Raw genomic sequence first — 144,179 nt, forward strand, 5'->3', positions numbered from 1 at the left:
CTTTTCATCAGTTCTTGTATATATTTATTATAGAATTCTTTATGATTATGTGTCTGTAAACATTTTTTCAAATGTAACTACTTTGTTACTTGTTTCCCTTTGAGTGGAATAGCCCAAGCATATATCGAACAAAAATCTATAACAGTTAATAAATATTTATACTCTTTATTTATTTTTGAAATTCGTATTCATTTTCCTGAATCCATTTCTATTACATCTACTTATCATAAATCAACAGTGCCAAATGGTACAACATTTCTCAAATGCTTCAAATGGCTCTAAGCACTTTGGGACTTAACATCTGAGATCATTAGTCACGTTGAGTTAGAACTACTTACACCAAACTAACCTACGAATATCACACACATCCATGCCTGGGGCAAGATTTGGACATGTGATAGTAGCAGCAGCATTGTTTGAGACTGAAGCACTTAGAACCGCTTGGCCAAAGTGCCTGGCAAACATTTCTCCTCTTAATTTTGTTTTGTTTTATGTAATTCATTAATATTTTCTTCAAGTATATTGAGCTGTAAACCGTCACCAACAAATTTTGTAACGAATTTACTTTCTTTACTTTTACATATCTTACAAAGACCTTCAATCCTCTGTCAGCCGTTTTTAGTGGTGACTCGTTGAGGACTGTGTGTGTCAGTAAAATTTTACACTTCAAACAGCAGATATGAATAAGAGTATCCATTAAATAGAATAAAAATTTATTAAATTTTAAATTATTGTTCCTTTCATCATTAGTGGTTTCTTACAAAAATTCACCACAATGAGTAACTCACCTGAAACATGTACAGTTTTAACTGATTGATTTAGAGTTATAAATATTTTATCTTTCATATTCACTTCAATTAATTGATTATTGAATTGAGTTGGATATAAAATTTCTATTTCATTGATTTTATGTCTCTTTAACTCTATTTAAAAATTAGTAGTTGACAAATTATCATCTGTATTGGTAGCTGACAAATTACCATCTGTATTAGCTCAAAATAAATTAATTCTCTTGATTTTTTCATGATACTCAAATGGGTATTTTGATATTTATTCATTTCCAGCAAAATTAAATTTAAGTTTCTGCTTATCACGTATTCTTTTTCTTAGATTACTTATCTGGCTTCAGTATGATGTTAAATCTGCCTTTGAAATGTAATCTGAAAAATACATAATCTTGTTCCTTTTTTGTAGAGTAGTTGTTTCCTACCTGTGTTGTAGAGCTACAGTTACCAATATGAACCTGTAAAATATTGTCATTAAAATGTGTTGTGGTGACATAGTTCCTGAGTTGTGTTGAAAAACTTGTGTATTCAGGTTTTGTATTACATAATTTTTCATAGTATTGTTTCGTAACTGCATCACAACAGCTTCTTGGTCTTTAAGTCAACCAATGTCCTGCTTCATAAATCAATATAACTTTTAATGTGTTTAAAAAATTTTCCTGACAGTTTTTGATTAAAACATTTCTTTTTGAATCAGTTTTTCCTCTTAGTCATGTAAGTTCATTTTTCCATTCTCTCATCATTACAGTATAGATATTTCTCCCCAAACACTTAATTAGTTGTTTTAGTGTATTACCTCCAAATAAATGAAACACAAATTTTATATCTTCCATCTTATAATAACAAATCCAGTGACACCCAACATAAGCAGATGCATCTAAATTAAGTATTCCACATTCAGATTTTAACAGATTATTGGGTAATTGTTAAGTGTTTAAATAATTTTTCTGTTCCAAATTAGTATATGTTTATTGCATTTTTTAATGATTTCTTCAAAATTTTTAGTACTCCAATACCTTTGTTTTCAATTTCTAGATTATGCCTTTTTTTTTGGTACTCTCAATCTTTTTTCTTGTTAATTACTGCATTTACAATAGCTGCAGTATGTTTGGCTAGTGACCCAATGGCAGTTCAATATGGTGAAGCTGCGAAAAATAATGGAAATTGTTTTGTTTCTTTCGTTTACATAAGCTGCTGAATTATTTTTTTACAAAGGGTATGGCTAATGTTATGAGTAAATTTCAACCAGTTTCCTTATCTCTACTTTGTTTTTGTGCATCAGTTAAAAATTGTTCAGTACTATGTAGTTGAACATTATTGGTTTGAATTTTAATTCCTTTTTGTTTAATTTTGTCTCTATGTAGCAAAGTATAATCAATTGTAAAGTTGTTCATCTATGTAGATAACAAATTTATATCAATTGATATTTTTATACTCTCCGACCGTTTTTTCCCATAACTAAGCCAATTCATAATTTCCGTTTTCTATACATTATTCCAGTATTATTATACTGCAGTTGCAGCTAATTTTTCACCTGTCGTAGCATTACTTACGTGCATTCTTCCTTTTGCTGCGAATTGAAGTTATTTATTTGCTTCATGTCTTCTTTCTAAGTCTTTATTATCCCTAAAAGCAATATCATGTTTCTTTACAAGCTTTGCCTAATTTGTTTACTCCTGGATTACTAGTGCTAGTCTTTCTGATAGCTTAGAAAATGGTCCACAGTCCTAATATCCTCGTAAATGCATCCCTGACACTAATAAATCATTTAAAGCCTAATTTACTAGTACTTTTCCATTTAATTCCCGTTTACAAAATGTGTGAGTATGGTTATTCGAAAATATAATAAAATACAGAAATCCTTTTGAATTGTTGATTATGAAATCTCTGAGTTTCTCCTAACATTTGAGTTATTCCAACTTTCTTGCGTTGAGAATTTTTATTTCCAGCTAATTCTTCTCCATGAATTATGGCTAATCTATCAGTTAATTGAAAGATATTATCCATCCAAACATATTCTGTTTGTTTTTGTGTATATTGTTTAACTAAACCTTCACCAACATTTTAATCTAAATCTGATGGCAATTTTTTTTTGAAAGATTAAGATCAATAAGCTCTTTTAACCAACATTTATATTTGTTGCCTTTACTTCATTTTATGTTATTTGGGTTAATGTCACACATAGTAATCTGTTTTTCAGTTACAAGATTCATTAATCCATCTATACCTTCATATGTTATATCACCTACTGTTAATATATCTCCATCAAATAAAACTGGTAATTTGTCAACCAATTTAAATGTGCCAACAGATCATCATAAAAAAACTTTTATTTTCACTGTGATTAATATATTCTAACATTCTTTCACTTATATTTACTTTTCTAATCACTTGTCCTTCTTATGGAGCTATTCTTTTCCTCTCTTCATCATATTTTCTTAATAAACCTTATGTTACAATTTCACTTAGTGTACAATCTCTTTCATCTCTATCATATTGTTTATCTTCTGTTGGAATATCGTTAAATTCTAAAAATTTTTAATTATAAGGAACCCTGTGCTTTTCGACATTTCTGTTTTCATCAGTTACTTTTAACACATTGTCACCTAATCCTTCAATTGTTTGATTAACTTGTCCAACTCCATCAATAATAGTTTGATCTTTTTATGGTTTTTCAGATTCTGACCTTGGTCCTTACTTGCATTTTTTAAATCCTACTTTTAACTGTTCTTTTACTCTTCTATTTCATGTGGCTTTTTCAACAATGCCTGAGATGAAAAAACAAAAGGAATAATTATTTTAAGAATGTTTTTATTTTATCTCTGAACTTGCCATTGTTTGGTTTCCTAGTCATGTGTATTGTACGAAATCCAGACTGATATTTCAAACATTTACTACACATTTCGTTGAAATCGTCAAATTTTAAATCACCTCCGGTAATCTTGTGATAAATATGTTTCAAATTTGTGTCATCTTTAATGAAAATATTTTAGAAATTAAGATGATCTCTAAATAATTGTTTCGGTATTATTTTATGTCTTCCTCTACCAAAGTATTCTCTAACTGTATCCTGATTTTCAAGAATGAAGTCATCAAATACTACTCACTGAATTATTTAGACATTCATCTGAATGGAGAAATTTTACCATAATTTCCAATAAAAGCAGCAATTTCTTCATTATGCTTATTTTCAATTTTTTTTCACCTATCTATAAATTCTAAGTACATCTGTTGATCTAAACATTTGGAGTAAATATACAAATAATTATTTTTTTCCGATTCAACCATCCTGGAGCTGAAATAAAACTATGATTCATTAATGTCATTCTTTCATGTTTATTTGGTCCTATGATTACACAGTGAGTAGAATTTGGTAAAAGTTTACTATGCTTACTTTTGATTTCTTCTCTGGAATTCTTACTTTTGGTTCCAAATCAGTTTTCATTTATTTAGTAATAGTTTAGTAGTTCATGGAATACAATCAAGACTGCTTCAGCTGTTGCAGTAGATTATTTCAACAAAGTGATATATCATCTATTGTCAAAGAAAGATTGAATGCACCTGTACAAGGATGCACTTGAAATGTTCTATTCAGTTTTTCTAACTCAAAATATTAGATCAAAAATAATGAGCTATATTGCAATGAAGAAATGGTAGAGATTTCTGTAGGTCATTATAATGTAAAAAATTTAAAAAAATTATTTGAAAAAGCCAAACAGTCACATTAAAGCTGATGAAATTTTAAACAAACCAACAACTGAGAGCTATGTACAAATATATATGGATATGAAAGATAGTATTGAAAGTATGGTTCGATCTAGTGAACAAACTACTAAAGCTAATGAACAGACTAATAGTAAAGATGTTTCTAAAATTATTGTATTCGAATTAATTATTATTAACTTAAATGTAGCTGTTGCAATGTTGTAAAACGTACTGATCATCTTCTCTAAGAAACTAATACTATTGCTTCATTTGAGCCTAACACTGCATTTGGTGGACCAATAATTTATGAACACATTATCTGTATTTATTCCCAATTTTGATACTACTCAAGATTTAGAAATTATTGCAACTGATGAGACTGAGAAGTGGATTTACCTTATCAGTGCTTGTGTAAGAGTTGTTTTAATGTCTTACTAAAATTTTTCTTTATTAATCCATGAACAAAATCGAGAGTTATCAGTTTTACATATTCGCTGTGAATGGAAACACTAAAAATAATCTTAATTTCCACAACAAGAACATGGAATTAATATAAATGTTGGAGATAATTGGGTTCATCCTAATCATATATCAGTTGTACATTAGCTGCAGTACTATTGGAGCTGATGGTACAGATTATTCCTTACATGATCGAAAATCCAATGAAAAATAAATTTATAACAATGTGCAAAGTTGTTCAAGGTTATCACTATAAGTAAAGGAAGCAATATTTTGTCTAGAATGGATTATCTATTCATTTCTTCATGTGTCCTTGTGCAATTAATTTCAACAATAGCTCGTGAATTAACCATGGAAGGACTTATCTTCAATAATGGTTAAATAAAAAGTAAGAAAATTGAAATACTTTTTCCATTTGATGTGTTTGGTGGTTTTTATAAGGATTATAAAGAAGTTATTTGGGAAAGAGATTTAACAGTAATTTTTAATTGGAGACAAAGTGCTGGAGATGCAATTCTTAGATGGCCTGATTATAATGACACTTGACTTGAAAGTGAAGATACTGTTCCTAAGGTAGGAAAAATTGTAGTAGAATCGATGGAAATTCGTGATGCATCCGTAAAATATGAACCACAGTAGTCACTATAGCTAGGGGAAAAAAGAGTAAAAAATCCATAAATTCCAATTTCTGCTATTTTGTCGAAAACTGACATTCTGAGCCTGTGATTGTGTACAAAATATAGGTTGACTCTTACATAGAAGATAACAGTAACCAGCCACTTTTTAAAATGCTATTTATTTATTTAAGTAGCTCCATTACCAGTTTTGAACTGACAGGTTGGTGGTAATGCCCCTATTGAAGCAAATAAATATCATTGCATAAAGTGGCTGATTGCTGTTATCGTCTATGTAAGTGTCAACCTATATTTCCGACTTCTTTCTTTGATCACAAACAGTTGAAATAGCCAGATTAGATGGAAAAAGGTATTTTGAACTAGATATTAATAATTATTATAATTCTTCAGAATTTGATGTGCCTTATTCTACTTTTGTTGTGCTTCAGACTAAAAGAAAACATAATCAGTTAATTGATTTTTCTTTACTCGAACACGTTAAATTACAGAAGACCTATATAATGAACAGACGAGATTAAATTTTTCCTCGAGAAATATGGAATCTAGGTCCACCAAATAATCATCTGAAAGCACATGATGTTCTCCTAGAGTTGAAGAGAACCACTCAATTGAATGGTTATTTCAACGCAAGCCCATTAAATCTGACTGAAGATTATCATATTTTTGTCATAAATATGTCTATGAGAATGAATGTTTTAGCCACACAGAAAAAACAATGAAATTAATTGTTACTTTTAATGATAAAATTCTGAAAGATACAATTGCCTATCAAGTATGGTAAGAAAAATTTAGCATATGATCCTCAGCATAGAGTTTTGAGTCAAAATTTTTAATTTATCGTCTTTCATTCTGTATAAATGGATGCTCTACTGAAAAAGCTTAATAATGTAAACAATTCTAATTTTTTTTAAAACGATTAGTGAGCTATAGGTAAAGGAACTGTATTACATTATGGGCTGCGAATATCTAAAAACTAGATATGGAGAAAAAATTTGCATAGAATTCGATTTTAAATTTAAATTATTTTACCAAGGAAATGTAATAAATTAATTAATGGTTGGGATTTTCAGATTTTTGCAGAAGGTAATATTAAACTAAGCTATAAATGGATAGAGAAACTTATAAATTATGATAGTGAATTTCACGATCTGCTGTTCATTATGTGAGAATAAATTATTTTGTTTTTGTATTAATTTTGTGGCTGGTTTGGATTTGCTCGGGAAATTAAGTCCTAGTTCGCTTAACCCACCCGCTTACTATGCATCAAGTGAACATTTTATGGTAGTTTGGGGAAATATGTGATGGCAAGATATTTATAGCTCTTGTGAACCTTTGCTAGTCTAGCATGTGGCTTGTCAATTTCATATTTATGTCTAGTGTTATGATGGTGTATTGACATCTTAGATTCAAAATTATTGACATTTTCTTTAGTTTATGAGAAGTACTATCATAATATGCATTTCCTTGAAACAGTGTCTACAAGGTCCTCATTGTGTGATTCCCAAAAGGCATCTGATGGCCTTTTTTCTAACCATTTAAACACAGGTTAAATCCATGTGAGTTTCTCCAGAGCAAAATCCCATATGTTAGATGAGAATTAAAAAAGAAATAGTACACTTGCAGCTGCAGAGTGTCACACAGTCTCTGAGCGTATACAGCAGATAAATCACAAGTGGGAGTCTAGAGCATAACTTAACTGTATATGTATCATAGCTTAGATTTTGACTAATATGGAATCCAAGAAGTTTCATTGATTTACTGTCATTCTTGATGGCATTTACAATAAATACAAAGTTTTCTGTTTTGCTACTAATTATATGTAGTCCATTAGCCTCAAATTAGGTGTTACAGCTGTCTATTGTTATTGCAGCATTCAGTTGTAACTCATATATGCTGACATTATGAACAGTTAATGTGGTGTTATCGGTGTACAGTACAGTGTCAATATGGAAGGCAGCTCAGTTGTATATATAATGAATAGAAAAGGGCCAAGAGCGAAGCCCTATGACACTCTTTTTTAACATGTAATGGATATGATTTTTGGTCATTCACACACACACACACACTAATTGTTTTCCAGTGCTTCATTATGACCACAATAAGAGGGGGGCTTTCTCCCCTATTCCATAGTACTGTAATTTTCTTATTAGGATAGTGTGGGACACTGTATCAAAGTCTTTCCTTAATTCCTGTAGTATCACACGACTTACTGATTTACTCTTAGTGCACTCATATACTTTTGTATGATCCTGTCAACTGATTTGACGTTAGTGAGGGTAGCTCTACAGCCATACTGTGCAGGACATATTATGTTATTTGCTTCGTCTGCTGGTACATCTGTTGGTGCTGTGTTATTTTAAAAATAATTGGGCTAGTGAAATGGGTCGGTAAATGTTAGGTGGTGTTGTGCTATCTTTTTAATGGATCAGATTAATCGTGAATGTTTTAGGCATTCAGATAAACATTTATTAAACATCGTCGGTCCCAAAAAGGACCCTGTAGTACACAGGACCTTCAGGGTACACATCAGATGCATTATCACCACTGATTATGATCTATTAGATCAGAAGGATTTAATCTTTTAGTATATCACGGAAATTATAATTTGTTATCTTGTCTAATAAACCATTATGCCACTCTCTCGAAACGTTTGGAAAGTGTCCATTGTAATAGGCTATTTGGGCTATTATGTCTGTGGCATGTTTACCGACTACCGTAGCTTCATACCTGTTTCGGCTGCACGAAAGTATCTGCCTGAAATCTTTCTAGCGAGATTGACTTCGGCCAACATCTAGCAAGGGCGTGGTCGCCACACATGGCTTTCAACATTGGAAGCAAAACAAGCCTCCTCTTTCAATCGGTTCTGTTTGGGCTGCTCTATAGTAATGTTGTGTTTTTCTCGTAAGTGACATGGTGTCCTTTGGATTGAGGCTTTATTGTGTTACACTGACAAATACGGAGAGCGGTAACGGGAATCGCTTTATAGCTTGCACACATGCCGTCGCGGAGAGAACTGTACATAATTTTTTATATTAAAAATACAAGTTAATTTGTTTCTTTATTTTACAACTCGGCGGGATCTATTGGAGCAGTGTGGTTGCTTAGACAATGTTATCAGATGAGTAGTAGAGTGACACTTCCGATTACAATCAATGTGGTGATACTCCATTCTGATTACGTGGTCTCTCTGATTCTTGACCGGTTCTAGCAAGCTAGTAGTTCACTCACTAAACGGGATATATGCCTCACATGTTTTTTTTAAATGTACACTGAAGAACTAACCTTTGTATGGGTGTGTTAAAGACAGAACGTGTTCCGTGTAATTTTTACCGATGTGGTCTGTATAAAGTTACATATGCTTGAAGCACAGTAATAACCCAAAGTTAACGCTAATCTTATGCCTTTATTTCATAAGCGTTTTATTCATATATCCATCTGAATAAAGCACAGTGTTGTGAGGTAATAGATGATACAAAATTTAAGGCCTTGCACGTACGTCGATGTAGAGGTAACTAAGCTAAATATATCTGTTGCATATTCAATTAACGTTTCGGTAGTCACCATTTTTACTAGAAGAGAATATTCAGAAATCGGCCATTCTATGCATTAGTAAATTATTTTTAGATTAAGAAACGTATGTTCGCAAAGACAGATTCACGGCAGTAGCTTTTTTGTAGTCTCATCATTATGTTCAGTAACAGTATTGCATTACGAGGTCATCATAATCAATAGCAGATCACTTCAGATGCCAAGAGACCTTTCGTTGTGTTACGTAAGCGATTCTATGATAAATTCCTGTGGAAAGTCAGATTGCTTAATATTATGATTTGCTTTTGGCTTATTCGCTTGTAAAGAGAGCATCTTTAATAAGGGCACTGTTACTGGCTAAATGTCATCTAATTTAAAAGGCATCATACAGTTTTAGCAACGTCCAGGTATAAAAATGTCTAGAATTTTAGGAGTTATTACCATTCCAGCCACCTGTGACTACTTCGCCTAGCCACACGAAATGCAGTGGAGCTGAGTGGTTTGGGCTACATCGGAACTGATTATATGTTACAACTAACCTGTTATTGAATGTTTTGCCCATTAGAAGATATGTAATCCGCTCAGCTAGTTTCCAAACTGATGGCAAGAGTCTAGCTGGTCTGCAGGTTTCGGGTTACCTACGGTGCCTGTGTGGTTCAGGTGTAGTAAGTACATCCGTATATCTTCATCATTTATTTCCGCCCTTTTAGTCGTCTGCTGTTTGAGTTGCTAGCGGTAATAACGACTCATTGATCGATTGCTTACCTACAGATTTTGTTATATCAGTTTCCTTGTTTGCCAAAGGATTTCTTCCCTAAGTGTCCTCTTATACAGTACTTGTTTACTTGTTTCACGTCGCATGTGAGTTTTCGTCTTCCGACACAGGCATAAGCACACAGCCTTTGTAGTCTCGTGGTTTGCGTTTATTTTCTCTTGTGGTGATCAGGCAACAATATCGATCACCGTTGACCGCCTCAGATATTCTGAGAACGTGGGGCGTGCTAGATTAGTCACTCAAAGTGAGGAGTTCGTTGCCCGTAAAAGTAACAAAATTGACTACCGATTAACCAAAGTGGGGTCAAATTGAAAGCCATGCACGGCGCTGGGTAGCACAGGACATTTATTTATCAGCAGCAAAAGCATGAGCCGCCCTTCTAAGACTCCAGAGCGAGGTGCTTCACTATTACACGTACGGATCTTAATTGTTGCAGGAGACCAGACCAGCTCCATAGGATTTGTATCTAGATGATATGGTGGCACTGGGAGTGAACCACTTTCTTCAAAAATTGTGTCAAAGAAGTAAATAAAACGACATTACTTAACAATATCGTGCTAACATAAGCAAAAGAAAGTAATGGTTGAGCCCAAACGATGCAGCAACTCCTCTTACTACCACCTGCACACATCACCAGAAGATAACGTTATGCATATGGTGGAATAGAAACGGTGTGGTATGCTACGAATTGCTTCCCTAAGGTGTAACCATCCCTGCTGGCATTTATTGTCAACAAGTGAGACGTCTTGCAGACAGAATTCAAAAGCAACGACCAGAAGAGTGCATGAAGTGATTGTACTCCACGATAACGCCGACCCTCATTCTGCTAGACTGACAAAAGACACCATACAGGATTTGGGCTGGAAAGTCATTCCGCACCCAACTTCTCGATCTGACTTTGCACACTCAAATTTTCATGTTTTCAGCTATCGAGAACTCTCCAGGAACTTCCTCTCCCGATGAAAACACCTTCAGAACATGTGTCAAGTTCTTCGCCTCAAACCCACATGAGTTCTACATTCTCGCAATCGAAGAATTACCATACTGTTGGCAAACTGTTGTAAATAGTGAAGGAAAACTATACTGTTGATGGTTAAATTCTCTGCTATGTATTACGTAAATTGTAGGGAGAGAGGGAAAAGGAAAATAAAGGGAAGGAACTAATGTTATCAGCTGCATGGAGACTTTGTGCGGAGTCACCAGCGACGAATGAATATGTATACTGGACTGGGACTCCAACCCGGTATCTCTTGCTTACAAGGTAGTTACGTTTACCACAGCACCATCCGGACATCTTGTTTATCGCAGATGCGCGGACTGTCTCGAAATGTTCCACAACGACCTATCCACAATCCCCGTCCACATCCTACATGCTCGATAGTATTAGATTCCCGCCAGAGGTGGAACGTAAATGTGCATCCGCACTAAAGGTTGTGTACTCATTGTCCATCGAGGCGAATCGATTACATGAATGAGTGGTGTCTGTTCTTTTCAACATGTCTGAATTAACAGACACCACACATTTATATAATCTCTGTTATGTGTACCTTTTGTGTTTGTTACATGTTTGGAAAACACTACTAACGTACGCACTACCCTACTACACAGGGAAGAACATGAAGTGTAGAACACATTGGAGAAGCGTAACCCATATGTTCATACAGCTCCATTCGTAATTTTCCAATATCTTAACGTGCAGTCCTGGACACCTTTAGAATTTCCAAGACTTTGAAGATAAAAGGTCTGAAGTTCTAAATTTTTGGCGCTATTTGAGCTGAAATAAGTCGATCTGTAACAGTGGCCCAGGCTCACTCTGAAACAAAACAGTACGAAAGTCCTTAGACTATTTCAAATACAGAAAGTCCTAATCTTATATCTTAGCCACAAGAACATCCACTCAATCCCACCCATGAATGCTCGTAAAACACTAGCTAATGATCAGTTACATCATAGATGGGTCCGCCATTCACTCTGGAAACGGAAACATTTTCTGCTTCAAAATTTATGTAGGCAGTCTGATCCTACACTGAATACTAGAACACTTAGCACATTTGTCTCTTTGTAAATTGCATCGAGATCAGCTGGTAAAACGGTCGCTGCTCTATTAGACGAAATAGATACAGTTAAAGATGATGTAGCGAAATCTGTATCCCACAGGCTATGTACACTGGAGGATTTCGTCTAAGAAGTACTGCTAGGCGTCGTAGGACGGAGCCTAATTCTGGGGCTTACAGACTGTCAATTTCGCTAATTACGGCTAGTGGTGCATAACTTCTAACCATTCACGCTCGAAGTGCACATGACGCTGTTCCTCAACAAAGAGATGATAACAAGAAATAAGGATGCAACAGAGAAGGCAGCAAACTGTTACGACCTCTGCACCACTTGTTAGAAGCAGACACAGAGGCTGCGCCAAAGACTGAGACGGACTGGAGTTTTACAATTATTCATTGAACTTTCTTTACAATTTCTCCCTCGTCGTTGCTGCCCAGCCCTGTAGATCCCTCCGCCTTGCTGCTGCTTTGTAGATTTTCCGACAATGCGCGCAACGCGCGCCGCTGATCGCACTCGGGAACCTCAGAACACCAGTGCTCCGCTGAAGCCAGGATGCCCTGTGGTTGAGATGAACTCGTCGCCGCTTGGCGCCCCAGTACGGGCACGCCCACGGAGCTGCGTCGCCGTGAGGTCAGCTGCCGACGCCTGCTGCACCGGTAGCTGGGAAGCAATCAGTCGCGATGTCCACGAGGTCCCATCATGGATGGACCACGCACCGTGGGGCCGGGTTGCCGTGAAGTCGGGGCGTCAGTCCCTGGGGGCGCCTGTGACCAAGACTACACTGCGGCCGGACCTGCTGGAAGTTCTCGCTGTAGTTAGTCAGCCATGGTGCCGAGCGAACTCGGGCCGACCTCCAGAGCTCAAGTTGACATCTGGCAACGAACGGATGACTACTATGAGCTGGAACAGACTTCGGTCACCTACGAAGATTGAGCATTCGGACACAGACCACGTCCGTCCTCATATCCGAACTGCCTCCTAATTGCTTCTCTCTGTTGCTGCCTGCGCTCCACTATTTTGATCCAGCAGGAGGATGTTTTTTACCCTCGGTGGTAGTTTTTTGTTATTACTCCCTCAGTATATTGCAACATAGCTTAGCATGCTGGCCACACTTCCCCTTACTCAGCACTCTCCAGGCTTCGCTCGGCGCTCAGTCTGTGTGCGTCCTTGTGTCAGTCTGTTGGTAGACTGCTGCTGTCAGCAAGGCTATCTGTGCGTGCTTACTTCGCAACGCCTTGGTCGCCGGTGTGGCTCTGTTTTGCCATTCTCCACTGCGTGAAGCAACGCTTACTACATGCGGCCGCAACACTGCTGCCTCCTAAAAATTAAAATCGTCTCCAAATTTACCCTATACATTAGTTCTATCCTATATTCTACTTCTTCCCTATATACATCCAGGTTACCCTGACTCATGCCCTACTGGTGATCCATTCTACAGGAATCTCATGGAGCGGTCTTGCGTTAACATGCTGAATCCTCCGTTTTAATAAGACATATGCCATACCGATAAATACAAGCAACATGGTAATAGTACTGGTTGAAATATCAATGGTCACTGTGCTACGTATCTGCCTGGTATCGTACTCCTCCACATGCATTAATAATTGCTGCATTGAAATTTGACCTTTGTCCGAATCTACTAGTTTATATATCGTTTGCAATAGTGTAGCATCCAAGGTGTTGTTAATATACATCAAATTTTCTCCTGGAATGATGCTGAATGACGCATCTGGCCAGTACAACGTCAGACGAGTATCTGTAACCTTGTTGACTCCCGTGACTGTAGCTGGTAATCTGAAACTATCCCCTACTATTTCACAATATGTCCCGTTGATTAGCAAACCACTGTCCTGTAATTCCATCTCCGTGGTTGCTCTCCAATTCCCATTGTCATAACACTTGGCTGATATCCTCTCCGTAAAGAGTACTGAATACAACCAACGCCTCCCAACTTTCTGAAAATGTGGTGTAGGCTTCACTATTATTCTCTAACACTCTGAAGCTTCTGCTTTTGCCCTAAATAACTGCATCTCACACGACCCCTTGCCCGTGAAAACAACCCGTGATCGACAAATGGAAAGTGACTCCATTAGACATCTACTCAACTCTAAACTTGACATAGTAGCATGAGTATCCCCCTCCTTACAAATTAATAAACCCTCCTGTGTCCTGAACTGTACGCCCTTCCCCATGCACTCCCATCTGACCAGATAAGGATGCACTGTGTAACAGTGATACTGTCCCCCCACACTAGTTACTGGAAATCTAATCTCTATATACATCTTAACTAGATCCGTTGTTACATTAATCCTAGACATATGATAAAAAAGTGACATACTCACATCAATTATCGCCACTACATGCTCTACCCTCTCTGGAAACTCTCCCTCTGCCTGCTTCAGACTCTGTCTGAATTTTTCTGGTGATATCAACGTCACACTCACCTGCCCGTGCAATGCGTGATGTACTGCCTCTAGCAATTCATCCATCCTCACTCGTGCATCACCAATGCCGTTAACCAGTTCCTGCAGCAATTTAGCAATTTCCACCTTCCTTTCCACTATATCCAATCGCGTTTGTACCTGTTCCATATCTGTATTGAACAATTCCTGTGTTTGTTCTATATATGCCCGTAATCCTGTAGCCATCCCACGCACCACACATGTCACATTCAACTCTGTACCTAATCCCAATATCTCTGTTGTATGTATATCCACTAACTTTCCTATGTTTCCCTACCTGTCGCGAATAACTATTAAAGAATTGTTCAAACCCTCAGTATCGTCTCTATCCAATGTTCCAAAAATTGTTTTCAGCAACTTCCCACATGCATTCAACCAACCCCTCTTTGCTCTCTTTCTCCTCCCTGGAATCATGCTCACGACTCGGCGCAGTTGTTCACTTATTTCCTTACATGAACTATCCAAAGCCTGATACTCTTCTTGCACGTCCCATAATATTCCGTTCTTTGATGCAACCGTTCACACACTAGATACTACCTCCTGTAGCTGTCGCATCTCGTTCCTTACCTGTAGGATATTGAGTGTCAGCCGAAGCGTCCACTCGTGACTTGTGAGGACCACATCCGGTTGTGTCTCGAACAACACCCCACTTCGCAACGGCATATCCTGTATCTGGCCAGCTTGTGTCAGCTTCCAGGGCACGATGCCCCATACTATCCACTTGTACCTCATCCTGTGTCACCTACAGAATGGAGAGGGAAGGAAAAAACTCCCATCACTACCCCTTAATACCAATAAAATAACCCTAGTCTGTGCACAAAAATAATACACACATGATAATTACTGCTAACTACATATCCCTCGAACGTAACTTATTCTTTATACCCAGTTTACTGTCTGACTCTGGCGCTTCTTTACGCTTTCTGCCAGTAGGAGTACATATACACGGATCTACTACCCCCTGCAACGGCTTAACTCTACTAACTTGAACCACCGTTGTCTTGGTAGGCAATTGTAATTTTACATTGACAGGTGATGTCATTTCCACTACCTGGTATGGTCCCTCGAACTTGTTTGTGAACTTCTTGGTTCTCCCTTTTGGAACATACGGATTAGCTGTACTGTAGCAACTTCCTCGTTGTACCTCCCATCCGTTCCAGTCGTTCCAACGCTTTCGTGTTAGCTCGTCTAACTCTCTGCCATACTTCCTTAATGGTTTTCGCAAATTGCCTTACATACTCGCCCTCCGCTCCCAACCTTGGACGAAGCATGTCAAAAGGTGATGGCATCTTCCAACCGTACACCACTTCGTACGGCGACAATTCTGTCGACGTATGTACCTTACTATTATATGCACTGGTTACGAATTGCATGTACACATCCCAGTCGGTGTGTTGACTATTTACATAGTGACTCAACATCTTAGTGATCGTGCGATGCACTCTCCCTGTTCGTCTGTTTGCTTGCAGATGGAACATACTAGTCTGTAGTTTCTTTACCTTCAGTAACTTACACAGTTGCTTCATCAGATCAGACGTGAAATAAGTACCTTGATCCGAGATTAAGGACTGAGGTATCCCATACCCGAGTAACCAATTATTAACTAAAGCTTGTGCCACCGTACTTGCTTTCTGATCTGGTAATGCGACCATGACTAAATACCTAGAAAAGTGATCAATCACTTTTAACACATAGTTATACCCTGCTGCACTCCTATTAAATGGGCCTAATTCATCAATTCCGATTTGTTGGAAAGGTCTGTCTGTCTCTGGTAGTCTTTGAAGCTGAATCTTTTGATGGCTCAAGTCCGCATGCTGTGCACATGGCACACAATTCCTGACGTACTCGTCCACGTCTTGACGTCGTGTCCTCCACCAAAACTTCTCCGCTATCCGCCTATCCATAGCTTCTCACCCGCCATGTCCTGAAAGAAAATGGTCAGGCGCCTGTTGCAAAACTTCAGGTCTTAACACTGCTGGTACGACGACGCGCGGGTCGCAATTCGTCGACCTGCAAAGTAACCAGTCCTGTACTAGGAACTGCGGTTGCTTTCTGAACAATTGACAATCACTATTCACAGCTTGTGCCCTTTTCCACTCATCTTCAGTCACCCCTGTTACTTGTAACACTGCCACTTTCCTGCTCAATGCGTCAGCATTGGCATGTTTCACACCTGCCTTGTGTATCACCTCATGCTCGAACTCACTGAGTTTCAGCGCCATTTCACTAGCCTCCTCGCTGGGTCTTTAAGACCTAATAACCATTTCAGAGCTGAATGATGCGGCACAACCTTAAACCTTCTACCGTACAGATAACATCGAAAGTACGAAATCCCTTATATTACCGCTAACAATTTCTTCTCTGTCGTGGAGTAATTTTGTTCTGCCTTGTTAAGTTGGCGAGACGCGAACGCAATCGGATGTTCTTTGCCATCAATTTCTTGCCCAAGTACAACCCCAAGAGCGTGATTAGGCGCATCACATTGTAGTATAAACTCCTTCAAAAAGTCTGGAAACTTCAAAACTGGATCTGATGTCAGTATCTGTTTCATCTCTTGAAATGCTTTCTCGCACTCTGACGTCGACTAGAAGGTAACACCTTTTCCTAGCAACTTAGTAAGTGGCCTCGCTATTTCTGCGAACCCCTGTACGAATTTGCGACAATAGCTCGCAAGACCAATATACGACTGCAGTTATTTAACCATTTGCGGAACCGGAAAATCTCGTACTGCAGAAGTGAGAGGAGGATCTGTCCGTACCCTGTCCTGACTGATAACATGCCCGAGATAATTTACTTGTGCTTGCGCAAAATGGCATTTGTCCAAACTTAATGTTTGCCGTGCTGCCTCTAATCCTTTAAACATCTCCTCTAACTATTCCACATGCTGCTCTATATCTCTTGAAAAAACTATAATGTCATCCAGATACACCATGCATTTTTTCGGTTTCAACCCGCGAAGGACTCCATCCAGCAACCTCTGAAATGTTGCTGGAGCGTTTTTTAGTCCAAACGGCATTCTTTTATACTCAAAGTGACCACAATGCGTCGTAATGCTGTTTTTGGCCTGTCCTCCGGACATACTTCAATCTTGTGATAACCGCTTCGCAGATCCATAGTGGAGAAAAACTTACACTGCCCTAGGTTGTCTAACGTTTCTGTGATATTGGGAATCGGATATACGTCTGCCACTGTCCATTCATTCAAATGTCTGTAATTGTAAAAAATTGAAATTTTTTCGACCTGTCCAGTGTCTTCCTTGGAACTAGGGCCACGCTACTAGACCAAGGACTACTACTTTGATGGATTATCCCATCTTTCAGTTGTTGCTCTATTAATTGCTCTACTACTGGTTGTAATTGTTTCGGCAGTCTGTATGGCTTACCATACACCAGAGCGTGATTCCCTGTCGGAATATGATGCTGTGTTATCGGTGTAGCAGGTAACGTACCCCATGCTTCAAACAATGCTTTATACTTTAGTAATAATGCTTCCATATCCGAACGATCATTTCCTCTCAAATGATTTACCTTGTCACGAAGTGCAGACGTGCTGACGGCTCGCTTTTACATCATAGTCTAGCCTCGAACTGTCGATGTCCTCTTCATCCATTAACTCTACTGTGGCTATTACTAATCCCTTCGGCAGATCGACATCATCCTGCCCGATCTAAACTCACCGGAACCATAAACTGCCCATTTATGTCCGTTAGCCGGCCGTGGTGGCCGAGAGGTTCTAGGCGCTTCAGTCCGGAACCGCGCGACTGCCATGGTCGCAGGTTCAAATCCTGCCTCGGGTATGGATGTGTGTGATGTCCTTGGGTTAGTTAGGTTTAAGTAGTTCTAAGTTCTAGGGGACTGATGACCTTAGATGTTAACTCCCATAGTGCTCAGAGCCATTTGAACCATTTTTATGTCCGTTACCCGTGATACACTCCTACGAACAAAGCAATGCTTTTCGTCTAAAACCTCATGACTTGGTAGTGGCTCTACCAAGAATAACCCCTGCTGTGGCACATCGACATCCACCGGTACCCAGATCAACTTCCCTGTACCTGTCTGTACTTCGTCACACGAAATCACCTTTAATGCACTTGTACGTAGTTTAGTTGGTATCACCTTAGCTACCGGTGCACGGCTGTACCCATTGAGAACAAGTTCCCATCGAGTTCCAGCGTATGTTGCGATAGGTCAATTTTGGCGTGATGTTTAATCAGAAAGTCCAACCCAAGTATCGCTGAAAATCCCTGTCTCACAGTTGTCAACACCTCCATTTGCTCCCTATCTTAAACTTGAGCTGTGCTGACCTTAGAGCATCAAATTTTTTATCACCTACTGCACGCAATCTGTATCTTGGAGCTTCCAATCCTTTCTTGCCCACGAGATCCACACTGACAACTGATGCATGCGCTCCAGTATCCACGAAAACTCTTCGCCACATCTTTTATCCAAACCATCAAATTACAATCCACCTCTTCGTGCACTCTCTGAGTACCTCTTTTTACTGGGAATGCCTCCCGACAGCAGGAACACTCCCTTTTTCGTTTAACAGTTTTTTACCTACTGTATCATTAACCTCTTTCTTGGCTTTACACTGCCGTGCCTTATGCCCTATGTTCTGACAGCTGAAACACTGCAGTTCCCGACATTGTCCCTTAAAATGACCTTGCTCCCTGTCAGTGTTCACAGAGGATGTGATTATGTCGTTCAGTGGTACTCCCATTTTTAGGCTCATCTTCTCTGTCCTCATGTAAACTTACAAGCAACGTACCTTCATTTTCTTTGGTGTAATAATATTAGGATATATCGTTTTCATTTAGGGTATTTCGTTTTCGATTGATATTATAGTTGTCGGCTACAGCCCTGTTATAATTAGTATATGCACTAATATTATTATACTACTAAAATTTGTTCGCTTATAGGTGACTTCTGCAGACATTGTGATGTTATGGCTGTAATGAGGAGTTCACCCGTTGTTTATCGGGTATTCCAAGTGCGTTAGAGTTAAAATATGCCTATCGTACAATGTGTGTTTGTTGAAATTCATGATGAAAACCTTCAGCTGCCCTTTTTTACACGGTGCTACTAGTTTCGGTTACACCCCATTTTCATTCTTAGCAGGAAGGTTATAACTACTAAGCTTGAAGATGCTATATGACCGAAACTAGTACCGCTCTGCAAAAGAAAAGACGGTTGATATTTTCACCATAAATTTCAGAGATTGTTTTGCAGCTGATTTTCCGCACTTATGCGTCCATAGTGTGTGTTTGCTTTGTGGCTAATGCGCAGTAGTCACAATTTCTAATAAAATTATGTTGCCTGTACATCACAGAATGTGACTCGCTGTCTACAGACATAATTATAGGACTAAATATCGAACGGTCTGGGGCGCAGGGTTCCGTGAGTCGACAGATTATCCTCACAGAAGAAGGCAAACACTCCAATAAGATTATAACTAGTAAATCACCCTTCTGCCTAAAAATTGCAGTCTGAGGACAGTTGCACCTCTACCAGTAAAAATGTGGTTTTTATTGCATGGTACATATTCCTGTTATTAATGCTTAATCGAATGTCATTTATGAGTCATCTTTAGTTTATCTAAACATTGATTGCCGAAATTAAGTTATTCTAGCATCTGTGTTAGAAATGAGGTAACTCCCTGCTTACCTGTTTTAAGTTCAAAAAATGGCTCTGAGCACTACGCGACTTAACTTCTGAGGTCATCAGTCGCCTAGAACTTAGAACTAATTAAACCTAACTAACGTAAGGATATCACACACATCCATGCCCGAGGGAGGATTCGAACCTGCGACCGTAGCGGTCGCTCGGCTCCAGACTGTAGCACCCAGAACCGCACGGCCACTCCGGCCGGCCCTGTTTTAAGTATCACGGGAGTTTTGTAGCTATTTGCACTTCCATAATGCCTAAAACTAATTGAATTTTCTTCCAAAAATATTGTTTATTATTGTAATATTATTTGAATTGTTAGCTCTTGTGAGGCATTTCTCTGATTCTTACAAAATATCCATTTGCAAGAGTAAAAAAGTGTTTGAGAATTGAAACTAAAATGGCGAGAAATCGTGGACTCCCTCACATGCGTATGTGCAGTAATCGATTGTTTAACGCCTGAGTTAAAGAAATAATATCAGTCACGATACGTTGTTATATCTCTTTTTTAACAGTGGGTCGCATGGTCTAATTCGAGAAAAATCTAAAGCATATGTAAACAGCAGGAGTGGTTTTGCTTTACATTTCGTTCCACAGACCCAAAAATGAGATGGTTCTCGTCGGTGGGCAACATGTCAGAAAGTATAACAAAAAAAACGTAGAATATTTGAATACAATACTCACTTCATTACAGCAAACTGGAACCGCAAATATTTTCAGAATTAATACACTGTCGGAATGAAACACAGTTATGCACTTTAAATAAACACAAAACACCTATTATTGACTGTTGTGGCCAAGTACTGTAAAAACTGAAATCTAAAAGACATTTTTTATTAGGCTACACTAACAGTCCTTGTTAAGATATTCATCCATAGAGTGGAAAGAGTTACCAACTACAAAGTTTTTCGAAAACTGTTTAAAGGGTGGTTTATTTGAAGTTTCTAATTGTAATTGGCGACTTGAAGAGAATTTGTATTCCTGATTTTAGGTCAGTATGTAGATAGTTATTATGCCTACTATTGGTAGTACATATTGGACTATTGGCTGGAAATAGAGACATACTAAGGAATACATATACTGAGAAGCAGTGGTTAATATACCCAGTTTTTGAAGACGTTTCTACATGATGTTCTTGAATTTACGCCACAAATGAGAATTAAGGGACACTTTTGCCCTCTAAAACCTTTTCCTTGGTTTGACACATAACCCGAAGAAAGAAAGTATGCCAGGCTTTATATTTATAACAGCTACATCTAACATCATTCTCATTGCAAATACAGGCTTGTGTAGGCGCTTCTGCATTCTGTGATATGCCCTTCCCAACCGAATTAATTATCGAATTGTAATTCCTTAAATTCAGTACTGTCAAGCTCTTACATCTACATGTCTTCACATATTACACATATGCTGGAAGGAAATCCCTTCCAGGTTTTCAACTATGTATAGAGGGTCTATTCAGAGATTAATGACCGTGAACTGGCTATAATCCACTTACTAATGTCAGTGAAGCCTTGATTAGCAGCCATTTCTAAATCTGTACTGGACTTGCTATTGATTTCAGTGTTTGTATCACCTGCAAACAAAACAAAATTAGCATCTGGCAGTGCAAAAGACGAGAGATAATTTATGTACACAAGAAAAAACAACGGACCCAAGATGGAACACCAATTGTAGTTAACACCTGATCAGACGAAGACTGATTGCTTACTCCACAGGTATTTCGCATCGACACACTCTGTTTCCTGTTTGTTGGATAAGCCTCGAGCCATTTTGGACCACTGCCAGTGACACCGTAATATTCTAATTCATATAAGAAAATGGTATAATGGTCTGGGTAGTTTTATTATCATTCCCTGTTGTTGCTTGGCCATACTGGAACAAATGAGTACAACTAAAAGCTGTGAAAGAGTTTTTGGTGATAATTTCCAAGGAATGTTACAGGCACTATGAAGAGCGTGTTTGATGTATCGACATGGAATATCGTTTTCTTCGAGTTAGTACGATCTCAAAAACCACAGAAAATGCATAAGCTTAATCTGATGAATATGTAAATGTCTTAGGCGGCCGCCATAATATAATCACAAGAGTCAATGTAGGGGATTCTGAAAAAAAAATCACTATTCATCTCCATCATCCTATAAGGAATTGAAACAGTTCCTATGTGAGGAAGCATTGGCAACCATTCAGCGTTTATACATATCGATCCCCAGTAGATTTCAAACTACTCTAAATTAGAAGGGCTTTCATCCTAATTTATATCCTTTCGCACTACTTGATCTGGAGTGTATATAAATTGATCAACAGAATGTTTCAAGCTTCGTAATGTGAGTTGAGTCCTCACGTTAATTTATGTACATTTGTATTATTTCATGTAGCCCTATTTAGCAACAACATTTTGCTATAGGTTATTGGAACATAAGTGCAATATAAGAACATCCATGAGGAACACATTTTGTCTTAAATATAAGTAGTTGATTTCGTATTCATTTTGTTTCAATTATGAAACAATTCATGTTTGTACGACATACGTTTTCTGTTCTTTTGTAGGTGCTGCAGACCATGCCAAAGCGTCGAAGCCTCTATAAGTAGAACGTCTGGAACTGCAAGCCGCTTATGCCGTTTCCAACATAATTTAAGCTGATGTCTGAATGAAAGTTTCTGTATATCGTCGTGGTTCTGCCATGCAACACAGTATAAATTCTGTAACTCTGGTAACATAGAGACGGCGTATTATCTTTCAGATTTGAAAATTAGTCTATTTTAGAATCAGAATAAATAGATTCTATCTAAAGAATGTTATAGAAGACCTGTGAAAAGAAATATCTGGTAACGACTCCAACAACGAACTGTCATGAAGCTACCTGCCAGAAGTAATTACTTAATCGAAGAACAGAGACATATCTGTAGCAGACAACATAAATATGGAACTAATGTAATACTTTTCAGATGCATGTATCAATAAATTCAGATGCTTCTGTCAATAAACTACAAATTTTTAATAGTTGATGGCCACATGCTACTGAAGGGAATTTACTATATGCTCAGTCTTTTAAGAAAAATAAAAGCAATAAATGTTTCTATTTCAGGGACACAGGCGTAATTAATTATTTCTGCAAATTACATGCTAAAGTACTGAATAAGGGGCTACTACCATTTTTCATCAAACCTAGTAGATTCTAATATTTCTTGGAAACAGTATAGGGAATCCTTTGTCACAGAGTAAGGAAATATACTCTCCTTGAGTGGATCCTTTTACTGGTTTCAAGTGCCACACACGAATTCCTTTCCTTGGACAATCTCTTTATCCAAGAGTAGCGCTTGCACCCTATATTCTTAATTGTTTCTTTGATATACTTCAATCTCTGTCATCCCCTAAAGCTTTTACTCTCTGTAGCTCCCTCCAGTACGATGAAGTTTTTCCCTGATGGCTTAAAACATGTTCTACCGTACTGCCCCTTCTTGTTGTCACTGTTCTGCATGTGCTCCTTCCTTGTCGGGTCTGTGAAGAATTTCGTGTTTGACCTCTCCTCCACATTCTTTACATTCTCCTATATCACCACACCTCAAACAATTCGAATCTCTTCCTCTTCGGTTTCCACACAGTCCATGTTTCACTTACACACATTAACAGAAATTTCTTCCTTAAATGAGAACTGATGTTTGTTATTAGTAGACTTCTATCGGCAAGGAATGCACTCTGCGCAAGTGGTATTCTGAATTTTATGTCCTCTATGCTTTTTGAAGAAGGAGAAAAAACTTCATGTTGTTTATTTCGTGGATCCCAGCTTTGGTTACATATTCATCGCCCATCTCATTTCCGCTAGTCCTCGGTTCGTTCGTATTTGCTTTGTTTACCCTCAATCGACTTTTGTGCTCTTTAGACTGTTCATTCCATTCAAGAGATCCTAACTCACTGAGGTGAGTCTGATGACTGATATTTTTCCACCTTGAATTTTAACCCATGTCACGAACCTAAATTCCTACTTCAAATCGACGTTAGCAATATGGGTCCGTAATGCAATGCAATACTCCTCTTCCCCTTCTTGAGTATTGGTGTGACTTGCCCAACTTTCCAATTTTAGGTACGGACCTTTCGACTAGCAAGCGGTTTTATGTGATCGTGAAGTGTGGAGCTATTGTATCAGCATCCTATGAAAGGAACCTGTCTGGTATGCAATCTCGACTGGAAGCTTTGCTATTAGTAAATGATTTAAGCTGCTTCGCCACACCGAGGATATCTACTTCTAACTTACTCATGTAAGTAGTTGTTCTTGATTCGAATTATGTAACAGGTACTTCATTTTCTTTGATGAAAACAGTGTTTAATAATTCTGATTTAATGGTACTGTCTCAGTAACATACCAATTTTATCGTACAGTGAAAATATTGCCGCTGGTGTAATTCAGACGCGACCAGAATCTCTTCGGGTTTTCGGCCAGATTTCGAGAGAGAGTTGGATTGTGGAAAGTATTAAAAGCATCTCACATTGAAATTCGCACTAAATTTCGAACTTCTGTAAAACTTCGCCCGTCTTGGGGATGTTGTGTTCTTTTAAATTTGGAATACTGGTGTCGTTGCTTCAGCAACAGCATTCTGACCTGCTTTTTGTACCAAGATGGATCAGAACATTCTTTAATTAGTTTTATTTGGTACATATCTCTTAAATGCTGTCGATAGTTTATACTTGAATGGAAACCAGGTCTGATCTACGACTACACATCCAAATTGAGGGATTGGAGACTCTCTCTTAGGAAGATGTCGAGTAAATTTTTGTCTGATTTTTTTTAAATAGATGTCTTTTGCTTTTATTTGTGGTGAGATTGGATGTTACGTTACTGGGACTAGCTAAAACAACATTGTGGTGACTGATACCTGCATCCACCATGATGCTTCCTATTTTTTCGGGATTATTTGTTGCTAAGTGGTCAAGCATGTTTCCGCAGCCATTTACACTTCGAATTGGCTCTTGAACTAATTGTTCAAAATAATTTTCCAGGAACGCATTCAGTACTATTTGTAACGACGTTTTAAACCTATTTTCAAGAATGTATCAAGGGCAGACTCAAGTCACAACCAACTACAATTGTATGACTGATTTACCTATACGAAATGATACTCGAGTTTTCTTTGAACGTTTCAGCAGCTATATCATCTGAGTCGAGAGGTTGGTAAAAGGAAGCAATTATTAATTTGTGCCGGTTGTTGAGTGTAACCTCTAGCGATACTCACAGGAATTATCTACTTCAATTTCGTTACAAGATAGAGTACTTCAGGCACTCCACCATCAAATGTATTTTATCTATCCCTTGTGAACATGGTTAGGTCCGGCTTTAGCCAACTTGCCGTACGTGTAACGATTCGAGCTTCAGTGTTTTCTACCAATGCTTAGAGCTCTGGTTCTTTTCGAACACAGCTGCAACAGGTTACAAGTGCAATACCAATTGCTGCTAGTCTACCCTCCTTTATTTCCCCTACACCCGTTTACATTGTCGCCCTTTTGCAGTGACCAAAGACCCTGTAAGCCAAAAGCCGCCTAGTCCCAACCACACACCCTCTGCTACCAGCGTAGCTGCTTCCTGTGTGTAGTGCACTCCTGAACTATTCCACAGAACCAACAAACCGCCCGCCCTATTGCGTAACTTAAGGAATCTGTAGCTTACACGGGTGCAGAAGGGTCTGAGCCTCCGATACACACCCTCCATTCCGTTCTGCATCAAAGGACCACAACTGGTTCTACCTGAAATAAAATTAAAGCAAAGAAGGTGTAGTCATAATGAATAGTGTCTGTACTCTACAAAACATGTTTACAAGTTGTACACCACTGTACTAAGCGCACACTTACCGAAAATGAGGGAATGTTATTGCAATTACTGTCATTCAATCTCACATTCTCCATAGATGAGTAGCATGTGTATAAGTAGTGTTGTTTTCACACAGACCTGCAACGGAACTAGCTCATTGAATGACCAGTGTGCATTTTCCTTGTGTTTCTATTTCTTCGCTGTGCGTTACAGCTAGTGGATAATTTACGTTAGCCCAGATATCTGCACTGCTGATACAGGAGAGTCAAAGATAGTTTTGCGTTACATTTTCAATAACGTCATGTCTACATACATGATACTCTGTGATAAGTTTCTGAACAGATTTTGAGCATATTATATGGATTAACGAACAAAAAAATGTAGTGTTACTTAAAATAGTCGCACTGCTGTGCATATCTTCGTAACAAACGAAGACACAAGACAGTCAGTCGCACTGGTTAATGTGACCCTGATAACTATGGAACACTGGCTTCATATAGTTCTAATTCTATTTCTGGACAGAAAGTTATAATGGTTCGTCAAGATAAATAGGATACCCTGTGTATATAGGCTGTTTCACTATTACAAGGAGCAAGTAGAGGACAATGAAACAAGCAGATAAGGCTAATAAACATTGGTCCTGAAACCGATGGTTTCTCTGATACGATGTGTTACGACTGAATACATGAACACCTTGTAACAGAGTTCGTGAGAATCAAAACTGCAATATGCACTTGAGGATAACAGCAGTACTTAGGTATGTGGAATGATGATAACATCAAACGTGGTCAGCTCTTTACTCTGTAATTTACGCTTGCGTCGTTCCAAAACAAACTTAGCCTCAGACGTCAACAGCGTTGTAACACTGCAGCGACTGCACATACGGTGTGCAGAAATATCTGCTGGTGACTGAGGGCGGTGTAGGCAACAACATTATATCAGTATTAACGTCATTGGCAGACCTGATACTGCGCTTCCTTCTGTGGCAAATTAAGATTCACTTGAGAGAACTGCAACTAAATATTTTGTGATATTTCATTAGTGAATTGACGTACTGTGAAACTGTTGTTAAGTTTCTGTATGAAGTGTGTATGAACTTGTGTGAACTGAACATACAGTTATATTTATTTTCTTTTGTACAAAGAATACGTTTGTCCTATTTCGCCTATGTGAAGACCTGTTGCGGATTATTATTTTGTTGAACATCAGCGAATTAAAATATCCCAAACACGTTAACATAATACTAATTGCTGTGCCTACGAAGATGGCAATTATTTATGTGTCAAAAGCAGCTGAATCTAGACGTGTTAGCTGGTAGTACGAAATGGTTTGCACAAATGGGACCAACATTGTGCCAATGAGAATGCCAATGACTACATTTCCGCCCAGTGTAGTCTATGGCTGCTAGGATTCCTGAATAATGAAAGACACAGAAATCTCTCGCACATAAGGGGTGCATTTCTCATCAGATGGAATCGAGCCTCCACACTCGTCGCTGTGCTCCAGCGCGTTTCAAACTATGTTCATCGTGAGTTGATCGTGGAAGAAAGCTGTATATTCTAGTGCCCACTGGATTCACGTTCCCGCGGAATGTAGAGCACGCGTCCTCGATCACCGGATGAGAAGACTTAAATGCTCTGTGTAAACTTCAAACGACATATTTGTGCATCCTGTAGGCACTCAATCTGTTCCGAGTGTGTGAATATAATGAAAATTTGCTCAAGTTTAGGGTTTTTGGAATTACATTAAATTGAACCTTACCTGATTAAGAACCTTCAACATCGCAACGCGTCAGCAATCGTTGGTTAATATATTAAAAAACTAAAAACCCGCCTCGATTGCGAAAAAAGCACCTAGTGTTAAGTGTTAACCCAGGCTTCGTCGTAGATAACTACGACTTCTTCAGAACATCAATAAAACTCACAACTGCCTAAGAAGACCCTTGTCAATGATTAAAAGATCACCATAGCTATACATTTATAGACGAAAAAGAAAAAGGAAAACACAAACAGTACATATGTACAAAGTCAAAACCACTACTTGACTTAATGGTGTACGCTCCACCTCACACCGGGCTATGTCCGATGGGCCACGACCCGCCATAAACTGCAGCTACAAACGGTCGCTCACTTACAAGCCTGACCCACTATCTATGCACATGCGCAAGACAAGGGAAGATACTTGAATGCACATGGGCATACGAATACGAGAAAGTTTAAACATGGGTCGGGGCTAAATAGCCCACATATTCCCAGTCGTGGATCAACGTATATCAAAAAATGAAATGGATAGAAAAAGAGACGAGCTAAATAGGAAATGAAACCTAAAAATAACCGCACACATTTGCTTATGCTAGTAAAGAAACTTATATATGAAGCTACCTATGACAACAGGAGGAACTCTTAAAAACTATACCTAAAGCCAGTAGTTAGCCTGGGGGAGGGGGGGGGGAGGCTGAGGGGACGTAACCAAAAGACGTTGTGGTGATACAGATATAGGGATAAAACGTGAGGTGTTCAACGGGCTAAAATCACTTTCATCGTAAACGGAAAATGAGGATAGAAAGAAAGAAGATGAATAGATTGACCAACCCCACACGCCAATCAGCGCGCGCATGTGATAATCCCCAGATCATCAGATTTACAAGTATGAAGAACAAAGTAAAGGCGCGAAACCATCAAAAAATTTTCTATTTCTCGTATTCGTATGCGCATGCGCATTCAAGTATCTTCCCTTGTCTTGCGCATGTGCATAGATAGCAGGTCAGGCTTGTATGTGAGCGACCGTTTGTAGCTGCAGTTTATGGCGGGTCGTGGCCGATCCAACATAGGCCGGTGTGAGGTGGAGCGTACACCATTAAGTTAAGTAGTGGTTTTGACTTTGTACATATGTACTGTTTGTGTTTTCCTTTTCCTTTTCGTCTATAAATGTATAGCTATGGCGTTCTTTTAATCATTGACAAAGGTCTTCTTAGGCACTTGTGGGTTTTATTGTTGTTCTGAAGAGGGTGTAGTTATCTACGCCGAAACCTGGGTTAACACTTAACACTAGGTGTTTTTTTCGCAATCGAGGCGGGTTCTTAGTTTTTTAATATGTTACTTGATTAATCTTTCTTTTGTTTGATGGTTTGGACCTTAATGCATATAACTGTACTGCTCTTAATATCCAAAGTTATGTTTTAAATTTTTTTCTGTAACTAACAGATACTTCGCAATTTGAAGCTGGTGAACTAAGGAGGTATTAATTTTTAAAAAGACCATTGTTATGTTTTGATTTTGCAAAGGTGTTGTCACGGAAATACACTAAATAGCTATGGGAACGGCCTGTATTCATTATTTTATATTTATGTTCAAATACCTGTCTAGAAAATTCGATAAGTGTCTGGGGTATGTAAATACCCCACATCACAGTTTATTTCACGAAACATTCACGACACCGACTGAGGGATAATTTGCATCTGTTGAAAATCTAGTTATTCCTATCGATTAGTTAAACAAAAAACAATATTTGTATGCAAACTGTAGCTTCCACTGTCGAATGAGCCCCATCCTTTGGTATTCAGGTTGTAGGTTACCTTTCCTTCTGACTATTACCTCTATTATCTTGTGGCAGTGATATTTTTCATGTCTGGTGCAAAGTGAGATCAAAAGTGCGCGAGAGTTTTCTTTTGGTCATGGGTTGTTTTTTATCTTTGCCGTAAGACTATAGGATCTCCTAGTTTTTGTTACATCTCTGTTGTTTTTAGTTTTCTTCTCATTGTGACTTTTCACGAATAAATATTTTTTTCGTTAACTCATTATACCGGACGGCTATGCAATTATTTGTTGTAGGCCAGTCGCCTATATAATTGGTGACCTCCGATTAAGGAACTTTAAATCTTTCGTTAGCTACGTCGAACATTAACTGCAAAAGCAATGAACGACGACGGTAAACGATACAGTTCGATAACGGAAGAAATTTATAGGCTTCAGAATGAGATAGAAACTTTACAGTTGCATATTTCGAAAGATATGAACTTAAAGCATATACCGGACCAAAGGAATGACGTTGGTTCAACAACCATGGCAGCACAACCACAGCAAGTAACAGCAACGGAAGTACCCGCTGGTTTCAACGCTTCACCAACTCAACGGTTGCAATTACGGGCGCCCCATTCATGCCTTCTCAGCCACAAACATGGTTCGCGGTAATGGAAAATATATTTCTACAACAAAGAATATTCAGTGATCATGAGAAGTTCACCTTGGTGATAAGTAATTTGGACCATCAGACCTCGGTTTTGATATCTGACATTATAGTGAACCCGCCTACTGAAGGAGCATACTGTAGACTGAAAGAAGAATTAATTTCTCGGTGTGTAAAATCAGTCGACATCAGAGTCAAACAAGTACTGTACCAAGAGAAACGGGGAGATAGAACCCCGTCAGAATACTGGCGTCATTCACGCAGCCTGGTAGATTGATCGACAGTCTGTGATAGGCTGTTACTCCACGTATGGCAACAACAGCTACCAATGCAAGTAAGAACTACACTAGCTATATACGACGAAAGATCAGTTGACAAACTGCTGCTCCCTGCAGACAGAATCTACGAGACGCACGAGCCTACTGCAACAGTCGCAATGACGTCGACAGATGCCACGTATGGTAACTACCATTACCAGCACGACCAAACTGACGATATAACAGTAAACTGTGCCGCGATCGCAACGCGACAAACAACAAAAAGTTCAAACGAAATTAGAGATTTAAAAACTGCAATAGAGGATTTGCGAGCGCAACTACGCACGCCACAACGACCACAAGTTATCTTTAAGCGCAAGAGAGACCGGGCTGGACCTTAAACACGAAGTCAACAAGAGGACGAGCGTAAGGTGTGTTGGTACCATAAACGTTTTGGGAGAGATGCTACAAGATGTACATCACCATGCGCCTACTCACACAACCAAGGTATGTACAGAAACAGTGCAGTGTTTTCATGTCAGCGACAACAGTCGTCAATACAAATGCCTCCTGCTTCGAAAAGATTGTATGTATCAGACGTAGTTACGGGTACAAGGTTTTTGGTGGATACCGGGTCAGACATTAGTTCGCTTCCTGTCAGCCACGCGCCACACAACGAAAAAGACATACAGCCACGTTTGAAGGCAGTGAATAACTCGGTGATTAACACGTACGGATGTAAAGTGTGCAAGATTGATGTGGGTTTTTCCAAACAGTTTACCTGGTCTTTTGTGATAGCTGGTATATCAGAACCTATTTTAGGCGCTGATTTTCTGGCACATTTCGAGTGGGCGGTCGACTTACAAGGAAAACGTTTGTTAAATCTGACGGACAACAGTGCAATATCAAGCACTAAAGGGCATACAACTTGTGAGAAGCTACAGGCCATTGGCAACTCTGTAGCCGAAGAGCTACATGACGAAGAGAAGATTCGGAGATGTCCTGACGGACAGACAAAAGAAGTTAAACATAGTACGGTTCACTATATTCGTCCCACGCCAGGACAACCAGTTTCACAACGAGCACGTAGAATCGCACCAGAGAGATTGACAAAAACAAAGGCGATATTCGAGGAAATGTTACAGGCGGGAATAATTCGCCGGTCAGACAGTCCGTGGTCTTCACCCCTACACTTAGTACGTAAGAAAGATGTATCATGGAGACCGTGTGGGGATTACCGATCATTAAACTCAAGAACCATTCCAGATAGATACCCATTACCTAATATACAGGACTTCACATGTGCTTTGGCCGGCGCGAAAATTTTTAGCGTCCTCGATTGCAATAAAGCATACAACCAGATACCGGTGGCTCCAAGAGATGTTCAGAAGACAGCAGTGATTACATCATTTGGATTATTCGAGTTTTTATTTATGCCTTTTGGCCTTAAGAACGCAGCACAGACTTGGCAGCGTTTTATCGATGAGGTGATAAAGGGATTAACATTTTGCTTTGTTTATCTTGATGACATTTTGGTTTTCTCTCCGGATAGTCAAACACATGAACAGCATCTGTGTCAACTTCGCAAGCGTCTATCTGACTACGGAGTCGTTTTAAACGAAAATAAATGCGTCATGCACAAGAACCAAGTCACTTTCCTCGGCCATACAGTGTGTGGTGTCACCGCCAGACACCACACTTGCTAGGTGGTAGCCTTTAAATCGGCCGCGGTCCGTTAGTATACGTCGGACCCGCGTGTCTCCACTATCAGTGATTGCAGACCGAGCGCCGCCACACGGCAGATCTAGAGAGACTTCCTAGCACTCGCCCCAGTTGTACAGCCGACTTTGCTAGCGATTGTTCACTGACAAAATACGCTCTCATTTGCCGAGACGATAGTTAGCATAGCCTTCAGCTACGTCATTTGCTACGACCTAGCAAGGCGCCATTATCAGTTACTATTGATATTGTAAATAATGTAAAGACAAGAGCTACGTTCAACATTAATGGATTAAAGTTAAGTATTCTACCAGTTACCTCCTTTTTTCTAAGTTCTAATTTCCTTGTCCTGTTCCAGACCTCACGCCAGCCTGCGTGAGCTTAAACGCGTGCCTTTCGGCTTCCTCTCAATTTAGTGGGTTGGTCTCCTGCCAATCCACAGCACTGTGTCATCAGAAGGTATATTGCCTCTGCCAGAGAAGATCGCGGCGATACAGGCCCTTCCGAAACCGACAAACTACCAAGAGCTACGACGATACATGGGATTAATAAATTTTTATAGACGTCACCTACCAGTAACGGCTGCGGTGCAAGCACCACTCACTGATGCAATCAAGGGACACGACGCCAAAGGTCGACGAATAGTTAAGTGGACACAAGAAATGGACAAAGCATTAATGATCTTCAAGCAAGCCTCAGCAAAGCAGTGTTGCTCGCTCACCTAGTTCACTACGCACAGCTAGCTATTGTTGTAGACGCGAGCCAGTCAGCAATAGGGGCGGCGCTGCACCGGCGAGTAGAAGGGCAATGGCAACCACTACGGTTTTTCTCTAAAAAGTTACAGACTGCACAACAGAAGTGGAGCGCGTGTGACAGAATTGTTCGCGACCTACGAAGCAATTCGATACTTCCGCCCACAAATAGAGGCTAGACCAGTGACTGTGTTTACAGACCACCAACCCATAACATCGGCTTTTAAAAAGACCAGTGATAAATGCTCACCTAGACAGTTCCGTTATATTGAGTTCATAAGTCAGTTCACGACAGTTATACGCCATTTAAGATGCGCAGAAAATTTAGTGGCTGACTATTTTTCACGTATTTGCGGGATTTCAGAAATTATAGACTATGATAAACATGCAGTGGAACAGACCAAGGATGCAGAGCTACGACCTCTGTTAAACGACCCGTCTACAGGTCTGAAGTTCGAGCAAATTCTGTTGCCTAACTCCAAGCGGAAGCTGTGGTGCGACTTTTCTCAAGGCAGACCAAGACCATTCATTTCAGAAATATTGCGCAAGACGGCATTCGACAGCGTCCACACACTATCGCACCCAGGAGCCAACGCTACAATAAAGCTGCTGACAGACCGCTATGTGTGGCCTTCTATGAAAAGAGACGTGCGCCTTTGGGTACGTTCCTGCATTCCTTGTCAACAGAGTAAAGTAGGACGACATGTGCGTGATGATATTGGAGATTTTCAAGGTACCTCTGCTAGATTCGCACACGTTCACGTGGACCTGGTTGGACCTCTCACACAGTCAGAGGGTTACAGATATTTGTTTACGGCACAAGATGGGCAGAAGCAAATCCAATAGTCGATATTTCAGCCGAAACTACTGCTAAGACGTTTTTGTGTACGTGGGTTGCCCGTTTTGGATGCCCCCTTCAAGTCACAACTGACCAAGGACGTCAGTTCGAATCTACGTTGTTCCTCGAGCTATCCAAAATGTGCGGTTTCCAACGCCACCACATGACTGCCTATCACCCTGCCAATAATGTTATGGTCGAACAATGGCACAGAACACTCAAAGCAGCATTGATGTGTCATCAAGAGAGATGGACGGAAGCATTACCATTAGTGTTGTTAGGCCTGCGGACAGCTCATAAACCCGATATTGGTGCATCAGTTGCCGAGATGGTTTACGGCGAGCCGCTACGGATTCCTGCAGATTATTTAGTACCAACCTTACTACCTGGATCAGAGGGCCTCACACACTGGGTGCAGCAGCTAAAACGTCACTGCACAAATATACGTTGCCCGCCACCTTCTCGCCATGGTAACCGTAAGGTGTTTGTACACAAAGACTTGTACAATTGCTCTCACGTAATGTTGCGAACAGACTCAGTCAAATCGCCTTTACAACCACCATACACGGGCCCATTTCAGGTGCTGAGTAGAAATAAGCATACCGTGGACATAATGTACAATGGTGTTCCGACAAAGGTATCGATTGAACGTGTCAAGCCAGCATGGGTTTTACCCTCTCCGACCGCTGACATCACGCCTGTGCATCAACACATGATGGACGCAGAGCATACCAAAACACCGCTCAGTACATCGAGACAGGTGAATCACCACCACAAACAATAACGTCACTGCCCCCGAGACACCCGACGCACACCAGAGCTGGACGTCGAATAAAATTCAACTATCAAGATATCCCTGGGGCTCCGCACTTTAAGGGGGGGGGGGGGGGGGGGCTGTGTGGCAGTGATATTTTTCATGTCTGGTGCAAAGTTAGATCAAAAGTGCGCGAGAGTTTTTTTTTTTTGGTCATGTGTTGTTTTTTATCTTTGCCGTAAGACTATAGGATCTCCTAGTTTTTGTTACTTCTCTGTTGTTTTTAGTTTTCTTCTCATTGTGACTTTTCACGAATAAATATTTTTTTCGTTAACTCATTATACCGGACGGCTATGCAATTATTTGTTGTAGGCAAGTCGCCTACAATCTTTATACGCTCCAGTACTCTCCAGCAGACAAAATCTCACATACCAGACAAGGTCCTACCTCATATTATCTATACATGAAGTGACATATCAACTATACTTACAGTATGCAAAGCAGAGCTCAGATGATTGTTACATTACCATGAACTCCACATGACATTATCTGCCGGGATTCGCGTAACTTTTACATACATTACCTACACTTCGCTATTATAATACACCCAGATTTCTCTCTATGATTAACTTTCTTACTGATCCTCATCCATCGAGCTACTGCTCTCCTGTAGGATATTAAAGAAACAAAACAAATTTAAGAAGTATACGCCACTTTTTATTACATTCTTTCACTGGAGACTGGACTGTTGCAGATTGGTGAACATTTGAATGTTCCGCAATGCAGCACGTATTCCACAATCATCACTCGCCCTTGTTATCCGCCCCTCGAAAAACAGCCCTGTTCGCCGCCTCAACACATACGACTCATGCTCAAATACAAACACAACATACACTATTCATACTGAACATCATATCATTTGGACGTTTTATGACGTCAAACGACTATAGACACATATAACCCAACAAAAAATGACATCAATACATATACATTTTAACCTGATTTATACATACGTCAAGCGGAAGAGAAAAAATTACTTAGAAGACACATGTAGATACGGTAATACACATTATATTTTTCACTTAAAAACATATAATGTGCCTGCATGTGCGAACTTTACAAACTACGAAGATAGAACACAGTATTAAAAGAAAATACATTATTCCATCCTGCTCTAGAGAAATTGGATACTGTATTCTAATTTGGCATTTTGTACTGTACACACCACAGCGATACAGTATTAAAGATAAAGTGCATTATTTTCAACTTGATCTTGCTTTTAAGGACTCAGATAATTTGGCTTCTTTCACTTACCGTGCAATACATCTATTCACCTCAGTCTGCTACCTTATTAATCCATTCAGAGCTTTTTCATTACAACATTTTGCAATGATTTACCGCCTGCACGCACTGTTTGCACATAACACTTCACTCAGTTTAAGTGTTTCCAGATTCACGTCGTCATCTCCATCTCCATCACCGTCAATCGAAGCTGGTCCACCTTCTTGATCATCATCGCGTTGTTGGCAGACATCAGCAATAATCTCACCTTGTAGCTCCGCATGCACGACGAGATAATCATCAAATTGTACAAAATTGTCGAAATATGCACCCTCCACTGGAGCTAGCTCATTACCAGACACGACTTCACCATCTCCATCGCCATTATCATCAGCGGCAGTCTCTTCCAGTAAGGCACCTGGTTTACGGAAAAAGTTGTTTATTGTGGAAGATGACACCAGCTGCCACACAGCCGAAAAAAAATTCCATGGCTTGCAGTAAGTCCTTGGAGAGACTTATTTCCGGGATCAGTCACTGCTTCCAAATGCTGAACCAGTTTCTTTTATCTATGATGCACTGTGAAATTTGTAATAATGCCCAAGTCAAATGGCTGCAAAACACTGGAACAGTTTTGAGGGACAAATTCCACTCGAACATTTTCCAAAACTGCTTGAGGCGAATATGCTGCACATCAATCCATAAGAAGAATGCTCCTCTTCTTTTCTTTTTGTTTTTCATTCTAATGTCTAGCTTTTTTAAACCGTAGTTACATAAAAATCACAGTTATCCAAGAATGTTTATTGTATTTTTATTCCGTAGGTTTCTTCTTTACACCTTTCTAGTTCGTTGAACAATCGGACTGGGTTCTCGAATCTCGTCTCTCTTATTGCGCCTAAACATAACGTTTCCTCTTTAATGTTGTTGCTGTGGTATTCAGTCAGAAGACTGGTTTCATGTGGCTCTCCATGCAACTATGTCCCATGGAAGCCTCGTCATCTCTGAGTAACTACTGCAACCTACGTCCTTTTGAATCTCCTTAGTGTATTCATCTCTTGGCCTTCTTTTTCTAGTTAGGTTGTGCCACCAATTTCTTTTCCCCCGAATACTATTCAGTTCCTCCTCATTAGTTAAGTGCTCTACCCACCTAATCTTCAGCACTCTTCTGTAGCTCAAAAATGGCTCTAAGAACTATGGGACTTAACATCTAAGGTCATCAATCCCCTAGACTTAGAACTACTTAAACCGAATTAACCTAAGGACATCACACACTCCCAATCCCGAGGCAGGATTCGAACCTGCGACCGTAGCAGCAGCGGGGTTCCGGACTGAAGCATCTAGAACCGCTTGGTCACAGCGGCCGGCTCTTCTGTAAAATTACGTTCCAAAAGCTAGTCTCGTCTTGTCTAAAGTGTTTATCGTCCTTGTTTCACTTCCATACTCGACTACATCCCACACAAATACTTTCAGAAAAGATTACCTGGCACTTAAATATAAACTCCATGTTAACAAATTTCTCTTATTCGGGAACGCTTTTTGTTCCCATTGCCAGTCTACATTTTATTTCCTCTCTACTTCGACCTTCATCAATTATTTCATGTAGGAAAACTCATCTATTGCTTTTACAGTCTCATTTCCTTATCTAAATCCCTCAGCAGCACCTGATTTTCTTCGACTACATTCCATTGTCCTCGTTTGGTGTTGTTGATGTTCATCTTTTATCATCCATTCAATACGCTGTCCATTCCTGTCAACTGCTCTTTCTAGTCCTTTGCTGTCTCTGACAGTATTACAATGACATCAGGAAACCTTGAAGTTTGTTTTTCTTCTCACTCGACTTAAATTCCAACTCAGTTTTTTTTTCCTTTACTGCTTGCTCAAAATACAGATTGAATAACATTGGAGATAGGCTACAGTCCTGTCTTACTCCCCTCTTAGCAATTGCTTCCCTCGCATGCCCCTCGACTCTTATAACAGCAGTCTGGTTTCTGGACAAATTGTGTAGTTCCCTGTATTCTATCTCACTCACCTTTAGAATTTTAACTTCCTTAGTCTGTCTTCTATGAGAAGTCGTAGGGTCGGTATTGCCTGGAGTTTTCCTTGTTTTTCAGGAACTCAAAATGATCTTCTGTGAGGTCTCCTCCTACGAGTTCTTCCATTGTTTTAAAATTTTCTGATCTAGATGCATGGTTAAGGGATCTCACATTTCACGCTCCGATCCGTAGAACACCAGTTTTGTTTCTCCTGATAGCGACGTTCTCCTGAGTAGTCTCCTCCAGGAGATTCGAATGGGGGACTATTGTACCTGCAGAATATTTTACCCAAGAGGATTCCATCACGTTTTAACCATACAGCTTCTTTAAAATGAACACACCGCCATTTGACTCTAATATTGTTATTTAATTACGATCTAGGTTTCGGCGTTTTATGGCATTTTCAGGTCATTGAGTTAGTTCATTAACATGTCTTACGGGATTGTTTACTAAGCACTCAGAAGTGCTTCATACCCTCGGGAAAAATGACGGTGGCAGTTTCCCCTTGCTTTGAGCCGTTCGCAGTACGTGCATGGCAAAGCCGTTTTGGTTGATTTTACAAGGCGAGATCACTCAATCATCCAGAGTATTGCTCCCGCAACTACTAAAATGGCTGCTGCCCCTCTCCAGGAACCACACATTTGTGTAGTTTGTCCTCTTTAATATTATATTGTTTTACGTGCAGTCACTATATCTTGAGAACTTCCAGAGAGTCACAAACGAAGAGCATTGCCTATTCACTGCTTGTTGGTTTAGGTGCGCCATTACCAATTTGAGGTGACGAAGTCATGGTCATTTTGGATGAAAGAAATTATCGAAAAGTCGCACCGAAGCCATCGGATGGATCTATGTCTCTGAATTCCGAGAACATATAGGATAACGCTTAAATCTCGTAGCACATTTCCTTTCCCTAAAAGTAAAATCCATACTATGTTCACAATTTCTTTTCGTTACGGGCTTGTCAACAACCACGACTCTAACTGCTGGTGCGTTAATGACTGATTTAGCACTACCAATTTGGTGCACACTTTTATTCATGGTCGTTCCGCAATATGTGTTGCTTAGTTTATTCTTTGGGTTCCCCCTTTTCGCACATTTCCTCTGTTTCAAATTTAACAGTATTCTCTAGCCTCATGTCTACTTCCTTCCTCTCGAAGTGGATGACTTTATCCTAAGCTTTACCAAGATCTGAACGCAACCACACATCTGTGAATTTTACCTTGAACTCTACGTGCGTGCCATGTAATCCAGCCTGTGCCTCTGTGATCACCTCAGCTATCATTTCCCGGTTCTGTGATCGATACAAGGCCTACTGGAGTTTGTCCCTTTGTCCCCATATATTCTTCTAGTTGGTCCATATGTTTCTTCGACTTATCTGGCAGTCGCTCCCGCTCCTCACGGTGCTTCTCTAAGATTTCGAAGCTAGTCTCTAATTTTAATATTGCCTCTCGACTAATTTCTTGTATTTTGTTACTCTCTTCCTTTGCCTGCTTTGCTACCCTTCTTGCTTGTAGCTCTTCGTCCTGGCCTCCTCAGAAATTTTCTTCGTTTCTTCTGCTAATACGTAGTGGGACTAATCGACACCACTACTCACAGCGATTGGAGGAATCAGTGTTAACTGTTCTAAGGCCGTGTTGCGTTTCCAGTATGTTTCATTAAATTCTGACCCAACCTCGATGTTCTTGAAAAATTAGTGACTCTATAAGTGATATCTTTGTAAGTCTCTCAATAAAATTGTAGTTGCTTTTGTGTGTTTTCATTTTTGACGAATGTCATGTAATGTTCTTCCTAAACATCGACTACTGATTCATTTCATATAATACAGAACTTTTATAGGTCCCTAGGTCAAAAACTTTACATCTGGGCAGTCTCTACATCTCCAAAAGACTGAGGACAAACGAAAGCAGCTCACCTCTGAAGCCCACTCTGTGAATTGCTTCATTTAAAACTAGAAAAATACGACTACTTTGGTAAATGTTAAATTCTAAAGCTCGTATATCAGCTTTTATCTGAAAACGGGTTCCGCTGAATTGCTTCAGTTTACTGTTTTATCTCTTCCCACTGAGTTTTGAAGTGTATCCCCCAAGATCAATAGTAAAAATAAAATGTGTATTAATATTTTTAACTACGAGAGAGAGAAACTTTACAAATTCTCTACGTACTTGTATTAACTAGTGTGGACTGACTGCTATGAAAAACTTATTACCATCGCTAAGTTATTAACTGGGCACTCACAAGTTAGTGAAGTACTTTGAACGTCGTTGTATCTGAATGATCCTTCTGGTGGAAGTAGCAGACTGGGGACCATAAAATGTTTCTGATGTTTACACAACAGAAATAAGCATTTTTTTGTTTTTGCTGATGAAACAAGCAAAGCACTTGGTGGTTTTGTTTGAAAATAATCCATGAAATATATGTCAGCAACTCTTTCGTTTCACAAGCGTGTGAGAACTACAGAACCATTTCTTAGATTTCACGTCCCAGTAAGATTCTTCTAAATGTCATCCATGAATGGCTGAGAACCTACTCAGATAATGAAATATCACCAGAGGAAGTTGGGTTTATGAATGATAAAGGAAAACGAAAATAGATTATCAATGCCAGACAGCTAACTGAAAAATGTAGGGAATTATACACCCCATTATTTCTTTATTTTTTTGGATTATAGCAAGGCTTTCGACTGTGGTCCATGGAGAAACTCTGGAGTATACTGGCAGAAAGGGCGTTCCTGAATATCTTAATACCATTTCAGAAATCTCTTCTCTGATAGTAGGCAGTAATTAGACTAAGTAAGACTATTTCATGTACTTTTTTTGAACCATGTTAGAAAGGATGCATTCTATTGCCAGTTATACTTAAAATCTATGGAGAGTATGTTATGAGAAAAAGTCTTCATGGCAGAAGTAGTTGGATCTGAATTGTAGGACAAAAAATCAGAAATTTAAGGTTGTACGCAGAAAGTGGTGCTGAAGAAACTACTGGACGGAGTTAGGAGAGAAAGCGAGATACCTGGACTGTCAGTTAGCAAGAAAAAGACTAAGATCATGATGAGTGACAGATGTGAGTCACTTCCAGCTAGTGATGTGTCATCAGAATACGAAGAAGTCGAACTCTTTGTCTACCTGGGCTCAGTTGTTCACAAAGAGGTAGGCTCTACACAGGAAATACGACACAGGATTTTTCTGGGTAGGGGTGCTACATCGAAGCTTACAGTGATTTGGAAAGATCGAGCACTTACCAGACAACCTAAATTGAGATGGCTGAAATCTCTGTTTCCAGTTTTCCTTTATGGCGCTGAGACACGGAAAATAACTGAAGGGAACGGGAAAAGAAATGATGCTTTTGAGATGTGGACATATAGCAGGTTGCTGAGAGTATCATGGATGGACAAGCGGACCAACAAATCAGAGTTTCAGTAAATGAGTGTGGAGAAGAAATTGTACAATATTTGTTTCCAGTAAACTCTGCAGCTCTTTGATCACATAATTCGAAGACATGATGATGACTCTGAAAAGATGATCATACAAGGTAAGGTCGAAGGGAAAAAGCGCCAGTAAAGACCACAGAGATGATGGATCGACCAGACAAAGGAGGTAACATACCAGACATGGGGCCGGCTACTGCGAGATTCCAAAGACCATGAAAAATGAAGACAAACTGTTAGGAGGATTTTATGATGAGTCACCAACTTAAATTTATGAAAGACTGAGTGTTGATAAGCTATCCACAGTAGTGGTTGACTTGTGCTCTTGCGTCCTACAGTGTGAGTAAAGTAGTGGGTCAGAAGATATGGGTCAGAGTGGCAAAGACTATCAATATATTTGAGACCGAGCTACGTAGTTCGGTGGTTAAAACACTGGACGCGCAGTCGGGAGGACGACGCTTTAAACCCGTGTCCGGCAGGCTTGCTTTAGGATTTCCGTGATATCTTCGTATCGCTGCAGGTAAATGCCGGGATGGTATTTTTGAAAGGTCACGGCTTGTGCAGCGCCGCTAAGAAGCTCGTTTTCGACGGGACGTAAAAAGCAAATCTTCCTTCCTTTATTTCATGTGGTTGTTGGAACCGTGCCGTAAGTCTTAGACAGGGTGAAGCACCTCATAATGTCCAGTTAGTTCTCGTTCAACTTCAGCGACGCTGCTTTGGAAAATTGACATTGTTAGTGTTAAGAGTGTGGAGTATCGGGGCAGAGTCGGACGCGAGGCGCTCGGTCACATTACAACTGTCGCCTGTACAATGTCTTTTCATAACACGTCTTCACCGACCGGTGTACCCTCCTTGGGCAGTCGCTCCGTCTTCTCTAGACCTCCCTACTAAACTCACTCGCACTGGCCTCCTGATCCGTTCCCAGCCGCGCCACCTCGCGACGGCCTCACAAGCGCCGAAAGGTTAGCATCTCTGAACAAATATCCGTAACCGCAAGCCGGCATGGCTCAATCAGCGTCTCTTCATGCCCTAGAAAAATATAATTAGATCTTTCCTCTTGAGCTGAACAAGAAACTTAGACCTATACTTATACTTCCAGTTGTTGATTACAGCGGTATTATCCTGCAGGCGTTTCTAAGGAATGCTCGCGGCACCTGGAACTGGTTACGAGCGCCTGTGTTCGTTATGTCTATGATGTTGGTCTCTTTGATCATATTTCACCATCGTACGCACAACTACCCTGACTGTGTGCAGATATGCGTCGACATTCCCGAAACCTCTTTCTCCTCTGTTGTCTTATGAATGTACACTGTTCATCATATCTCTTCTCGGCCTTAACGCTCTTGTATGAAAAAAATGGCAAGAAACACATGTTCCCATCATAGCAAAATCCTTTCTGTCCAATTTCACCATTCGGCCACTTTCCCGAAGTCCTTCCCAGTCTCAGAAATCCGACTCTGAAAGGACTTCGCGCTCTATATTAGAGAACTGATTAACATTTCCACCTTGATAAGACAGTTAATGACATATCTGCTAAAGCAACAACAATGGTTACCATTGTGCCTGCACGCACTTGTCACTCTTGTACATTCTTGTTGCCAACCAGATCTACCTCGTTTTACAGTATTCTTAGTTGATGCAGCCTCGTTAAATTTCCTTTCCCCAAAACTGTCTATATCAGAACATATTTATTTTGTACACCTGTAAATCCTATTTATATCTGCCATTACCATTATTGTCATTACTGGTATTCTTGTCACTATTATCATCATCATCATCATTATTATTATTATTATTATTATTACTATTACTACTATTCCTCTTAGTGGTAGCAGCAGCAATAGTACAAATACTCCCAGTAGTAACTTAATTAGTTCAAAATTACTATTATTTACTAAAATCGCTACTATAAACAATCAAATCAATTTAATACTATGTGGCATATTAAAACTTTTATTTATGAGCTAACTATGATGTCTAAAGGAATTGTATGTTTGCAGTCCTTGTCCAATGTAAGAGAGGGCCAGATGGGCTTAATCAGATCAGGTTAAATGAAAAAATAAAAGCATTTGGTAATCATGAACGTCATAATAGTTTCATTTTATTTTTTTCTCGTTCTTATGCAACTTCAACGGCGTCGTTAGAATTACATCATCTATGATTGTTTCTGTATGATGTATGCTCTGTAGATTCGAAATGCTAGGGAACATCCGGCATCAAAGGAAGTATCTTTTGAGGTGTATTGTATAAGCCCTGTGTTAAGTTTCAAACGTGTACCAAATCTACGTACTTCAGGATCGTTGGAGAGAATTCGTGGTTTGCGAGTTATATAAGAAAACAGTATACAAATACTCCGGGAATGACAGAAAAAGAGCAATATAGATCCTTTAGGAATGAAATAAATAGCAAATACAAGTCAGCCAAGGTGAAAAGGCTACGGAAGGCAGAGCAGATACGTGGGAAGGGTCTACTGAAGGGCTCTTCGAAGGGGATCACTTGTTTGATGTATTGGAGGAAGAAATTGGAGTCTGTAGGGATGACATCCGGAAACCTAATTTGTAGTCAGAATTTAAAGAGCTCTAGATGACTTGGGATTAAATAAGGCAGAAAGCATAGATAATATTCCGTCGAAATTTCTAAAATCATGGGGAGAAGCCTCTACCAAACGACTATTCATGTTTGTGTATAAGATCTATGAGACTGGCGACGTACCATCCGACATTCGGATAAATATCATCAACACATTTCCAAAGAGAGCAAGGGCAGATATGGGTGAAAAATTGTTGCAGAATCAGCCTAACAAATGATGCATCCGAGATGCTGACAAGAGTTATACAGGGTGTTACAAAAAGGTACGGCCAAACTTTCAGGAAACATTCCTCACACACAAAGAAAGAAAATATGTTATGTGGACATGTGTCCGGAAACGCTTACTTTCCATGTTAGAGCTCATTTTATTACTTCTCTTCAAATCACATTAATCATGGAATGGAAACACACAGCAACAGAACGTACCAGCGTGACTTCAAACACTTTGTTACAGGAAATGTTCAAAATGTCCTTCGTTAGCGAGGATACATGCATCCACCCTCCGACGCATGGAATCCCTGATGCGCTGATGCAGCCCTGGAGAATGGCGTATTGTATCACAGCCGTCCACAATACGAGCACAAAGAGTCTCTACATTTGGTACTGAGGTTGCGTAGACAAGAGCTTTCAAATGCCCCCATAAATGAAAGTCAAGAGGGTTGAGGTCAGGAGAGCGTGGAGGCCGTGGAATTGGTCCGCCTCTACCAATCCATCGGTCACCGAATCTGTTGTTGTGAAGCGTACGAACACTTCGACTGAAATGTGCAGGAGCTCCATCGTGCATGAACCACATGTTGTGTCGTACTTGTGAAGGCACATGTTCTAGCAACACAGGTGGAGTATCCCGTATGAAATCATGATAACGTGCTCCATTGAGGGTAGGTGGAAGAACATGGGGCCCAATCAAGACAGGTACAGATCCAGTTATGATACCTGGGAGGGGCGGAAGAGATCAGCCAATGACACCAGTCGTGTTGCGTACGACTTGATACACATTGGTAAGGAGAGGTGGACTACAGAATGCTGTGGCAACTCTCTTCGTAGGAAAGCTGGACAGGAATAGTATCATTAACGAAAAGATTAACATGGCAAGTGGAAGATTTGCATCACTTGTATTTCTCCAAGTAAAGGAAGACTCAATACAAATGTTGATGAAAGAAGCAGAGTCCAGCTCATCAGTGTCAGCAAGCATGAACAACGGTGTTAGAGCCGCAACTATATGGCGTCTGCCTAGTGTCACATTACGTAGTGGCTCCGAGGGCAAGTAGGTAGAGTGGCTGCTGCTGGCCATCCTGTATCGCAGTAGCAAGTGGCGCTCGTAGTACCCGAGTCACTGGAGGTGTGGCTCAGTGGATGCACGCCACTACGTCCGCCAGATCCTGTGTTGGTGTCACACAGAAACTTGCCATTCTGTTAACAACTGTAGAGCAGAAGTGAGGCGATATAGATATGTGATACCATGGGTTGGGTGTATAAAGTGTAACCTTTTGGGCCAAACCGCCACATGCACTGAATCACACTGTGTAGTGTTGTGTAAGTCGAAGGAAAAGGCATTTCTAAATGCTGTGCAGGGAATTTTCTAGGTTCAAACGAAGAAGGCCGTGGGTGTCAGTGAATAATAAGTTAGTCTAAATATAGAACGAGTGTAGATGTTATTTATTTTTGTCATGTAAGTTATAGATTAATAGTTCTCCATGAATATACACTAGTGTATACAAGTATGTGACTTGACCTCCATAGAGTGCCTAAGGCTCGTATGGAGTTGCTTCTTTTCCTTTCCATTTCTGCTCCACACTCATGCTGCTTACTTTATTTTCTATAAAGGTAGTTGTAAACCGTGAGAGAGCATGTAACGTCTAGTAGAAAAACAACATATTATGTAGGAATTAGAAAATTAGATGTATCATATCGTGTCATTGTATAAAATTATGTATTTCTTTTATTATTTATATTTGAGAATATCTGCGTCGGCGAATAATGAAAACGCCACAGACAATAAATGTTGAACAAAGATTAAAAAAGTATCTAGTATATAATACGTGATAAACATTAATTTCTTTGTCTTCTTAATCTGAGAGTCGTGCGAGTAAGATCTCCTGTATTGTAGTAGCGAACGCTAATGTAGCTTTCTTTTGTCGAGGCTAAGAGATGTACGCCATTACGTGTGAATTCATAAAGGTCTGTAATCATTGAGATATTTAAATGTTTTAATAGAGTTGTTTAAATGAAAACTTGCATTATTAATTGTTAAAGCTTGCTTGCCTATTATCCCATCCTGTTGAGACATTTTTCCGTTATATATAAATATTATCTGTGGTGCTGAGCTGCGCGACGAACGAAAGAGCCGCTGCCGCGGCGTATTCAAACTACTTCCAATATTATTTCTTTTAGCTTCCAGACTTGCAGTGAAGATCAGCAGATTTTATGATGTGTTGCAGGTCGACGCGGGCTGCTGATAGTATATAATTCACAGTACAAATAAGTTAATGTACCTCCAAAATTTAATAAGAATCTTGCTGTGCTCTGTTCTGGTCTGGCAAACGTTACAGTGAAAACGTATTATTTTAATAAGAGTCTCATGTTCTTGGGCTAGTCGTGGTATTGAATGGTGTTTTACCGAGAAACAAAATCCACTGCAAACTTTTGTTGTTGAACGATCATACGAACTGTAACATCAGTGTTCATGACAAAGTAATTTCAATTTTCAATAGCTATAAAGTAGGGAAGATATATTGAGTTTTTGCATGAGTTACAGTTACGAAAAAACGTTCCTTTAAGTGTAGGCCAGATACAGAACAATAAGATCTCAATATATATATAATTTTTTTTAAAGGTAATGACGATACAGAATTTCAAAGCACAGCATTAATAAAAGTATTTCACGTAACTCTTTTCATACATGCGTTACTACGCGAGCAATAACAAAAACAAAACCAAAATAAATAAATAAATAAAGAGCGATAATTTACAATTCACGAGAGGTACGTGAAAAGCACTGACAAATTGAAGTGTGGATCATTGACGCAAGAGTGTCTTGTGGTTACGATTTCTGCCTTCCATCATTCGGCACTGACTCAGAGCAGCAATATGCTGAGATACTCCATGGACGTAAGATGCTCTTTGGACCTCTCATCCCGACTATACTGCTCCAGAGTCTACCAGCACAGCAGGCATGACAACATAAAATCCATTACGGTAACTCTCCAAATCATTATAAGAAAGAACTTCTTGGTTACAATTAATTTTTTTGAAAAAAAATTTAAGTGATCGTATGGGATTGCTGGCCAGGAGGCCCCATCCGGGAAAGTTCGGACTCCAAGTGCGATTCTTTGTTAAGTCGACGCCACAGTGGGCGACTCGCATGCCAGTGATGAGGATGAAATGCTGATGGGGACTACACAACACCTAGTCCACGAGCAGAGAAAATCTCCCAGACGGCTGGGAATCTAACCTGGGCCCGCTGCATGAGAGGCAATCACGTTACCATCCAGTTAAGCAGGCGGACAGTTTTATGAAATATCGTAGGTATACCAAATGCAAAGCATAATAGTTGAAAAGCGACTGTGACCCTGGAACTAAGTCAGTGACACTGGGACGCTCATACAGTCCAATACATTGGACCTGTCCCTCTGAGAGGTAATTTTTGGTTGAGACATTGGGGTTTATTAAGTATTACTGAAGACTTAATGGCAACGGCCTACTCGCAGTGGTAACGCCAGTTCCCGTCAGATTACCCAAGTTCAGTGCTGTTGGGCTTGGCAAACACTTTTCTGACCTAAGTGATCTGCTGAGCACTCCTGGCAAGTGGGGTACACTCACCCCTTGTGAGGCCAATTGTGGAGCTACTTGATTGAGAAGTAGTGGCTCCAGTCACGAAAGCGGACAACAGATAGGAGAGCAGTGTGCTGATCTCATACCCCTCCGTATCCGCATAAAATAATCTCTATTGGCTGAAAATGACACGGCAGCCGGTCAGTAGTTTTGGGCCTTCCAAGGCCTCTTCGGACAGTGTTTAGTTTACTTCATTGAGGGTTTATAGCGAAGGCGATGTGTTAGGATAACAAACGTCAGTGTATGAATAATCCTCCGATTCGTGAAACTCTAGGCAGAAACAGATGCAGCTGTCACCAATCAGGTCTTAACTATTATCCTAGACACTATGTGATCGACTGCAAAAAATTACAATGACAATAGAACGCACCGTAATTACATTTTGGGCATCTGGTACCAGCTCCTCTTGCAGCAGTGTCATTCCACTACATTGGTGTCGAGCTGATGTGGAGATTCCCGAAGTTAACAAATGAGAATCGATGGGTAACTGCACTGACAACCACAGCCGCTACGTTGTCACCGAAGCTTTCCTAACCGCCGAAGCTCGGAATATTACTTGTATTATGGAATGCGCATGCAATCTAGAAAATACGATGTTTGTATAAGTAGCTGCACTCTCGTTCCATTAGTTCCGTGGTGTTCGTAATAAGTGTTGTACCTTAATTACTACCCTGCTTCCGGACTTGAGTGTCGTTGAGAAGTGAATATTTATAGCATTATTGTAAAGATGAGTATATTTCGTCGAGCAGCTAATGAATCATTATAGGTCCATTCATTCAAAATTCAACTACGAGGTGCCTTTAGCCCAAGATGACTTAAAAGGAAACAGAATATCGCAACTAAAGGCACTAAAGGAGTCTACAAGAACACAGTCTGACAGACCCTGAGACTATGGAACACTGTTCTCTTGCAAAAACACAGTTTGACAGGTCCTGAGAGTACGGAAGACTATTCCACTATTAATACATTCAAGTATGGGCTCCACAAATTGGTACGCGGTGTTTGTGGAAAACTTAGAAGCTTTTTCACATTGCATAAGTGACTTTAAAGAACAATATATATTTTTTAAATCCAAATAAATATTGAAAGCATTACTTGTAAGTTACGTGAAATTCATCAGTCATGATTACTTGTAAGTTACGTGAAATTCACCAGTCATGATTACACTTACATTACACAGTAGTTCTCTCTGGACTATAAGTTTTTTTATTCAATGAGTTCTATATCTTTGTTTGAGTCATCGACAACCATTAACGGACTGTTCAGTAACAAGAATAAAATGGTCATTAATCGTTTAACTTTAGTAACATTCACAAGTTCAAATAATCCATGAACCCATATTGACACAGTATGAAATCAGTTACTAATATCAGGCATACACACAGACTAAAATAATACGGCAAGCAATTTCCAACAAGAAAACAATTTTGTACTCAAGGTACAGTACTCAAACCAGAGAAACAAACGTGACATCATATGCCCAAAGACTTACATTCGAAGTGATGAGAAATCAATTGTGACAGAGATATTTATATACAAAAATAAAACCTATAGTGCTATAACTATAATGTCGTGTAGCGTTAAATTTGTAGATTCATTTTGTAGTGTCAGTAGTTTTGTAGTGAAACAGTTATACTTGCAATAATTCCATAACAGTCTTGATGCTATGAGTACAAACATGCAATTGCACTATAAATGTGAACATAATAATTCAAAAACAGTATACAAAATGGAATTAGTTACCAATTGTGCATTACAGAATGAAGCTACTAACATCATTGATGATGACGATATGGCACTTCAGGATTGTACAACCTACATGGTATAGTCGCAAGTTCTGTAAAAAAAAAAAAAAAAAAAAAAAACTAACTCATCACAACATCATAGCCATAATATGGTCAGGTGACACAAGCTGATTCATTCCATAACTAGAAGCATACAGTACTGTCAGTCCAGTTTGCAATATATCACTAGTACAAAATTTTGTGAGCTATGTCTCATGGTACAATAAATATCAGTTTTGACATAAGTCATTCAACAGTTATATTATGCAAAACGTATAGGTAACATAATAATATCTACTCCAACAGGATGATCGGTACCAACAACACATCAGAACATATATCTGTATCTGGTAAGAAGTTAAATTGCTATCATGTACACAAATAATAAAACAGCTGGAAGTAGATAGAGATGGGGAGAAAATTATAATATCCCTATTTATTCAATTTAAAATATAAATCACAAGGCTAACCAGTACAGATACAGTGAAAGGACTGCTGCAATCTAGTAGACTAGAATGAACATTTTTATTGTTGTTTCATCTCCCTCACCAACGAGGTGGGGTTTCTCAGTGCTACATATATCCCGCTCTTCAGCCAATAGGTTGAAATATCACATAATTATGAAGCAATGAAATTAGAGGATAAATAATTCACATACTTTTAAAATTAAAAAATGAATTTCATTGGTGACGGTTCTATAAAATTCAGATGTCCACTTTCTTCGTTTCTCATTTGGTCATGGTCACAAAGGCTAAAAGGCCTAATTAAAGAAATTTTATTTGAAACGTGTTGCAGACAGGCGACGATCATAAAGAGAGGAACTGCACTTTCACAAAATCTTGAAGGACCAACTATGGGTATAAATATTTACGGGCGTGAAACTATAGAAGCTGTGTAGGTTTGTAGAGTGTGGCTGTAAAGATAGGGTTCCGCTTGGATGTAGCCATGTGGATGATGGTAGGCGTTGGGTAGGAAAACGGAAAGGGAGTGTGTCTTTAAAGCCGTAGTATTAAGAAGAACGTGACAGAGACAGTTGGGCTAAGTCGAAGAAGTTTCGTTGGGAAAGTGTATAAAGTGCGCCCGTGGAATTTGTTGATCTGACGCCGTAGTTTAGCATGAGCGCTACTAGAGGAGAAACAGTAGGATTTTTGGAGTTGGGCACTGCAGTAATTTCAACTCTGCTACTTGTTGCAGTAATCTTTTCATCTAAATCGTCTTTTTATAAACTGGAGTAAGATCTTACTTTTCGTTTTGGAATGGCATTTTTTCGCATATAACAACACAAAGTTAAAACAGTTTAAAGACGTTACAACTTTGAGACCAGTTTCTTGTAGTGATGTACAGCATCTGACTTCACAATTCGCTGCTACTTTTAAAACAAAGTATTTACTCCACATGTGACTTCATTGGTCCGTCTTTCTGTCGCCAGCAGTTGTACTAGCTCTGCAGATAATAAATAGATGGCAAGGCTGTATGATAGGATGAAAGATAGTATTTTGATTATTTAGGAAGATGAATATTTAATTCTAATAGGTAGATAGAATTCGATAGTGGTAACAGGAAGAGAAGCAAAAATAGTTCAAAACAGGAACTGGGTCAGAGAAACGAAAGATAAATCCGTTTGGTAGATTTTTTCACAACGCACATTGTAAACATTGTTAACACTTGGTTTAAGAAACGAAGGTTGTATACGTGGAAGAGACTAGGAGATACTGAAATAGGTTACATAATGATATACAACGTTAAGTCAGAGACCTAGAAACCTGATTTTAAACTCCAAAATATTTACATAGACAGGTGTATACTTTGACACAACTTTGTTGGTTATGAACAACAGATTAAAACTAAAGAAAATGAATAAATGTAGAAACCAAAGGAGATGAGACCTAGATGAAATGAAAGAACTACATCTTGTTAAGAGCTTCAATTGAGAACAGAGGAAAGGAATAGGTCTACAATAAAAGAAGAGGTGGTAACTTTAGAGAACATACAGCGAAATCAGCAGATTGTCGAATAAGCAAAAAGACAATGCCTAGTAGAAATCCATGAATAAGACACGAGATATTGAGTTTAATCTACGAAAGAAGAAAATACAAAATACACAATCAAGGAAAATGCAAAAAGAGTGTACAATAATCTAAAGAATGGGACTGACAGCAACTGCGAAGTGACTAATCTGTTATGGCTGGAGAACAAAAGCAAGGTTCTAGAAACATGCATGGCTATGACAAAGATAGATGCCTCCTATAAGAAACCTAAAGAAACGTTAGGACAAAGGGGAGGAACTGTATGAATATGAAGAGATCCTTTTGCAAGGCAGCAGTAAGGAAAGGAAGGGAAGTTGAAACGTGGATGGAATATATACAGTGTAAAAGAAGTTGATAGCAGTTTAATGGGATTGAAAGAAGGGGTTAATAAGAATAAATGCAGTGAGAAATATATGATAGAGAACTGAAAGACCTACGTGAAATAAGGCCGCTCGAGTAAAAGTCTCTCCCTCAGATTTACAGAGATAGCAGGGAGGACCAACGACAGTAAGTAAGATATCTGAGGTACGGGAACTATCCTCACGCTTCCAGAAGATGGAAATAACAGCAATTCCAAGACGATCCATCAGTTTAATAAGTCATGGATGCAAAACACTGTCATGAATTACATACAGAAGAATGGAATAACAAATAAAAGCTGATCTTGGTGACGGTCACGATGAATTCCGGAGAAATGTAGGTATACATTACGGGATACTGACCCTATGATATATCTGAAGTTTATCGAATTAGTCAGAGATATTCCCGTACACTGCACAAGATCTTAAATCCCTGGGCTCGATAACTGTTCAAGATGTCTCCTTCGGAAATACGAGTACTTATTTGAATCCGACCCACACCCGAAAGCAAAAATTTAGACAGGAGAGAGAAATGGTAGGGTAAAGCCGGGAAGTTTTAATTAATGGTAGGGTAACGTGTCACAACCAGACACAAGACAGAGCAGCCATAAGGCTTGTGAACCGCTGAAGAAATTTAACATGATCCAACAAGTGCTCCTCCAAGCCTGTTTAATGTAACTACCCATCAAACTGCACATCTTCTTCGGTTGAATGGGGAAAGTAAATGCAGAACTATGAACTGGAACTTTCAGAGAAATGCTGATGCAGACGATTACCTTGATATCCTTTCACCGTGAAAGGACTGAAGTAATTTTCCAATCTATGAGGATTATTAAAGATGCAGGCTTAGATGATCTAAGACCAGAGACTACTAAAACGTTTTGGCCAATAACAACGCAATTGATCTTAAACTTAACTAACACCTGCATTTCCAAATTACAGAATCCTAAGATCTGACGTAAGTTCAGAGTTGTAGAATTTCTTAAGCCTAGAAAGAACCAAAGGATGCTAAACACTTTCTAACAGTTTCACTTCTTTGCCAACTGTATAAAGGCTTGGAAAGGCTGATCAGACGCCAAGCTACCAGAGTAGTATTCATAGATCTATTAGCAGCATATGACACTGTCAAGCTGATTAGAAAGGTGTATCCAATCACAAAGGCTACCTTTTAAAACAGTTTGTCCACTGTTTCGTACGAAACATATCGATTTATTGTTACACTTCACAATAAGAAGGGCCGGTGGAAAGCCTTGAAGAATGGTCTGCCTCAAGAATAGTGTACTGGCACCCCTGCTGTACAACGTCTACACAAATGACAAACCAGTCAACCGTGGAACAAGAGCATTTATTTATGCAGACGACACTGCAAATGTGACTCAAGACAAAATCCTTGAGGAAGAGGAGATGAAGTTAACAGCAGCCCTTGGAGATCTCGTCAAGTATTATGATGTTTACCAAGCAAATCAAAATCATGGTGAGTCGCAGGTATGTGTCTTTCATCTGAGATACTGGGCGGCCGGGAGGAAATTAAATAATATCTGGCGTGGGCATGTGTCTTGTCACTACGATACTCCAAAATACCTATGATTAAAATTGGATCGTAGTCTCCCACTCAAATATCATTGCCAAGAGACAAATGTCAATGTATTTGCCCAGAACGACATCATCCGTAAACGTACTTACAGTACCTGGGCTTCATGGCTAACATGGTTCATACATCTGTCCTCGCAATAAGCTTCTCTGTTGTAGAATACACGGTAACAGTTGACGAAATTCCAGACATGGGAAACAGACTTTGAATGAGGATGAATGCATTATGGCTGCCTCCGACGCTCTCCTGCCCCAAAAATTTATCAAATTATGGGCAGAGCGCCACCTAACTACCTCAGAAAGACGGTGGAAAGCCAGCCGTGGTGGACGAGCGGTTCTAGGTACTTCAGTCTGAAACCGCGCGACTACTACGGTCGCAGGTTCGTATCCTGCCTTGGGCATGGATGTGTGTGTTAGTTAGGTTTAAGTAATTCTAGGGGACTGATGACCTCAGATGTTAAGTCCCACAATGCTCAGAGTCATTTGAACCAGTTTTTGACGGTGGAAGAAAAATAGAATAAGACGTGGGAAAACGATCACAGATACCCAGTTTTTGGATATAAACCACAAGGACCTAGGCTAAGGTCAAGGAGATGCTTCATGCACAAAACATCAGCATCTGAAACTCACTGCACAAGGCTAAGGCGACATCTATTTTCCGAATGGTTTGGGAAGAACATCAACGTGGAACCAGCTGCAGGCTACTATATGCTGTATGTGAAATGGAAGGTAGTAAAGTTATTGAAGACAGGAGTGTCACGACGCAAGCCGAACCTCAGGAGGTGAGGCCTGTGAGTGTGGGGACCTGCAGGAACAACATCTCCTGGTTTGCAGAAACCTGCGCGGTTCTAGCACCACAAAATAGCTATATGCAACAAGATAGCGTAACTCTGGGACTTATGGCCCATTTAACAATAAATCAGAAGTGCCTGGCAGGTTTCTTATTATTTTTATTATTTTGTGTTCTCTAAATCCTGGGCACACAAGGTTACATAAAAAATATCTTAAAACATAGAACGAAGAAACACAAACCTAAACCTTCAGCATTTGTAGATTTAAAGGAAGGTTTTGATAATGTTAACTGAAATTCTCTCTTTGAAATGCTGAACGTTGAATGAATAAAATACAGGACCAAATCGGTATCTACAACTTATACAGAAATGAGGCTGCAGTTATTAGAGTGAAAAGACGCGGTAGTGAAGCACTAATTGAGGACTGAGTAAGGCGGGTTGTACCACGTCCTCGGTTTCACCGAATATGTTCATCGAGTAAACACCGAAGGAAGCTAAGGAGGTACTGGAAAAAGAAAGTTCATGGAGAAGAAACAGAAACGGAGGTTTCCCGACGGCGTTTGTTGACATCGAACGTAAATTTTTCTTTTTGAAAGTCTTTTCCGAAGGTAATTTTTTGCGGTGTAATCTTGTACCAGAGTGAAACGTGAACAATGAACAGTACAGACGAGAAAGGAATAGAAGCTTTTGAAATGTGATGTTGCAGCTTAATGTTGGAAATCAGATAGATGAATTGAATAACTAATGAGAAGTAATAAATCGAAAAGTGGAGAAATGGAATTTATAGCATAAGGTGACTAAAAGGACGAGTTAGTTGATAGGACTCATCCTCAGGAATCAAGGACCCATTATTTTCTTTGTTGAGGGAAGTGGGGGGAGGGGGGTAAAATGGTGCAGTAAGACCAAGGCTTGAATACAGGGGACAAACTCAGATAGGTCTATGTTGCATATGTTGCAGTACTTTTGCAGAAATGATGATGCTTGTGCAGGGTGTACCAGTGTGGAGAGCTGCATCAAACCATTTTTCTGACGAAACACCAAACAAAATGTTGGCAGTTTTGTATACGCACTGCTTTGGCGATAATGTGACACAACATATATGCACGGCCACAAAACACAAAACAACTGCTCCATATCGAACATTTTTCCTCGTTTCTTTTACATTTATCAATGGAACAGAGTGTCGAAATCTGCATTTGCTGCTATATGGAAAAGATTGTATTTCAAGGAAAGCTATCACAAATTTTAGAGTAACAGTGTCTCAGATTACTGGTAGTTGCTGACATAGTTTTCAATTACGTTAGCATCATGGACGGGGATCTGCGACGTCCGTATGGATGTTGAGGTGAGACTTCGCAATACGGTGACTGGCCCTGCTGACAGACTTGCCTAGTCAGCCGCACTGCTGTCTCTGGCAGCTGATGCGTTCTCTGTAAATCGAGAGACGACAGTGTTATAACATTAATCTCACTTTCCTAATTAACTAGTCATTTTAGATGGAACTATTCGACAGTATATTAGTACTTAAATCACCTCGGCATTAATTATCTCATCATGTATTTCAAAAGGGTAGGCAGGATCACCTTGACTGCTAGTCTCAAGTGCGGCAGGTTAATGTAATGAATTTTTTTGTGATAAAGTATTGTTATGAGCCGCAAGTCCTGATAATAATAACGAGCAGTTTTACATTTTACCTCTATTGGAAATTAAATTAGTTTTTGGTCTTCTAGGTAATAGCTCTGTGATTTCGGAATGCTTATTTACGGTTAGGAGTAGCTCTGCCTGCACTATGTCTCTTTGGTGGGATAGAATACCGCAGTCTCACTTTACAACAGAACTTGGGCTCCGAATACATCGCCCAGACTACCTCCTGATATTCTTCCATGACTACGTGGACTTTGTGAAATGGTTAATAGGTTCTGGTATTTGCGACACTGTCGTCAATGACTCGACAGTATTTTGTTCTCGGTAGCCAAATTCGTGAGACTCTCGGAAATGAATCAACATTTGGAGAGGTGCAGAGCCACATGCTTTTTCCTGATCGGAAAGTGACAATCCTCACTCCACCAGAGAACATGCAGACACGGAAATGTGTTGAAGAACGCTTTCTTGATTCTCAAATACAGCCAAAACGCTTTCTTGACTCTCAAAAAGAGCCAATTAAAGTGTTCACTCCATTCCATCATTGGTCGACTGACACAACAACCGGTATTCATTGTTGTATTGTAAATAAAACAGTCTTTGTTCCTGAGTAATTTTTATTTCAAAGTCACGCGTTTCGCGTTGGACATGGATTATTAGATTATCTTAAAGGAAAAAATTGTTCAGATGGTTCTGAGCACTATGGGACTTAACATCTGAGGTCGTGCGGTTCCAGACTGAAGCGTCTAGAACCGCTCGGCCACACCAGCCGGCTAAAAGGAAAAACTAAGCTAGTTAAATAACTATCATATAGACACCATAATGCATGGTTCTAAGCTGCGCCAATAATTAAAGTTGTAACAGCATTCACGCAGAAGTGTCAAGTGAATTCCATTGCGGCCGCTACCACAGATCTATGTCAACCACATACCATGAAACCGTCAGAATAACTAAATGGAACTATGGGAACCTAGACGCAAAATTTCGAAAGTCATCCCACAGTCACAACGGAAACGAAGTCTCAGAAAACCGGTATAGGAAAGCAACGAACAGTTACAAATACCTTTGAGCTGTTATAGCAGCAAGTAGATCACAACATAGAGCCTTGTGTACATCATGCTGGCCTGGATGCCAAACGGCTGGGCGGTCTAACTGGCAGCGCCACGAGAATTATTAAACGGAGATGGCCGCATATTTCCGCGCTAATAGAATGAAAGACAGATGGGCTTAATATTTTAAGTTACGGACAAGGCTAATATGTAGCTGATTAATTTATACTTGAAACGAAGGATTGCATTAGATTAAAATTAATTTAACTGGTAATAAAAATTAAAATTATTGAACAGGTAATACGGGCCATCCATATCAGTACAATACTAAGGTGATTAGTGTACATACTAGGGGAACACCATTGTGGTAAACGACGTCAAGTTACCCAGCAAGTATGACATGCGTAAAGCATACAAAAGTAGCATCCACGAGCAATTAAATAAATAAATCAATGAATGCTATGACACTGTACTATTAAATTCACGCTCAGAAATCTGTAGTGATTGTTAATATAGGGCCATAAAAAACTTAATATTTGGGAGTGTATATGGCGGTCATTGGAATAAATCACATATACACCATACAAAAACACGATAAATAGAAGGTCATAGCCAGTGATACGCACTGAATAGATCTTAGATCAGATACGAGAGTATAACTATGAAACAAATTACTGGAATAATAGTCAATGGAGTCAATGGAGGGACTCTATGAAAGGGATCATTAACCCTAAAATGTCTGGTTTTTCCAGACCAACTAATCGTTAAGAATAGTATCATTTGAAACTTCCTGGCAGATTAAACTGTGTGCGAGACCGAGACTCGAATTTGGGACCTTTTCCGAGTTCGAGTCTCGGTCCGGCACACAGTTTTAATCTGCCAGAAAGTTTCATATCATCGCACACTCAGCTGTAGGCCCAGAGTGAAATACTTCATTCTAGAAACAACCCCCCAGCTATGGTTAAGCTATGTCTCCACAATATCCTTTCTTCCAGAAGTGCTAGAGCTGTGAGGACTGGGCGTCAGCCGTGCTTGTGTAGCTCAGTTGGTGCCGGCACGGTAGCTCAGCATGTTCGGTCATTGGGTTAGCTGCCCTCTGTAATTAAAGAAACTGAGCTAACGGATCGACGATGAACTGTAACAGGTGCCATGGGACGTCCGCCCCGAAAGTATCCAACGAACAATTACGAAAAAAATGAGACCAGAAAAAAAGGTAGTAGAGCACTTGCCCACGAAAGGAAAAGGTCCTGAATTCGAGTCTCGGTCCGGCACACAGTTTTAATCCACTGCAGAGTGAAAATTTCATTATAGTATCATTTGTTCACATGAGTGTATAGCAGTTCCCATCTCTTCTAATTATTTGAGCTATCCTCCATTTTTGGCAGTAAGGAGTTCATTTAAATTGCTTAGCGTCGGCGGCTGATGGCCGCAGACGCTGAGTGGGGTTACAACTGTCCTTCTCTGTTCAGTAGATCCTCATGAACTCCAGCCTTAAACGTCCTATGTATGAAGCATCACATTCACTACAGGTAATCTTGTACACGCCTAGTCAGCAAATTTATCCCAATACGACTGTTCATTGTGAATATAAGGTTCCTGGAGGCTGTTGGCCGAAGCAAAAATGTGGTCTACATGATGTTTCCTAAAAAAATTAGAATTAGTCGCTATTGAAGAGAGTGGAATTTTGTATTCATTTTGAGAAGTCATTTTTCTGCACAGATTATCAACTACCACTGTGTCATAACTCATACAAACAGCTATGTACTTAACATTAGACAGTTGTTTTTCTATAGATGCTGGACTTAACAGGATTTCACTGACACGTTGAACCATAATCCTGGAAAAAGCCTGCTTGTAGCGGAAAGCGTGACAGGAAGAGGCGTGTATCCCAGACTCACTTGTGATTGGTTTTCAGTATATGTCAATCCGAATATAACCCCGACAGGGTTCTAAATGTAAACCCAAGTTGTTCCGTACCTAGGGCTGGTTTTATAGAGAGTTGAATTTGATTGCTTGGCTGGCGTATCTGGGGTGCCTCGCAAAGTGCTGTTTAGAAGAGATCTCCATCCCCTCGTACTCTTACGGATTTATGGACAGTCCTGCAGGATTCATGGTGTCAGTTCCTTCCAGAACTACTTCAGACATTAGTGGAGTCCATACCACGTCGTGTTGCGGCACTTCCGAGTGTTCACTGGGGCCCTACACGAGATTAGGCAGGTGTAGCAGTTTCTTTGGCTCTTCAGTGTACATCGCTCCGTGTTCGTTTGCACTTCTCAGAAAAGTAGTTTGATGCAACCTAATCTGTTTTCCAAGGGCATCAACAATAATTCTAGTATCTCTTTGGGTAAAACAAAGAAGAGCATCACGCCAACTTAACAAACTGAGCGTACGAAGAAATCATAGAATCAAACGCAGTCTTCATATGTCACGAGGCAGGAGAGATTTCTTCACGGATATCTTCGGGAATAGACAATCATTGACAGAAAAAGTGAAAAAAATGGACAATTGTCACATATTGACATCAAGAACAAACATACACTTATAGAGCCTCTACTAACAAGAGACAAGTTGTTTATTTAGAAGCAAACTCCCATTCCAAGTTAAATGGAGATTGCGTTATTTATTCTGTTGCCCTGGTGTATAGGCGTTTAAACATAGTCATAACTCATAACATGCATTGTACCTTGTAGCTAGCAGTACATAAAAGGGTAAAATATTTTTGAAGCAGTGTTAAACTAAATAAAGACATAAATTATTGCAATGTTTGCTAGAGGAATCTATTGCATTTCGTAAAGTACACGATCATCGGATGTTGTGTACATATATGAAACTGAAATGTCTGAAGCGATTGCTAATTTGGCACAAAAGTAAAGTTACATAGCAACAGCGCGTTAGTAAACAAGTAAATAAATTAATGTAGAATACCCCTCAGTCGTCCTTTGAACTGGAAGATATTGTTTACGTATGGATCAAGTTGTGTTTCGCATATGTGCTTTTACCTGAATCAGTACTGATTCCTTAGAGAATATTTTTTTTTTTTCTTTAGGAACGTCCTCGATATTAAAAGTGTACATTGGCGTCTTGGCTAAGCTGCCAATTAGTGTAGTTGCCGTAGGGTTTTCTATGGAACATTTGGCTCGGATGCTCGTTACCCAATATACATTAATCTTTTGTGGTTTGTGAAAGACTTCACCTGTGTAGCTCCCCTTCCAACATCTAGGTGTAATCTGAGCCGGTGCACGGCAAAAATAAAGAGTGCACTACCTCCAGCCATTCTCAGCAAAAGAATGGGACGAGCAGCTGTTGTCTGGATGCTTGTAATGCATCTTGTGGTGAGAAAAGTAAGGATTCGTAACGGGTAAATGAAAACTTTAATTTTAAACGTAAGTGTATAAAGAATCCCTTTTAAAATATATTTTTCCCACTGAACATAATTAGGTTCTAGTCCTGTGCATAGGTGAAAATGTAACGCAGTTATTATTCTCATTCATGTAGAAGATATAGTCTTGTCAAAGCGCATTAACCTTTCTGAAACACCACGTAGTTTCGTGATGCCCTTAGAAATTTCTGTCCGTTTTTCCATTTTTATACGCCTCTTGGAGGTAATTTTATTAATCTAAAGCACGCAGAGCTTAAATATACAAAAAAATTTGAAATCAGTGATGGACTTCAGTGATATGGTTGACAGTGTACTAGTGGGGATGGATATGCTGAGGAGACATCGAAAAGACCAGGAATTGATGTAACGTTCCCTCCTGCTAGTCAACGCATTTAACTGTCTGACTTTGAGTATCGAAGATATAGAGGCACCATGGTGAGATAACAGGGGTGGTCACTGTAACTGGAAACGGGGTGGTGGGTTTCACGTGGTTGCTGGGTAGAAGGTGGTGTGATGATTCTGCAGTCACCATTTGTGCTAACTGTTTCTTCAGTATTATTAATGTTTTAGTTGTTACTGATGGAGGACGAAATTATTTTGGTTTTCACACACTGCCTTCGGAAGCCCCAGCTGCACTCATTGTTACAGGTTGCTATCAAGACGTTTAAATGTAGATTGCCATAAAGAATCGTTAGCAAGAAGATACTGATGGAATGATATTACATGAAGGCTGGAGGAATACAAGTCTTAGCGGTGTAATAGGATTTACTCATATATGTAACACTGTAATGGGTATAGTGGAGTTGACAGGTTTAGTGTATTGTAGAAGGCACAGTGGGTCGTATTAAGTGAGGTAGCAAGGATATTCACCTCTCAACTACAGATTCCCTTTTATGTTCTTTGATAATAGCTGTCCTTTTTCTATAAAAGCCATAGATAGCCTTCCACGTTCTGTGTTCTATCCCTGCTAGTTTCAGAATCTGAAAGAAAATAATTCAGGATAAAATTTCTAAAATAAGGCTCAAAATATATACTCTCTGTTTCTTCTGTACCGTCATATCAACGAACACTGTCCCTCAACTCTCTCCTCAACCTAGTCATGATCATGTCGTTCCCACCGAACCAAACACCTCTCCGTCTCACTCCATCGTTCAGCCACTTTGTCGAAGTTTTCCCAGCAGCAGGAACCCAATCCTGTAATAACCTCGCACGTTATATGAGAGAACTGAATAAATCTCAGGATTCATAAAAAACTTAATTTGAATATTATCATTGCCCCTGTATGCACTCGTTACCGTTGTACTTCCTTCTTTCCTATCAAATCTTCACTATTTCCCAGTATTCTTAGCTGTTGCAACCTCCTTGCACTTCCTTTACTCAGAACTAGCTATGTCAGAAAACCTGTTTTACACACCAACAATTTGTTTTGTTTGTCACTACAGTTAGTGTTATTAATTCCATTCTTATTGCTACTGTTACCGTTATTAGTGGCAGCAGCTCAAGTAGTTCAAATCTGCCAGTATTTACTTTCAAACTTCATAGTCAGTATTATATACTAATGTGATTCTTCAATTTCTCCAGGCGTATTTTATGACGAAATAGATCTCGGGTGAACAGCCTGGTATGAGTGTGCATAGGACACAACATTTCGACAATCGACCATGTTGCCATCGTCAGGTGCGCTGATGTACTGAGCGGCGGTGGGCCGGCTCCCGGTATATATAGGACAATCCCCCTCCCGCTCCTCCCTCAGGCGCTTCCTATGAATCGGTGCGGTCCGCGCCCTGCACGTGCTGTGCAGTTACAGCGTCCGTTCTCGCGCCGTCTGGGCGCTGCGTCCTAGGTCTGCTCGTTCAGGAGGGTCTGCCGGCACCACTCTCGTTTTCTTCCCTCCTACCCCGAAGTAGGTACACTCTGGGAAATATCCTTTTTCTTCTTAATCTGGGTGGGAACGGCGGAAGAACGGTCGCTGTACCTGGACCGCGAGTGGGGCGCGGACCGCACCTACTCATAGGAAGCGACTAAACACAAAATAGCCGCGAGAAACAACACTGTGCGCCAACTAACGGGCACTACATGGGGGGCACAGCCTGGAACAGTGAGAACCACGGCTATTGCTTTGTGCTATTCAACAGCGGAGTACTCGTGCCCAGTGTGGTACAACTCTAGCCACGCCAAGCAAGTGGACGTACCGCTTAATGAATCCTGCCGCATAATCACAGGCTGTCTGAGACGAACCCCGACTGATAAATTGTACTGTCTGGCAGGCATGGCCCCACCATGTATTAGAAGGAATGTAGTGGCCAGGAAGGAAAAGACAAAGGCGTTGACCTCACCTGCCCACCCACTGTACAAACACAAGCCAGCCCACCGTCGACTAAAATTTAGAAAAAGCTTCCTACACACAGCAGAAAACATCGTCGGGACACCGTAGCAAGTGAGGCTGGCAATGTGGCGAGAAGAAAACGCGCTCCTTGGGGAATGGTTAGTCCCTCCTGGCCATGTGGAAGGACGGACGACATGGAAATCTCTTAATAGGCTGCGCTCTGGTGTCACACGATCCAAAGAGAATATGTTCAAATGGGGCCTCTCAAATGAAACGGCGCTGTGTGACTGTGCTCACACTCAAACCACCATCCACCTCACGCAGTGTGTGCTGAGCCCAAGCACCTGCACCATGAAGGATTTGATGAATGCCACACCGGAAGCGCTGGACGTGGCCAGGTCCTGGTCTAAGACTTCATAAAATAAAAAAAAACTACTTGACCCTGCTTATATATCTGTATACTTTTATGCTCTTTTTTTATTTATTATATATTTGATGTATGTGATAATCATTCTGATTTTATGTACGATGCTTCTGACACGATTAAATAAAAAAAAGTACATCAGTGCACCTGATGGTCCGCAGCTCGTGGTCGTGCGGTAGCGTTCTCGCTTCCCGCGCCCGGGTTCCCGGGTTCGATTCCCGGCGGGGTCAGGGATTTTCTCTGCCTCGTGATGACTGGGTGTTGTGCGCTGTCCTTAGGTTAGTTAGGTTTAAGTAGTTCTAAGTTCTAGGGGACTGATGACCATAGATGTTAAGTCCCATAGTGCTCACAGCCATTTAGTGCATCTGATGATAGCAACGTGGTCGATTGCCGAAATATTGTGTCCTATGCACACTCATACCAGGCTGTTCACCCGAGATTTATTTAGTCATTATTTACTAACATTGCCACTTCAGAGACTCAAATTATTTTAATACTGTTTGTTTCTTGGATAACAATGATGTAAAAGTACAGTAGATGTACACCCTGGTGCGATGTAAGAGTGGGTCTAATGGCCCTAATCTCAGGTTCAATAAATATATAAATAAAATAATTTATCGACATACCTGCAGGAAAGAAGGTGAGAAGAAGGGCAGTGTAGGTCGTTACGACGGAGATGAAGCCGGAGATAACCCCCAGATCGAGAGTGAGCACCCCAAACAGACTGGTGGTGGGACGGGCAGAGGACACCTGCAGCACCAGCTTCCGCAGTTCTCGCTGTGTGTCGTCCACCCAACCCCTCCTTCCCAGTAGGAGCTGCGAGCACAGCCTCACTGTGCGGTCTGCCTCGGAAGACACCCAGTGAGCTGGTAAAACGAATATAGCCATAGTACATGTGTTGCAGATTAAGGCAAACCACGAGTACCATAAGCTGTCATAACTTTGTTTGCCAAATAATAGCGGTTTTGTATCAATGAAGTAAGCCATTTCCACAACTATTCACGATAACGCTGCGAGGTAAAGAATCAGAAAAATTTGGTGAGCAGATATCACCACCAATGAAAACTCACACAGTGCCACATAACATCGACTAAGTGCTCGCACAGCAGACGGTGTGCAGTAAAAGTCTCTGTCAGAGAAACCTGAAGAACTGTTCCGTGCCGATCGCGCGCCTGAATACTTCTGCTTATCAGATGGTCTGTCTTTCATCTTCACGAGGTAACTGTTCAATAATGACAGCCTCTGCTTGATAATTAACTGTAGGTTTGCAAATCGTAAGAGCGACATTATGGACGTTCCAAAACAGCTCATGTAGGATACTAGTAATGCTATGTTTTTTTGCGTCATACCTGTGGTGAAAGGGACACTGAACATCAAGCAATACAGAAGAAGGGCTAATGATAACTGCCTCTTAACAAAGTTTCCTGGTGACATTCTTGTCATTCTAGCGTCGATAGCCAGACATCTATCGCACGACGCTAACAAGCTAAGCATTTTTTGATATTTACGTGTGTTACAGACGATGTCTGTTAGAATCGCAATCAAGGACAGGCATGAATACTGAAGAACTGATATCACCATCAGAAATTTCACCACAGAATACCCTGGTGCTTCCTGCAGCGTTAAGTACGACGAAACACATGCACATAGTAAATGTAGTAGGCTGGCTAGGCTTGCGTAGATAATATCCGCTTGTGATATCTTCAGTGTTGCAGTAGCAGCGTCGACCGTAAACAGCATCAGGCCGAATAATTTACATGTGAAGAAAAATGGTTTTCCTGTCAACAGGAGCTGCTCTGTCATTTTTGTTACCGGCTTCATCTGAAACAAGAATACATTTGTTAGAAAGACGCTACATACGTGCATGTGATCAACTTTTTCTCGATTCTGATACCCTATGTACGGAAAACTGGCAATGAGAACCTATTATGAATGATATGTGTCACATCAATAATAGGGCAATAAAGCCAAAGTGACGTGACGTCAGCCTGTACTGTTGCCAAATTTATTCAAGATAACATATTTGAGTGGGATCTACCTTAGGCAAAACACAGTTTTGTTTTCTGTCCCGGACATGTTTCACTGCAGTTGCAGCATCACCAGCGTTTTTTTTTTATTATTATTATGAGTGTTGAGCATAAGGAATTTCCTTTTTTCGTCAATCTTCTTCATCAAGTACTATGTACTGAGTTGTCATTGTCACTGTCATATTATATTTATTTATTTTTAGTTTCATGTGTGTGTGTGTGTGGGGGGGGGAGAGGTTTCTATCGGTTGGGTATAACTAATAATTCTTCGAGGGTAGAGAACATAGTTCCATTGTAGAGAGCTGTGTATTAATTTATTACTTGTTTTCCTTCAAATATGACTTTTTGTACTCGATAATTTTCTTCAATTATTAGTTTTCGTGGGGGGCTGTTGCTGAATTTGAGAATTTTCTAACCAGTGTTGATGTCTGTTGGACTGTGTTTATTGTCCATAAGGTGTTCAGCAAATGTGAAATGACAGCTGTTAGTTTTCAGTGCTCTTCTGTGTTCTGTGTATCTGGTATTAAAGTTTCTGCTTGTCTGTCCTCTATAAATTGATTTGCAGTCCTGACACGTTAGTTGGTAAATACCAGATGTGTTGTGCTTGTCTGTGCTTGTGTTGGTTGTCCTTAGTTTCATCTGTGTTGAGTTGTGTGTACTTGTTTTTGAGTATCTTGCGTATTCTGTGGACTGCTTTGTTGATGTAGGTGAGAGTGAAGCACTTCTTTGTTCTTGTGGGTGTTTCTCGTTCATCTGTGTTCGTTCGTGTGTTTGTAAGTTGGTGAGAAGGCTTTTGTGCGTTGGGTGTCTTTCTTAATTTTGTGGTTCAGTTTATCCATACTGTCTGCGTCATAAACATTCTCTACAGCTGTTTGTCTATTGTCTCTAACTCAGTGAGTGGCGTACTGTTCAGTCTGTGTAGCATATATTGGAAACGGGGTAGTTAGTGTGTAGTCAGATGATTGGAATGTTTGTGAATGACTGTGCTGGTGATGGGTACATTTCTGAATGTGGATAATTGGTGTTGGTTGTTGCGTCTATGTATTGTGAGGTCAAGGAAATTTCATATTTAGCTATTTTATGTTGCTAAGGTGAATTTTATTTTTTTGTGAACTTTGGGGGTTTTGTGAGCTTTGGGTGTTTCATCAAGAAGGTACATGACGTCATCAACATAACAATACCAAGATATTATCCATTATTGTTTGGGTCCTACTATTGTTTTAAATATTTCATTTGCAATGTGATTAAGAAAAATGCTGGCTAGAAGTCCTGTGATTGGTGACCCCATTGGAAGTCTGCGTTCTTGTGAGTAGAACTGATTGTCTAACGAGAAACAGTTTTGCTCTGTGATTGCTTTTAGAATGCTAGCAATCTCTTTTTTGTGGGGTTTGGGAATTTTTGCCTGTTCTTCAAATTGTAATTTTATGTTGTTGATGATTTCTGTGACTGAGATATTGGTGTACATGGATGTAATGTCAAATGATGTGAGTGTGGCTGTTGTGGGTATATTGATGTCTTTGGTTTTTGATAAGTACTTCAGTGTTGTGTATGCTTCTATTATTTGTGTATCTGTAATGTTCCTGTAAGTAACTGTGCAGGACACGTTAGTTGCTAGATACCAGATGTGTTGTGTTTATCTGTGCTTTAATTGGTTGTCGTCAGTTTCCTCTGTGTTGAGTTATCTGTGATAGAGGCTATTTGTAACCCTTGTATTTTGAGTGTGTTGCCTATTCTGGGGGATGCTTTGTTGTTGTAGATGAGAGTGAGCCACTTCTTTGTTGTTGTGGTTGTTTCTGGTTCATGTGTGTTCGTTTGTGTGTTCTGTGGATTTGTAAGTTGGTGAGAAGGCCTTTGTGTGTTGGGTGTATTTTATAACTTTATTTTAATTTTGTGGTTCAGTTTATCTATAGTGTTTGTGTCATATCCATTCTCTACAGCTGTATCTCTGATTGTCTGTAATTCATTGAGTGGCGTACCGTTCAGTCTGTGTAGCATATATTGGAAACCAGCTAGTTTGTATGTAGACAGATGATTGGAAAGTTTGTGAATTGCTGTGCTGGTTGTGGTTACTTTTCTGAATATGGAGAATTGGTGTTGGTCGTTGTATCTGTGTATTGTGAGGTCAAGGAAATTTCGCATTTTGTTGTTTTCTGTTTCTAAGGTGAATTTTATTTTTTCTGAACTTTGTTCATATCACTATGGAACTGATGGATGCAACTGGGTATTTCATCTAGAAGACATATGACATCATTTACATAATGATTTCAATATATTATCAGGTATTGATTCGGTCCTCTACTGTGTCAAATATTTTATTTTCAATGTGATTAAGAAAAATGTTACGTTGAAGTCCAATAATTGGAGACCCCACTGGACGTATGTCTTCTCATGCGTAGAACTGATTGACAAATGAGAAATAGTTTTGCTGTGTGATTACTTTTAGATTGTTAGCTATTTCTTTAACGTGGGGTTTGGGAATTTCTGTCTGTTCTAATTGTTGTTTGAACATTTTGATGGTTTCTGTAGTGGGAATATTGGTGTACATGAATGTGATGTCAAATTGTGGCTGTTGTGCTTATATTGATGTCTTTGTTTTTTTATATCACCTCTTCAGTGTTGTGTATACTTCCATTATTTGTGTATATGTAATGTTTCTGTAAGTATGTGTGCATTTCTCTGGCTAAGTGTTACGTGGGCGCACTTCTGAAATTGACAATGGGCTGTATCAGAATGCCCTCCTTGTAGGGCTTTAGTAGGCCATTCAGTTTGTGTGCTTGGGGATTCTTTTGTTTCAGCCATTTCGAATACTGTTTGGTAAATATGTGTGAGATATTGTTTAGGAGTGCTTCTTTGTTTGTGATATCTTAGAGTTGGGTTATTGGTTAGCTTTGTTATGTTGTTGTCTTCCCGAAATTTTAAGGTTTAATGTCTGTATTCATTCTGTTATATTATTATCATGGCGCTGCCACTTTCTGATCCCGTAGTGGGTGCCTTGTTCTTTTTAAAATTGTCTTTTATTTTGCTGCATGTATTTTCTTCTTCAGTTTTGATGCTGTCAGTATGTTGTTCTTGTTTTTCTTTATTATGTATCTTACTTCTTCTGCAACTAACTCCTGTGCCAGACCTGCATTGAAGTTTGGGTTACTGTTCCTTTCTTGTTTTTTTATGATGTATTCACTTTCTGTCATTATATTCTCCACTGTCTTGTGTTTAATATGTGTGATTACATTGTATTTTGGGCCTTTTTCTTAAACTTTATTTCTTGGTAACTTTGTTGTATGTTAGTAAGGTTGACAAGACGTTTGTGAAATGTGTGGTTCGTTTGCTTTCTATTTTTATGTGTAGTTATGTCTTTTGTCTCAAAAGGGCGTTTCGTTTATGTTTTTATTTATTCCATTCCGTTTTTCTTTATGTTTCTGTGTTTTGTTTGACTGTATTCATGATATCAATAAATGTTTCAGGGAATTTGATGTGATTTCATAGTTCCAGGTGAATTTTGAACCGCTCAGCATTGAGTTCCTGATTCTTTGTATGTAGGTGTCTAATTTGTTGCTTCAGTCACTCAATTTCAGCTTTGTGTTTGGTACATCAGGCTGCAGGTGACATACTGTTCACATTTGCATGTATATAGTTAGGTATAACACTATGTTAAAGATAGATTCTGTAGAATTTTATATTTAAAATAATTTGATGTAACATTGCTGTGGTGTTCTGGAATTTGTTGTAGAGCTTGCTTGGATATGTCTGGCAATGCCTCAATATAGTCATCTTGATGTTGAAGCTCTTTAGTCTGTGTCTGCTTTAACAATAACATTTATTTTGTGTGTGTGTGTGGGGGGGGGGGTTTCACCTTTACTAACACACAGTTTTTTGTCTGGGACAAAAAACGAAATTGTGTCTTACTAAAGATGGACCCTACCCAAACATAAATCATTGTTAAAGCAAACATGAGAAAAAGGGCTTCAACATCAAGATGAGTATCTTGATGCCCTGCGAAGCATTTACAAACAAGCACTACATCAAATTCCGGAACACAACAGCAAAGTTACATCAAAACTACTTTAAATTTAAAATTCAACAGAATCTATTTTTCACATAATGTTTAACCTAACTATATACATGTAAACACAACCAGTTTGTCACCTGCAGCCCAATGTGCCAATCAATAAGCTGAAATTGAGTGGCTTAAGCAAGAAATTAAATACTACAAACAAAAATGAAAGAACTCAATGTTGAATGATTTAAAATTCACCTGGAACTAGGAAATCACATCAAACTCTCTGAAATATTTAGTGATATCATGAATAAAGTTAATCAAAACACAGAAACACAAATAAAAACAAAACAGTATAAACAAAACCTAAAAGCCCTCTAGCAACAGAAATAACTAATTACACACAAAAATAGAAATCAAACGAACCACACCTTCCACAAACGTATGGTCAACCTTATGGACATACAACCAACAAACCAAGAAATAAATTCTCTAAAAAAAGCTCCAGAATATAATGTCAATACACACATTCCACACAAGACTGTGGAGAATCTTATCACATAAAGTGAATACATAATAAAACAACAAGAGAGGAACAGTAATCCAAACTTCAATGCGGGTCTGACAAGGGTGTTAGCGGCAGAAGAAATAAGATACATAATAAAGAAAAACAAAACAATACATTAACATGAACAAAAACTGAAGAAGAAAATCAATGCAGAAACGTAAAAGACAACCTTAAAAACAACAAGGCATTCATTATGAGATCAGACAAGAGCAGCACTATGATAAAAATAAAACATGATGAATACAGTTCCATTAAATTTTGGGTGTGCAACAGGTGAATACAGTTACATTAAGTTTCGGGTGTGCAACCGCAAGAGATTTCTTAATGGAACAGTCTTTGCGCCGCCAAAACCTGAAGATTCACAGGATGAATACAAACATAAAACCTTCAATTATCTAGAAGATATCTACGAAATAATGCTAACCAGTGACCCAACACAAAGATGCAAGTAAAACACAAACATTTCTAAAAAATATCTCATGCGTATTCAGAAAACAGAATTCTAAATGGCTGAAACAAAAGAACCCGTAAGCAACCACACTGAACAGCCTACTAAAGCTCTACAAGGAGGGCATTCTGATACACCCTATTGTCAATTTCAGAAGTGTACCCACGTATCACTTAGCCAGAGAAATGCACACATACTTACAGAAACATTACATATACACAAATAACAGAAGCATACACAACAATGAAGAGCTGACACAAAAAAATCAAAGACATCAACGTACCCACAATAGCCACCCTTACATCATTTGGTATCACATCTATGTACACCAGCATCTCCACCACAGAAACCAATCACATCGTCCAACAACAATTACAAGAAGAGGCAAAATTTCCCAAACCCCACATAAGAGCGATAGCTATCACCCTAAAAGTAATTACAGAGCGAAACTGTTTATCACTTGATAATCAGTTCTACTCACAAGAAGGCAGACTTCCAATGAGGTCACCAATCAGTGGACTTCAATCCAACATTTTTCTTAATCACATTGAAAATAAGGTATTTTAAACAATAGTAAGACACAATCAATACCTAATAATATATTGAAATCATTATGTAGATGATGTCATATGTATTCTAGGTGAAACACCTAGTTGCATCCCAGAACCCTATAGTGATATGAACAAAGTTCACCCAAAAATAAAATTCACCTTACAAACAGAAAAAACAAAATGTGAAATTTCCTTGGCCTCACAATACACAGACACAACTACCAACACCAATTACCGATATTCAGAAAAGTAACCACCACCAGCACAGCCATTCACCAACATTTCAATCATCTGCTACACACTAAGTAGCCGGTTTCCAGTACATGCTACACAGAGTGAACAAAACTCCACTCACTGAATTACAATCAGACAAACAGCTGTAGAGAATGGATATGACACAAACACTACACATAAACTGAAGCACAAACTAAAACAAAATTAAGAAAGACACCCAACACACAAAAGCTTTCTCACCAACTTACGAACACACAACACACAAACGAACACACATGAACGATAAACACCCATAACAACAAACAGTTGGTTCACTCTCATCTACAATAACTAAGCAGCCCCTACTACAGGCAACATACTCAAAAAACAAGAGCTTAAAATACCCTCCAGGGCACACAACTCAACACAGATTAAACGAAAGGCAACCAACACAAGCACAGACTTGCACAACACATCTGGTATTTAACAACTAACGTGTCAGGACTGCAAATCAATTTATATACGACAGACAAACAGAAACTTTAATACCAGATACACAGAATACAAAGAGCATTAAAAAGTAACACGTATCTTTCCACATTTGGTGAACACCTTATGGACAATAAACATAGCCCAACAGACATCAACACTGATTTGAAAATTCTCAAATGCATCAATAGCCCACCACAAACATTAATAACTGATCAAATACAAAAAGCCGTAAATGAAGGAAAGCAAGTGAGAAATGAATGCACAGCCCTCTGCGATGTAGCTCTGTTCTGTTCTCTGCCCTCAAAGAATTATTAGATAAAACCAGTCTATAGAACTCCCCCTCCCCCCAACATGTATACATAGACACGTACATAGATATACACACACACACACACACACACACACACATAAAACTGATAAGAAATAAATGTAATTATAATAATAATGATATATCCTCAAATCTACTCTCTCTCTCTCTCTCTCTCTCTCGCTCTCCCTCGCTCTCTCTCTCTCTCTCTCTCTCTCTCTTTCTCTCTCCCTCTTGTCTTTTCACACAAACACACACACACAAACACACACACACACACACACAGACACACCTTTCATATTAATTATTAATCTCAGACTTAGCCATAACAGTTTAGAAATCGTAATTATTGCAAAAATGTTTTGCCTACATTAAGTTGTATATAGTTGCAGGTGATAAACTGTAAAGAAAAACAGTCACTGTAAAAACGTAATACAGCAGGGAAACCGGACAGTGTGGTAAGAAGGTATGTATACACAATTTTATGTGGTCTTGAGCGACCTGTTATTATGATTTAGAAAGAAATATTTATATGTATTTAAACAATAAAGAACTTTCCTTATGTTTAACAGCCATAATAATAATAAAAAAACACTGATGATGCTGCAACTGCAGTGAAACGAGTGTGGGAAAAAAAACAAAACTGTGTTTTTCTAAGGGCGGACCCCACTCACAACATATGTCATTGTTGAATCAAACACAAACAAAATAGCTTCAATATCAAGATGATTTATTCAAGATGACGACACTGCCTGTGGGGTTACTCCACCTACTCTCCCTGTGGTTTGGATGTGACTATGTTGCATGGTGTCGCTCCACTCATCCCGACTCCCTGCCCACGTCCCCCCCCCCCCCCCTCTGCTCCCCAGACAACGAATCAGTGCTGAGCTTCTGGAGAGGAAGGACGCAATGTACAGTTTACATTTGTTTCTTTATTTCGATGGGAAATGAGCTCTCGGTGGCGTTATCCTGCTGCTGCATTGTCCTACAGCTGCCTCCACACACATCCATCATCCACCTTCACACTTTCATCTGTCCCCCGCCCCACAGTTTTCTTCTCACATGTGTGTGTATGGTTGCTTCGAAGTGTGAGGACCCAATGTTCTCGTCCACATTACTGCTACCCGAGGATGCTTTAAACTATCCTACAGCCACCACACCCCCAAAAAATGGTTCAAATGGGACTTAACTTCTGAGGTCATCAGTCCCCTAGAACTTTGAACTAGTTCAACCTAACTAACCTAAGGACATCACTCACATCCATGCCCGAGGCAGGATTCGAACCTGCGATCGTAGCGGTCTTGTGGTTCCAGACTGTAGCGCCTAGAACCGCTCAGCCACTTCAGCCGGCCACACCCCCTCCTTTCAACTGCAGGGAAAAGGGCTGGATTGGTCCTGTGCTGGATCAGTCGATAGTTTCTTAAATGGCTGGTCAATCCTCAGTGCAGGGGACTAATTGGCGGCCTTGGCCCCGCGCACTGTGTCCCTTTCTACCAACCTCTAGTGTCTCAGAGTTCGCTACAGATGCCTCCTTCTGCATTGCTGTATGCCCTACTTAAACACTCTGCTGTCTGATGCTCAGAATTTATATAAACGATGATCTCTTTATTTCTTGACAATTTCATCCTGGAGTCTACAAAATACCTTGTTGGTGTGGCCAGAGGTACATTGGACAAACAGTGCGCAGTGTGTAACAACGCAGGAAAGAACATGAGAGGAATTATCGCCTGCGCTATCCAGAGAAATCTGCGTTAGCTGAGTATGCGTTAGAAAACGGTCACCACATAAAATTTGACAATACCTCTGTCGTGGCTCGCACTAACGGCTTCTAGGACAGTTTAATTAAGGAAGCTATTGAAATAAAAATTACCGCAAACACCCTGAATAGAGACGGTGGCTTGCATCTCAGCTCTGCGTGGGACCCAGCGATTTCACGGTTCAGGGCACATCGAACGCGGACTCAAAACATGCCCACATATGGCAATATCACGGGCACCAGTGACGTCACAGCCGGCAGATAGCGTATATAAGGGATCACCAACAGCCCCCTGGCAGTCACACCACTTGACAATTGCCAAGGAGTGCTTGGCCAAAATCTCGTGTAGTTTTAAGCAGTTGACGCTGTTGGAAACCCGAGAACATTTTATTCAATTTCATCCTGTTTCACAACCACCAAGAGGTCACCATGTTACAGCTACCTAGATTTCTACAGAGGTACATGGTGTGAAGGTATCGGAAGTATACTGAGGGGCAGGAAGAGGTGCCTCCTGTCGATCTACAAGTGTATAGCTGCTAAGGAACTTGTACACAGGTACATGGTAAGAAATGATAGAGCAGCAAATTATCACTGAAGTGTACAGAGATCAATACATGTTACCACAACTGATGGAAAATGCTTCACTGCTCTAATTAAACATCTAAATTGTCATAAAAAACCACAACTCGTAAATAATGGATGATAATGCAACACATCCACTGGAACAGTGAAAAATCATTGTAATAACACAACCTGGGGGGAATGTCGGCAGCTGCATGTGCTGAGAACCAGTCTTACCTCCTCTCCTATCTGCCCCCTCCCTCCCTCTCCTCCTCCCATAGGTAGGGATAGGAGATTTCCTGACTCTGTCTATACTGTCACTGATGGTACACATAAAGATACATCTGCTGGCAGTCATACACTGTTTCCGGTCTGCAGATACCAGTCACAGACAAAGGACTCTAGAACAGGACTCTTCTTTCACGCCATTACACATATTTCCTGGGAAGACTGGGCCCCTGGAGCAATAGTGAAATACTTGGCTATGCATCCCGGATGAAGAAGCGAACAATCAACAGCAGCGTACTTTCAAAGGTTCTGTATGTGCTGGCTGCGTCTGAAAGTGGTCCTTGGCTAAGTAAAATCATGTAAGTGTAGGAAAAACATTGAAATAATACATCCTGCATAAATGCGATACATATGGATCTTTACACAGGTAATCTCACCATGTGCCGATCCGCCCGTTCTACCCCCTCCACCCATCCCCCTCTCCAGCTGACAGACGGAGAGCAATGTCTGCCACTGCGGGCCATTATATATCGCCACTCATCTCCGTTATACCATCTCTTCATTTAAACAGTCCGAAATCAGTCTGGTAACGTTTCAGATGCTGCACTGTACCACATCACAGGTTCGTGTGTGCCTGTGTGTGTACTGTGGAAGGATAAGATATTCCGCTCGCCTCACAGAATGTCATCCTTAGGTACATTCATAAAAGTAAACGGCGTTTTGACAACGGTCTAGGTACATCCGTGGGTGGTTGAAACCAGCTCCAAAATGAAAGTACACTCACAACAACTGAGGGATGTTGGTGTTGAAGGAGCAGTATTCCTGCTGTACAGGTGGTGTATGAATAGACAGTGGAGGAATTTGGCACAATTCACTTGTTCCTCATGGAGTAACACATTGCGTGTCCGCCTAAAGCGTTACTTTTGTTAACAAAAAATGGCTCTGAGCACTATGGGACTTAACTTCCGAGGTCATCAGACCCCTAGAACCTAGAACTACTTAAACCTAACAAACCTAAGGACATCACACAGATCCATGCCTGAGGCAGGATTCGAGCCTGCGACCGTAGCGGTTGCGCGGTTCCAGACTGTAGCGCCTAGAACCGCTCGGCCACCCCGGCCGGCTTTTGTTAACAGTTCAGCTTTATTATGTCAGCTCATTTATTTAAAAAAAGTGACTGAATGAACAGCAAACTTCGTTTACTGCATGAAGTATTACCATAGCGTATTCCCCAGGTGTGACTCTCATGCCTGCTACAACAAATATAAAAGCGTACTACTACCACCTTTACAAAACATGGGTTCTGTTGGTACAAGACACACCACACCTCACATTGTATAAAGCGTGCTGTATTATGATTTTAGAAAGAGTACATTACCGACCCAGCGAATGAATCTTATTGCTATACCTCTGCCCATTAATAATTCGTCCAAAGCAAAAATAGGAGCATGGTTACATTAGTAACAAACTATTTCTCCTGGTCTTTTAGTAGCTCTCACACCCTTTGGCGAGTAATGTTTGTTACTAATTTCATCAAAAGTAATCACATCGGTGTAAATGGACAAACGGATTTCTGTAGCCCTGATCGTCCGTTCCGCCAGCAAGTACACAAAAGAATCACAAACGACGGTGCAACATTTATGTGATTATCAGGTATATAGTACGTGGTGGCAGCTTTCTGCATGTAATTTTCTTTTGGTTGTGCAGTACCGAAGTCGGTTTTGCTTTTCAGCACAGGACAATCATATGTTCATAAGATGGTGCTCCTGTTACGGCCATGTTCCTGATATGCCCATTCCCTAATTTTGAGTTAGCTTGCCAAGATGTGCCCTAGATGACATTAGTACCCAGTGAAAGGTCCTCGTAGTGTGTTACTTGTTCAGTTCGTATCCACCAAGTTTGAGCAATAAGGGCTCAGTTGCTTGGATTTAGTTTTTCATGTAACGCCTTCTTGGTTTTCTCCAGTAAGTCTCTTTTGTTTTGTTTTGAAAGACTTCTGCCATGGTAACCATTTTTCTCTGTTCATCTTCTAATGGGCGTTTGATTGGTGTTTTGCTCGATGGTGTATCTTTTACGAGTTGATCATAATCAAACAATAATCCTGAAAGCTGAACTGCTCCTGGTATGGCCACCATGTGGCCAACCTTTTTTCCAGAAATAACATCTCTGAAAACATGAAGAGGGTATTATGGACTGAAGGAGCCATGTCCACGGCAGTGGGCTGTCTGAGGAGTGGAAAGTCCAAGGGGCAAGGAGTAAGTTTTGTGCACCTAGACGTGCTTTTAGCCGTTATTTCTGGGAAGATAGCCACTTAGAGCTGACAGAGGTGGATGGGAAACCTACCTTGGCATCTGACCAAGTAAAAGAACTATGACGGAGAATTTTCAGTTTGTGTTGTTGAGGTTATCCATTGACTCTCAAAGTCCTTAAACTCGACTTTTTCGTTTCTGTCTAGAAAACTAATTTTCATACCGTTTTAAAGAGACTGCTAGTGTTAGTGAACGTTGCAACCCAGAGTCCCTAGCAACTGACAAAATTCATGTGAGTCCTGTGTATAATAAAGATAAGAGAACGAAACCGTAAAACTGTAGATCAATATCCTTAACATCGGTTTCCTGCAGAACGCTTGAACATTTTCTGAGTTCAGATGTAATTAATTTCCTTGAGGCCAAGAAACTCATACCTGCGAATCAGCACAGATTTAGAAACATGGCTCGTGGGAATGTCAGCATCCCCTTTCTCACATGATATACTGAACTAAGGATGAAGGGTGGCAGGTAGAGTCTATATTTTGAGATTTCAGAGAACCATTTGACACGGTGCCCTAGTGCAGATTATAACGAAGGTACCAGATATGGAGTAGGTTCCCAGATATGGGGGTGGCTCAGGGACTTCAATGAACCCAGAACGTTGTCCCCAAAGGGGAATGTTCACCAGAGAAAAAGATGTCGTCAGGAGTGCCCAAGGGAATTGTGACAGGACGGCTATTACTTTCTGTTAAATGATCTGGTGGACAGAGTGAGCACCAACATGCGCTCGTTTGACCGATGATGTTGTGGTATGCGAGAAGGTGTCGAAGTTGAGTGACTTCAGAAGGATACAACATGACTTAGCCAAAATTCCTAGTTGGTGAGATGAATCGAAGGTAGCTTTAAATGTTCGAAAATGTAAATTAATGGTGATGAGTAGAAAAAGCAGACACTTAATGTTCGGATACAGTGTTAGCAGGGTCACGCTTGACACAGGTATGTCGTTTTAATATCAAGACTTAACTTTACAAGGTGATATGTAATAGAAAGAACATGTCAAGATCGTGACAGGAAAGGGAAATGCTCGATTTCAGTTTATTGGGAGCACTTTGGGAAAGCGTGGTTTATCTGTAAAGGTTAGTGCGACTTGTTCTTGGGTACTGCCCGGATTAAAGTAAAAAATCGAAGCATGTCGAAGGCAGGTTACTAGATTTGTTATTGGTAGGTTCGAGCAACCCGCTAGTATTAAAGAGATCTTTCGGGAATTCAAATGGGAATGTTTGACGATAAACATTACTGAGATAATTTAGAGAACCAGCATTTGAAGTTGACGGCACAACGATTCGACTGCCGCCAGCATGCATTTGTATAGGGACTACGAAGATTAGATACGAGAAATTGGGGCCCATACGGAGGCTTATAGATACTCGTTTTTTCCTCGTTCTGTCTGCGAGTGTAACAGGAAAGGAAATGGCTAGTAGTGGTACAAGGTACCTTCCGACATGCAGAGTACGATATCTGTATGGTTTCTGTTCTGTTGGACATGTTCAACAGAACAGGCACTATACATATATAGTACATACTGCGCACAAAACTATGTATTCTTTATACGTGGCATTTATACTTAAAGTGCAGCTAGTCATGGAGGTCACATGTAGGCAGTAATTATCATATGGGAGCGAAACTTGGCACATATGCTAATGCGTTAATGGCAAACCGATTTAGGCTGCAAAAAAATCAGTTTCATTTTTGACCAAAAGGTAAATTTCACATTGTACTGCTTCTCGTTTACATCTGCGATGTTCATATTGAGTAAATCGTGTAAGCAGTAGTTAATAATCATATCAGTATTATGTCTTTCTCAACTGTTTAACCTTTTCTGTCCACGCGACTTTCCTAATCGATGACGTATGAAAACATTTATATACGTCTGTTTTGCATTCATAGCGCCAGATTTGAATCTGTTGGCCAAATTTGGAACTAATTTCTTGCCAGCCAAAATTGGTTCTGCATTAACATATTAGAATACCTACCAAATTTTGTTGTCGTACGATAGTCATAGCCCACAATGGACCCCTGTGAGTAGCTGCACTTTAGTTATAATCACTTGGTAATTACTGGAAAGACTATTTTTACAAACTTGTCATTTGTAAATTAAATAACTAATGATTTATCCTTCGTTTCGGTTTTCAAACTTTTGACTGATCTGATGAAATCAGTTAGGAACTCCTCTCGTATTGAACAACACGCTGGCTGCCAATGAGCGAAAACATTATAACCACTGCCCACTGCGAGACTGAATGCCGCCTAGTGATTCTGCATGCACATGGCGTCATAATAAAGTTTGTAACCGGAGCAGAGTAGCCATTCCAGCTATGATACATGCCAGAACTGGATAAACAAACTAACATCAGCGACTTTGACAATGGGCAGCTTTTTATGGTTCACCACTGTGAATAGCGAGTCTGGTCGGCTGTCACGACCTACTGCCGTAGGTATCTACAGTAAGTGACTGAAGGTCACTGATAACACGAGCAGGAGACAAAGTGCTGGACATACAAGTCTTATCACAGAACATGGAAACTCACGTCCAGCCATCGAGATTTAGGATTCCCGTGATTTCTCTAAATCACTCCAGACAAATGCCGAGATGTTTCCTTTGAAATGGCGCAATCATTTCCCTTCCCCACCCTTGACACAATCTGAGCTTGTGGTCCCTCTCTGATGACCTCGATGCCGACAGGACGTTAAAACCAATCTTCCTCCCCTTTACATGACACAGAGGTTGGAGGTTGATGGTTAACCTCTCAGTAAAGCAAAGAAGAGAGGCATCTGTAGCAGATCTGACGGCATAGTACAATCCTGATGCAAGAACCCAATTTCTCGTGCGTTGTTGAACATGAGGCTCTGCAGCAGTCAATTACTAGGCATTTTCATGCCGATCCAACATCATTAATCACAGTTGCTGTGTGGCACCGAGATATAATCGTATATGAATAGAAACGGGATGCCTCATCAGCCCAATCACATTTATTGCTACGCCGGACCTACAGCTGTGTCTGCGTATTTCGTCATCCTGGCAGACAGCTGATCACGTCACACACTGTGGGACGAATTATGCTACTGGGCAAATTAACCTGGGATTACACTGAACATGGCGCCATAGCAACTGTGCACTACATGAACATTATTGCGAACCACTTGCATTCCTTCATGCGATGGCATTTTCCAATGAAACAACTGTACATGTCACAAACCACGATCATGCCACAGTGGTTTGAGGAACATGATGCAGAACTCATGTCGATATCTGGGCCGTCAGATTTCCTTGAACCAGATCGAATGGTTCATGTCTAGGTGCTGTCCATGGCCAAAACCCCCTTGACGAGGGAGGAGAGGAGGGGGGTCAATCCACATCATCCCCCTGGGCTGGAGATTTGGCTATGTCGAATGACGGTTAGCACCCCTACTCCTCCCCATCGCCTCCCACATTTCCCCCTCCCCTCCCCCACTTCCTATCTCCACGCCCCTTCCCTTCCCCAACTTTTGAATTAGTGAGAAAAAAGGGTCAATCTGTACTGATATAAGGTACAGTAGTTATCCATTTTAGCGGGAAATGTGTTCTAGATGGTGTCATCCTGCTTTTGGATTGTCCTACAGCTGCTTCCACACTCCATTGCTCAACGCCACAACAATTTCTGCCATCCCTGTCCCAACTTTTTTCGGACACGCGTATGTGTATGTTAACCTGAAAATATGAAGACCGGCTGCTGTAGTGCACAACATTAACACCAGAGGCTGCTCGAATGTATCCTAGAGCATCCCCCTGCAAGCAATTTCGAACTTGTGGGAAAATGACTGGAGTGGAAGTTACTATCATTATTGTTCGCGAGAAAGGTGTTTTACTGACGAGATGGTGTTGGGCAGATAAGAGTTAAATAAGTGTATTACCTGTAAGCATATAGCTGAGGACTGCGTCCATAGCTTTGTGCACAAGGAATGGAAGGAGGTTCAAAAACGTATTTGAAATCTTATGGGACTTAACTGCTAAGGTCAACAGTCCCCACGCTTACACACAACCTAAAATATGCTAAGGACAAACGCACACCCATGGCCGAGGGAGGACTCGAACCTCCGCCGGGACCAGCCGCACAGTCCATGACTGCAGCGCCCCAGACCGCTCGGCTATTCCCCCGCGGCTGGAAGGAGGTGATAATAGACAAACAGAGGAAGGGTACTCTTCAGCAAATAATGGTGATGCAGTGGGGTGAATGGAAGATAGACTTCACAATTGATAGAGACTATTGCCTGAGCTGGAACTGTTCGTGTTTTATGAAATGGCTGGTCAGTTCAAAGGGCAGACGACAATGCCGCGCCCCTGCCACCGGTCCCTGCAGCAATAGCGAAATACCTATCATGACTGATAAAGAACTGAATGGTCAACCGTGTTTTGCTTTCAGACATTCTGGACGGGCCAGCACTGTCTGAAAATGGTACTCGGCTAAGTAAATTCAGGCTCATATAAGAAAAAGATTGAAATAATACGTCTGCGCAAATGTGGTACACACGGGTCTGTATGCTGATCGTCTGACGGTGCGCCGTGCGCCGACCAGCGCACTCTGCCCCTCTGACCCTCGCCTCCCATGACAGGTGGAGAGCAGTGTCCGCCTCTGTATGTGGCTATAATCTGTCATCGCTCGCGCCCATTCTGCCCAAATAACTGTTGGATGGCTGTTCGGTGGAGGTTTCAGACGTTCCACTGTACCGAATTACAGCTTTGTGTGTGTCTGCGTGTTCTCGTATACTGTGTAAGGACGAGATATTCTTCTTGCCCCAAAGAATGTCCTCTTTAGGAACATCCAGCTAAGAAGCTCGTTGACAGCGCTCTAGGTATGTCTGTGGCTGGTTGAAACCCGCTCCAGAGAGAGTACGCAAACACAACCATCTAGGGACGTTGGTGTTGAAGGAGCGGCATTTCTGGTGTCCAGATGGTGGATGAATAGAAAGTGGAGGAATTTTACACAGCCGACTTGCTCCTCGTAGAGTAACACATTACGTGTCTACCAAAAGTGAGGCCGTTCTTAACAACTCAGCTGCAGTAATGTCAGATCATTTATTCAAAAAAGTGGCGGAATAAACACGAACAGTCATTTGTTTCATGAAGTATTACCATCGTGTATTCCTCAGCTATGATTCTCATGCTTGCGACAACGAATATTGTATCGACAGACTTCGTTTCTCATCGTGTAAAGGGTGTAGTGCTACGCTTTTAAAACGAATATTGTGACAGTAAAAGCAGCGAACGTAATACTAAAAATAATGCAATCTCCAGCTAAATAAGTGTAAACTCACTCTTGTGGTATGAATTTGCTACAGTGAGTACTGAACCACGAACGTGGAATTTTGCGTTGACTACACTACTACAAAATAAGCACTTGACACCATCCAACAGTCAATGAACATACATTCAACCAGCAAGTTTCACACACTAAGGCGAGCAGAAGACTTCGCCAGTAATGTAAAGCTGGTAGGACCAAACAACAGTACAACATAGGTTGATTCCTACAGAGAAGACAACAACAACCAGCTACTTTTCATAATGCTATTTATTTATTTAAATAGCGTCGTTACCGGGTTTGAACCGAAACGTTTATCTTTAGACGGCTACTTTCACTTTTTGTTTTCCAAAATGCTGAAATTTCCTTGGGATGGTGGTGTCCAACAACCAAAACATTACGTCAGAGGACTTTATGAGGCACAATTATAGTCAAAAAGACATCGTGTTTTGGTTGTAGGACACTACCACCTAAAGGAAATTTCATCATTTGAGAAACTAAAATTAGAAAAATAATGTAAAATGTGTCTTAACGTGAACTAGCCGTCTGAAGACGAACCTTTCGGCTTAGAACCGGTAACTGCGCTATTTTAATAAGTAAACAGCATTGTAAAAAGTGTCGGGTTGCTGTTGTCTTCTCTGTAAGAGTCAACCTCTATTTTGTACACAGCCACGGGCTCAGAATATCAGATTTCAACAAAATAGCAACAATACAATAACCAATATTGGGCGAACATTTCGTGAATGACAGACGTGCTTTTCTTGAGAGTGGTACCAGTGCGTCTTAGGAGGAGGGTGACGTAATCCTCTTATAAGCATGCAGCTATTAAAAAATAAAGAAAAAAAGAAAAAAAGGGTAGCAAATTCTGTGTTACGTTGCGAGTGCACACCCGCCTTGATTCTACAAGAAAACGAAACAGAAAACACTTGCAAGTATCGCTGTGTCGGTTTTCGCGTTAGAACTATAAGTGAATTTATAAATCGTGGTAAATATTGTGTCGAGATACATTATTACTTCCTGTGATTCTTTAAAAATCTACGGTCCTCCACTAGCACGTACAAATGCTCCATTGCACGTTGATTGTGATCACATTAACCGTGTAATAACCACTCGGTCGAATGTGCAGAATCGTGCTGCCAGAGAGCAGGACCCTACGTGGTTTAAGGTCGTAATATCGTCATTCGTCTTACCGAATTTATGAAGTGCTGACATGGCCACAGGTTTGTAGATGATGGAGAATAATGCTAGACGGGATTGATCACGTACAACAGATGCTGTGCTATGTGCAGAATCAGTCAAAATCCACACTTACAATGGGTAACTGCGTATAAAGGAACTTTTATTAGGACAGGATATTCGAGGCGATTTAAATCTCATCAAGCACAGGCAGTATATAGTACATCATCAGTTGTTAGTCGTGTTGGTGGAGGAATGAAATAATATACCAGAAGAAGAATTTCCTACCAACGCTACAAGCGGAGGATGCGTTCAGCTTTTGGTCATCATTTCTAAGCATGTAGGTAGTGGAGTACGCATTTACAAACCTAAAGGCATCACCATCATGCATTGGAAAAAGGTACGTGTCTAATTCCTACACCAAGTTACGGACACCGAACAAAACGTGCACTGTATTCTCATTCCAATGCCGCAACTACCGTTCCACGAAAATTAGCTCCCAACCAGAGCAGCACAACTCCGGTAAACTAGAGACGTATATCTGGCATTCAGTTGAGACGAATTCGATCGTTAAGGAGTGCCCCTAAAAAGATATTAACTTACATGAGTGGTGATCAATGTGTGTGTGTGTGTGTGTGTGTGTGTGTGTGTGTGTGTGTGTGTGTTGATCAAAATCTAAGGTGCACTGAAAAGTGTAAAAGCGTGGTTGAGCAACTTCGACTAGTCGAACGTACACATTCACTGTTCAAGTCTGACTCTGTTCATTAGGCTACAGCAACACGGTGCTGCACTTTTAGTGAAACAGGAAGAGGACACGATAATTATTTTACCTGCAGGGAAGTTATACAGACTATGGATAGTGGCGTCTCCTGAGCTGCAGGGTCACGCAAAATCATCAAACTGAATGATAGAAAAGTCTTAAGAAGCGGGACCCGCAAATGCTGTAAAATCTCCTACACCAGCAGAGAGCGTAGAAATACAATACGTTACACATTACTGTTACAGACCATGTAACTGTTACTCAGTGATGCGATATTGTTAAAACTGACGTGCACACACATACACACACACACACACACACACTCACAAACACACACACACAAACGCACATCAGATCATAATATATTGTATTTGTGGGGATCCACAGCCTCCAAATGCTTAATAAACGTAAACATGATCCGCAGCAGGCTGCAACGTGATTCGTTTAGCTTATTTCTGGAAAAAACCATATAGAATTTTCCGTAGGTGATTGCTTATGGAGTCAGATATTCTGAAAAAAAAGCATATTTTTGATGTCAGTTGTACTATTACATGTTTATTCTCTACCCGTTCAGGTTATTGCAATCATCTCCGCAGGAGACGAAGAGTATACACCAATAGACCAAAAATACATTCTCATCAAACACGACCCGACTACCGGTGGGACACACATAACTCTCACATATGTCTGCCTTGATACAGTTCATATAAGCATGCTGTGGCTTGGCAAAATTAGAGTAATGCACACTTGTTGATAATTCGACATTTATTTTTAACTGTTACTATTCTAATTCTTCTTCTTCTTATTATTATTATTATCAAGTTTGGAGTTATCACCAAATGTGCATTACTGTTATCGTACCAAAGCGCGGCATGTTTATATGGACCGTGTTGACAGACTGTTATGACAATTACACTACTGACTATTATAACTGCTACACCAAGAAGAAATGCAGATGATAAACGGGTATTCATTGGACCAAAATTACTAGAACTGACACGTGATTACATTTTCACTCAATTTGGGCGCATAGATCCTGAGAAATCAATATCCAGAACAACCACCTCTGGCCGTAATAACGGCCTTGATACGCCTGGGCATTGAGTCAAACAGAGCTTGGATGGCGTGTACAGGTACAGGTGCCCAAGCAGCTTCAACACGATACCACAGTTCATCAAGAGTAGTGACTGGCGTATTATGACGAGCCAGTTGGTCGGCCATCATTGACCAGACGTTTTCAGTTGGTGAGAGATCTGGAGAATGTGCTGGCCAGGGCAGCAGTCGAACATTTTCTGTATCCAGAAAGGCCCGTACAGGACCTGCAATATGCGGTCGTGCATTATCCTGCTTAAATGTAGGGTTTTGCAGGGATCTAGTGAAGGGTAGAGCCACGGGTCGTAACACATCTGAAATGTAACGTCCAATGTTCAAAGTGCCGTCAGTGCGAACAAGAGGTGACAGAGACGTGTAACCAATGGCACCCCATACCATCACGCTGGGTGATACGCCACTATGGTGATGACGAATACACGCTTCCAATGTGCGTTCACCGCGATGTCACCAAACACGGCTGCGACCATCATGATGCTGTAAACATAACCTGGATCCATCCGAAAAAATGAAGATTTATCATTCGTGTACCGAGGTTCGTCGTTGAGTACACCATCGCAGACGCTCCTGTCTTTGATGCTGCGTTTAGGGTAACCGCAGCCATGGTCTCCGAGCTGATAGTCCACGCTGCTGCAAACGTCGTCGAACTGTTCGTGCAGATGGTTGTTGTCTTGCAAACGTCCCCATCTGCTGACTCAGGGATCGAGACGTGGCTGCACGATACGTTACAACCATACGGATAAGATGCCTGTCATCTCAACTGCTAGTGATACGAGGCCGTTGGGATCCAGCACGGCGTTCCGTACTACCCTCCTGAACCCATCGATTCCGGTCTGCTAACAGTCATTGGATCTCAACCAACGCGAGCAGCAATGTTGCGATACGGTCAACCGCAATCGCGATAGGCTACAATCCGACCTTTATCAAAGTCGGAAACGTGATGGTGCACATTTCTCCTCCTTACACGAGGCATCACAACAACTTTGTACCAGGCAACGCTGGTCAACTGCTGTTTGTGTATGAGAAATCTGTTGGAAATTTTCCACATGTCAGCACGTTATAGGTGTCGCCACCGGCGCCAACCTTGTGTGAATGCTCTGAAAAGCTAATCATTTGCATATCACAGCATCGTGTTCCTGTCGGTTAAATATCACGTCTGTAGCACGTCATCTTCGTGGTGCAGCAATTTAATGGCCAGTAGTTTACGTATGTTCTACAATGGGTTGAGTCATACTAGGCGAGAATGTATTTTTGATCTATTAATGTACACTGTTTTGTCTATGAAGATGTTTATAATAATCAGACCTGATTCAGAATAAATGCACATTTGTACAGCTAATAATACAAATGTGATTTAAAAAATATATATGTTGAGGTATGAAGTAGTTCTGTAAACACAGGGATTCTGGGGCATACAGAAAACTACTTGTACTAACCTGTCGTGACGTTTTGTCTTAGCAAATATACAGTGACGCACGAACACTACGTGTAGTGTCAGTTTCAAGCTGTATTGACGTAGTTTTTTTCTAGTTTACTTTTCAGTTCTTTCTTTCATGCTTTACATTGGGCATACATTCTCGTTGTTTGTGTAAGTGTAAGCTGTTGTAGAGTATATGTGGCAATCAATATCTTCTTTTCTCCGTTACCCAGGTATTTATTAACCCAAATCGACTACAACACGGCCGCACTGGCTTCGGTTTTTTGTGCAGTTTTGCGACATTGACGCTTGTAACTTCCGCGCCAGCCTCGTCGCGCTCGTTCCACGGCTCACCACTCACAACTGAACCGGCAGTCAGCATTGCAGTTAACGAGGTAACGATGAAACCTTCACCATTCTCTGTACTGGTTTGACCAGCTAGAATTTCAGTTCGTCCTCGCACAAATATAGGCGGGTGAGACTAAGTACAGCTATCTGGTTCCAGCACTCACAGAGGATCTAACAGCAGAAGTCCAGGATATTGCAGCCATGCCACCCAACAACAAACGGTATGCATCGATTAAAAACTCACTGATCTCACGCTTGTTGCAATCAGAAGAAATACAGCTAGAGAAGCTTTTGCACACCAAGGAGCTCGGAGATCGCACTGCGTCACAACTCCTAAGATGTATACACACTTGGCAAGTAAGTACTATGTGGTTGTCCCGAGTCCCGTCAGACACCCAAAAAATTAAACACACTGGTGCAAACTGAGGACAGGATAGTTGGAGTGTATACATCAATTTGTCAGAAGACTGACGCCACGAAGGGCAAATGGGCTTCCCAGCAATTGCAAATGGCAGAACTAACCACACAGGTAGCTAAATTACAACAAATGCACAACCGTCAGCGGCCACGCCGCTGACAGTCACGACGTTGTCAGCACAAAACTTACGTTGGTGCCACAGGATATTTGGTAATGATGCGCGAAAGTGTATGCCACCTTGAAACTGGAACCACGAATCAGACACCATAGCACGGAGAACTTCTATTGCAAAAACGCCCCGACTTTTTTTGTGACGGACCGGAATGCAAAATTACAGTAAGTGGGCGATACAGGAGCAGAGGTCTCTGTTTATCGAGCAAACCGCCCACCACTCCGGAACTGTGAAGACAGCTTTTTATTCGTCGCTAACGACTCCAAGATTAGAACGTACGGTCCGGAAAGTTTAATCCTCAACCTGGGGCTACGCATCGCGTTCGAATGACAATTTACAGTGGCAGATATATCACAGTCTATCATCGGAGCAGATTTTCGTTCTTCTGCTAGTTACTGACAGATCCGCTACGTCAGCAGTCAATAGATTTGACTACACTCTGCATACACCAGGGAAAGTCTGTTGTCTCACCTAACTAGTGGTACGCAAAATCATAGCTGATACACCGTACATGCAGTTACTGAACGGTTTCCCTGAGATCATTCCGCAGTTGCCCACACACCCATCGGTCAAGCGCACAACCGTTCACCAGACTCTGACTATGCTGGGGCTGCCAGCTCACTCTCGGCCTAAACATCTGGCGCCTGAAAAGCTCAAAGTGGTAAAACAGTAATTCCGCGGCATGCTATCACAGGATGTCTGCAGAGTTTCGAGCAGCAGTTGGGCAATCCCGATTCACGTTGTGCCTAAACAGAAGAATCAATGGCGTCCCTATAGAGATTATCGCCAGCTGAATTCAAGGACCATTCCAGACCTATAGCTGGTTGTTAATTGATTGATTTGACGGGAGGGGACCAAACAGCGAGGTCCGCGGTCCCATCGGATTACGGAAGGACGGGAGAGAAAGTCGTCTGTGCCCTTCGAAATGAACCATCCAGGCATTTGTCTGAAGCGATTTAGGAAAATCACGGAAAACCTGAATCAGGATGGACGGACGCGGCTTTGAACTGTCGTTCTCCCGAATGCGAGTCCAGTGTGTTAACCTCTGCATCACCTCGCACGGTCCCGGTACTTGGTTCACACATAGAAGACTTTTCTGCAAATGCTCACGACAAGACGATATTTTCTGCTGTTGACCTAGTCCGACCATGCTATCAGGACCTTGTAGCTACGGTAGACCTTCCAGCGCTTTATGGGCGAGGTGACAAAAGATTCAGATACTTTCTACGTGTACATAGATGATATGTTGGTGATCGCATCGGAAGAGACTTGTAATTGATCTTGCTAAGTGCGTTCTTGGCGAGAAAGAAGTGCACTATCTAGCATATTTGGTGAACGCACAGGGTATTCGACCAGCACACAAAAACATAAGCAAATACCCCCAACCTATCACAGTTAGAGAACTACGACGGTTCCTAGGAGCAGTAAATTTCTGCCAGCGGTTCATTCGCAATCACCCACTAATGATCGAACTCCTTAAGGGAGCATACAAGCCTAATCATAGAGTGCATTGGACTAGCCAGGCGGACACCGCAATTCAGGTTGTGAAAACAGCTGCAGCAAGTCCGCCCTATTACCACACGAGTCACTCAACATTCAAAGTTTGATAATTCCCGTCGTGCGCCCACAATCACGTCGGACGCCTTCTCACTTGAATAACCTAAATGATAGCTCCGCAAATGCACTGCCGTTTTCAGCCTTATGTACGCAATACTATATCCATCTACCCTCCTGGAAATTGAAATAAGAACACCGTGAATTCATTGTCCCAGGAAGGGGAAACTTTATTGACACATTCCTGGGGTCAGATACATCACATGATCACACTGACAGAACCACAGGCACATAGACACAGACAACAGAGCATGCACAAAGTCGGCACTAGTACAGTGTATATCCACCTTTCGCAGCAATGCAGGCTGCTATTCTCCCATGGAGACGATCGTAGAGATGCTGGATGTAGTCCTGTGGAACGGCTTGCCATGCCATTTCCACCTGAAGCCTCAGTTGGACCAGCGTTCGTGCTGGACGTGCAGACCGCGTGAGACGACGCTTCATCCAGTCCCAAACATGCTCAATGGGGGACAGATCCGGAGATCATGCTGGCCAGGGTAGTTGACTTACACCTTCTAGAGCACGTTGGGTGGCACGGGATACATGCGGACGTGCATTGTCCTGTTGGAACAGCAAGTTCCCTTGCCGGTCTAGGAATGGTAGAACGATGGGTTCGATGACGGTTTGGATGTACCGTGCACTATTCAGTGTCCCCTCGACGATCACCAGTGGTGTACGGCCAGTGTAGGAGATCGCTCCCCACACCATGATGCCGGGTGTTGGCCCTGTGTGCCTCGGTCGTATGCAGTCCTGATTGTGGCGCTCACCTGCACGGCGCCAAACACGCATACGACCATCATTGGCACCAAGGCAGAAGCGACTCTCATCGCTGAAGACGACACGTCTCCATTCGTCCCTCCATTCACGCCTGTCGCGACACCACTGGAGGCGGGCTGCACGATGTTGGGGCGTGAGCGGAAGACGGCCTAACGGTGTGCGGGACCGTAGCCCAGCTTCATGGAGACGATTGCGAATGGTCCTCGCCGATACCCCAGGAGCAACAGTGTCCCTAATTTGCTGGGAAGTGGCGGTGCGGTCCCCTACGGCACTGCGTAGGATCCTACGGTCTTGGCGTGCATCCGTGCGTCGCTGCGGTCCGGTCCCAGGTCGACGGGCACGTGCACCTTCCGCCGACCACTGGCGACAACATCGATGTACTGTGGAGACCTCACGCCCCACGTGTTGAGCAATTCGGCGGTACGTCCACCCGGCCTCCCGCATGCCCACTATACGCCCTCGCTCAAAGTCCGTCAACTGCACATACGGTTCACGTCCACGCTGTCGCGGCATGCTACCAGTGTTAAAGACTGCGATGGAGCTCCGCATGCCACGGCAAACTGGCTGACACTGACGGCGGCGGTGCACAAATGCTGCGCAGCTAGCGCCATTCGACGGCCAACACCGCGGTTCCTGGTGTGTCCGCTGTGCCGTGTGTGTGATCATTGCTTGTACAGCCCTCTCGCAGTGTCAGGAGCAAGTATGGTGGGTCTGACACACCGGTGTCAATGTGTTCTTTTTTCCATTTCCAGGAGTGTATATTCTAAAAAATTTTAATGTAGAATAAATTCGGAATTATTTCATTACATATCATCACACAAACAAAATACGACACAATACATTTATTGAAGTTTACTGAAGTTGTTTCAAAAATAAAGGACTGGAAACTCGTTTGGTAACCAAACAAACAGTCTCTTACACTGAGGTGACAGAACTCGTGGGATAGGGATATGCACATATATACACTCCTGGAAATGGAAAAAAGAACACATTGACACCGGTGTGTCAGACACACCATACTTGCTCCGGACAAGGTGTAAGTCAAGGTGTAAGTCAACTACCCTGGCCAGCAAGATCTCCCGATCTGTCCCCCATTGAGCATGTTTGGGACTGGATGAAGCGTCGTCTCACGCGGTCTGCACGTCCAGCACGAACGCTGGTCCAACTGAGGCGCCAGGTGGAAATGGCATGGCAAGCCGTTCCACAGGACTACATCCAGTATCTCTACGATCGTCTCCATGGGAGAATAGCAGCCTGCATTGCAGCGAAAGGTGGATATACACCGTACTAGTGCCGACATTGTGCATGCTCTGTTGCCTGTGTCTATGTGCCTGTGGTTCTGTCAGTGTGATCATGTGATGTATCTGACCCCAGGAATGTGTCAATAAAGTTTCCCCTTCCTGGGACAATGAATTCATGGTGTTCTTATTTCAATTTCCAGGAGTGTATCTGTTTTAAAAATTTCTCGATTCACTAGTTATTCGAGGTTTTTAACAGTTTGTCATTCAACTTGTAAAATCGTGTTGCCAATTGCTTATAGGAATTGCATTAGGTCTACGTTGAATTGTTCTTGCTTGCAATATATAGAACGGCTCAGTAATTTAGTAATGAGAAATCAATCTGCTTTTATTCCTTTCTGTGTCACTCTTCCTATCATATATTGTAAATAATGCAAGACTCATATTCCAGCAAATTCTCCATCATTCGTCTTTCATCTACATCTACATCTACGTGATTACTCTGCTATTCACAATAAAGTGCCTGGCAGAGGGTGCAATTAACCACCTTCAAGGTGTCTCTCTACCGTTCCAATCTGTGCGAGTCCTGATTTCTCTTATTTTATCGTGATGATCATTTCTTCCTATGTAGGTAGGTGCCAACAGAATGTTTTCGCTTACAACAAAGACAGGGAAATCTGCAGCCGAGCTCATTACAGAACATAGAAAATCTATGGTGTACATCCTGTACTCGGTATCACAATACTGAAACCCTACCAGTCTTTGGAATGATGTATTCCGTCGACACCTCTAAACATTCCACACGATTGAGGTGAGCTGCTTTCACCAAATCACCGGCCTACGGAAGAAACCGAGAATACCTACACTACCCTCCATAAGTATGGAAGGACCTAATAATTATAGAAAAAGGAAAGGAAGTACAGTGTAAAAATGCCTTTTGTTGTTTTCAAAATGTTTATTAAGCTCAAATAATACATCTGAAATTGCCACAATTAAATATTCGATTCCTCAAAATAGCTACCCTTTGTTTTCGTCACTGCCTTGCACACTCTCTGCATGCGCTGCGTCAGTTTTGCCAACGTTTCAGTTGGAATTAATCTCCATTCTTGCTGCAGGACCTGCCACAATTGTTACCCACTAATGATTTCCCGTTTTCGGATCCTCCTGTCCAATTCATCGCGTAGCAGCTCGACTGGGTTACAATCAGGAGATTGGGGCGCCCATTCCATGTTTTTTAATATGTTACCAACCTCTAGTGACTTCACATAGTTCTGACACAAGCGGGACGTACGTTTCGGGTGGTGGTCTTGCTGCAAGACAAACACTTTCCCATGCAGACGCAAACGAGATGCCTTAGCATGTCGCTGGAGAATGGCATGACAATCCTTTTGTTTCGTTTTTCAATCTATTTTCATCAAATCTCCGACTTTATTCCCTCCAAACGATCCCCATACCATCACAGTTGGAATTACGCACTGAGGATTCAAGCGTTCATGGGGTAATCGGCGTATAAATTGACGGCGTTTACTTCCAAATATTTCGAACTTCGATTCATCAGTGAATAAGAATCTTTCCCAGTCCCCCGCTATCCAATGTTGGTGTGTCTTAGCCCACTGAAGCCTTTTCTTCTTGTTAACAGGGCACAACAGTGGTTTCCTTGTCGCTACATAACCTCTGAGGTTATTGTCTGCCAGGCGTCGTCTCACTGTTGACTCACTCACCGGTGTATCCCTAGTGGAGTTTAGTTCAGCAGTCAATTCACGGACAGTTTATAATCTGTTACGTTTACTGATCACTACCAAATACTTTACCTGGCGTTCTGATGTTTTCCTGGGTGCTCCTGAGCGAGGACGATCTCCATAGGAGCCTGTTTCTCGATGCCGGAGTATGGTTTTGACAACTCTGCTGATGGAAATCATCAGTTTCTTTGCTATTTCTCGGACACTATTGCCTTCTTGGTGCAAAGTGGTTATCATTACCCGTGATTTGGAGCCATTTTCAGTTGCTTTCGCGGCGTGTTATATCTTCAAGCAAACGCAACTACAAGTGAACAGAAATGTAAATAACGTACCTCTACATAGCCATGCGGTCTACTCGCGCCACCTGGCGTGTTTAGTAGAACTGCTTGGACAGGTAACGCCGGTTTACATAAAACGGAGCAATACTAGTATGTTACAGTATGTATGTATATTTATAATAATTAAGTCTAAAATACTGTAGTGTCATTATTAACCGTCATTTGAGATTGCTATTCCGTATTCTAACCAATAACTCACATACACCACTTCCATCTTGCTCCGTTGTAATATGCAGCATGGTGCTTCCAAACTTATGGAGGGAAGTGTACGTCTCCATGGTTATCGACACTCCGTGAGTCGTGGCGGCTTCCTTGAGGGCGCGCTCGTGGTCCTACTGGCGCCATCGACTATGGCCCTCGTCGTATCATATCTGCTGCGTCATGTGTTCCCTCTGGGGTTGTGTTGTAAAGTGTGGTGTGTCGGACACAGAGCTGGACGGGTCTTCGTGAAAAGTTGGCGTCCTGCGGCTCTCCCGTTCCTGCACCAAGTTGAGTAGTTCGTTGTTATTCCTTTTTGTATTGTGGCACGGCGGGTGTGTCGCCGGATTAGGAAGTAACAGACTAAGTATTTCTGTTTTTGTAAGGCCCTTCTGGGCGTCTGATAAAAGTCTTTTGGAGAATTCAGTACTGAGTTTCTTGATTTCTTTAAAAATTTAAGAGTTTAATTGCCATTATAATTTAATTGAGTTTTGGGTCCGTCTGTTTATTTAAGTATTTATCGTGATTTACGTGGAAGAGGCTTGTGGTCAAACAGTGAAGTATAACTGTGGCTTCGGTTATACATGTGGGTAGCCTTTTTGAAGCTTGGCTCTGTCTTGTTTCTATGAGAGCAGAATAACCAGTGGAGATGTATGCATTTTAATGGTTTTTGTTTAATGACAGTGGAGCTTATTTTCAAGTCCTGTTTTGGGATTAGCTCGCACTTGTGATCTAGTGGCAGGGACAGAGTGTCGCCTCAGGTTTATTTAATTAATTAACTGTTTGTAGTCGGGCCACCACTGTATTTCATGACTTACAGTCTTTGAGTGCAATGTGTAATTTTGTGTATAACGCAAATGTCCTTGCACTTTTTGAATTTCACTTAAATATCTGACCTATTTGTATGCATTTCGCAAGAACCTTGGTAACTGTCAGTTGCCTCATGATTGAATTGTTGTTAATTAAAAACATTTGTTTTGTAATGATACATAACGCAGCAATCTGGGCAACCCTCTCATGTGTTTTCCTTAAAGTAATCCAGATTCTTGTTGCTGGTCTCATCTTGCAAAACACTGTGAGGTCCATGGAAGAGAGTATTTCCCATCGTACGAGTGAGGCATATTGATCCCATGGTATTATTGGCCTGAAGACCACGTCTGGGGTGATACAGCGTCCTGGTGCAAACCTTGCAGTTTGAAGCCTCTTTGGCTTCTTGCGCGTCGATGAGGACGACATGGAATGATGAAATCGACAGAAACACAAGGCCTTCGAGCGAAGAAATTCTCCGACCCTGCCGGGAATAGGACCTGGGATGCCCAAACTAACCACCAAACCACGAACTACAAACACTGTACCAGTTATTAGGACTTCTACCTGTTCCATTCACGTACAGAGTATGGGATGAAATGCTGGTTAATCGCCTCTATGCGCTGTGTAATTAGTTGAATTTTGTCTTCACGGTCCGTTGGTTTTGATATACTCTTACACTCGTTACTTAAAACTAGTTCTGAAACTTTTCCAGCAAACCTTAACGGTATCGTATGCGTCTATCTTCAGGCGATGCCAGCTGTTTCTTAATCATCTCCGTGACACTATCCTATGGGTCAAAAAAAAAAAAACCTTTTTGGAAGCAGGCTTTCACGGCCTCTATATTCAGGTGCTGCCAGTTCAGTTTCTTCAGCAAGCCAATGACACTACTCCATGGGTCAAACTAAACTTTTTATATACTGAATAACCTTAGTTAATCGTATTTGGTACAAGTCTCATGCACATGACCGTTATTCTGTCGTACGTCCTATGAGTGTCTTGTAAGCAATGTCCTTTACTGACTGATTACATTTTACGAGTAGTACTGTTCTAACAATGAACCAATGTTTATCATTTGGTTAAATCTTAAATTGATATGATGAGGATTATTACCATGGTAGCCACTGAATGAAGCAGGGGAGCGGTAGGTATTGGGTTGCAGTAGAGAAAATGAATGATTTTTATTTTCTAGAAGGCTCCACAAAGGAAATTGGCCGCAATGTCTTACTAGGCATATTTCAGTTACTTCAACATAGTTTAAACAACGCGCTTGAATCAACAATTAGTTGCAACGAAATAATTTTTTTTCAAGTATCTCGACCATTAAGGGGACAGCTTCAACTAAACAATTACAAATATCAACGCATTAACATAAGCAGTACCAACCGCTAGAGGGGGTAGTGGGGGGAGGGGTTAATTTATGCACACTTTATGAAAATATTTTAATCTAGTCAGATATATCCATTGTAAAATTTTGAAAAAATTATTTATTATTTTGAATTCATTCTTCTACCAGATTTTTTAAATGTTGTTGTTTTTTCACTTAAACATTACCCAAAAATTTAAACCTTAGTAGTAGATGCCACTTTTCCAGTTCATTTCATATTCAGTATTTTCAGGTTTAGGATCTTACTTGTACATCAGAATCTCATTAAACATTGTGTTGTTAACACGTCTGCAACAATTAACGAATTTTGCTTTTTTTCAGTTTCTTAAGGTGGGGGTAAAGTAGCCGTCTAGTAATGGCCGCTGGAAAACTCGTTGGTATTGCTATGGTTAAACAAGGAGCTTGATATAGGGTTGTCGGATTGTCAGAATACTCATTATATGTAAAAAATCTGCAAGGGAAGCAGCCACAAATTATTTATCTTATTAATGACTGATGTCACTGATAAGAGAAAGCATCCAGTGAGAAAATTTAATTGACAAGAAATCCACTTTTCTGCTCGCTATATATCTCTTTGCGTCTTTGGAATTAGGCTGAGTGATGTGGGAAGCCTTACAAACAGAAATAAGTAACAAATTCTGGCTAACGTTCTATGCTCAGTTTGCTGGCGTAAATTAAATAGAAAATTCCGAGGTTCATTAGCCACTTAAGTTGAACACTGACATGTACATTACACATCTCCTTCCAAATTACTCGCTGGTACCATTATCCACTCAAATTCACTTACAGGAGAATCCTCTTAAAATAAAGTTTCTTTCCAGCTGACAATATTTCTTGATAATTATGCTTTTTTTTCGAACATTAAACTTAAAAGTTTTTACCTCGTTCATTGATTATGCTCTTGAGTCACATGTATCTTATGAGCATAGAATAACAAGATTCTTTCACGAAGTGCCTCTCGTATTTCCTCGTTGCAGATTCATCGCTGGTCGATTTCTCTGAAATCATTGAACCAATGACGGGGATTAAACACATCCACGATTCGGACGCGACACCTACGTGTTAATGTTGGCAGCCATATATGATTTTTTCTTTGTGATTTAATGCTACATTTCTCATTGTATTAATATTATGATTTCATTCGTCAATCGACATGGCGGTTAGAGTATGTCTCCCTTTCATAAAATTCGACGGCGGCCAAATTTTCAGCCGTTCTGCGAATCCTCTTCCATCGGCTGCAAGCAGAAAATAAAACTCATTGTCGCAGCGACAAACCACGTGTTACAACTAGACTGCGAGAATCTGTCTCCCGAATTCCGCGCTGTTGCATTGACGACAATGCACTTCATTCACGGAGCGACCGAATTTTTCATTCAATTTTCAACGCTAATTTCTTTTAGGAGTAGAGCTGTGAATGTCTCCCTGTAAATATTTTAGTGCGATTTCCTAATAAATATTCCAGATGACGCAAATAAGCGTGAAGGCTTCACAAGCAGGCGAGTAAGTTTGTTTATCGCAGTTACAACTTTTTCAAACGTGGATCTTAAGGTGGTATTCCTATTTTTGACGTTCTGAAGATGCAGAAACGAACTGCACAGATACGTGTCGGCAAGAAAACTGTTCAGAGAATAGTAAATCAAGGTGTCAAAGCTACAGAAATCTTAGGAAAATTTGGTTTCGTTTTGCCTGAAAAACACCGAAATCGCAAGACAGCTGTAGCACGAATGGATGGTTTTGACAACGATCTTTTAAAACGGTCCGTGTTCGAAATGTATACAAGTAGTGGAAACCCGACATCACAAAAACTTGATAAATTATGCATGAAATATTGGCTTCAAAGGTAGCGCTTCGTCAATGCAAATAATTTTAAGAGATATTTGTTCCAAATGTGTTAAGAAGACAATTTTTGATTGAAAGAACTGACGTAGGTGCAGTACGAACCACATGCTTTATAATGGTGCACGGTGTAAGAGAAAGAGGTTGTTTAGTAGTGTACTACCTCGATGAAACACCGGTGAATGAGAATCATTTCATGATTACCTGCTGGAAAATAAGTGATGATACTGGTGGTTCTAAAGTTCCCATTGGAAAGGGTTCTAAGATAATTATACTTTTCTTCTAGGTTTGTTGTTGAGAGTAAACTTGTATTTGGGTGTAAGATCATCAAGAGTGACTCTCATTCAGATCTGATCAACATCAGTTTGAAGAACAGGTTCAATGAACAATTCTTGCCATATCTTTTTTAGAAGTCAGTCACTGTAATTACCATGGCAATTATCATTCAGCTGTTACAGACAAAACACGAATACAAAAACCAGGAAATCGCATATTGTGTTCTGGCTTAGGAATAAAAATATTCCTCATTGTATAAGCCAGACTAGTGCCGAACTTCTGCAGCTTTTTAATTTATACGGTTCTAGGCGCTACAGTCTGGAACTGAGCGACCGCTACGGTCGCACGTTCGAATCCTGCCTCGGGCATGGATGTGTGAGATGTCCTTAGTTAGGTTTAATTACTTCTAAGTCATAGGCGACTGATGACCTCAGAAGTTAAGTCGCGTAGTGCTCAGAGCCATTTGAACCATTTTTGTTAATTTATAAAAGTCAAGTGAAGGAAAATACAAATTTAACTTTCTTGCACGTGAATGTCGTCATGCAGTTTTACGTTTACTGAAATATCGTGTCAGTTTAAACCGATATAACTTATTTGGGCACAGATTAAAAGGTACCTGGCATAAAAAAACTAAACTTTGAAGATAACAGACCTTGAATCGCTTGTGTGTGAAACAATCATGTGGTCTCACTGAAAAGTTTCAGAAAGAACATTTTCATAGTGTGTTCCAGACGGATATAAGCCCTGAACATATCATCCAAAACGTACAAGCAGGTTTTTCGGACATGGTATCAGATAGCATTGACGATGGTATTACGATGTAGAATTTGGAAATAGGTAAAGCAATAATATTTCTAGGTTTTTATAGACCAATGGTTTAAAAAGTTACTTAGCCAACCTATCAATAGAATACATAGTATGTGAGAACTTCCAGCCTTTATTGATAAGGAATCTGTACCTTATGAGGTATGCAGACTAAAATGTTCAACAAATTGAACAAGAAGAAGTTGAGTTTTCCCAGCGAGTTGCATGCTCTTATGACTCGCGAGAATGTGACCGTATAAATACGTCAAAATCCATTATTATGACTAGAAACCCACATAATTTCCAAGGCACAAATTGGAAAATGCCTTAAAATGACAGAGTGCATTATCTGTCGAGATGCGTTGGTTTTCGACGATGTCAGTCAGCATTCCCTCAGGTTATTTTCAAAAGATTGTTAGCTTGTTCCATGGACCACAAAACCGTTTTCTGATTGTAATGTTGAATGAGTTAGTTTACACTTATAATGACCATTGGGAACGAAAAATATAACTTACTGTCAATCTATACAATAGTCTTTTCCATTAGACTTTTCTACCAGAGTTCATTTTTACGCATAGTGATTCACATTTAACTAGAGTCAGACACCCTCATACAAGCGTTGTACACATTTGTAAAAAATTAGTTGGAGTAGAAACATTTGTCAACCATATATAATGATTTCAATTTGTGCTTGAAATTAATTTTGTGGTGTATTGCATTTCTCACTTGTAATAGAGTCCAAAGAGCAATAAATGACAAGTATCGCAACCACTTTGTCTCATTTTGTTGTCAGACAATGTCATTTTGAGAAAAATTGAATTATTGCCTTCACAAAGCTGCATCAGCTGTCCTCTTCCTACGTCACGCAGGCTATGAACGGGTACAGGAAGTGTATAAGGATATTGAACGGATAACGTAGTAAGTGAAAGCAAATAATAATTTCATAACCATGGAAGAAAAATGGTTCAAATGGCTCTGAGCACTATGGGACTTAACATCTGAGGTCATCAGTCCCCTAGAACTTAGAACTACTTAAACCTAACTAACCTAGGGACATCACAAACATCCATGCCCGAGGCAGGATTCGAACCTGTGACGGTAGCTGTTGCGCGGTTCCAGACTGAAGCGCCTAGAACCGCTTGGCCACTTCGGCCGGCACCATGGAAGACTGGGAGGTAGAATTAGGGGAAGGAACAGAAGACAGTTATCGCACAATATGCACTTGGTAGCAGGAATGGGAGGAAGAAAAGCTAATTGAGTTCTGCAGTAAAGTTCAACTAGTGATAGAAATACAACGACACAAATCCCAAGAGGAAGACGTCTATTTGGAAGAGGTCTGGAGATGTACGACGGTATCAGTTGGACTACATCACAGTCACACAAACGTTCAGAAATCAGATGCTGTGTTGTAAGGCCATCTGTAGACACGGAACACAAGCTAGTGGTGATGAAAATTAGGCTTAAGTTAAGCACACTTGTCCAGGGACTCATTGCGCAAAGTAGTGAGATACAGTGATACTGAGTAATTATCAGATGTATTTGAAGTTCATGCTGCGATAATGAACAGCACGGTAGGCAGTTCAGCTGACAAGGAATGGACATCTGTAAAAAGAAAGCAATAACTTTAGTTGGACTTACGAGCGTAGGCTGAAGGAAGGTAATTGTTAAGAACCTTGCGTAACAGAAGAAATAGTAAATCTGATCGGCGAAATAAAAAAGTGGAAAATTATTTAGGGAAATGCAGGCACATTGAAATATAAGCCACACGGAACTGAAATAAACAAAAAGTTCTAGGATGCGAAGGTGAGCTGGCTGCAGGAAATGTGTGAAAGAATCATAAAAGAAATGATAGTCTGATGAGCTGAATCAGCATACAGGAAACTTAAAGAAACTCAGTGAGATTAAAAGCAAGTGCATCAATATAAAGATTGTAAAGCAAACTGGTCGGATAAGAGGAGAGGGGGGTAGGGGATGGGCCACATTGAATGTCCCTAAAACGAGGAGGACTTGTCTGATATCTGGAGCAAACGGGAGTTCACATGAAAGACATAAGCAGTTTACTATTACTACTTAATAGATCTTTGAAAAACCTGTGAACAAGCAAAATATAAAGAAGAGATAGCATTCCCTCAGAATTCCTTAAATCATTGGAGGAGGTGGCAACCAAGCGACTAATCAAGTTGACGTGTAGAACTATGAGTTTGGAGACGTAATATCACATTTCGTGAAAATTTCATCTGCCCAATCCGGAACACAGCAGTAGCAGAAATGTGCAACAGTGAAATATTGGTCGGTTGATTTGATTTAAGTTCTCTTTAGTGCACGGTGAGAAGGCACAAGCAATGTGTACCGAGAGTAGCGATTTTTCAGTCGTATTCCAGGAGAAAGGGTGGTGTGCACAACGTGATGCGTGAGCTTACTACTTTTTTTTGTACGCTGGCAACGCAGTTGTTTTCTCGAAACGAAAGCTGTTTCAATTTCGTTTGTGATTATTACGCTACGAGCGTAACCAATTCTGAATAGATTGTTGTACAGAAAATTAAAGTTGCTAGTTTTGTACAAGTAATATTTTAGATGGTTGGTAGGAGTGTTGCTAATGGTGAGTAGTTGATGAAGAGAATCGCTAGTGGAGGTGCTATAAATTTAAAGGTAAACGTGAGAATGCCCACTTCAATCCGAGGGCTGTTTCTCTCATTTTGTTGGTTGGATTAAGTGGGACTGTTTGTAAGCTATTTTCAGTTTATAATTACTGTATTTTTTGTCTAAGAGATCAAATGTTGTGAATTGATTGTGTTCTTATTGTGCACTTAATTTTAGTGTTACTGGAGTAGCTTAATTTTAAATTGTTTTATTCCTGTGCTGGGGAACTTTTAGTTCAGAAATGTGTTGTTCTAATGTCCATGCTTCAGTAACTATAACTGGACTACATATTTTAATTAAGTTTGCGAAATGGCTATTTTATTATTTGTTGAAGAAGATAATTATGGTTTAATAAAAGTAGTTTGTCAAAGAAAGCCCATGAAAGCACAATATCTGTGGGTATCCTTCTTCCCCAAGTTCCTACGCCTTACAAACAATCCAGAAACAATAATTGTAAAATAATCAGATATTCATTAGACAGAACCGGCATATGACTGAATAGCTACGTAGCTGCAGTTGGCAGAAACTACGTCCGTACAAATGAATTACAATAGAAATATTAGTAAGGTAGTTTCGAACACATATGTTGACACTAATATGAATCTATTTTTGTATTCAGTGGTTCCTGTAAATCAAGACTTTTACAATTCTGGTACATGCTGTATAAATGCACGATGTCTATTTTATCAGACAAATAGAACACAAATCACACATATATTTAGTACACATGTCGGCAAGATTGCCTTGATAATTTTAGTGCGGATGCACAACACGCTCCATATCTCTTGCGCGAATATAGGACTCACAGCAAGCAAGTAGGTGTATCCAGAATGAGATTTTCAGTCTGCAGCTGGGTGTGCGCTCATATGATGCTTTCTGGTGGATTAAAACTGTGTGCCTGACCGTGACTAGAACGCGGGACCTTTGCCTTTCGCGCGCAACTGCTCTACCAGCTCCGCCACCCAAGCACGACTCACTACTCGTCCTCACAGCTTCAACTCCGCCAGTACTTTGTCTCCTACTTTCCAAACCTCACAGAAGCTCTTCCGCAACCTTGCAGAATTAGCACTCCTGCAAGAAAGGATGAGAAGAGACATGGCTTAGCCACAGCTTGCGGGATGTTTCCAGAATGAGATTTTTACTCGGCAGCGGAGTGTGCGCTGATACGAAATTTCCTGGCAGATTAAAACTGTGTGCCGGACCGAGACTCGAACTCGGGACCTTTGCCTTTCGCGGTCAAGCGCTCTACCATCTGAGCCACCCAAGCACGACTCACAACCCGTCCTCACAGCTTCAGTTCTGCCAGTACCTCGTGTCCTAAGGCAAAGGTCCCGAGTTCGAGTCTCAGGAAGTTTCAAGTAGATGAATGGATAGAGGGCGCTACTAGCTTGTGACCGGCCGAGAATTTGGATCAGCCGGAAGCAGTTAAGGCAACGTCTAACATTAAGTGGGAAATTCGAGTTCGAGTCCTGCTCTGACACCAATTTTCAACTTTTACCATTGAATTATGTCGATGCCCGTTTCGTCTGTTTATTCTTTGAAATTCTGCTATGCCTCCATCAACAAGGTTGACGCTGAAGCTTTGTTTGCTGTCGATACCTGTCGTCCTCACGAAATTAGCACACCTACTCATTGATCCAGTTGTGTGCAAATGAGGCTCATTAAATCACTCAGCGAACACGTTATTCGGGTTTCTTGTATACCGAGCATGGTTCCAACGTATTAGCCTACTCATTCAAATCTCTCTTTATTTTATGCCAGCTGCTGGAAAAAACCGACTCGACATGTTTACTACGACCTCTTGCTCTCTGGATTTTGTGTGGTGTGATGTTTTGGCTGGGGGACTGAAACAATACGCCAGTCGCTACTCTTGAACTGTAGTATCGTGCTGAAGCTGCATGGGCAGCTGTACCTGTACACGCCATCCAAGCTGTGTTTGACTCAAGGCCCAGGCGTATCAAGGCCGTTATTACGGCCAGAGGTGGTTGTTCTGGGTACTGATTTCTCAGGATCAATGCACCCAAACTGCGTGAAAATGTAATCACATGTCAGTTGTAGTATGATATATATGTCCAATGAATACCCGTTTATGATCTGCATTTCTTCTTGGTGTAGCAATTTTAATGGCCAGTAGTGTACAAAAACTCTACTAATAATCATGGGTTGTGAAATTAAGGTATCACTGTCAGACCGGTGAAAGTAGTATTCAGCAACAATATAAGTTAAGGACTAGTGAATTGTTGTAGAAAATTCCATTCAGTGTCAAGTATAGCATTTGTAACAGCTCCTAAGCATTCACAAAACAAAGAAAATTATTCTGCAGGAACACTTAGCCGAAAGCAGTCTTCTAAAACTTCCATCAAAAGCACCAGTCCACAAATAAAAAAAATTAAAAAATACGCCGTTTCACGTTTACCAAAAAACTATAATCCATAATCGTTTCTTGTTTGATCAATTCTGGCGAAGTGCTACACAACCCAAGAACCACTTGTTGGGTGGCAGACAGTAATTAAATATGTGTTACTTCGTTACATCATTATGAAAGAAGACAAACTGTCTGGGCCTGCTTTCCACCAGCCTTTACCCTTTACAGGAGCCTGAAAAGTATTTTTGAGATCAGCCAAAAAGCGATAGAGAACATATCGACCATAACGAGTCTGTTTGCATGGCCATCCTCTGCAGCAAGCAGAGAAATATTTGTTTAGTAAATAAATGAACCTCTTCCCTTGCTGCTCTGTTTTTATTCTCCCAGATTCGTTTCGCCTTTTTTTAATTTTTTTTTTTGCTTTATTGCATCATCAATGGGACAGTTCTCTTTTATAGTTGCCATCTGCGCTTCCTCTCATCTGAACATGGGATACACAGTGAACTAAAAGTTGTTACGTCCTAGAGTTACAGTTTTCGATCAAATGTCTACGTTAGTGACAGAAGACTAATAGTGCATAACAACAACAAGGACAAACAAAATGAAAAGTGTGGTGTCACCGCCAGACACCACACTTGCTAGGTGGTAGCTTTAAATCGGCCGCGGTCCATTAGTACATGTCGGACCCGCGTGTCGCCACTGTTAGTGATCGCAGACCGAGCGCCACCACACGGCAGGTCTCGAGAGACTTACTAGCACTCGCCCCAGTTGTACGGGCGACTTAGCTAGCGACTACACGGACGAAGCCTCGCTCATTTGCCGAGCAGATAGTTAGAATAGCCTTCAGCTAAGTCCATGGCTACGACCTAGCAAGGCGCCATTAGCCTTACATAGCAATTGATACTTATCGTATAAAGCATGTCTCATCAAGAACGATGTATACAACAAGGATGGATTAAAAGTTAAGTATTCCAGGAGCTACGTATTTTTCTTTATAGCATTCATTACGTATCCTGTTTCAGACCTATCTCTAGCCTGCGTCAGTAACGCGTGCCTTTCGTCTACTTCCAAGTGGCGTGGTTGTCTTACTATGCCACAACAAAAAGTTTGCCAAAAAATGTTCGAAACTCAGAAAACGTGTTTATTTTTCGTAAACAGGGCGCTACTGCGACCTCTAGCATGGGCCGCATGGGAGGAAATGCAGATGCCAAATAAAACGCGAAGAGCTACCCCGCTGATGATGCCTTAAAGAGAAAAAAGGGGAAAGGCGTACTGGGAGAATGAGACCAGTGGAACACCAGAAGGCGTTTTTTATTTACAAAACAGATATACTGACCCTTATTTCCAGTCTACAGCTCCGCATTACTCCTTGTGCCCACTGACAAATGTTTCTGCTTGTTATTTACTCAGCAGGATCAGAAACTATGGCTGTAAGTAAAAGTCTTCAGTTTTAACTGATTGATATATGACGTTCACATGCACAATATGTCTCAGTATAGAAAGTAATAATACCACATTATAAGATTATAAACACATCAGAGGCGACTTCTGCAGGACGTTCAGAGTAAAATGGTCTATAACTCTGACTTCTAATCACCAGAAGTTAATTGCTCGCCTTGAAAGTGGAAAAATAAATCACCACATTTTTCCTTAAGGTCATATACTTCACCTAAGATATTCGTTCTTTCATTCTGTGTTTTAACGATGTTAACATTAATGTACTGAAGCACACACCGACGAAATTTGGAAAATTAATTTTAATTTTTAATTTCACTCTCAGATTGTGGTGCAGTCATTTGTATGTTAAGCATAGGCGCGTTATAATGAGATGGAGCTGCTAGTAGTGAACTGGGGTAAGCCCCAGCACACTCACCCGCCTCTATACCCATTACAATGGTATAGCGCTTGTTTCGCGTCTTCATCCTGAATTTATTTTTGAAACAAATTCTTTTTCAACAAAATTAAATATTATAAACAAGTGATGTTACTATAGATGATCTCCTTTAAATGAAATGGATTTTAGTTAAATTTTCCTTAATACTACAGCCACAGAATTAACCAATTCACCACACACACACACACACACACACACAGAGAGATAGAAACACACAAATACATTTCGCTCTTTTACAGCTTCTCAGTACTCTTTCATTTAATCACAGCATAGGCACTGTTATGTGTGTCCACTTTCACTAAAACATTTAAGCTAGAGGATTGGAAGTCACTAAGGTTGGTGTTCTACTCGACACTCTACAACATAAAGGAGAAGGAGAGAAGTCTCCAAGTTTGTGGCCTTTTTCATTTCTTTCTACTTACAGTTTGTATTCTGCCTTTCATGAAGACTTCATATCTCTGAGAAACATAAACAGCCTATACTTCTGCTCTCAACTTATATCTAAGGGAGGACGAAATACATTTTTATTTTCCATCGATTATTTAAATAATTATTTGAGAAATTATCTGAAAGAATTTTTTCTTTTAAAATCTGTTATTTCGAAAAGTATTATTTCTTTCTAAATGATCATTGATAATACGCCGCTTCATAAGATTGTGACTTTACTGTAGCTCACTTTTACTAGTTATTTCATCATTACGCTTGAATCACGAACTTCGAAACTTTTTATAAACCATAGTTATTGTGTTCTGAAGGTCAACTTTTGTTTTGAAAATAGTCGCATTTTGGACAAGAGTGCAATTTACTTCATTGTCGTAAATGTTACTTTATTTAGAAAACCGAGCAACCTTTGTAATCTCTATCTTCATATGACTCAATTATCATATGGGTTAGTATGCTAAAGTTATATGTTCGACAGCTGTTACTTTGCTTTGTTACACACATAATTAAAAAGCTGTTTTAATTATAACCTACCAGTAGGCAACAAAGTGATCTCTTAACACATTCCTTCATCTGTATTGATGGCCGTATCCGATAATGTTTCTCTGTTAATCGAGGATCTGCCTTAAGCAAGATGGGACGTGATGGAATAACACACCATTTTTTCACCATTTTACCTGTTGTGTCAGCTGACTGACGTCATTGGTCCTATTTTTCCCTATTTTCATGTATAAATATTTCGATGTATCTTTCTGCCTTCTATCTTCGTCAGCCGACTGACTTCATTATTTACACCTATTTTTGGTGTGATCTTCACACCACATTCACGCATCTTCTTTAATTAATATAAAAACGCTTTCGCCTGCCTTTGTTGGCATTATATTATTTCTTTCTTATCTATACACAATCTTACTAACAATATGAAAATTATTAGTTTATGCAGAGTCTCTTCTTTCTGATTTTTGGGATTTTCAGCTTCAATTACTTCTGTTAACGCAGCGTATCTGTATTTTGTTGTTACTAATCCTCTTTGTGGATCTTATTTATTATTTTTTACTTGAGCCATTATTACTCTATTATTGATGCTCCAAAGTTACTAACTATTATTTTAACGTATATAACTTACTGTTGCAAACTACCTCTCACATTCCCTTATAAGTCACCATTTAGGTACAGTCATTTTCGGGAATCCTTATTACTTTGTGGAATATATCATAAACTAGTTGCATATGCACAGCGTGAAGGCATATATTCCTTACTTACTATAGACAGAGAATGAAACTTGAAAGTGAAATAAAGTTTGATCCATCTGGTACCTAGCAGTACGCGAAACTGTGTATCCACCGAAGAGTGGCAGACTCCCTACAGAATCTAACTACTGTCAATTTTGAAAGGCTTCAGATCTGCTACGTTTCGTAGGCCTTGATCTTTCTGACTTTCCAGTATTCCAATCAGCATGTGTTTGTATGAGGCTTATCTGCTATCCTGAATTGTGCTTGATAAATGTGCATAAACATCCTTGTCTCTTCCAGGATATAGTTCCCTTTCGTATTTGCATCTTGCACCTTATTCCCCGTTATCTGTAGCGTTTTCTTTTCCCTTCTTGTACCATTTTTCTAATGTGTTCAAAATCCTGTCAGACAGATGATGAGAGTGGTTTAGCACATTACTGGTACCGACTGTTACCATTTCATCATTCCGGTCTGCGTTTTATGACTAAGTGAGGTCTGCGTTTTGTTACTGGCTGTGTCACTGCTTCCGTTTGGTGAGGGCCAGTTTCCTCGTAGTTTCCCACACGCCATCTGTTGTGTTCATTCGATTCAGATTTACATAGGGTAGCATTCTACTTTCCATGACTATTAGAAGATCTTTTATTATTCTGTATCTGCTTCTTAACAGTAGCTATTCTTTCCACTCGCTCCAGGTACTCAATGAACCTATCCACATTATTTCTAGGTGCGGAAATCATTCTTTTATGCCAATACGAAGGCAGCTTACCCCCTCGTCCCATGATCATCGTTTTCGGTTTTATCTTTGTGTCAGATGTGACAGCAGTGAAACCCACTTGCTAGAGAACTGTTTAACTGATTCACTTCCAATCGTAAACTTTTATAACTCTAAAATTATCTGAAAACATCTTTTTGTTTGTTGTCTGACCAGTACTCATTAAGAAACGGTGTCTTAAGTACAAAAAGAGTTTTACATCTAATCAATACGTCAGATGACCATCGTAAAATACCTCTGACAAATGACTTCTTATGACAGAAATTTTCTCACGTTATAACTATGCATTTGGTGAAACATCCTCAGAATCGTTCCAGAACTCTGACGGGTCAATTTGTTAATCTGAATCAAAACTTAAGAACTGACGACATCCGATAAAAGCTGCGCCAACTGAAGCAACATGCTGTGCAGTAGTATTACAAGAGCTGCCAGAGGTTACTCTATCTTCTATGTTAGTAATACTAGTATTCAGTTCTTCTACTTGTAATTCTACTGCTTCCACTCTGTCAGAAAATCTGTTATCAGTATCCTCGCATAATTTCAAACACTCAGATTTTACTTCCTTAGTATCCTTCTGACAAGCTTTTACTTTATTAGTTACTTCCTCAAACCGAGGAGAGCAATGTTTTTATTCAATGCCTGTGCTTTCTGGCATCCACCCTCCCATAAGATCTTCTGCGTCTTTGAAACCTTAATGAACTTCAACAATTTAGATTTTGATGTGTCACAGAGTCGTATTCCCTTGCAGGCTGTCGTTTCTGCACTCCACAGACAGTGCATGCAGTTGTGGGAGGAAGAATTGCTGGCGGTGACGGCCAATAAGCTGCGGTTGGTGAGGTCAACAACTCGGCCGTGGCGTTCCTCCTGCCGGTTGGTCAGGCGGGATGAAATGACCCTCATGCTTCTTCGGATTTGGCACTGCCCTCTCACACATAGCTTTCTCTTAAGGCTGGAGAATCTCGTGTTTTGTGATGCTTGTGGTGTGCACATCCCTTTCCGCTACATTTTAACGTAGTGCATCTTAAACCGTGATGCAAGGACAGAAGCAAAAAATTGATGGGGAACTGCCCTCTATTTTAGCCGATGATGAGACGAGTGTAACAAGGGTTTTAAAATTTTTCAGTGTGTCGGGACTCTGACCTTAACTTTTAGGCTGCAGGTTTTAGTGTATTGCAGAGAGAACGCCTCTTCCCTTGTTTTCCTTGCGGTCAACCAGCCACTTCCATCTGCCTTATTGTTTTAGCTCCTTCTGCCACTTTGTTCCTGTACCATTCATCTTTTACTACTGACGCAATGCTTCGTACCATGCCTCGGTATGGCTACGGGAATAGTTTTCCAAACTTTGTTACCTGTGTTTTACGTTCTGTTTTATCGTCCTGTTTTGGGTATTTTCTGGACACCCGTCTTAACCCGTTCTTGCGCGGGCGCTGAGGACCTTGCCGTCCTGCGCCCATACAAACCTCTCCATCCTTCCATCCTTTGAAAATACTATGGAATTTAGCAACCTTTCAACTTTCTTTGACTTGCAGATCATAGTGGTTAGAATCAGTTCTATAACTTAAGCTCTTCAGTTTTGAATTCATTTCATCCTTAGTTCTTTATTACTGTTTAACTGTTTACTACTGGATTTCATCTTATTATTCAGTTCTTGATTGTGCGTTTCAGGTTTAGAAAACAGTAATTGCATCAAATTTGATGCCTCTACCTTCTTACTTGACATTTCAACCTGTATAAAAGGAGATTCTCGCATTCTCTGACTTGGCTGAGTTTCAGAAGTACTGAACTCAGTTTCATTATCTGATAACTGTAGTAATTCTACTTTTTCTGTTTCCACTTCAGCTTCAGTTACACCAACACTAGTAATTGATTATAACTTCGCAGTAACACTGAAATTTACCTCCGATTCTGCTTTTGACAAATAGCCGCCAGATTCTCAATTTATCACTTCGAAAGGGCCATCCTTGTTATTTCCAATTTCTATTTCGGAGGATTCTTCGCCAGCGACTGGTTTCATCTTAACTTTCACGTCATACTTATCAGCAGATTCCATTTCTAATAGCCTGTTACAAGTAGTTATCAAATACTTAAAATATTCTTGACTTAACTGCTGGACCTCGACGAGCGATGCCCGCGCGGTGTACCAGCATACTTGATGCTACGCGTTGCAATGTAATGCAGGCAGCAGCACCGGGTAAGGCTGTAAGGATGGCGACGGATATCGCCTACTGCAGTAGCTCAAGTGGGGCCTGGGCGCCTTTGAGCGCGCTCAGTAGCTTTCAGATAACTTGCAGTGATACACCGTCTTCTTCCAACCCCAGCGCCGGTGGTAACCGCGATGTAGTGTCGTCTTCTTATCTCCTTCCGTCACGTTCAAGGCAACTATGGCTAACATTCACAATTTAGTTTCCACACTCACGAGCAAATCTTAATGCTGTTCTTCCACTAGTTTGGCGTATTTCACTTTGGTATCCTCTTAATGCCTACCTAGTTCCCTGTTTGTATCGATCACTTTCACAGCTGAATCTTCCGCACCGATGCACCACATGTGGGGCGACGGGTAATAAACAGGTGGTCGTTACTTTCATTATGGAAAGACACTTACTTTGTCTGTGCCTGCTTTCCACCTGCCATCACCGTCTACAGGAGCCTGAAAATTATTTTTGCCGTCGGTGAGAGTGTGATGGAGAACAGACTGACATAACATCCAGTCTGCAAGTCCACAACCCTCTTTGCCCTCATCGAAAGAAAATGTTCCTACTTGCTAATTATTCTGCGGGATCAGGTACTATGATTACAAATAAAGGTTTTGATTTTTAACTCATTGATATGTGAAGTTCACAAGTTGTAGTAACTACTATCCCTATCGGAAACATCACTATAACAGTTTAGAGGCGACTTCTACAGGAAGTTCCAAGTAAAATGGTCAATCGCTCTGACTCAAAATCACCAAAATCAACTGCTCGCCTTGAAAGTGGAAAGTAATCTCGTCTCTCATTTTTTCTTATGATCGAATACTTTGTCCAACATATTCCCTTGATCATTCTGAGACTTAACATTCATGTAACAACTGAAGGATAGAACCAAGTTGTCATTCCACAATGAACTTTTATCATCAGTTCCCACCCACATTTTCGACTGAGTGGATTTGTTACTGTATCTGAATTTTGCGTAAAAGGAAGATCTCGAAATTATAACTGTTACCCACATCCCACATCAACATCTACTTCCACTGGTGACTCTCATATTTATTGTCTGAGGTCTTGTAGGTACAATCTTGATGTGTGGTCTAAGCTATCCTCAAAAATCACTCAGATTTCAACTGAACCACGTTAACTGACGAGAGCTCACATCCTCAACGTCATGAATCCATCATTGTCTCAACATGTCATGGCGCCAGCTCTGTGTGCTACCCATCCGGAAACCACCTTATAAATTCTTAAATGCTCTTCAATGTTGAAAAAGCCGGCTAGTCCAGGAAAATTAACAATTTCTCCTTGTCTGTATCTGAAAAAAAGCTTTACAAACTCCGTTTTTGTCTCTCAAGATGCATCTAATTACAAAGATTTCCTTATGCAAGGAAAAATTTGCTTATTTATCATAACACTATATGTTTTATTACTCAAACTTAACCGTAATTAATATAACTGATCTTTAGATCTCATACTAATAAATCCATAATACACACATAAAAAAAAGTTTCACATCACCTCGGTTCCGAGAGTCCCAGAACCTGTACAGAAAATTGGAACAGAGAGCAACATAAACATCATTTCAGCCCTTTTTATTGCTCTTGAAAACCACACATTGCATGTTGTACCACCATAAAGCGAGATCTTCAGAGATGGTCGTCCAGATTCTGTACACACCGGTACCTCTGAGACCCAGTAGCACGTCCTCTTGCATTGATGCATGTTTGTATTCGTCGTGGCATTCTCTCCACAAGTTCATCAAGGCACTGTTCTTCCAGATTGTCCCACTCCTCAACGGTGGTTCAGCGTACATCTCTCAGAGTGGTTGATGGGTTACGTCGTCCATAAAGAGCCCTTTTCTAGCTATCCCAGGCATGTTAGATAGGGTTCATGTCTGGAGAAGATGATGGCCACTCTAGTCGAGCAACGTCGTTATCCTGACGGAAGTCATTCACTAGATATGCACGATGGGGGCACAGATTGTTGTCCATGAGGACGAATACCTCGCCAATATGCTGCCTATACGGTTGTACTATCGGTCGTAGGATGGCATTCATGTATTAAACAGCCGTTATGGCGCCTTCCATGTCCACCAGCGGCGTACGTCGACCCCAAATGATGCTACCTCAAAACAGCAGGAATCCTTCACCTTGCTGCACTCCCTGGACAGTGTGTCTAAGGCGTTCAGCATGACCGGGTTCCCACCAAACACGTCTCCGACGATTGTCTGGTAGAAGGCATATGCGAAACTCATCAGTGAAGAGAACGTGATGCCAGTCTTGAGCGGTCCATTCGGCATGTTGTTGGGCCCATCTATACCGCACTGCATGGAGTTGTGGTTGCAAAGATGGACCCGCTATGGACATCGCGAGTGAATTTGTGCATATTTGCAGCCTATTGCGCACAGTTTCAGTCGTATACGACGTCCTGTGGTTGTACTAAAAGCATTATTCAACGTGGTGGCGTTGGTTCCAGGGTCCTTCTGAGCAATAATCTGTAGGTAACGGTCATTCACTGCAGTAGTAGCCCTTGGGTGGCCTGAGGGAGGCATGTCATCGACAATTCCGGTCTCTCTGAATCTCCTCCATGTCCGTACTACATCGCTTTTGTTCACTCCGAGACTCTTGGACACTTCCCTTGTTGAGAGCCCTTCCTGGCACGAAGTAACAATGTAGGCGTAATCGAACCGTGGTATTAACCGTCTAGGCATGTTTGATCTACAGACAACACGTGCCACGTACCTCCTTCGTGATGGAATGACTGGAACTGATCGGCTGTCGGACCCCCTCCCTGTAATAGGCGCTGCTCATGAATGGTTGTTTACATCGTTTGGCGGGTTTAGTGACATTTCTGAACAGTCTAAGGGACTGTTTCTGTGATACAATATCCACAGTTAACGACTATCTTCCGGAGTTCTGAAAACAGGGGTGATGCAAACCATTTTTTTGGTGTGTGTAGTTACAACCACCAGCTCTCCTGGTGGTAATTAGCGAATAAAGCGTAACTGTGGTGCCATATCAGTCAGAGATTGTGGACGTGTCTGCTCTTGCATAACACACCACCATACACAACTCAAAGAAGTAATTAATAAATTAAACAAAAGAAGTTGTGACATGTATGACATGCTAGAAAGAACAGAAATATTAAGCGGAATACGTGGCAGCAATTTAAAATAATGCAGTGTGTCACTTACAGTACGTTCAGGCAACAGTACTCACTTTCTACATATGCAACTATGTACATACTCCGCAAGCTACAGTACGGTGTGTGTCGGATTGCACCCTGCATCACTACGTCATTCTCTTTTCTGTTCCACTTGGAAGTACATTGAGGGAAAAACAACAGTTTATTTGTCTCCTTATGAGTGCTAATTTCTCGTATCTCATCTTCGTTCTCATTACGCAACATGTGCCGGTGGCAATAGAACCGGTCCGCAGTTAGCTTCAAATGCTGGATACCTAAATTTTCTTAATACTGTTTTTCGAAAAGAAAGTAGACTTTCCCCCAGGGACTCCCACTGGTGTACCCAAAGCACGTCTGTAATACTTTTGTGTTGTTCAAACCTACCGGTAACAAATCTAGCACCCCACCTCTGAACTGCTTCCTCTTCTTTTGATCCGACCTGTTACGGATCCCAAGTACTCGAGCAGTACTCAAGAATAGGTGGTACTAGCTTCCTATATCCGGTCTCTTTCACAGATGGACCACACTTTCCCAAAGTTCTCCCAATAAACGGAAATCTACCATTCGTCCTTTCTACCACAGTCCTCACATGCTCATTCCGTTCTATACTGCTTTGCAACGTTAGGCCCATATATATTTAATCTACATGACTATGTCAAGCAGGGGACTACTTATGCTGCATCCAAACATCATGTCTTTGTTCTTCCTGCTCATCCGCATTATCTCACACTCTAGCTGTTGTCCTCCTGCAGTCACTCAACGACAGCACCTTCCCGTAGACCACAGCGTCATCAGGAAAAAGCTGCAAATTTCTGTTCACCCTGTCCGTTAGGACATTTGTGTACGTAGAAATAATAGTAGTATCTGTGGTACTCCTGACGATGCCCTTGTCCCTGATGAACACTCGTCATCCAGGCCATCATAATGGGTTGTACTGATCTGATGTAATCACATTTTCCTTGAGTCATATGAGTCTCAACTTTATCATCAATAATGACAGAAGCTGAAGAAACGAAAATTGAAATTTGTTCCACCGCCAGGACTTGAACCTTGGTTCAAATGGCTCTGAGCACTATGGGACTCAACTGCTGAGGTTATTAGTCCCCTAGAACTTAGAACTAGTTAAACCTAACTAACCTAAGGACATCACACACATCCATGCCCGAGGCAGGATTCGAACTTGCGACCGTAGCGGTCTCGCGGTTCCAGACTGCGGCGCCAGAACCGCGCGGCCACTTCGGCCGGCGGACTTGAACCTTGGTCTCCCACTTGTTACACAAGGGGAAAATGAGCTAAAGGTGTGAATCATCATCTGAATACACAATTGCCAATAATGACTGCCATCAGCTGTAGAATGGAATGACGACAATGCCATTTGGCTATTCGAGAATGACTTACGAGCAGACCCAACTTCCATATGTCGTCAACCATGCGTCTACGACCTGAACTCGTACGTCCATCATGTATATTTCTGTGCAGGTCAGACGTCGTACTTGGAAGTCGCCGGCTGTGAGTCGTGTACAGATTGCCAAATGATAGCCGGCACAGTAGCTCAGCGTGTTCGGTCAGAGGGCTGCTCGCCCTCTGTAATAAAAAACTGAGTAAAAGAATCAACGATCAACTTGTGACGTCCGCCCAGATCAAACGCAACGAACAATACCGAACAAAATTAAATTAAAAAAAATGGTAAGGTGACCGCTCCGGGTTCGAGCCCCGCTCCGGCACTAATTTTCACTGTCGTCACTCCATTCTACAGCTGACTGTAGTCCTTATTCCTAATTGCGAATTCGTTTGACGTGTTTCTTGACGGCTTTGCTTGCCACAATGTCTCTTCTTTTGGACATGCATGCATGTTCAAAGGAACTTCGCATCATAATCAGAATAATACAGGCACCGCTATATCCTATAAAACAGCGGTGCCGTTTCTACGTACGTTAATAACATTTTAAATTTATTTTCAGTTACATTATATCTTTGGCCAGACCGTGGTTTTAAAATACATTTATTTTAATGTTCACCCCATGTTTTAATATTTACCCCATCTCTCTTATTTCACTGTTTTATTTACATACTCTGAAAGATTTAGAGTCCACTGTTCCATTATTGCGGAATAGTCGACACACGCCTCTTGCAGGACTACGCTCACACTACGCGCGAACCTCCCAAGTCCGTTGGTGAAACATGGCTAGGCGATAGAGATCGTTTTCACAATTTTTAGGTAACGACGAATTTCATGTCGTCAAAATGTCTGCAGATCTGCTCCCTAGGATAGTAAGTATAGACAAGCGCTTCACTGACATTTACCGATGCTGCAACGGAAAGGCCCGCCATCTTTGGTACTGGAACCAGTTTTGCGTCACATATTTCAGTATCGAAGGCGATCCCATACATTCAGCATCACGTCGAGAGCTCACCAAATATCAGTTAAGTCCATAAACGTTTTCACCTTATATCGTCCCTTGAAGCAAAGTCTAGCGTCCCTCGCCACTACAGACGAACCGAAAACTCTTGGCTCATTGTAAGTACCCCCACTTTCACTCACTAAAAATCAAGTAAATATAACCTTTCTGCCGCACACACCAAGCGCTTGATAATTCAATAATTCCTCCTTACGTCTTCTTTGTCAATACACTTATGGTTTCACTCAACATCTCCAAAATAAACATTGCGGTTCGACATCATTTGATTTAACCTACGTGTTGTTGACACGTCGGTAACATGTATAGTAGAGTTTATACATATTCACATCTAGGCTCCTTAAACATTTACAAATTGTGCACAGAACAACATTTCAGTATCACGGTATGTCCTTTAGGATTACATTTTCGCCATTAGGAAGCATATAACAACATCTTATGTTATTTTAAATACAAAATTCTTGAATTTTCTCTGACTATTCAAAGGCTGCTTGTTTCTTACAGATTTTTCACGAGCAGGTAACTCTTTTGATCTTTCAGTTCATGCAGTAGTAATACCGTACGCAGAATAACAATTAAAATTGTAATTTAAATTTCTGGGTTGACAGGACACTACACATACTGTATATAGAGTTAGATGATATGCGTAACCAATATCTTCACACATCGTTTGCCCCACGCGCCTCTTAATCGAGACTGCTAACGAGAGACAAGAAATCATCATTACACATTAAACAACAGAAGCAAAGATAACTACGGTTAGCCCCACCCCTCTCAAGTCTACAAGGAATGCGTCTAGTGGTCTACACGGAATGGTGACAGGGAATGGAAAGAGGCATTGTTTTATCTGTTGGTGAAATCCACCGACTACACACCATCGAATCTTTATGCACACTTCTTTGTATCTTTGTGAAACTACTTACGTAGTGTTTGCTGATATATATACTTAAATATGTCACTACGGAGGCTGTGCCGAGAAAATATTGTAGAAGGACGTTCAGATAAGTTGTGATCCTGCGTAAATGCATCATGAATACTCATATTTTACCCTCACATAAGTAACTTGTGCTTTTTAATATATTTCACCCGTTTTAGCATTGGTAGAATGAGCCCTAAACTTCATTTAACAACATTCTGTAGTATGTACTGTAACCTTTTCATATTCATATTCTCATTCCCAGTGTCACAGTGATACACATGTCTGTATACACATAATTACTTATATTGCGGTGTGGCCTGTTTCTGTTTTGTGCCAGCTACCTAAATTCTCCTTCCTGCCTCCACCAGATCGTGTCCTTGCATTGTTGCCTGGAAAAGAAAGTTAACAATAAGTTATAAACAAAGAATGTAGTCGTTCCATGGTTAACTAACATACCATTTTTCTTGTTACACAGATATCTTTTTACTTCAAATATGTAGATGCGTAAATTCATCAATGTTAGCGCGAATCTCTATTGTTTAAGAAATGGTTCAAATTTATAACTGGATAGGGTAATGTATTGACATAACGTTTGATCAAGGCAGTACCGAGGGCAGTCATGCGACCTGTAAGTTGCAGTTCTTTTCTACGTTATACACAATCTTCTTAGAAGTTGTTGTTACAATTCCTCCAATTAATCATCAGTAATTTATGCTGAACATGTGATGTTTGCCCTTGGTTTTCTTTCGCAAATGTCTTATCATAAGACAAAGCAAATAGAAAACAGTACAATAGAACATTACACAACATGTTTTATATCGTTTAATTATTGCATCTGTCTAATCTATCTGACACCGTCCTGGGAACGACGCCAGTTCTACTGATTAATTAATAATTTTATTATTATTATTATTATTATTCTGGATTTACAATGTGAGTACATTTTTCCAGCACCTATTCTAGATTACAGTAAGTCACTAATTATTGTTCTCCACTCTTCTCTATTTGTCCATAAATCTTCAGGAATGTTGTTCTTCCTCATTGCTGACTGAACTCCCTGTATCCATGTATCAGGTGGTCGTCCCCTTTTTCTTCTTCCAATTGGTACCCAGTCGATTATGCATTTTGGTAGCCTTTCCTGTTCCATTCGTCTGATGTGTCCATACCATTTAAGTTGTTTGTGCTCGATGAAATCAATAATTGAATTTTTACATTTCATCTTGTCTCTGATTACTTCATTTCTTATTCTTTCTCGTCTTGATATTCTTGCTGAACGTCTCCAGAAATCCATTTCTGTGGCTAACAATTTTGATTTCAGTTGCCATTTTGTTGTCCACACTTCTGAACCATATGTAATAATGCTCCTAACTATTGTTTTAAAAATCCTTATTTTGTTATCAGTTGTTATGTGTTTGTCCCAGAGAATTCCATTCAATAAAGAGATTGTCGTCTTTCCAGAATTTATTCTTGATCTAATTTCTTTGTCCTGTTTCCCATCATTTGTAATTTTCAGACCTAAATATTTATATTCCTCAGCAGCTGTTATTGTTCCCATCCCTTCTTCTAATATTAAGTCTCCATTCACTCCACCAATTACCATGTACTTTGTTTTATTCATGTTTACATTTAGACCTGATTTTGTTATATTCTTGAATCAATTTTCTGGTCATATACTCTATGTCCTCATAGTCTTGGGCTATAATCAGTTGGTCATCTGCAAATTGTAATTAATAATTTTAACAATAATAATTACGATGTGAATTTGCTGGCGCCGCACAAGAGGCGCAACGATAGTGAGTTCACTCGGGAGCGTGTGTCTCAGATATTTCACGCACTGCCACGCGCACTTCAGCTTATCATTCTTCGTGTGTGATAAAAATCTGTAACATATAATGGAGCAGTGCCGGCTTTCGTCCTACAGATTCTCCTACAGGGGCCGTACCCTTTCGGCGTTCGTCATGCGGTCGCGCGGTGGCGCGCACGGGGAGTGATGATGGACCGAACGAACGTGCGGAGTGAGGGACAGTTAGTAACAGCGTGTGGTTGGTAGTGGATACGAGGGGTAACCTTGGCGGCGAATACTGTCACAATGAAAACGTCCATTCGGGTCGGCGCTGCTTGTATCGCCGCGTTTTGGTTGTCTCAAAGTAGAAAGAAAAATAATCCTCTTTATATCAAACTCAAAATTTGCCCCCAGTCCAGCCATAAACATGGTTATACAACTGCGTAGGAAGTTTGGTGTTCGTTAGCCGATACATGTTGTTGGGGGTTATGGCTTGTGACCTACGTTTCTGATGCTGTTGGACACGGAACTCTACCGACGCAATAAGGTGATACCACTGTATTTATGTCATTTGTTGAAGATATATTTTCTGCCCTCCGTGTTGCAGGTGTGATGAACCCGAGACAGATTCTCAATCAAGAAACTCTGTGTACAATTTATCTTGTGGTTCGCCGCTATGAAACTTGTTGTGTCATTCTGACTGTAGAAATGTTGGCACCTGATTGCACCGATATTACCATTTAAACCTTGGGGCTTCCCGTGTATTATTTTTTAACCTTAGTGTTCCGTCTGTTTCAGAAAGAGCTGTGTGTCATCGTACAGCTCTGTGCACCAGTGTATGGTCATTCTGCAAGATCTTTCTGCGGAGTCTTGAATGTTTGGATCCATCAAGGACGTGTAATTATGGTAAGGTTAATTTATCATTTTATGCCTTTCCTTGAGGTAATATTAGGTAATGGGATTTTAATTGCTTGTTTTATATACATGGGGTTTGAGTGTGAACTGGTTACTGCTTGGAGGCAGTGACACTTTCTTTAACGTGTTTTTGTTCTAGTTAGGTATTGTTTTATCTAATAATGTTCTAAGTGCGCTGCTTTGAGTCCATAAGGGTAGGATTATTTACTTAAGGAGTTTAAGTTGTAGCGTACTCGTTATCGTATTGGGACGCGCGACTTATTGGATCCTAATTTCTTACGATTTGCATTGTCTCTGAGCCTGTGCTGTGGATCTGGCCACGCCTTTGGGCCTTGCGTGCCTTTCTTATTTAGTAGATCTAATGTTCTGTTTATGCTCCATGTATACCATGTTTCCAGTTCTAAAGTTAATTCTGTTTGACGGATTATACAGAGGAGTCCAAAAAAATGTATCCACTGTTTAAAAGTCCATAACTTGCAAACTAATTGACGGAGTTGTCTTATTTTTTGTGAAAGTGTAGCTTAAAGTCCTACTTAAAGATATCACTATAAGTGTTCGAAATGGTCACCATTAACATCGATACACAAACGATGCCGCCGAACTGCAGCACGAACTACTGACTGCAATGTGTTCACTTGGATATTTGAACTTGAATGTACGATGGATTCTCGAAGTTCATCCAGTGTGCGTGGCCTTTGTCGATAAACGACGTCCTTTAGTGTTCCCCACAGGTAAAAGTCCAGAGGAGTAAGGTCCGGGGAACGTGGTGAATACTCCACCTCTACGGCCTATCCATCTGCCTGGTAGATTTTCGTCGAGATACGCCCTAACACGATGTTGGTGGTGGGCTGGGGCACCATCGCGTTGAAAGTAAACTCTTCCGTCTCCATACAAGTCTCAGATGGCAGGTAAAATGGATGTCTGAAGCTTCTGAAGGTACACCTCACCAGTAACTGTGCCGTCAAAGAAGAATGGCCCAATCAAGCCCCGGTAAGACAACCCACACCACACATTTACTCCTGGCAAATTCACGGCTTTGTCTACAAGGACGTTCGGATATTCGGCGGCCCAGTAGATGCAATTGTGGGAATTTACTGTACCATTGAGTTCGAACTGTGCCTCATCAGACCACACAATCATCTCTGAAAACTCTTCATAGTTGCGCACCTTGTTAGTAAACCACTCGCAGTACTCCATTCTACGATCTGGGTAGTCCTCGTTCATTGCGTGTAGTAATCGTGGGATGTAGCACTTCCACTTTGCTGTCTTCAAAACTCGCCGAACACTTGAGCGACTCATTCCAGTTTCACGGGAACACTGTCTCACATACTTCTATGGTGAGCGAGTGAATTGTTGTAACACACTACGGGAGTTAGCTGGAGTTGTTACTATTACAGGTCGTCCAGATCGTTGTTTGTGTACGTCTTTAACACAGCCTTAGGCTTCAAATTTGTCTCGAATGCGACGAATCGTTAAACGAGTCGGTGGCTCTGTTTGATACTCATTTCGCCATTGCCGTTGAACCTTATTAATGTTTTCGTACTTAAAATTCCACTTCAAAACTGACTTCCTTTCATCGAATCTACCTTGCGTCAGCCATGTTTACTCGAGTAACTAGGTGCAACTAAAAACAAAACACTCACTACCTGGCGACTGTCATCTGACAAAACAAAACAGCGGAATACAACACTTGTGTGGCGATTGCCGTAACTACAAACTATTACACTACCAAAGATGAGACACCTCCGTCAATAAGTTTGCCAGTTATGGACTTTTAAACGGTGGATACATTTTTTTGGACCCCACTGTATGTGAGACGAAGTGGGCCTGAGACTTGTGTACCTTGGACTATTGGGCCGGCAGTTGGTGGACGAGCGGGACAACTGGCCGTTGTCCATACTGCCTGTTATGTTCGGCGTTCGTATCTATACCTGGTTTGCATCTGGATTTCAGATATATTTATAAGTGTCATGTATTGGTCCAAGGTTCACAAATTTAAAAATAATGTCTATATATGTAAATACTGCCAGATTTTTTCAGGCATTAGCTAAATTGTATTTCACATTAAGGACTTCCATATTTAGAGTTGCTTATTCTATTTATTGTGTTATGAATGCATTTGCGAAGCGTATCATTTATTGTCTGTCAGTCAATTTTGTCACTGTTCAGTTTGTCTTCATTCTAGTCCTCTATATACTTAGCATCGAGAGCATTTTACTGTAATCGCATTAGTTTAAACCTATAAAATTTGCATTAAGTAATTTGGCTTCTGCCGTTTGACCTGTAACGATTGATCCCAATCATTCTACTGTTATTCGTGGTACAATAATCACCGTAACGCCAAGCTGTTGAGAGGGTTGTTATTTAATCCTAATTTGTTGCTTTTACCGACTTAATCTATATCAGAATTATTGTCTCTAGGGCAAACTTGTGTTTGTTTATATATCTGGTAACCACTCGTTTGGCAAATTATTTTCACTATAATTGTTTCTTTTATTAATTGTTTACATTAATAAAACTTTGTGTGCAATAAAAGGTGAATGAAGTTTTCCCTCCTCCAAGGTCGAGTCCTTCCACTTAGTCTACGATGGGCGTTTTATGAGGGGCCGACGTATCCCCTTGTCAATAATACTGGATTACGAGATCGTAGGTCTTCGACTCTTGAAGTTATTTACCTCCTGTTCTTCTGTTAAGGCAATGTTACGGCGTCCAGCTAGCTCTACATAAATTTCTTGTTTAGAGATACCGGTAACGCAGAGGGGTAGATCACGTGAGATAAGGAACTAGTAAAGGAGTTGACTTCGTGCTATAACAATTAATGTATTTCACATTATTAGTGAACTGAACAGAAATCCACGTCCTCTCTCTCTCATGGCCGGGAAAAAAGAGACAGTACTAGATCGATGAAACATCAGTTGTAGTTTTTACAAACATAAAGGAAATTAATGTTCTGCAGCTATTCTTGCTAGGTCCACAGGCTTGATTGCTGCAGGCATACCGGATTTTAACCCTTGCCGTAAAATACTTAGGAGAATGAATGGAAAATAAATTTACAGAAAAAGTGGGAGTTCCAATACACCACCTACCTATTCATGTGCTATTTTCGGATCCGAGCTGAAACCTGTTCTTAAACAAACGGGTACAGTTCATCACAAAGCGATTCAAACCAATGAGCTGAAAGAAAGCTTTACTGATATGTTTCATATTTTATACGTAGTGTACTAAGACATGGCTCATTTAAGAAAAATATTTACTGATAATGGAAATAGAAAATTGAAATGGATGGTGGAACGAGAATTATAACTATATACGATGGTTGGTGGGGTTTCATATATGTACAAATCTTTAACATAATGCAGCGCGTCAGCAACTGTGAAATGTACAGAAAATAAACAATTTTTTCAGCCTTCAGTTGCAAGGTAATTTTTACTCGTTTACCTAGGTTTCGATTCTAGTAATGAACATTTAATTCATTCACTGGATAAAGGTACTGATAAATCATCGCTGTCAGGTGTGTATAAGATCACGTGTGCTGAATGTCCTTCTTATTACATTGGCCAGACAGGATGGGCCCTGTCTGTTAGGTTTAAAGAGCATCTGCCGACAAAACGCGGTGATGGAACACGAGGATCTACATTTGCTGAACATCTGGTCCAAAAGGCGCATGCTCCCAAGCCTCTAAAAGACGCAGAGCTTTTGCATAATGAAGTCAAGGTATGTAGGCTAGACACCCTCGAAGAATTGCAAATTTTTAAACATCTGATTAATGACAGAGACAGCTTACTTAATGATCAGCTGCAACTAAAAAATAGAATTATTTCGAAGGATTTCAACCTTTACTCCAGTGGAGTTGACCCACAGTCCGCTTCGAATGGCCGATGCTGTTTCCCTATCTGCTTTGTCCCTTTATTATAGTGCGATTGTACATGTGTGTCTTTGTATTTCGTAATATGCTTGGTAATGACACATAGTTGCTAAGGCGTTTTTATGTTAAAGACATTTTATGCTTAGCAAGCATGGTTTCGACACTAATTTTTAGTTACTGTAGCGGGGCTTCGCCCTCCTACTATAATATTTAAATGTAAAAAATTGTTATACCTTGGCTTTGTAGTTTGTTCTCAGGTAAATTGTTTAATGTTGCTATACCAATAGATATGTTAGTCCATTTGTAGGACGGCTTTCAGTCACATTTTGTTTATATGTATATTTTCTGTAAGTAATTTTGAGACAGTTTCTCTCTCGCGCCTGCGCTTGCGCTTGCGCTCGCGCATGCGCTTGGCCGCGGCCGAGCCTCGCCGCAGAGCTGCTCACGACGCCTAGTTTCCGAGCCGCTCGCGTGTGGTCCTTATTTCTGGCCGGCGCAGCTCCGTCTACGTTCGCCTTAATGGTTTTAATTTTGACAGACATAATCTTATGATTATGCGTCTTTAGTGTTTTAATTTTTAATCTGTGACATGGCCAGTGTTTGGCACTCAAAATAATTTAATTTTTTGTAAGTATCACGATTTCTTTATTATTCAATCATTAGACTGATAATGCATTTCAGTGAGTAATATATGTCCGTATGTGGTTTAATTTATAGGTTCTGAAGAAGATTCCATTACTGGAATCGAAACCTAGGTAAACGAGTAAAAATTACCTTGCAACTGAAGGCTGAAAAAATTGTTTATTTTCTGTTTCATATATGTGTTAGCTATAGACGGGGCGAGCGACTTTTTTTTATCTCCATGCTTGATCTGTACTGCGCTGTGTGTTTCATTTTACAGATGGCCACAGCAGATGAGTCCAACACTCTAGTTCCATCAATTACTAAGCAACTGCTTTTGGTCAGCAAACCGTTCCACGTGATATGCAGATTAGTTGGTCTGATGCCATTCACGGTTGACGTGACGGCCGCATCACTGAAGAGATCGAGATGGGACTCCATCGTAGTGGCCTTTGCCAGTACGGCACAGCTGATTTCTGGCTGCGCCGTTCCATACATCTATTCTCGTTCCATACGCAGTTATCCGGCAATAACTGCTGTATTTGTTGTAGCCGCGTCGAATTATTCATTTATGGCCATGATTTCGGTCGTCTCTGATATACTGTGTGGTAGGAAACAGTACGAAAAAATTCTTGAGCTGATTACGTCATGTCACAGAATTCTTACGAAGCATGCTGGGCAACTGGGCACATTGGCGGGAAAGTTGGTGAAGCTGCAGTTACTTTATTTATTCTGTTATTTTTGTACAATGTTGTGTAACATATTTGGCGCTCAGTTTGATATGTATATAAGAACAGCAGGAATACTCACTGTGATCAGTGCAGGGGCAACCATACTAACGCTTTTAAGGTTTGCAAACCTTCTGTTGGTGATCAGGCACAGGGTCCCGCTCCTGAATGTTGGCGTATTTGAGATGAGAAGGGAGATGCGTGCTACAAACAGTACTTCGTCAAGGAGACGCGCGCTTCAACCTGAGAAACTTATCAAGAATCCGTCCGAAGTGCGCTCGCTTAGACGGGCATATTCGAATCTCTGTGAACTATCAGTGGTGATCTCTTCTCTGCATGAGAGATTTCTCATAGTTTTCTTCACAGAAATGTCCCTGGCTACTATAAATGCAGATTTACTACATTGCAACAAATGGACTGGTTCTAGGTGTGATCCGTATTCATCCCAGGCATTCCTTTCTCAGAGTAACTTTAAATTTAATCGCACTTGCTGTAGTGATAATTCCTGCTCACTTGGCAGAGACTGAATCAAAACGCACGCTGAGGCTGTGCTCGCAGTTGCTGTCGGAAGGGCGGCGTGTGGGCGGCGCCGCCCACCGCGAGCTGCGGCTGCTGGCGCGGCAGGTGTCCTCTGGACGCCCCGTGGTCAACCTGCTGGGCGTACTCTCCGTGCGGTTGAGCCTCGTCGCTGCTTTCGTCTCCGTAGTGACCACCTACACTACGTTGTTCCTCACTTTCTGGCCCAAAGGTACAGTGACTGCCTGCTTAGCGATATTCGACCACGAGACCATTATTTTTATGTTATTGATGTGAAATGTATTCTATCATAACACACTTTTAACTTCGACAGAATGGCAGAGTTGATTTTTCTCAAATATGGATACATGAAGCATAATTAAGTATTTGATTGCCGCACTATCTCTACAGATAAATTATAAGGACACTTAAAAACAAACGCAACATCAGAAACTACAATCTACTTCACACCTCGTGTATCTGCTGTGAAGGAAAAAGAACAGTTCAACAATAATAGAAATTAACCTATTGCACCTAGTCACAAACAGGCGAAAAGTACTCTCCATTTACAAAAACACTACTCATAATTGCCATGGGTATTCATAGCACAGTAAAATCAAGATTAAGTCGGGAAGAGTGACGAAATTTTAAGAAGATGAACATCCTGAGGAGAACTGAAATACATTTTTATAAAGTTCTGTTTCTTTATCCCCAACGCCATTTCATGTATTCATGGGTACTACCGGAGTTTTAAGAAGATGAACATCCTGAGGAGAACTGAAATACATTTTTATAAAGTTCTGTTTCTTTATCTCCAACGCCATTTCATGTATTCCTGGGTACTACCGGAGTTTCCTGGTGTCAGTATAAAAGGTAGGAAGTTTTGAAGTTTTTATGGAATATGAGCTGAAATAAAAGACTTGTCCTAAAATACCTAAAATACCAAAAATAATTAATTTGCAATGTTTCAAATACGGAATTATTAAGTTAAAACTTGGTTACTAGTCGATTCACTCATTTCATGTAACTCTCACATCAAACTTATCCCCAGACGTACAAAACCTAACACTTGTTGTTTTGAAATCAGCTGTTGAACTGAGCATTTCCTAGCCAATGTTAAATACGTTTTCAAATTATAATGTTAACAGCTGTACAAATAAAGTCAAATGTGTTTAAGTAATGAGACACAGCATTATATAAAATTGTTAGGTAACGCTCCGAACCAGAGCAATTAGGAGACCGACATGCGATCGCTAGACCGTTTCAAACACAGGAAACACATCCACCAGTGCCACACCGCTACGCCCGTGGCCAAACAGGACAGCGAAAAACTGCAGGAAACGCTTGCCTGGTAACTGGGCAGGGACACAGGCCGATAGTTCGAAATGAACTACAAAAGACTATACTTCTAAAATAATAATTTGTTTATTACAGGATTGAACAACTTTGTATGTTGAATGAAGACCAATTCAGCTCAAGGGAAATGACAATTAAGTCGCTATAATAGTTCGTAGGACAGCCATTTTAGATATTAGCAATCTTTAGACTGTGATGGGAAAATTCAAACCGCAAAGCAAAAAATAACTTCGTTCCCGAATGTTAACAAAGGCTACAAATCTTAACACTGGAATAACAGACTTATACAGACACTGCAAGCAGCTTAATGGTCACGATGATATAACAGTTTCACTACAAATGTAACTCTCACTTAACACTATCTCAACCACTGGCTTATTGGGCCCTTCAAAGAGTACAGGACGTCCTCCTTTACATATAAACATGCTAGCATCAGACGAGTGCTTCTCCAGATTCAGGAACTGCAATTAGGTGATGCCGAGGTCCTTGATGGAAAGGCAAACCCAGAAGGCCATCTCTCCTCCCTGCGGCGTTACTGGCGTCTCAACACCCCACACACCGACACAAAGGCCGCAGTCGACTGTTTACCGCGCGCTGTCTTTCGTCTGGTCGGCGCCCGCCACCCGCTGCAATGCCTGACAGTCTGACACAGACCTCCATACATAGCGCGGAGCTCCCTCTGTCTCCCTTGGCCTCACTACCCTCGCTACCACTCGCACCTCTCGCGCCCTCTCTCTTACTCCCAAATCACTACCAGCGGAACTCTATCCAAAGATCATGAAATAGCCTGCGGTGATAAATAAAATTGTCACGGCTCAAATAGTTTTTCAAACTTTACTTTCGCTTAAAGGAACATCAGTGATAAATCCATGTATGAACAGCCCCCCCCCCCCCCCCCCAAAAAAAAAAAAAAAACTTATTTTGTCTGAAACATATGTGGATCTAATAGTTTTCATTTGGCTTCAGTTTATGAAATATTACATATTTATTCGATATAATATTTACCTCAGCATTCTCTTGCAGGTACCACAGACCATGCTAAAAGATAGAAGCCTGAGAAGTACGCAGCCTGTACCAGAACATCATCTGGACGTGTACGCCATTTCAACCATTTTTTCGTACAAACTAAGCAGGCACGAGAATCGGAAATTGCCTTATACCAGCGTGGCACTGCAGTGCAGCACAGTAGAAATTTGTCAAATTTGATACCACGAAATCCTAAGTTTATAATCAGAATGGATAGACAACTTAAAAAAAATTGTTAATAATTAGTGTAGGGATAACACCCGTACTGACTCCAGCAACAAATTCTATTTACAATATCACAAAAGATGAATTTCCAAAGGTAACTAATGAATATAACAACAGACGGATACCTTAATCTGAGACACATGCATGTTATTAAACATTCTTCGAAAGCTTCTATCCATAGAATAATAAATTTTATAAATATATGTTTACTAGATACTGGCAAATGGAAGAAAACTACCATATGTCCTGGCTTAAGAAGAGTAAAAGCAGTATATGTAGAGCTTAACATTACCCCACTTGCTGCTAAGAACATGCTAAAATAATGAATAACTAGACATTGCCTATTATGGAAACGTTTATAACAGACACCCTGGATGAATTTTAGAGAACAGTCACTAACCAAGTCATGAAGTTTAAATATTTGTGCTTTCAGATAACATGTGATAAATCACAGGATCATTATACACTCCTGGAAATGGAAAAAAGAACACATTGACACCGGTGTGTCAGACCCACCATACTTGCCCCAGACACTGCGAGAGGGCTGTACAAGCAATGATCACACGCACGGCACAGCGGACACACCAGGAACCGCGGTGTTGGCCGTCGAATGGCGCTAGCTGCGCAGCATTTGTGCACCGCCGCCGTCAGTGTCAGCCAGTTTGCCGTGGCATACGGAGCTCCATCGCAGTCTTTAACACTGGTAGCATGCCGCGACAGCGTGGACGTGAACCGTATGTGCAGTTGACGGACTTTGAGCGAGGGCGTATAGTGGGCATGCGGGAGGCCGGGTGGACGTACCGCCGAATTGCTCAACACGTGGGGCGTGAGGTCTCCACAGTACATCGATGTTGTCGCCAGTGGTCGGCGGAAGGTGCACGTGCCCGTCGACCTGGGACCGGACCGCAGCGACGCACGGATGCACGCCAAGACCGTAGGATCCTACGCAGTGCCGTAGGGGACCGCACCACCACTTCCCAGCAAATTAGGGACACTGTTGCTCCTGGGGTATCGGCGAGGACCATTCGCAACCGTCTCCATGAAGCTGGGCTACGGTCCCGCACACCGTTAGGCCGTCTTCCGCTCACGCCCCAACATCGTGCAGCCCGCCTCCAGTGGTGTCGCGACAGGCGTGAATGGAGGGACGAATGGAGACGTGTCGTCTTCAGCGATGAGAGTCGCTTCTGCCTTGGTGCCAATGATGGTCGTATGCGTGTTTGGCGCCGTGCAGGTGAGCGCCACAATCAGGACTGCATACGACCGAGGCACACAGGGCCAACACCCGGCATCATGGTGTGGGGAGCGATCTCCTACACTGGCCGTACACCACTGGTGATCGTCGAGGGGACACTGAATAGTGCACGGTACATCCAAACCGTCATCGAACCCATCGTTCTACCATTCCTAGACCGGCAAGGGAACTTGCTGTTCCAACAGGACAATGCACGTTCGCATGTATCCCGTGCCACCCAACGTGCTCTAGAAGGTGTAAGTCAACTACCCTGGCCAGCAAGATCTCCGGATCTGTCCCCCATTGAGCATGTTTGGGACTGGATGAAGCGTCGTCTCACGCGGTCTGCACGTCCAGCACGAACGCTGGTCCAACTGAGGCGCCAGGTGGAAATGGCATGGCAAGCCGTTCCACAGGACTACATCCAGCATCTCTACGATCGTCTCCATGGGAGAATAGCAGCCTGCATTGCTGCGAAAGGTGGATATACACTGTACTAGTGCCGACATTGTGCATGCTCTGTTGCCTGTGTCTATGTGCCTGTGGTTCTGTCAGTGCATGCTCTGTTGCCTGTGTCTATGTGCCTGTGGTTCTGTCAGTGTGATCATGTGATGTATCTGACCCCAGGAATGTGTCAATAAAGTTTCCCCTTCCTGGGACAATGAATTCACGGTGTTCTTATTTCAATTTCCAGGAGTGTATTATGCTAAGCAAATGTTGATATTTCGTAGAAAAACTACAGCGAACGCTGGGCTGCTGACTAAGGAAATAAATTAAAGAGAAGCCACTCCATTTACGTAATCAGAACTTGGTTAAGTCCACACGATGATTTTCGGACTTTCTACAAGGGCATGCTGAGAAACAGTGCCTCCGAATTTTTATGCGAAATCTCGTAAGGCTTTTCTTAATGAAACATACACTGTTAACACTCTACATCTTTATTCTTCGTCCATATGTATTTGGAGCTCTTTGCCGCTGGAGGACTCAGAATTTCAGAGTGTAATATGGCTGTGTGTAACGTAACTATGTCAGTGCGTGAGAAACAGAGTGCTGTAATCGAGTTTCGAATTGCAAGAGTTCATCCACACGTGGAGCACTACCTCCTCATCAAGAAGATGCCAGCAAACACAAGACAGCTGCAACGTCTGCAGCAATCATAGCCCATTGGTTCGCTCTCATCGATCATACTCCACGCAGCGCCTACTTGGCTCCATCAGATTTTCATCTTTCCATAACGTAAAGAACACCTTTGAGAACTTGAGTTTGATACTGACCAAGCGGTCCAAGCCGAGATGACGATGTGCTCCGCCTGCAAGACAAACATTCTAGAGTGACGGTATCAATAAAATGGTGTCTTGTTGAGAGAAATGTGTTCGTCGCCAGGCTTTCTATGTCTAGAAATAAATATGTAGATATGAAAAATAAAGATGTAGAATGTTGATAACGTTTGTGTTATTTAAAAGTCGTTATCACTTTTCGCATAAGACATTCGGTTCGGCATTACTTTACAGCACGCCCTCGTATTAGCCCATTATCACGTGTATCTAAAAGCTGTGTTACAGTGAAGCAATGTTGCTTCTCTACAGCATAATATTCAGTTACCCTTCATACTGGTTTAATATAAAGGCCGAAAACGGTTATGTGGCGGTAATAAAGTTCTAATTAAGAAGCTGCAACGACTTTTCTTTAATTTCATGCTGGATCAGCATCCTGCATATATGGATAAACTGATAAGGAAATAAACTCTGCTAATGTTATGTGGATTGACTTGGTACTATTTTCTCGGATGGGCTTTCAGTCTCGAAACTGGCGTGATGGTAACTGACACGAAGTGCTTTCTTGTGCCAACCTCTTCTTCTGGGAGTAGCACTTCCACCCTATGTCGTCAATTCATCACAGGTCGTTGTACTCATTGCTGAGCACAGTGACCCTATGAATTAACTGCTTGGGTCCCAGACTGTTAGGAGCATCTCTTGGAGCCCAGGGAAGAGGTGGGCCAGAAGCCTTCTCGATTTGGTGTGTCCTCGGTCTCTTGCCTTCAATCTTTTCGTCCATGAATACTTTCTCTAGATTTCCTCAGTATCTCCAATACTTTCTCTAGATTTCCTCAGTATCTCCTCACAATGTGGCCAAATAACTGGAGAAACGTTCGGCTGGCACGAGAACAAAAGCACACAGAAATACTGAGTTTAGATCCATATCATGCACAGCATTCAGCGCTATCATTAAAGCTCAAATACATGAGTACACTGCTTGTCCCTCGCCTTAACAGTCCATGTTTCTCAGGCATAACAGAATACGGAAAACATGAGTGTGTCAACAAGCAAAATTTTTGTGCCATTCGTTAGCACTCTGTTCTCTCATCTTTAGGTGAGTTCTTCAAATTCAATCGCTCAGTGTGATCCGTCTTCTGATCTCATCTTCACAGCTTCCCCTGTCGCAGATGTTTAACCAAAGATAAATGAAAGAATACAGGACTTCCATTTCCTTTCATCGACTAGTGAATTGGATCTGTGCACACCGATCAATTGTCATGAGTTTTGAATTGCTGATTTGATGTCTCATCCATATGATAGAGTAATTTTCGTTAATTTTGTTAGTATTTCGATAAGTTCACCTCCGCTGCTGGCTAAGGGCACCCTGATGTTTTGTCTTTCATGTTTGCCAAATCTGTTCCTTGTTTGCGAGTTTTAAATGTCTTTCTACGGTCTTCTTCGTGGAGTTGAGCTTAATCTGCAATTTCATAGGCAGCAGATTGTGCTCACTTCCATAGTCAGCTCCAAGAGTGGTCTCACAGTCCAAGACAAAAATCTTCGCCCCAGGATGAAATCATTCTGGTTTCTAAATCTATCATCAGTTGATATCCAGGTTTACAGTCGTCTTGGGTGATGCTGGAAAATAGTGTTACAAATATACACGTCGTTTCTTTCGCAGTAATACTACAAGTACCTGCCTCATTCATTGCTCTCACTTGAATTATCAGCTGTATCCACAGACTGTAAGTGCGTGTCTTGGGTACTACCATCAAGTTTTGTACTGAAATCTCCTCAAATCATTGGTTGTTCTTAGTTATTCATAGAACTCTTATATCCCTTTGTCCGACGCTACAGTAGTTGGAGCATAGATCGGCATGATGTTGAGTTTACCTGAAGAAGCATTCAATCCGATAGAAATGATTCTGTCATTAACTGGTTTATAGCTGGTAAAACAGTTACTCGTATTTCTAGGAATGATACTGCAACACCATTTCTGTTTTGCTCACTACTCCCTGAAAATTACACAGTGATCCTTCCCTGGGTTACGCAATGTCAGGTTCTCTCCAGTGATTCATACCAAGACCAAGAATATCTGGGTAATCTGTGCTCGTTTCTCATTCTTCTCATGGTAAATTTTCCCGTTTGAATTAGTCATACCATGCTGCAATCTTTTCTACATGTTCAGGTGTGATTTTCTCTATGATGTTGATCTAAAGACTCCTCTCAGTTCTGCCCCCCCCCCCCCACCCCCACATTCTTGGAGATCCGAATTAGGCACGTCAAGCTTTGGGGATTTTACAACTCAACAGAACCATGGAGTTCTCATGCGAAAACTTTCAGTGCTTTTCCCTGCCCCCCTCAAAGACGTCCTTAATTATTTGTTGGATATATTCCAGTATCTGTCTTCTTCTACAGCTTTTATCCTCTACATCTCCCTCTAGTACCTTGGACGTTATTCCTCGATGTCTTTAACACATATTCCATCATCTGTCCCTACATTTCAACATTGCTTTTAAAATTTTCCTTATCAAATCTGCGGAGGATCTGTGCATTTCTAATCCGTCCACCTAATATCAACATCTCAAATGCTTTCATCATTTCCTCTCCAGGTTTACCACATATCATGGTTCACTACAATATAATGCAGTACTACAGACATTCTTAGAAATGTTTTACTCAAAGTTGGGCAGATGTTTGATTTTATTAGACTTTCCTTGGCGAGAATATACATCAACGGCATAACTAGTTCCAAGCCTAGTTCAGGAAAGGGGGATCACCTGATTCCAAACGACACTACAAGTGTTCCAATGTGTGTGAAATCTTATGGGACATAACTGCTGAGGTCATCAGTCCCTAAGCTTACACATTACTTAACCTAAATTATCCTAAGGACAAACACACACACCCATGCCCAAGGGAGTATTGGAACCTCCATCAGGAATAGCCGCACAGTCCATGACTGCAGCGCCTTAGACCGCTCGGCTAATCCTTCGCGGCAAACGACACTAACTCTTAGTGGCCGCTGGTCAGAGTGACGACAAAGACGGAAACGGCTATGATGATGGAAGAGAGGGACTCTGATGCGATGAAGATGGTGTAACAGGCAACCCTTTCTGGTCTAGCATGGGAAATAAATTCGTGGTAGTTGAGACTCTGACGATTGTGCATAGTTCAACTCCCATAAAAGAAGAAAAACGTAACAAAAAATTGAGCAGTTCATCAGGCCTCATTGCTCTGCTAAGGGACATCCACACTTACTCCACGTATAGAGAAGGCCAGACGGATTTAAAAGATGATGAACTAGTCAACAAAAGGGCAAGAGACTTGGCGTTTTAGGAACGATTAAGGTAAGTAGACGGAACACAAGAGGACTAAACAAAGAAGAGGCTTCAGATCACGACTTCAAATTAAAGAAGCATGATATAGTCACGAATACAAAAAAGGAGTAATTAAAGGATGTAAAAGAACCCAGCTTCCTCATAAGCAGTTCAAAATTTCCCAGAGAGATTTATATAGAGTCACAATTAAAAGTGAATTATTTTTCAGGATTAATTCACAATCTCAGACTGCTGTGTGGTAACCCCTATGAAACCTACTTATCTCTCTCTCTCTCTCTCTCTCTCTCTCTCTATATATATATATATATATATATATATATATATATATATATATATATATTAGACTCAATTTTGGAGACCAATAAGCTTGACGTGCCTAATTCGGATCTCCAAGAATGTGGGGGTGAGGGGGGGGAGGGGGCAGAACTGAGAGGAGTCTTTATATATATATATATATATATATATATATATATATATATATATATATCTGTGTGTGTGTGTGTGTGTGTGTGTGTGTGTGTGTGTGTGTGTGTGTGTGTAACAACTCCTCCTTTATCCAAATGTGTTCTCCATGTGTAAGCTGCATCTACTCCTGTAGTCATGTGGCACTCAGATTGGCATACCATGACTATATCTACAAAGGTTTCTAAATTTTATAGACAGACAATAAGCTCTTCTACAGTGATACTCAATCCTCTATTATTTTTAAGTATTATATTGGAGAGAGTTGTGGACCAAAGACCATCTTGGTGTAAAAATTCCAGGTTGCCAACCAAGAATCTAATTTTGCAGTTTTCCCCTATCAAAACATCTCGTTTTCCTATATCCAAAATCCGAATTCAATTTTCTCATTTAAAAATTTTCAAAGCTAATAAATTTTATTCTTTATCAATAAGAATCATCAATATTCATTTGCCTGTATTGAGAGAAGCGAATTTTTATTTTCTCATTTAAAAATTTATAAATCTAATAAATTCTATTATTGATAAATTAGAACCATCAGACCTAAAATCCCAAAGATACATTATAATGGTAAAAGTTTTAATAAAACTAACAATCGAATTAAATTCTATATAAATACAAACAAAACAAAATAGACTATAAAGTTGAGTTATTTAAAAATGTAGAAAATTATAGTGAAAGAAAGTATGGATTGAGTTACAAACATTTAGAAAATTATTGTAAACAAAATGGTTGTTCAAATGTAACTAGAGAAGGTCTAATTGAATGTATTTAGTATTTTAAATGAAAAGAAACGAATAATGAAATGAAGAAGAGAGAACTAAAATATAAAAATGTAAAAGAACTTCGATCAGTTGCTAACACAGAAAATTTAATGACTTATCTCAAACTGGATAAACAAAATTTAATCGATCTTAATGTCAAACCTGTTGACAATATTAATAACAATTATAACGATAGTCCATAGAAAATCGATTGTAGTCCTTTGGTGCAGAGCCGAGTGGAGAGTCTGAATCAGAGGCTCAGGTGGTTCTGTGACCATGTAGGTTGCGCCACCGGCTGGTGGGTTTCTGGGTTCCACTTAATAGGTCAGCAGTCCACAATACATAGGAAGTGGCTACACAGGTAGAAGGGTCTGTGTGGAAGGGACTGGGCGGCTTTTTTGGTTAGAGAGTTTCAGGGAACCAGAGGAAAAGTGTCTGTCTGAATGGGGACAGGTAAAACACAGTAAGTTAGTTCTAGAAATGATCGGTATTTTAAATTGTTGTAGCTCTGTTGGGAAAGATCTAGAGCTCCAAGCCCTAATAGAGAGCATGGAAGCTCAAATAGTGATAGGTACAGAATGATGACTAAAGATGGAAATAAGATCAGATGAAATTTTTTCAAACATCCAACTGTGTTCAGAAAGGACAGATTAAATACAGTTGATGATGGAGTACTTAATGCTGTCAGAATGCCTTGTAGGGAAATTGAAGTAAATAGTTCCCACAAAGTAGTTTGGCTAGAGGTTATAATTGAAAATCGGACTAAACCATTAACTGGATCGTTTTACTGACCCCTGACTCAGAAGATATAGTTGCTGAACAGTTCAAAGGAAAATTGAGTCTAATTTAAAATAGGCAACCCACTTATACAGTTATAGTCGGTGGTGACTTCAACCTACCCTTGATATGCTGGAAAAATTTTACGTTTATAACCTACAGCAGGCATAAAAAGTCATCTGAAATTGTACTGAATGCTTTATCAAAAAAATTTTTGAACTACTGGTCTATGAGCCAACTCAAAGCATAAATGGTTGCGAAAGCGTACTTGACCTCTCAGCAACAAATAATCCTGGACAAAAAGTGAGTAGGCTGAATGCAGTAACACCTACAACCATCAAAAAGGAACGAAAATTATATTTCAAAAAGTTGATAAAGATGCTCTTAAAGCCATTTTTAGAGACAGCCTTCACTCTTTCTGATCTAGTCATGTTAGCATAGAAAAGATGTGGAATGACTTCAAAGGGACAGTATTGACAGCAATTGGGCGAAATATAGCACATAAATTAATAAGTTATGCTACTGATCCCCCATAGTACACAAAACGGCTCAGATCGCTGTTGCAGAAGCAGCGAAAAAGAACATGCCAAATTTAAAAGAAAGCAAAATCCCCAAGAGTGGCAAAGTTTTACAGAAGTTCCAAATATAGTGCGTCCTTCAATGTGAGATGCTTTTAATAATTTCCATAACGAAACTCTGTCTCGAAAACAGGCAGAAAATCCAAAGAGATTCTGGTCATACATAAGTGGCAAGATGCGAGACTCCTTGAAAGAGGACAATGTAATTATTCCTGAATTCCAATCAAGAACAACTGCCAAGATGAGAAACGTAGAAGTAGATATATTTGGTGTTGCAAAGCTGTTTAAATCACTCAATAAAGGCAATGTTTCTGGTCCAGATTGTATACCAGTCAGGTTCCAGTTTTTGGGTATTTGTATGTCACTCTGACCAGCGGCCACTAAGAGTTAGTATCGTTTGCCGCGAAGGATTAGCCGAGCGGTCTAAGGCGCCAATACTCCCTTGGGCATGGGTGTGTGTGTTTGTCCTTAGGATAATTTAGTCATGGACTGTGCGGCTATTCCTGATGGAGGATTTTCTTTTAAATTTGGCATGCTGTTTTCGCTGCTTCTGCAACAGCGATCTGACCAGTTTTGTGTACTATGTGGGATCAATGCCATAACTTATTAATTTATGTGCTATATGTTGCTCAATTGCTGGCGATTCTATCCCTCTGAAGTCATTCCACACCTTTTCTATGCTAACATGACTAGATCGGGAAGAGTGAAGGCTGTCTCTAAAAATGGCTTTAAGAGCATTTGAATTACAAGCCCATATCGCTAACATTGATTTGCAGTAGGGTTTTGGAACATGTACTGCATTCAAACATTATGAAGTACCTCAAAGAAAACGATCTATTGACACATATTCAGCATGCATTCAGAAATATCGTTCTTGTGAAACCCAACTAGCTGTTTATACTCATGAAGTGATAAGTGCTATCGACAGGAGACGTCAATTTGATTCCACATTTTTAGATTTTCAGAAGGCTTTCGAGACCGTTCCCCACAAGTGTCTTCTAACCAAACTGCGTGCCTATGGAATATCGCCTCAGTTGTGTGATTGGATTCGTGATTTCCTGTCAGAAAGGTCACAGTTTGTAGTAATAGATGGAAAGTCAACGAGTGAAACAGAAGTAATATCCGTTCCTCCCCAAGGAAGTGTTATAGGCCCTCTGGTGCTCTATTCTATATTAACAGTATAGTAGACAATTTTAGTACCTGTCTTAGATCGTTTGTAGATGATGCTGTCATTTACCATTTTATAAAGTCACCAGATGACCAAACGAATTGCAAAATGATTTAGGTAGGAAATATGTATGGCGTAAAAAGTGGCGACTGACCCTGAATAAAGAAAAGGATGACGTTATTCACATGAGTACTAAAAGAAATCCACTAAATTTCGATTATGCGATAAGTCACACACATCTGAAAGCTGTAAATTCAGTTAAATACTTAGGGAAATCAATTACGAATATCCTAAATTAGAACAATCACATAGATAATGTTGTGGGTAGAGCAAAGCAAAGACTTCGATTCATTGACAGAACACTTAAAAGGAGCAAAGGCCCTACTGACTTAGAAGGTGCAACAGCTCTACTAAAGAAACTTATACACCACACTTGTCTGCCCTATTCTGGAGTACCGCTGTGAAGTGTGGGAAATGCATCAGATCGCAGTAGCTGATAGATGACATCTAAAAAGTACCAAGAAGGGCGGCTCGTTTTGTATTATGGCAAAATAAGGGAGATTGTGCCACCAACATGATAGAAGAATTGGTTTGGCAATCATTAAGACAACGGCGTTTTTCGTTGCAACAGTGTCTTCTGATGAAATTTCAGTCATATTTTTTCCTCCAGTTGCGAAAACATTATGTTGGCCCCAACCTACTTAGGGAGAAATAATCACAACGATAAAGTAAGAGAAATCAGGGCTCACACAGAAAAATTTAAGAGCTCCTTTTTCCCGTGCAACATTTAAGAGTGGAATGGTAGAGAGACAGCTTGAAGGTGGTTCATTGACCACTCCAACAGGCACTTTATTGTAAATTAACAATAATCATGAAGATGTGGATGTAGATTGACGATAATGAAGTAAATAAAAAAAATTTAAAACACCTTCATCAAATCCGTAAAACAACAACAAAACATTGCTCCAAACTTACAAAAGTCCATTAATTTATCTTATAGATTAAAGTTTAAATGATAATAATCTGAGTAAATAAATCATTACATGATCTTCTTAAAACATGTAAAACAAAATATTTAAAAAATTATTCAGATATTAATAAACAACAATTACCCAACCTTATCAATAGATCTGAGAACCAAATTAATAATGATGACAATGCGAAAAGTATTATTACTATCGATAATTCGAAACATTTTTTTGTGGTGTCACCGCCAGACACCACACTTGCTAGGTGGTAGCTTAAATCGGCCGCGGTCCATTAGTACATGTCAGACCCGCGTGTCGCCACTGTCAGGATCGCAGACCGAGCGCCACCACAAGGCAGGTCTCGAGAGACGTACGAGCACTCGCCCCAGTTGTACGGACGACATTGCTAGCGACTACAAGTACGAAGCTTTTCTCTAAATTGCCGAGAGACAGTTAGAATAGCCTTCAGATAAGTCCATGGCTACGACCTAGCAAGGCGGCATTTGTACCATTGCATGTATCTCAAGATAGTCTCACTTGTATCATCAAGAATGCTGTATACCAAAGGACAATATAAAAGTTGTGTTCTAGTAGCTACGTTCTTTTCTTTATCACATTCATTACGAATCCTGTTCCAGACTTCGCGCCAGTCGGCGTGTGTGTACGTGTGTCCTTTCGGCTACCCGTCACTGTGGACTGGCTGCCTTGTCAGTCCACTACATTGGCGACAAGTCTACAAAGGGACTTTAGCGTTCATATTGCACTAATTTGCTTGTGTCATGGCTTCGCCACATTCTCCAGATGTATTGTCCGAATTTTATCGCTTGGAGAATCAGCAGACGCAGGCGTTATTGGATGCCCTTGGACAGCTCGTCCAGGGTCAACGTGCACTGCAAAACGATGCGGCCGGCGCCGCTTCATCGCTACCGCAGCCACACCATGCTGTTGCACCTCAATTTAGGCCCTACGAGGCGGCCAACGAGACATGGCCGGAATGGTTCCGACAATTTGGATTTCATCTCGCCGCCTACAGAATTCAAGGTAATGAGCGGCAGCCGTTTTTGCTTTCGTGTGTAGGTGTGTCCACCTACCGTGTGATAGTGAAATTGTTTCCCCGACGCGACGTAGCAACTCTGTCATACGAAGAAATTTTGTCTGCTTTAGATGCCTATTTCAAAGAAACAGTTAATGTAGTTGCAAAACGGTATACGTTCTTCCGTACAAAACGTACGGCCGGTCAAACTAATCGGGAGTGGGTTGCAACTTTGCAAGGACTTACTAGGGAGTGTGCATTTGAATGTGAATGTGGACTCCCTTATTCACATACTATGGTGCGTGATGCAATAGCACAGAACGTTTCTGATGTTCGTATAAGGGAACAGATTTTGAAACTAGTAAATCCCTCCCTTCAACAAGTGATAGACATATTGGATAGGAAAGACACACTTGACTTTGCACAGGAATCATTTGAACCTTTGCCAGCAGTGTGTCGCATAAACCGGCCTGCCGGGCGCGCTGCGCGGACCTGTAAACAGCCTTCGCGCACGTCCGCACCGCCACGTGTCCCGCGGAAGCAAGCAAATGCAGTGAAATCATGCCCGCAGTGTGCTACTAGACATTCGCGTGCGAATTGCCCGTCACGCCAGGCTATTTGCTTTTACTGTCATAAGAAAGGACATGTTCAAAGTGTTTGCCAGAAAAAGCTCAGATCAGACAATCACAACCATTCCAGGCCCTTTGCTTCGCGCCGGAATCGAATCAAGGACACACAGGCTCGGGAACCTTCGCCCATGGACATTCATGTAGTTAGTGCCAATCCGCCCAGTGTTCCTCTCGCTAACAGTGACTGTGTTCGTCCCACAGAGAGTGTGCGTCGACGTCGACGCACATCCCGTCACGTCGCGCGTGATTCTGTTCCAGTGTCTGTTCACGTTGCACAAAACAGTCGCTCTTGTCGTCAGCAGGACAATAAACTTTTTGTAGATTTGGACTTTGCCGGACAAGTGATACCGTTCCAGCTCGATACCGGAGCTGCAGTTTCATTGCTCAATCACGCCACGTACAAACCACTGGGCGTACCTCCGTTGCGTGCCGCAAATGTTAAGTTAAATAGTTATTCCGGACAAGCTATCCCTGTATTAGGACAGTGCACTCTTCTTGCCACATACAAGGGACAAACAAAACTTGTGTCTTTTTACGTTCTTCGTTCTTCTTCTGCTGTGAACTTGTTTGGTTTCGATTTAATTCAGTTGTTTAACTTGTCTATCGTCAATCAGGTCCTATCAGTGAATCAGACTGTGCCTTCAGCCAGTGTTTCGAGTCAATGTGAAGAATTTGCAGACATTTTTGCACCGGGCCTTGGTTGCGCTAAGAACTATGCAGCACATTTGGCACTGAAAGTCACCGCGCAACCGATATTTTTAAGAGCGCGCAATGTTCCCCACGCATTGCGTGATGAGGTCGCCAACCGCTCCGATATCTTGTATCGGTCCACTGCTCAGCACGGAAACGCTGATGCGTTGTCCCGTTTGCCTGTTGCTGAGGATAAAGCATTCGATTCTTCTGAACTTGCTTGCATGTTCATTGATGCGGAAACCGATGACGTGGTCGAATCGTTTCCGATTGATTTTCGTCGTGTAGCTACCGCCACAGCTTCTGACCCTGTCCTTGCTACTGTTTTGCGTTTTGTTGCTACACAATGGCCCTTGTCAAAGTCGCGGATCGAGGATCCGTTGGTTCGCCGATTTTTTGCTCAAAAGGAGAGACTTTTTGTACGACGTGGTGTTTTGTTGTTGCGTTCTGATAATGATCAGTCCAGGGTCGTGGTCCCACGTTCGTTACAGTCCTCTGTCTTACGGCTTCTTCACCAAGGACATTGGGGTATACTGCGCACGAAACAACTTGCTCGTCAGCACTGTACTTGGTTCGGAATCGATGCTGCGATTACGAATATGTGCTCTTCTTGCATAGCATGTGCCGAACAACAATCCGCACCTCCGCGAAAATTCTTTGCATGGCCGAAAGCCACTTCCCCTTGGCAACGCTTGCACATTGATTTTGCCGGTCCATTCTGGAATGCTCGATGGTTGGTTGTGGTCGATTCTTTCAGTCATTTTCCTATTGTTGTCCGGATGTCTTCCACAACGTCTTCTGCCACCATCCAAGCATTGTCTGCTATCTTTTGCATTGAAGGTCTTCCACAGACTATCGTTTCCGACAATGGCCCACAATTCATGTCCGCAGAATTTCAGTTATTTTGCAAGGCCAATGGTATTCAACATCTGACATCAGCGCCGTTTTCGCCTCAGTCACACGGTGCCGCTGAATGGTTGGTCCGGACTTTCAAGTCACAGATGTTGAAGTTGAAAGAGTCGCATTCTCGGGAGGACGCATTGTTGCTCATTTTGTCCTCGTATCGCTCTCAGCCACGCGATGGTCGCTCGCCGGCTGAGTTGCTCCACGGTCGTCCTCATCGAACCTTGATGTCTTTGCTGCATCCGCCGCATCAGGTTCCTGTGCAGCAGCAGACTCCTGCTTTTGCTCCTGGCGACGTCGTCTTTTATCGCACCTATCGAGGTTCACAGCGTTGGCTCGCAGGGCGCATTCTTCGCTGCCTCGGCCGCGCGTTGTATTTGGTTTTGGGGGCCTCTGGTGAGGTGCGTCGGCATCTCAATCAGCTGCGCCTCTGTCGTCGCCTGGGTTCTGCCGCTCCCCGTCTGCTTTCAGCGACGGTGACGCCCGGTCAGCGCCCTGGGGACCCATCTACTGGCTCGCCTCATCCCCAGGTGTTACCGACGATGCCTTCCATTTTGCCCCATGGCGTCGCGCCGCCGCCGCAGCCGCCGCCGGCGCCGCCCGCAGTGGACGCTTCGCTGCAGCCGCCAAGCGCCTACCTGGGTCACGCGCCACCGCTCGCTTCCCGTGACCAGCTGTCCTCCATGGAACTCTTGCCCGCTCCAGACCACATGGCGTCTTCGCGCGTCGGATACCCCGACGCAATGGAGGTCGACCCTTCGGCCCCTCCTGTCTCATTACGGGCGCATACACCGCATGTTGACGTGCACCCTGGACTAGGTTTTCAGGCGTTTCCTAGCTCCCCTCGGACCGAATGGCAGGGTGCGGGTAGCACAGCCTCGCCTGTTGTTAGGCTCCCCACCTCATCGCATACGTCAACATGGGGTCCTCCCCACGGCGGACGGAATCCTTATCACACGACCGTTCGCCGATTTGCGGGGGAGGAATGTGGTGTCACCGCCAGACACCACACTTGCTAGGTGGTAGCTTAAATCGGCCGCGGTCCATTAGTACATGTCGGACCCGCGTGTCGCCACTGTCAGGATCGCAGACCGAGCGCCACCACAAGGCAGGTCTCGAGAGACATACGAGCACTCGCCCCAGTTGTACGGACGACATTGCTAGCGACTACACGTACGAAGCTTTTCTCTAAATTGCCGAGAGACAGTTAGAATAGCCTTCAGATAAGTCCATGGCTACGACCTAGCAAGGCAGCATTTGTACCATTGCATGTATCTCAAGATAGTCTCACTTGTATCATCAAGAATGCTGTATACCAAAGGACGATATAAAAGGTAAGTGTTCTAGTAGCTACGTTCTTTTCTTTATCACATTCATTACGAATCCTGTTTCAGACTTCGCGCCAGTAGGCGTGTGTGTACGTGTGCCCTTTCGGCTACCCATCACTGTGGACTGGCTGCCTTGTCAGTCCACTATATTTTAAATAACTTGTAGTAGAAAAATAGATAGAATTTAAAAAAAAAATAACATAAAAATATACCAGATATGAAATTTATCAGGTTTGAATGGTGAATATTTTTTTAGATCCATTAAACAAATTTTACAAACTTTGTACTTTTAAATGAAGAATAATAACTTATAAAACTAACAATAATGATCATATTAATGAATCACAAAAATCTATTAAATTAAAGAAGAAAAAATCACTAAATTAAGAATATTTTAATACAAAGGAGAGAAATTAAAGCTAACAAGAATTTTATTGTAATTTTAAAAGAGAAGAAGAGATACAATAATTTAATGTTAATTCAACCAATCAAGTTTCATTACGAACAAATAATTTAGAAAACTATTAACAAAAAACATATTTTAAACTATTAACTGAAATGGAGGAAACGCAAAGAATAAATGCAGTGGTTCCTTATTTTGCATAGATAGTTTGGAATTAAGTGTTAACACACCTTTTCGAATTTTTGTTCTCCTTATATCGATTTACAAAAAGTAATTAAAAAACCATCATTAATGCAAAAAAACAAAGCCAAAATATGTTTCAGTTTTTCAATAATGTCTGCTATATACTGAGCAAGGGATTGTCTGGATAGGGTTAACTATTATAATTATATTGGATTAGAACTACATGAAATTTTTTTAAAAACATTAATTTTTCAGGTCAGTTGACAGATATTCCTAAATCTGAAAAGAAATGATGTAATTCAAATAAAGTTTAAGCATATGAAAACAATGAAGAAAAGGAAAAAGCATCCTACATTCTCTATACCATATGCTAAATAAATAAGGAACCCATGTTATTCTTCTTTTAATTAAATATGAAAATAATTCACATTATTATTGGGTATATCTATGTAGCTGAATTAGTTTATCCGAAATAAACAAAATGGAAGAATTTATCTTAGTGATAGATGTTCTAGTTATCTTTATTTTTAAGAAAACTGAGACATTCATGTAAACGATTATAAAGAATATAAAGAAGTAAAATTGTATTTGACTAAAAAAGATAAAAATAAATTATTTTAAAATTATAACAATTCATTAAGGGTTCCTTATGCAGTTTGGGTATGTTTAGAAAGATTGTTAAATGATATTAAAACTTACAAAAAAAATCCCAAAAATCTTACATTAACAAATATCAAAAATATTTACCAGTTTCATGTTGTTAATATGTTAAATATTCTCATGGTGATTATAAAATTCTGGTCACTTACACTTTCAGAGATTCAGGAAGAAATTTGTTGAAATCTTAAGAGAAGAATCAAGAGAAATTGCTAGAATATGTGAACGAACTATTGCAATGATAATGACAATTGAATATATAAAATTTTTTAAACATTCAGAGATGTGTCATATTTGTAAAATAGAATGTACCTTTTAGAAAAGAAAGTGAAAGATCATTGTCATATAACAGGAAAATATTTAGTAAGTGCACATAAATGTTGCAATCTTAATTAGCATATTTCCTAAATTTGATCCAGTTTATATTCAAAATTTTACCAAATATTGACAATCATTTTCTTAATCAAGAATTACCAATTTACGTATATGCACTTCATTTAGTATATATTTATAAAACGGAATAATATTAAAACTTTTGGATGCCATAAAATGAATGACTTGAAGTATCTTCTGATCGTGAATATATGGATGCTGAAGTAAAATTACAAGTAACTAAATTACTCAAAAAAGGAAGACTTTATTCTCAAATTAATAAAGATAATATTTCTGGTGAGTATT

This window comes from Schistocerca nitens, chromosome 5, assembly GCF_023898315.1.
Source record: "Schistocerca nitens isolate TAMUIC-IGC-003100 chromosome 5, iqSchNite1.1, whole genome shotgun sequence".
NCBI lineage: Eukaryota > Metazoa > Arthropoda > Insecta > Orthoptera > Acrididae > Schistocerca > Schistocerca nitens.